This window comes from Uloborus diversus, chromosome 9 (assembly GCF_026930045.1).
Source record: "Uloborus diversus isolate 005 chromosome 9, Udiv.v.3.1, whole genome shotgun sequence".
In the NCBI taxonomy this organism is placed as follows: Eukaryota; Metazoa; Arthropoda; class Arachnida; order Araneae; family Uloboridae; genus Uloborus; species Uloborus diversus.
In genome coordinates, this window is record NC_072739.1 from 68,955,717 (window position 1) to 69,099,895 (window position 144,179).

Consider the following 144,179-nt stretch of genomic DNA (forward strand, 5'->3'; position numbering starts at 1 on the left):
AAAATAAGCAGCCGACTCATAGGAGAAATGGATCATCATCCAGTGAAGGCTCTGAAACCAACCGTCAAACATATACGAGGAAAAGAAAGTTGTCTCGGGGCCCCTGTGATAGATACCGATGACCCAGATGACAAAACAGAAAGAACGTCGGAACGTGTATCAGTAGTTGAAGGACGTGCATCTGAAAGTAGAGGAAACAACAATCAAGGTATTAAGACAGATTTGGAGAAACATTTCGAAGCTGGCATACACATTGATAGACCTCCACTATAAAGCACACAGTAAATGGATGCAAGAGCAAGGACAAATGATTTTTTGAACAAGCATCGTTTGGTTTTCAAAAATTTGCTTGCGTAATTATTTTTAACTTTTAATGAATCAATACTATTTTAACCCATAAAATAATTTATTTGATTTACAAATTGCATTCGGCAACAGAAGCGACACAACTCAGAGTGTTTCCATCAGTGAAATTATTACTTTTATTCATCTAAATTGATAGAACAAGGAAAAAAACCATTGAGACAGAAAATACTTTTTTTTCCAACATTTATTTTCAATTAATTTTTAAAAATATTAGATTTCTAAAACAAAGGGTTTCATCGTGTGACGTCACAAGTGAAGAAAGCCATCTTGAATCGGAGCGCGTAGTTGTCTTTTCTCGCAAGATACCGCCATTTGGTGATTTTTCACTGCGAGCAGTTAATAACTCAAAAATAAGAAGAAAAAAAAAGAGACTTACTCCATGTCTTCGACCATGCTCTTTCAGAGAAAAATATTTTTGAAAATGGGAAACACACAACCCAATTTGACTACCGCAAAACTCACCCGGTTCATTATCAGTTTCACAAGAAAACAGAAGATTCGTTCGTTTTTGACAAAATCTGAAGGACGGTGGGGTTGCATGGCATGTTTAATATTTTTATCGTTTTGCATTGCAAACATTTGAACTATTTTATTACGAGAGTTATTTTAAGATATGTCACCTTAAATCTGCTTAATTCATCTTTTAACTTAAATGTTTAATTTTATTCCCTTGATTTTTCTTAAATCGTTCATAATTGTGTAAATAATTTTCATGAATTCATTTTGATATGGATTTTAAAGTTTTTTTTTTTTTTTTGATGCATGTAATAACATTCCGATAGCAGGTATCTATCTAACTGCTCTTTCTTACTGCGATATTTTTCTATCTATATATTGTTCAGTGTTTTAGATTTCAAACTTTCACTTCATGCCTGCACATCACTAAATTCTTATTATTTAGAGAAAAAAATTTAAAACTTTAATGCGTTCACAATAAATTTAGATTTCAAAAATCCACCAGTCAAAATAGCCTAAATGTCTGGTACGTAATGTAGTATCTAAGAATATAATTAAAAGCATGCAAATAAAGGCTTGGTTTTCTCAAATGTTTTTTTTTCCCCTCTCTCTTTGAGTTGTTTTATTTTTGTTGCCAGATTGTGATATTATTTTGATTCTATTTTTTACTACTTTTTCGCACTGCTTAATGTAGCATTATTTTTTTTAGCAAATGTTTAAAGTAAAATATTCTTAAAGTAAGCTTTTGTTTTTAATTCGAACAGCTTAATTGCAATGATTTTGTTTTTTGTATCTAAACTGTGAATAAGCATAGTTATCATTTGTAAATTTGTGTGATAAATTGCTCAGATTTTTTTCCTCCAAGATTAGCAAATTTTTTGTTGCTTGATTCCCTTAATGGTTGCTTACATAGAAATTCTTTTATGTTTTATACATCTGGGAAAAAAAGATATTTGTAGACCCACTATGCAAATTTAGCCAAAGTGACATCCAGTGAAAAACATCCACTGAAAACTTCAACCACCTATCCAGCCAGATAACAGCATGTTTGGCTGATTGTCTTTTTCTTCTTTTTACATGTTAAAAGGTAAATTGGCTGATTTTTTTTCTTTCTTTTCAAATACCAATTTTTATAAATTTCGTGTCCCATATTCAAAAATTACCTCACATTTCAAAAAAAAAAAAAGGACGAAAACTTGCTTTACAAGTTGGATATATTGGCAGATAACTATATTACCCTGCTGCTGGCAATTGCCCAATACATTGGATGGATATGCCATATGCAGTATGATTGAATATATATTCGTTAAAGCATTAAGGAGTATGCTCCATGTGTCGGTGATCTTTAGTTCAGATTTTTCAAAGTTTATTTCTCATTTTAAACATTTTTGAAATCTTTAGCGTCTATTAACTTGAATATGTTAAGAAGTAGCACCAAATATTTTTCTCTTTTCTGTGATGTGTACAAAAAGTGCAATCAATCAATCATCAGTGTATAAAAGCGTTGTATAATTTCAGCTTGCTTGATTTATTTTCAACGTCATCAAAATACATTTTTTCTAAGCATGTAATTTCATTGAAAACCTTGCCGATTGATTAAAATGGCAATATAAATGTTTTACATACATGTACTGTGAAGGCTACGTACTGGACATTTCAAGGGCATGAAGATTCTACCAAATAATATTAAATCCTATCCCATCTGCAAGCACTGTTCCTATTCACAACTGACTCCGGACCATGTCTTTAATTGCCAGGCCATTATTCGCTCCCTCCTCCAACTTGGAGCAAATCCTTTACAGTCATCGGGCTCCAGAATTAGCGGATCTTGTTTTTAAGACTTTTGGAGCCATTTAAACCTTTCGCACTCTGAACTTCTTCGGACACGACAACAACAAAAAAGAAATGAGTATTGCATAATTATTGTGTAATCTTGATGTATAGTTGTTGTGTTGTGTATGTGTGCATAAAAAAGAATTTTAAAAAAAGTTATAGCTCAGAAAATGTATGTTTATTTTTCGCACAGATTTCGTCAAAAATTGATACCTTTCTGTGTTAAAGTGCTGAGATTGTGCTGGGAAGAAATAATTAACGACCCTAAAGGCAGTATTCAATCTCTCGTGTGTTCAGCGTCGATATTCATATTTGAATTTCATACAGCAATTAGAGCAGTTTCATTGCAGTGGAGCAGTTTTTTTTTTTTTTTTTTTAATCAGGGAGTAAAATAATTTTTTTGGTTTAAAAAGTATAAAAGAAAGAAAACATTTTCTTGAAAACAAAGAAAAATAGGGTTCTTACATTTAAGAATATGATTCATGTTTCTATAAATTACAAACTATATTTCAAGTATTACTTCAGCAAAATACTTTCATTATGTGATGTGAACCAATTTTTATGCGTGTGGGTGATTCTCCAAAATCCTGACATTTACCAATCAAAAATGTTTCAAAAATAAAATTCCTTACAAAAATTACAGAAAAAATTATACCAACTCTTTGTTAGGAACTTATTAAGGTAAAAATAGAGGGCTCCATGTTATTATTTTTTTCGCTTAGTCTATCAATTTCAGTGACTACAAGTAATACTTTTGACTGAAGGAAACACAACCCAATTACAATTTTAATTTCTAACTAATGTTTTGGGAACAAGTTCTATTGTACTAAACATATAAGCAGTGCGTAAAAACAATGGTAGAAGAGTGACCTTTTTTTGCGTCAGGAGAAGGATATTTTCCTTGTAATTTGCCTGTTACGGGAGCCCAGGATTATAGTTACGGCAAAGAGTGTTATTTTTCTATTCTAACCTCTTGATTAAACTACACATTATGAGTAGATTTTTTTTTCTTTTATTTAGAGCAAAAATGATGTCCAGGAGAATGACAGCAAAAATGTTACACACCCATTTTTGAACTTTTGAAGTTTTAGTAAAAACAGAAGACAAATCATCAACAAAATACTCAAGGATTCCAACAAAATGGTGATGATGAACAGTGTTGTAGTATATCAGATAAAAAAGTCCTTTTTTTATGAATAATAAGTAAACTCATTCCTCTTCTTTTTTCATTTTTGCAATGAAAGAAATATTTAAAGAACTTCTACATTTCAGATAGTTTTCACACTTTGCATAAAAGAAATTTTGATCTCTAATTTTTTTGTTATCATTTCAATAGCTTTAGCAGAATGCAGCTATAAATTCACGAAAATTTGTAAGAAAAAAGTTAAAAACTTGTTTCAATTGATTGGGAAAGATGAAACGGATATCTTCAAAGGAAAGTACACGAAAAGAAAATGTTTCACTCACTATTGCTTTTCGTTTTGTTTTTGCACAATTATTCATTTGATTACTTTTTCTTTCAGACAATGACTTATGATTTATATAATTCCTAAGTATATTTTCATTTTTATGCTGACCACATTTCATATTCAATATATCATATCAAAAATTTTTTAATCTCCTCTACAAATAGTGAGTGGGAAAATTTAACGAAGATATTTAAGGTGTAGGTTGTTCCTCTTTTAATATAAGTCTGTAATAGTTAAAATTTAAATTTTTCGCTTGTGTTAAATTCGTTTTCATACTGATAGTTGAGATTTTCTTTCTTTCTTTCTTTTTTTTTTTTTTTGAATCCAATCAGATTATTTCAAAATCATGTGCATATGATACAATGTGTTGAAATTTTTGGTTACTATATATAACCTTGTTATTCTCTACTTTTTTCTTATATGTTTGCTGAATTTAAATATATACTAACCAAAAATAGAACATTCTCATATTATGCTAAAGGTAATTTTATGTTGTTTGGACTGAAAATATGTTAACATTAATAATAAATTTAAATAACCATACCATACACTAAGAAAAAGAAAAACGCTAACGAATGTAATCAATAATATACTATTTAAGAAATGAAAATTGTTGTATGTGTTCATTAGAAAAATAGGAGAAAACTTGATATTTGTTAATATCGACGCAACTTATTTTTCTTTCTTGAAATCTAGTGTTGGTACCATAATTGTTCGCCGAAAAGTGTTTCTTTGGGGGGGGGGGAGAGAAAGAGCGTTAACTTAGGATATAGACTTTTGTTTTCTCCTCCTATCTGTGTCAATATGTTTGGTGAACTACTGTTCTCAGAATAAGAGTTTTAGTATTTTAAAAGACATAAATGAAAACGATTTTCATCGGGAAGTTTCCTCTCCTTCGGCCTCTTTCTGTCCCGTGACAGAACCAGTGAAGAGGTCTTCTTTCAGAGGTGGGGAGGGTAGAGACAGTTCAATCTCTTTCCATTTCAGTTATTAAAGCATTTGTTGCAGAGGGTGAGTACCAAGAAAAAGTTACAGTGAAATACATTCCTTTTGTTTACATTTTTCCTTTTGAGAAAATTTCAAAAACGAAAATCTGCAAATACATGTAAAATGGTTAGACAACAAGACACATAGGGCGCGGGGAGGTTAGGTTCAAAAAATAAAATTAAATTAAAGAAGACAAACCACAAAATACACTGCGAAAATTTTCTTGAGCTTGATTTTTAATGAGAGGGAAGGGGGTGCGGAAGGATCGGGGATGTTCTCTAAATTTTTGAAAAATGGAAATGAAATATCCTAAAAATGCTCAGTTTCAGACCATCTTTGTTGAAGTTTTGGAAACAAAAGAGGTTCGGGCAACCTTTCCCCGGAAAAATTTTGAATTTAAAGTCCTAAAAACGGAATTTTAAGTCCTCTTTGTAAACGTTAAGGACAAATTTTGGATTCGAATTGGTTTGGAATACAAAATACAAAAACGAAATTTTAGACGATTTGTTATGATGTGGAGGGAGAGAGGGTTGGGGGTACCAACAAGGAATTTTTTTTTTAATTTAAGTCCCTAAAACGGAATAGTAGATTTTCTTTGATGACAAGGGGAAATGTTCGGAGAACATTCAACTGGAATTTCATTTTGAAATTTAAGCCCTAAAAACGAAATTTCATACGATCTTTAATTATGTGAAGAGGACAGTAGGCACTCCCCTGAAAAATACTAAAAACCCATTTCCTTGGCTATTTTGGATGACGTTAGGAGACGGGACGGGGTTCAGGACTCTTCCCGGAATTTTCCCAAAATAAAGTTTTAAAAACTCCATTACAAGACATCTTTCAGCAAAAGGGGTGGGGTTTAGAGAATCTTTCATAGAAATTATTCAAAATTGAAGTTCCAAAAAACGAAATTTCAGACCATTTTAGTTTTTGATGATGGTAGGTAGAGGGAGGTGAATTCGGGACTCTTTCAATTAAATTCAACAAAAATGAAAGATAATCTTAGAAAACGTTGAGGGATCAGGAAGTCTGGTATAAGGGGGGATGGGGTGCTGCAACCCTATAGTCCTTCTCCTGCATTCGCCAATTCGCTCAAGTATTGATACTACTCTAAAACGATGCTATTTTCTCCCCTATGTATTTTAATTTTTAAACTGTGCAGTGATGTATTTTTAAATGTAGGGATAGTGACGGAACCCCAGAAGAAATGCGTTGGGGTCTCGACCCACATGTTGGGAGCCCCTAGCGTGACGTCACCGAGCAACCGTGTGCAGGGCCCAGCTCAATTAAAAGAGGACGCACTGTTTGTCACGGTGCCGGTGATCCCGCTACTGGTCTTTTTCCTTTATAAAAGAAACGTCTCTGCGCCCCCCAAGGAGGCAGGCGCGGATCCATGGGAGGGGAACTGGGGGAACGTCCTACTCCCCCCCCCCAAAAAAAATCCCAGGTATACCTAAAAAAATTTCAGAACGGAATACAGTAAATTCTTCCGATTGTTAAAACTTTAACTTCCAGAAAAGCGCCGGGAAAAGCGAGGAGATAATTGCAAAAGCAGATTCGAAGATGAAAACTGTGGGAACGCCCCCGCCCCTCAAAAAAAAAATCCCAAGTGTACCTAAAACTGTTCAGAAAACATTTCGTAACGAACGTAGACTTGTCTGAAAGAGTCATTGTGATCCAGGAAGCTATTTGGGAAGCAATAGATTTATTTTTCAGCTTATAAGAAATGCAAAATTAAAGAAATCACATGGTATTTTGTTTGCGATTCAATTTCCGGGCCCCCTCAAAAATTTATTTTTGTATCTGCCCCTGTGCAAATTCGGTTCTTGTGGGTAAGTGAATTGAAACAGTTACGTTTCAAAGCCAGGCTTATGAAAATATTCACGTTTTGAAAAAAAGAAAATTTTGCTTTTGTGATGAAGTTTTGTTAAAACTTTGGGCAGGGAGAGGCTAACGTTAAATAAAAAGGTTCTGGGCGTAGAACTCTCTTGAAATTAAAATAAAAATCTTTTTTTCTTGTACTTTTAATTGAATGAAACTAATAACTAAAAATATATTGTTACAAATTCTGTAAATAGTTTCCTGTGAAGAATATACAGCCCCTATACATTCGGCTGAAGTATACGGTCCCCTATTTTTTCATTGATAAGGTTTGTGAATGAAAGAAAAAAAATAACGGTCTACGATTTTCGAGAAGCATTTGGAATCTTGTGGAATATTTGAGAGCTCTCTTTTCGGGGTGTATAAAAGCCGTTACGCATGATAAAAAGTTCAGTTTCGAGTTAGTTTTTGCTTGTGAATCGTTGCAGCGGAACGCTGGAGAGCATTTATTGCTCTGTTTTGTGAAGCCTTATGGGCTGTATATTTGCGTATTTGGAAGTAAATACGTGTGCAACCGTCGAGTTTACGGTGTTGAGTGATATTTGCTTAATTGCTGATGATTAATTTAGCAGTTGTTGACGATCTTTCCTGTACATAGTGTAAATAAATTTCCTATGTTTTTAATCAAGAACTGTGTCGTCCTTTCAAGAAAGTTGGAAGTCGCACCGGATCCGTTACAATATCTATAAATAGACACAAATTTACTAGACGCTTCTACACTTGTTTCAGGATGACAAGAAAGCCCTTTTTCAATGGGAAAGAAGTGAGCTTATTCATGTGCTCACTTCTTTTGCAAAATCTGTTTCTTCAGTTTCTTGCAAATTTTTGCCTATTTTGTTGCTTTATTTTCTTTTACTTTTCAAGTACAAAGGTTCAATGATAATTTAAATTTTTGAATGAAATAAATCAACTGTTTAGTTACCCCGGAGCAAGGACCTCTTTTTTTATATACCTTTTTATGCCTTGCCTTGCGCAGAAATTATATATGTTGTATTCATTTTTTGTCAATTTGATTAAAATTCACAAAATAATAGTTCCCTGTACCCACTCCTACAAATCACTTTTTTTAAACAAAGTATGTCCCTCTAAATGAATATTCAACATTCTACATTTATTTTATGCATCAAGTAATCAGGGCCGACGGGAGGACATGCCAGCTTAGTCAGAAACTAGGTGCCTCTTTCGGAATCCTAGTATAAATTTGGCTAGTTTTAGGGATGGAGGGGACCGCCCTCCTTGGCGCTCGGCAGCCCTTCAAGTAATCCAGAAAGTAAGTTTTATTTAGCACTACAGAAAAAAAAAGAACATTCTATTTATAAATGTGTTATTAAATGTAGCAACCAGTGACGAATTTAGTTTCAACAAGCCAGGGCCTTGACCGAATGCAGCAACTTCTCGGGGCGAAAAATTTACTCTTTCTTTTTTTCATTGAAACTCATAACAAAAACTTAGAGAAAGATTGTTAAGGGCGCCTTTTTTTTTTCAAATTTTTGCTTTGGCACAAAAAATTGAAAATCTGGCACTGATTGGAACCATTGGGTAATTAGCAAATCTGGCCTCATCATTGTTCAGAAGCTGTTTGGTGCCAAAAAAAAATCCTTTTTTTTTTTTTTTAGGTGGAGAATGAATTTTGATATAACTAATACACAGAAGTAAAAGATCTAAGGATATATTAACTAAACAAGTTTCAAAAATATTATTATGATGTCTTGTAGGGGGGTACAATTGTATTATAATCATGGCATGGTAGCATTTGGGTTTTAAAGATAAATTTTGAGTTGAATTTTACGCATGCCTAGTTCAGGCCCAAACTTATGATAAAAGTATATCCTATCTTTTAATACTTTTCTGATTACTTTTTCATTTATTTCAGCTTGAGAATGATACTGAGAACTTCTTTCAACATCAACTGCAAGGCGCTAAATTACAGTTGAAAAAAGGAGTTCTGCCTCACGTATTTACTTGCCAGAAGTATCAGCTTCCAGTACAATCCACCCTACGAGTAGCTAAGAGAAGGCAGTGAAAAGAAGCTGTTGCAGATATGTTAAAAAAATTGTCCACGTGTGTCATCAAATGATGCAAGTACCAGTGACGATGGATGTAATTCTGATGTTCCTGCTGATGACAACAATTGCCCAGCGGAAGATCTTGAAATACATGGTGTCAGGTTTTCAAGCCAAACCTACTTATTGTAGTAAATCAACTTGCCCCAACATCATCAGTGTTGATTTCGGCTGCACAACCTGTCCAAATGTTTAGGATAAAGCTTGCCAGACAATGCTAGAAGTGCAGGAGCATTCAATTAATGAAGAGCAATGCAGAATTAATGCCACAGATAGTGACGTTTGCAATGAAAGTAGTGACTTCTCATGCAATGAATCGGCTGGTTCTGATTATGAACCGGAAGAAGTTGACAGGGAAGAAAAATTGCTTTTGCGTTCATGCATGATGAAAGCCATCAGAAAAAATTCTTTCATGTGTTAAGGTATTCCGAATGGGAAAGTTTTCAATCGAGTTTTTGTCGAAGCATTCAAAGTCATCAGAACTGAACATAATGATCACCCTGAAAAAAATCAGGATGAATGAAACTTACGAAAATCTTGCAATGTTATTTGGCATGTCTCTCAATAATGTTGCTCGAGTTTTCCAAGAAACTCTACATAAAGTAGCAGTGGTCCTACAGAATTTTATAATTTGGCCTTCTGATACCGAAAGCCTGAAACTGAGCTTGCCAATAGCATTTCGAAGAAATTTTTTTAATGTCCAAAGCATTATTGACTGTTGTGATATTCCAGTAGAAAAACCAAGCAATGCAGTCAACCAAAGTTTGACTTAGTCAGAAATGCTATAAATCTAACACGTTAAATTATTGGTATCGTGCACTCATGACGGAACTGTGAACTTTATTTCCCAGGGTTATGGTGGACGTACCACAGATGCAGTTATTGTGGAAGACAGTGGATATTTACAAATGTTGTTTCCACAGTTAGATGTAATGGCAGATCGTGGCTTTAAAAATATTTCCCACTTATTGCAACAAAGGCAGTGTAATCTCATACACTTAGTCACAAAAGTAAATATGCAGAGTATATGTTATGTTGTCCTATGAAAGAAAAACTGACCTACAATATTAGAGTTTTCAAATTAACGATTCGATTCAATTACAGCAAAATTGAGCTTAATTACAAAATGAAAATCATTTAAAAATACAAATTTTTAATTAGCAAGATGAGCTTAACTTAAAATAAGATGTAATTTAAATCATAAAAGTAAGTATGCAAACAAGAACAAAGACATTAATATTGCAAATTTTACAATTTTTCAAAAAAAATCTGTAATTTGTTATATAGCCTTTGGCCTTAATAACAGCTCTCAATCTAGATGGCACTGATTTTACTAAATTTTGAGTGACAAAAGATGGTATTTTCTTCCACTCCCCCAAAAGCGTCTTTTTTTTTTATCATTCTTAGTTTTGATCTCTTGTTTTCTAATTTGGCGATCGAGATAATGCCACAAGTGTTCAATGGGATTAAGATCAGGTGACTGCGGTGGGGTTTTTAGCTGTTTTCGCACGTTATTATAACAGCCATTCCCGAACAACCCGAGCAGTATGTTTGCGATCATTATCTTGTTGGAAAGTGAAGGATCCATCGAGTCCCAATTTAGAAGCTCTTTGGCTTAGATTATTCTTTAAAATATTCAAATAGTTATATTGGTTCATTATTCCGTCGATTATAACTAAATTTCCTACTCGAGTAGCTGCCATGCAACCCCAAACCATAATCGAAGTACCACCGGGTTTTACAGTTCCTCTCATGTTCTTTGGTTCTAGAGGTGCATTTGCTTTCCTCCAAACATTTGGTGTTCATCGGATCCGTGGATGTTGAATTTACTTTCCTCCGAAAAAAGCACGGAATTCCAAAAAGTTGTCCTGCTTTTCATTTTCTTTTGCAAAATCTATTCTCCTTTAGCGATTCACTCTGCTAACAATTGCTTTTCTTCGCATATTTCGACCATGGTATCCTGCCTTCCGTAACACACGGCGAATTGTTTCAGGATTGCATGACTTCGAAAAATTGTTTTTCACATCAGTGGTCAATTTTGGTGCGCTAATTTTCTGATTTTTCTTCATTTTTCCAACAATAATACGCCTTTCTCGATCAGTGAGAATGGGTGGTCGTCCTGTTCTTGGCTTGTTTCGAGTATTTCTCTCAGCCAGGAACTTTTCAATGATTTTTTGCACTGTTTCAGGACTTTTGCTTACGATTTTAGCGATTTGCCTTTGTGACTTACTTTCTTTATAGAGCGTTATGATTACATCCTTTAGATCTTTTGATAATTCTTTTCCTCGTGGAGGCATTGATGAATTGTTGATGTACTTTAAGCTTAAACTTACAAGCTTTGTAGCAGAACTTCCAAACTTATCACTGAAATACGAAACATCACTTGAGAAGTTTCATTCAGCCTATTTGAAAGTCAAAAATTCAGAGTGCATACATATTTTTGTGATTTAAATTTCTACTGGTAGTTAACAAAATTACTCTTAAAGTTTTTTAAAACAATGTTTTGGTTTATTTTTCGTTACTTAATGACTTAAAGCAGAAGTTATAAACAACACTCTCCAAAATAATATTTTTCTTATATTTAAGTGAGAACTAGAGCTTTTTCACTTAAGTTATGAGCTGTATACTTACTTTTGTGAGCAAGTGTACGCCCCCCATCTGTCTCCCAAAATGAAGCCATGTCTGCCGAAGAAGTGCAATTAACACAACAAATTGCAGTAGTCCGCATTCATGTGGAAAGAGTGATTTTGCAATCCTATCAAAGCATACTTGTGTTGACAAACACTTGCTGCAGTTATTTGATAAATTTTTAATTGTAGTTTGTGGGTTAATCAATTTTTAGAACAAATTAATCAAAATATTAAAATGTTTTTACTTTAAATTAAAGGAGTAGCATTTCAATATAACGAATAAATACCTTTGTGCTTGAAATTTTAATAAATGAATTACCATCATTTTATTGCACAAAGTTTCCAAATAACTACAAACATTGTATTTCGGGGTCAAAGGAACCCCGTTTTCAATGCACAGAAGTGTGAGCTTTTGGATGAAAAGTCATCCGAGTCTTTTTCCTCGGATGACTTTTCATCCAAAAGCACACACTTTGTATTGAAAAAGGGGTTCCTTATAACCCCGAAACACGTGTTTGCAGTCATTTGCAAAATTTGTGCATTAAAACGTTAATAATTCATTCATTTAGCATTTCAATATGTTTATGCTCTTGATATGATAATTTTATTATTCTTCATTTTGAGAATATCTTAAATGTTAAGATTTTTATTTTATTTATTTATTTATTTATTTTTTTTTTTTTTTTTTTGAATGTTTGCATGTTGATTTGGAATTAAGTGTAATGATTTATCTAGTGAAAAATATATTATTTCAGAGTGCAAATAAATTATGTTTTTTTTTTTTTTTAATTCATTTTTAGATCCACTTATATTTTGAAATTTAGTTTGATTATCACTGATTTTGTCCATGCAGTGAAATTGCGCTGCAACGAATACGAGTAGAAAAAAAATATTTGTCTTAACAAAGTATATTTTCACTCCCATTTCAGTTTCCATTACATTGCTAGAATTCCATTACAACGGAATCCTCGTAACACTAAACAATAATTTCGGTCCCTTGAAGTCTCACTATATTTTAAGTTGAATGTCGTTATATAGTCTAAAATAGTTTAATTCTAATGCTAATCATTTTTTTCTGGTATGTTAAGTATTAATTTTTTTAACTATTATTGATATATCAATTAAAATATGTTCAGATAATTCGCATGTGAAATGATTTACATAGGAAAAAAAAAGAGAGAACCTACGTCTGCGGGGATTTTCATTTGAGTTCATACCAATGCACCGCGTTCGTATGTCAATCTATTTCTCAGTTCATCGAAAAATATTTTATCTGGAGTTGTGCTTGCAGAATCTGCACATTGATGGAATATACAATATTTGTATCAAATGCTTTCAATTGAAACAAAATTGGTATTAACAAAGTTTTTCTAGTTTAAAACTAGTAATGGAAGTTCTCTTTTTCTTGTAAGTGTGAAAGAAAAAAATTTCCAGCCGAAAAAAAAAATATTGTACAGAGCGGTCTATAAATTACTTTTAAATAAAAAAACCGCCTTCAAAAAATACCCAGAAACTAAAAAGGAAAAAATAACTGATTACACTTACATTCTATTTCCTACCCAAACATAGAAATGAAATTTATTTTACAATTCCAATACAAAAATCAACTAAACTAAACACGGAATTATAAAATAAACACTGATTTAAATTACTATACGACGAATTTTTTTAAATATCTAACTAATTATATACGATCTCTTAATTTTTAATAACCTTTTGAAGTCGGGGCCTCCTATAAACAACTACATAACGTAACTGACAACCCACCGAATCCTGAATTAAACACTAATTTAACTATACGCGAAATTCGTCTTTAAAACTTAACCTACTCAGTTTTACTTAACCTACTCAGAATTAGCCACTAGTGCTCTTGTGTTTATGGGGAGCAGTATTTCTCCTTTGATGAAAAATGTTGTAATCATTTTTACAGTAAGGCATATTGTTGCATCCCATTTGTTTAGTTTAATAAAAAAGATAGTTTTGAGACTGGAAAACATTGGCTTTGATGTGTTAGGTGTTGTTACAGACAACAATTCAATCAATCGTAAAGCACTTCTTCTTTCAGAGATCCTCCAAAATTTCATGTTATGTATTCACACCCAGCTAACGACTTCAAATTCTTTACTATGTTATTGATACAGTTCATTTAATGAAATCCATCCGAAACAATTTGTTTAACCAAAAGAATGGTAATTTTACGTGTTATTCTCTATTTGAAGGTGGAGGTAAATTTCAAACAGCTTCACTTGATGTGTTGAAGAAGATGTATGAAATAGAGTCCACACAGTTACTGAAGTTTGGTGATGGTCGAACGCGAAAGGGTCTTTGGCCGACAAATTTAGAAAGGCAGAATGTTGGTCTCGCTTTAAAGATATTTAACAGAAATCTGGTTCAAGGAATATTACAGTTGGGAGAAAAATATAATCTATCACATTACCAAGAAACTGCAAACTTTATTAACATATTTTGCAATTGGTGGGACATTGTTAATGTCAAATCTTCTTTAAAAGGTAAATTTAAAGGAAACCCCATGTGTGAACCAATTACTAACTCCCCTGATGATGTTAAATAAAATTTTTGGAAAAAATTGTAAGTTGGTTAGACACTTGGGAAGGAATGAATGCTCATAATGGGAGACTCAGTAGAGAAACACATTCAGCTTTACGTCACACAACACAGGCTTTCTTAAGTTTAACAGAATGTTGCTTTAATCATCAAAATATGTCATATGTTGTTAGGGAAAATTCAGACCGATAAGCTAGAATCACGTTTTGGCCAATAACAGAAGCTTATCTGGTGAACAAAATCATGTATCTATCCGTCAACTTTATGAAGCAGAAAATAAACTTCGCATAAGTGTTTTCATCCATAAGCTCATTACTTTTTGCATTGAAAAAGGTGTTCCCTGTAACGCCGAAACACGTGTCTGCTGCAATCGGCAATTCATGCTTTTTGACGTTGTTTTTTCTTACTTTACTGTTCAGCACAAAGGTATTTATTTATCTTACATTAATATTGTTGCTAAGCTGAAAGTAGTCCAAATCATGTAATTATAATGTTGAATAACTTGAAGTGTTGAAAAGTTAATTTGGTTGGTTTTCTTATCCTTTAAAGACAAATTGATTTCCTTCCACTTCAAGTGATAAGAGTGTAATTTGTAATTGTTTTGCAAGAATTATGTTATAGAATCTGGATTCTGTTGAGCTTAGTGTTTTGTTACTTGATGTACTAGTCTTTATTTGTGAATAAAATGTTTTTCTCATTATCAAGTTTCTGTTTTTATTTATAGTTTAATTTCTGTAATCGGATAAAATGGATCAATTTTTAAATATCCTATTTTATTGGTCCTGTCATGAAACAGTAAAGTAATTAAGAAAAGATAAACATCCTAGTCATAAGAAAAAATATCCGAATGAGTATATGTATGTACTCACTGAAGTACATTATTTGGAAGTAATAAGTTGGTTGATTTGATTTTTATGGCGCAAGAGCCCTTGAGGGCTTTACTGCGCCAAACGATTTTTTATTATATGCTATTTATTTTTCATTCAAGAATATAGTAAATAAAAGCATATTCTGAAGAAGAAAGCATAAAACTTCAAGTACTAGTATTAAAAAAGTGCAGCCGATAAAAACATATGCCTTAAAAACATATAAAAAATTTGAAGATAAAGACAAAATGGACGAAACAATATCTTGAAAAATCAGGAAAGGACGAAATCACATAATGACGTGACAAACACTAAATTAAAAAGGAGAATCCAATCTCCTGGAGGAAGGAGTACAAACTGCGATGGGGTGGCTCCCCCAGCAACTCCTTCAAAGATTTATTAAAATAATTAAAATATTTAAAACGAACTTGGTTAAAATTTGGTCAGTTACTTAAAATGTGCAACACTGTGATTTACATTACATGTAATGCATGTTGGAACTGGTTCACGACATAAGAGGTACTTATGGGTGAATCTGGTATGTCCAATGCGAAGTCGAGCTAATAAGACTTGTTCTCTCCTGGTGATATTTAATGATCCGAAACCTCTAGTGGAGGGCTGGATTAAATGCAATTTATTTTGGATTTCTGAGATCCACGTCCCCTGCCAATATGTGTTGAGGCTTACAACGATGGCGTTTTTGATATCATCGAAAGGGACACTATTATCAACCAGGATACTTGCAGCTCTGGCAGCTGAATCGGCTGCCTCATTGCCAGCAATGCCCACATGACCAGGGATTTAACAAAATATAACTTGAAGATTATTTTGCATAAGATTTTTGTATAAAAGATATGACTGGATGACTATAGGATGGCTATTATTATTGCAGTGAATGATGGCTTCCACTGACACTTATACCACAACCACTGGCTTCCACTCTTTGAGTCAGTGAATATCACCCACTTTTTGTATTTGAATTCCGCTATTGATTGTAGAGATGAAAATATAGCTTTTATTTTAGCAGAAAATACCGAGCAAGATGTGTTTAATTTTTCTGCCGTAACTTGATCATTAATTATAGTGGAAAAGCCGACGTGATCGTTTGCTTTTGATCCGTCAATAAAAATGTGTTTATAATCAGAATACTTGCTTTTGATCTCATGAAAGACTTGTTGATGAACTGTATCAGCAGTAGTTTGTTTCGGGAATTTTCAAAAATCATTGATTATAGAAGATATGACTTCGCACCATGGTTCAATTAGTGTTACTGTGTTGACGGTTTTGAAATCTGTTAACTGCAAGTCTGAGAGTACCCGACGCATTCGGATCCCAAATGTTGGGGTCATCGAAGGCCGGTGTAGAAATAAAGCAACGTTAGATGGATTAAAAATATGGAGAGGTAGTGGGTGATTGGTGCAAGGTTTTGTTTTGAAGTAAAAATTTAAAGAAAGTTTGAGGCGTCTATTGTTTAGAGATTGGTCGTGTGCAAGGATATGAAGACTGTTGATAGGTGAGGTTCGGAAGGCTCCTGTGCAAATACGCAGTGCCTGATAATGTATTGGATCGAGGGCTTTCAAAAAGCTCTTCGCTGCAGAGCCATAAATTTGACACCCATAATCAACTTTTGAGCGTATAAGAGCCCTGTAAATTCTCAACAGAGACTCTTTATCAGCACCCCAAGATGTGTTTGCTAAGACTTTCAGGATATTTAGTTTCAATAATCATTTTTTTCTCAGTTCTTGTGTGTGCAGTACAAATTTAAGTTTTTTATCAAATATGAGACCCAGGAATTTTCCCTGATCCTTTACAGCTATTGGTTGATTATTAAGGTTAAAGTTTGGATCAGGATGAAGGCCTCTTCTACGGCAGAAATGAATACAGAATGTGCTTCGAGCAGAGAAAGTGAAGCCATTTTCTTCCGCCCTTTGGGTTACTTTATTGATTTCAATTTGAAGTTGTCTTTCAACGATACTCATGCTCGTTGATGAGAAAGAAATTTGAAAGTCATCCACGATCATGTACCTTTTACAGCAGGGGGGCAATTGATCAATTAAGCTATTGATTGCTATTATGAATACAGTTACGCTTAGTACACTTCCCTGGGGCACTCCTTCTTGAATGAAGGTATCCGACAGAACAGACTTGACGCGTACACAAAAAGAACGATGTTACAGAAAATTGGAGAGAAAGATGGGTAAATTACCTCGCAACCCATACTCGTGCAGGGTTTTGAGGATCTCATACCTCCAGGTACGGTCATATGCTTTTTCCAATATCGAAAAATACGCTCACAAGATGTTTTCATTTAAGAAATGCTACTCTTACTAATGTTTCGAGAAGCATTAGACTTTCTATTGTGCATCTGCCACGCCTAAATCCACTTTGAGATGAGGATATGAGATGGTGTGACTCCAAAATGCGCATCAGTCTGGCGTTTATCATCCGTTCCATGACTTCACATAGGCAACTAGTGAGAGCTATAGGTCTATAGCTCTCAGGTTTATCAGATTGTTTATTTGGTTTAAGGATAGGGATGATTATTGCTTGACTCCAGGATTTCGGGAATTGGTGTTCAGAATAAATTCTATTAAAAAGCTGCAGAATATTTTCTAATTAGACCTGCTTAGATTTTTTAACATACTATTATGAATATCATCTAGACCTGGTGATGTAAGGCAGTATTTAATTCTTAAAGAGTGAATTTTGTGTTATATTGATTAAAAATGTTTGAATTAAAATCTAGAACTTTTTGTTCTTTGCGTGATTTGATGGTTAAAAATTTTGAGCAATAATTATTTGCACTGGAGACTTCTGCCAAATAAGTCCCCATGCAGTGAGTCACCTCTTTGTGATCGGATAAAATACGACCATTATTCTCCAGAATGGGTGCACAAGATGTATTGTAGTTTCCAGCGATTTTTTTTATTTTACCCCATACAGTCTTCGATGGGGTGGACGTCGTGATTGTGCTGACATAGGCCTGCCACGAGTCCCGCTGGCTTTTCCGTCGAATCCTCCGAGCTGCAGCACGAGCTCGTTTAAGTGCCACGAGATTTTGTGTGGTTGGGTAACGACGAAACGTGTTCCATGCCTTTTTTTGTTTCCTTTGAACCTCCTGACAATCAAAGTTCCACCAAAGCTTAGGAAATTTGATCCTACCTTTAGTGGTTCTTGGAATTGCAACGTTCACTGCCGTCAATATTATGTCGGTTACTCGGCTTACGGCTACATCGATATCAATATCAATCACGTCTTCTGATTTAATTTCTGCCAACTGGGTAAATGCTGCCCAATCAGCTCGATCAATGCGAAGTCGGGCTTGCTGATTCTGCTGATGGTCGCAGCGTGCAGTAGAGGTTATCTTGATCGGAAAATGGCCACTGGTGTAGAGAACACCCTCCACCTGGAAATCCCAAAGTGGCAGAAAAGAAGGTGAACATATAACGAGATCGATGGCGTGGTAAGTCTGGGTAGGAAGATGAAAATAAGTGTTTTCGCCGTTGTTAAGAATGCAAAGATCATTGTCCTCGATAAAATTCTCTATTGTTAAACCTCTACTGTTGGAGTCGGGACTCCCCCAGAGAGGATTATGGCCATTGAAATCCCCCAAGATGATGTATGGGGGAGGAAGTTGATCTACAAGTGTTTGCAATTCCACGCCTCTCAAGTCGTAAGAAGGTGGAATATAGACAGTACAAATTGTAAACAGCGAGTGAAGGTGAGCGCGCGCAGCTAATGCTTGCAGGGATGTGTTGATATTGAGCTGGCTAGATGCATAATCATTAGCGATTAGCAAAGCCACTCCTCCACAACGACGGTCACCTGACAAGCAGTCCTTGCGGTATATGTCGAAACCTTTCAACCTCGGTTTATCAGTGGGCGATAGGAATGTTTCTTGCAGACAGAATATGGCCGGTTGGTGATATTCGAAGAGATCTTTGATGTCCGTGACATTATGCGAGTAACTCTGACAATTCCAAGAAAGAATGCTCAGGGCCATGGAGAAAAAAGGAAGGAGGAACGGCCGGAAGAAGAGGGAGCGGCTCATGAAGGAGGATGGTCCGTCCACCCTTCATCGTCGGATGGCGGAAGATCTTCAAATTCAACATCCTCGTCTTCCTCTTGGGGAGGAAGTAGTTGGGATTTAGTCAATTTGACTTTTTTGCTGGAAAACAAAAAGTCCTCCTTTTTAAAATTATAATATTTTGGGGGCCTCTGTTTAGTGGCCACCCCAATTTTAGCACGTGTTTGCATAATTTTCTTTTTTTCAATTAGTTTTTTCGAATTTTGTGCGATTGGAATGTTTTCATTAACAGTAACAGATACAGTATTTGTTTTTTGTTTTTGTAGTTGATTTTGGTTAGTTTTCTTAAAAGAAGATTTTGGACTATTAGTTTGTTTATTTGATTTGGTTATGTTTACGGTTTTGGGATTAGTTGAGGTTTCAGTTTCTGCATCTGTTTGTGTGCTTGCAGATTTAAATACCTTTTTGATGGCTGTTGTAGGTGTGCGAGATTCAACCAGTTTTCTTGCGTCTGGATAGGATATTTTTTGTGTTGTTTTAATCACCTGAATTTCTTTTTCTGAGATCCATTTTAGGTATGATCTGGAGTATGAAGGATGTTCCCCCTTGCAGTTTACGCATTTATAGGTCTTAGAACATGTATTACTATCGTGACCGGGCTCTGCACGCCTGGCACAGGTGTCAGTACCACGGCACGCAATTTTCGAATGTCCAAACCGCTGGCATTTGAAACACCGGAGCGGATTTGGAATATAGGGGCGAACTGGGCAAGAGAGATAGCCAGCTTTAACACGTGGATGGAGGACGGGTGTTTTAAATGTTAGAATGATATGTTTAGTATTGATCATTTCGCCATTGCGTTTTATTGTAATCCTTTTTACTGCACTTACGTTTTGGTCCTTCATTTCCTCCAAGATTTCCTCCTCGGGTGTAAAGAGAAGGTCAGGTTCTGATATTATTCCTCGGGAAAAATTAAGGGTTTTATGTTCGGTAACAGTTACAAGATAGGATCCTATTTGTTTGACAGACATAAGAGATGTGGTTTGTTTTTGATGTTTTATTTCGACGAGGAGCTCACCATTACGCAATTTTTTAACTGATTGAAATTCCCCTATTTGATTAACGAGGGCTTTGTTGATGAGAAAAGGAGATACTTTTGTTAAATTTAAATTAGGATCAGAACGTTTGATAATAAAAAATTTTGCGGTGCTATTCGATTCAGTCTGACGCTCCCCACAAGGGGGAGAAGTGTTCTTTGTGTTTATATCCATAAAAAACCAGAGAACTAGGGGGGGAAAGTGGGGTCTAGCCCCTGTGTAGCCCCCCTACACAGAGGTAAGGCTGCGTACGACAGGGTTCGCCTGCTATCCCTGAAGCCTCCCGTTTGAGGCACCGACTACCCCCGGTACCACGCAGCCATAGGCACGGTTGACACACCTTGGCTTAGGGCTTTTCGACCGCATTTGGTAAGTGTGATGAGGGAAGGAAGGGAGAAAAATCCCCTCCCGCCGATATTCTTTTTGAGCAACTGGGGGTTCACTACTCGCCCCGAACTCACCACACCGCAAGCCCCCCCCCCCCACCATGACAAGGTAAACGGACACGGGGGGGGGGGGAAGTGATTAATTAAAAAATCAGAAAGTTATAAACAAACCTGATGCATTGAAAGGCAAACGATAGTTCGCATTTCAATTTAAGCTTCTGTGTTTGCTGATCTTTGCTGTACCGAGTGTTTGAAAACTTGACCCTAGTTGCAGATTCAAATTTGGACTTTGCTCAAATCTTTGCTTAATGTGTAGCTGTGAGTTTATGAATTATGCCCTTCATCTTTCAAAAAGCTCAAAGCCAGTAGTGTGAATACCCAATTAGTACTAGGCAAAGGTTGATCAGCAAAAGATACACGGCCCGGGAAAAAAATGTTATGCACTTTAATCTGCCTTTTGTTTTAAAATCTACTTTCAGACATCATGAAAATATTATTTTTGAAGCTAGGCAAAATGCCACGAAACAGAACATAATTGAAGCTTCAAAAGAAATAAAGAGCTTTAAAAAAGGCATGAAGTGTGGCGTCGTCGTGGTCACACTTCATTGACCGGCTGTGTCTCTGCCGGCAAGGTTTTAGTTTTCGAAGTGTTGTCGCAATTCTGTCCGTGTATTTAAGAGACGAATCCAGATCTTAAAATAGGTTTTCAAACTTTGCTTCTTTGCGTCCCAAAAATTGTGTTTTAGCTGGTTCAAGCGGTACACAGAGTGTTTGTGTATGTAGTGTACATCAAAACCTAAAATTAATGATTGAAAATGCAAAATTCTCTTCCGTAACATCTGGAGTTATACAAACATATAAAGATTGCCTTCAAATGATAATGTGCACACCAGCAACTACTAACTGTTCCTTAGGAAATTGTGATTATGATACATTGCTTCAAAATGCATTTGAAGAACAAATGATAAAGACTAATGTTTAAACAGTGGGTCTCAGGTAGTGGCGCTAGGTGTACACTGCAAACTGTTCAAAATTCAGTAAAAGATTTTGCCACAATTTTTTCTGATAATATTGCAGTTCTTTGCAAACATGACTTCATAGCCGAATAACTAAGTTCATTTCCTTCGTGAAATGAAAGAAAATCTACCAAATTCTGAAATTGTAGTAATAGCGGACTTCGCAGAAAATTACAGATTTTTGCTACAAGATGAGACTTAATCTTTCCATTGGAGTAATAATTATGCAACTATACATCCATTCGTAGTTTATTTTAAAGGACCTGAAAAAATTGAACATTTCTGTTTTATAATTACTATATCAGATTGCTTGGAACGTAATACTGAGGCCGTGTATACATTTCAGAAGAAACTTATAATTTTTTAAAAATCTAATTGACAGCATGAACAAAAATTTATTATTTTTCCGATAGATCTGCCTCATAATACAAAAACAATAAAAACTTCGTAAATTTATGTTATCATTTTGAAGACTTGGGCGTGGAGGCCGAGAGGCACTTTTTTGCAATAGCTCAGGGAAAGGGTCATGCGATGGTGCAGGAGGGACAGTGAAAAGACTTGCTTTTCGACCAAGTCTTCAAAGACCATACACTGATCAGATAACGACACCAATAGAACTCTACAGCTAGGCGAAAGCAAACATTTCGGGGATGGATTTCTGTTTTGTCCCATATGCAGAACATATCGAATCGGAGAAATTTTAAAAAAATCGCTTCCAAAACACACGTACAGTCGAAGGAACTCGAAAATTACATGCTTTTATGGCCATGGTAAGTAAATCCAAAATTCTAACTAAACTTTTCGCACAAAAGTGAAGTTTCTGTACAAGAACGTTTAACATGTACGGTAGATTATCGCGAAATCTGTGGATATGTCACAGCAGTGTATGATGAAAACTGGTGGGTGGCATATGTTCTTGCAGAAAATGAAGAAGACGAGGAAATAAAACTAACATTTCTTCACCCATCAGGGCAATCTCCATGGTACACGTACCCTGAAATGCCAGATGTGTTGAGGATACCAGCCAAATACATTTTGTGTCCTGTACACCCAGTAGCTGCTACAGGGCGTACGTATGCACTTTCAAAACTTGATCATAAAAAAAGCTGAAAAGGCTTTCCTTCAGTACAATGTTCATTGATGGATTGTAAGTTTCTATGAATTGTCTCTTTATATTAATCCAAAATTTTGTTGCTCAATGTTTTTATAATGTAAGTTGCGATTTTTTATTTTTTCCGAAAACATGTGTATCATTTATGTGCCATATCTTCGTATCCCATAGAGATCCCAAAACAAAACTTTGCATGATGTAAGGAGAAATTAAACTTACTGTGGATTTTTTTTTTTTTTCAAAATTTTAAAAGATTTAAATTACATGATTTCTTTTTGAAAATTAGCTCATGTTACATATCATATTAAATGTCTTAAATACCTTTGAAATGCGACCAATTTTATATTTGTGTCTTTAGTGGTTTTTGCTGTACATGAATTTGAAGATTTGGAAATAGCAGTTAATCAAAATTTAAATAATCAATAATTCATAACTTTGGTAAAAATCAACTAGAATTCATAAAATTTGGCACATAGTCACATATAAATACAACAAACAGCTGTACCAAAAATCATCGAAATTGGAGATGGTGACTAAAAATCACTGTGTTGATTTCACATGTAATGACCCTTTACACTACCACGACTATGTTCTAAATGATCTTTCTCGTTAAGAACTACTTAAGACTGATACACGCGTCAATATATCCCAGATCCTTCAAATCATTAATGATCAAATTTATTTTAAGTGAGCTCACCACTGCTATTTTTCTGGCCAGAGTCTGTTGAAATATGTAATTAAACTAAAATGTTGAAAATCCCAACGTGGCAGAAAAGAAGGTGAGCATATTACGAGATCGCTGGCATGGTAAGATTGGGTAGGAAGATGAAAATAAGTGTTTTCACCGTTATTAAGTATGCAAAGATCATTGTCTTCAATAAAATTTTCCATTGTTAAACTTCTACTGTTGGAGTCTGGACTCTCCCAGAGAGGATTATGGCCATTGAAATCCTCCAAGATCACAAATGGGGGAGGGAGTTGATCAACCAGTGTCTGCCATTCCACGCTTCTCAAGTCATAAGAAGATGGGATATATACTGAACAAACTGTGAACAGCGAGTGAAGGTGAACGCGCGCACCTACTGCTTGCAGGGATGTATTGACATTGAGCTGGCTAGATGCATAATCATTGTTGATTAGCAATGCCACTCCTCCACAACGACGGTCTCCTGACAAGCAGTCCTTGCGGTATATGTCAAAACCTTTCAACCTCGGTCTATCAGCAGGGGACAGAAATGTTTCTTGCAGACAGAATATAGTCGGTTGGTGATATTCGACAAGATCGTTGATCTCCGTGACATTATGCGAGTAAGTCTGACAATTCCAAGAAAGAATATTCACGGCCATGATGAGAAAAGGAAGGAGAAACGGGAAGAAGAAGAGAGAGTGATTTAAGAAGGAGGATGGTCCGTCAACCCTTCATCGTCGAATGGCGGAAGATCTTCAAATTAAACATCCTCCTCTTGGGGAGGAAGTTGTTGGGATTTTTCAATTAATGATTTCGTCAATTTTACTTTCTTGCTAGAAAGTAAAAAGTCCTCTTTTTTAAAGTTATGGAATTTTGGGGGCCTCTGAGGCTACCCCAATTTTTGCGCGCGTTTGGATAATTTTCTTTTTTTCAATTGTTTTCTTTTGCTTTTGATCATTTGGTTTGTTCGAAATTAGTTTAGCTGAGTAACTTGTGCTGGGGTTTTGTGTACTTAGCATTTTAATTTCATTACTATTTTTTTTGTTGAGGCTTAGGAGTGTTAAGCTGCTTATTTTTTGATTTAGGAGAGTTAGTTGATTTCGCGCTGGTTAATGTGTTAATTTGAGGATCTGTTTGTGTACTTGTGGAATTGAAGACTTTCCTTACTGCTGCAGCATATGACAGTCCAGCTGACGGCGTACGAGACTGGACAATTTTTCTTGCGTCGAGGTATGATATATTCTGCGTGGTTTTTATAACTTGGATTTCTTTTTCGGAGAGCCATTTAGGGCACTTTCTAGAGTAAGAGGGGTGGTCTCCTTTGCAGCTGACACATTTGAATTCCTTTTTGCATTCATTGCTATCATGGCCGGCCTCAGAACATCTGGCACAAGTTTCTGTGCGACGGCATGACAGCTTGGAATGCCCAAAGCGCTGGCACGTAAAGCACCTTAGCGGGTTAGGAATGTATGGTCAAACAGGGCATAAGAGATAACCAGCTTTGACACGTGTAGGGAGGATAGGCGTACTAAAGGTCAGAATAACATGTTTCGTATTTTCCATTACGCCATTGCGTTTGATTGTGATCCTTTTCACTCCACTTACGAGTTGTTCTTTCATTTCTTCTAGAATTTCCTCCTCTGGTGTAAATAGAAGGTCTGGCTCCGAAATGATTAACTGAGAAAAGTTTAAAGTTGAGTGTGCTGAAACTGTACAGAGATATGAGCCTAATTGCTTGATAGCTAGGATAGATTGAACTTGTTTGGGATGCTTAATTTCGAAGAATAATTCACCAGTACGTAGTTTTTTTTACAGATTGAAAGACACCGATGAAATTTACAAGAGCTTTGTTAATAAGGAAAGGGTAAACAGCAGTAAATGTAAGGTTTTCATTTCTTTTAATGACAAAAAATTTAGCAGATGTTAGCGGTTCATTCTGACGCTCCCCACAAGGGGGAGAGGTATTCTTTATGATATCATCCATAAGTTAACCTGGGAATTGAGGGGAAAAACTGGGGTCTAGCCCCTGTGTAGCCCCCCTGAACAGGGATAAGGCTTTTACACCAGGGTTCGCCTGCTATCCCTGACGTCAACCGTTTGAGGCACCGACTACCCCGGTACCACGCAGCCACGGGCACGGTAGAGACACCTTGGCTTAGGGGTTTTTGTCCGAATTTAGTAAGTGTGATGAGGGAAGGAAGGGAACAAAAGTCCCTTCCCGCCGATATTCTGTTTGAGCAACTGGGGGTTCACGACTCCTCCCAAGAGCTCGCCCTGAACTCACCACACCGCAAGCCCCCCCCCCCACCACGACAAGGTAAACGGACACGGGGGGGGGGGGGGAGGCGGATGATCTTGATGCGAAACATCATTTGTATCATTTGCAATAACATCATTTGTATCATTTGCAATAGGTTGAATCTCCCAGAAAGAACCGAATAGTAAGAGGCATGGTCACACCAATCCTATCTAGTCCAAAATAAGAAACAACCTATTACAAATGATGTTTCATGATGATGAATGATGAAGGTCATCCGCCTTCTTTTCGTGGTCAAGCTATTTCGGCAAATCGGTGATCAGTTAAAGATATGCCAAAGCAAATAAATACTTAAAGGCTTAAAACCCTGAAGAACCTGATAATGTGTCCAACATCTCGACGCGAATAATTCATATGGACTTGTACATATTACGCTTACTTCTTACACATGGTTTCAGGTTTCAGAAAACTGCTATTCGGGAAAATCACCGTTGTCAAGAGCATTCTGATCCCGAAAACCAAAAAATAAAAGTCCTGTCTGGTAAATTTGAAAGATGCAACGTTCAAAGAAGAAAAATCAAAACTCGTTCAATGCTCTCCTGCAACTGAAGAGTTTCTTACTCCACTTGCGTACAATTTCATTGAATCGCCAAATAAGAGCAAACAATGCACCATTAAAAGGCAGGCAATGGACAGACAGCCATAAGAACTTTGCACTCCAAGTATATCTAACCAGTCCAAGAACGAGTTGTACAGTGAAAAAGTACTTGAATCTTTCGAACACAAAAACGGCGAGCCGGAAGCTCAGAACTATCAAAGTAAATGCTGGCTTTTTTCGCCATAATATTTTCTGCTTTGGCAGTAATTGCACAAAAAATGAAGTCATAAGACAGATTGCGCGTAGTTAGCTTCGACGAAATGAAGTAAAACCAGGCTTTGCTTACGATCCAGGCACAGACTCAGTCATTGGATTTGACAATTGTGAGTCAAACAAAAATAAGTATGCGATACATTTATTAGTGTTCATGGCTAGAGGTCTCAGCAAAAAAAGATGGAAGCAAATTAAGGAGGCTTTTTTTTCCTACGAGGCAGATTCTTCCAAAGAACTGAAAGTGTTGCTAGAGGAAGGAATTACCAAATTACAAAACTCTGGCACGGAGCCTCTAACAACAGTGTGTGATTTGTGTTCCTATACTCAAACTATATTGGGAGAAGCTGGGAGTCTGCAAAGAAAAGCCATATACGGCAGAAAAATTTATGCTATTTCGGATCCACCTCATCTATTGAAATGTATCCAAAATAAATTTACAGAAGTACCCAACAAACGTAGGGAACCAACAGACTGCAGACTGGAAACACATAGGAGCAGCATTTTTATTTGATAAGAATACGAAGGAATATTACGGGGTGAGAATGCAAGTCAAAGTGACTACAAAACAGAATCATCTGTCCTCCCCCCCCCCCCTCCATCTCTCAAAACTAAGTGTCAAACTTCCTGCACAGGTGTGAGTAACAGGATCTATGGTATGATTCGCACACTGATCTCGAGTGGGAAACTGCCAGCATCTGCAAAAAAAAAAAAATACTGTAGACATTTGCCGGCTAATGAATGACCTATTTGATTGTGTCAACAGCAGAACTTTATTTTACGAGAACCCCCTTCAAAGCTCATAAATGAATAGGACAAAGCCATCAAGTTCTTCCTAAGTTTGAGATTTAAAGATAAGCCCCGGAGAGATTCCCATCGATTAAAGGGTGGATCGTGACCCAACATGCCTTTAAACAAATGGTAGGTGGAGCTACTGGAAAGATTTTTTTTTTCTCATTATGATGAGAAAATTCATTCGGGACTACTTGGAGAATTACCTTTCACATGTAAGTCAAAATAACTTTAAGGAGAAGGATTAGAAGACATGTGGCACCAGACCCGAAGCAATGCCCACCTTGTGAGAATTGTCGCCGTCCGACCCATATTCTCAATGATTAGCACCGACGCTTCTTTTTCCATTGGGTCTGTCGCCCTTGTGACAAAAAGGTATTTCTTTTTCCTTCAACTCTTTTTAATTTTGTGTTAGTTTTGCTGATCTGACTTTTGCTACACTACTTATAGATTTCTCCTGGAAAAAACACCTTCTTCGGAGGTCTAAAGCTTCCCTTTGAGAAGTTTTGATTCTTATTGTCTGTTTCCTGTACAAGCAACCTCTCACCCAGGTGATGGAAGAGGGACAAATGTTTCAGAAGCAGAATGGAGCAAAGTGCCCCAATTTGTCATTTAGAACGATTGACAACTTCTTTAGTTACCTGAGAGAGATTGCAGAGGTTTTTGCTTCGCACCATTCGAAGCTACTAGGTGTATTTGGGGAAAACCATTCTCCTCGATGAAACCTTCCTCACTCAGAGGAAATATCATCGAGGAAGGGTAACAAAAAGTAAGACCCAAACCGTGTTGGAAATTCTCTGCAGGTATGCTGGTTTTTGTTTCCACATTCATTTCATTTTGCTGTGTTCCATGTTCTTGTTATATTTTGTCTTCCTTTTGTATTCGAGATAAGGGCTTTTTTTTTCCTTGTCGAAGGAAAATCAAAAAGGCATTTGTGGCCCTTCATTAAACGACATTGCGACCCAGAAACCAGCTTTGTATGCACCGATGAGGTGAAACAATACCACTGTGGGAAAACTATTTGCTGACGCTGTCCACAAAACAACTAATCATAAGAAAGTGAATAAGTGGGCCGCAGTGATGCAACAAATGCAATCAACCCACTGGAGAACGAAAACCGCATACTGAAGCAGTCCCTTAAGTCGCGGCGTTCGGTTTTGGCTGAGGAGATTGCCCAGTATGGGTGCTCATCTCGACCAGTTTCTTAGGGACACTGCTGTTTATCCCGCGTGGTTTAAAGAGGGGCTAAGCATGAAACAATTAGATGATCCACTCCCGAATCGGAAAATATAGAGCATCTGATGCCTAAGAGGAAGCGGGTTAAGAAGGCTGAACTACTGGAGGATTCCAACTTGCAGGGGAATTATCGAATGGATTGATGATTTGGAAAAAGATCCGAACTGGGATCCTTTAACTATGTGAGGTACAAGATAAGTGGTTTTATATTCCATTCATTTCGTGTCTACCTGTGCCATTTCTTATGGAAATTTCATTTGTTTTCATACTTTTTCCCTGTTTAGATATGTTCTTTTATCCCCATTCTCCACAACGTTATTTGCTGAAACGAGTGAAGTATAGTTTAAACTCGTTTTCATAATGCTTGACGATATATTCTTGGCTCGTTTTTTTGTCGAGTTTGGTTTCTCTTGGAAATTGATTTTATGTGATATTTTCAGATTATGTGGGAGAAAACCACATTAAAAAACGGTGGCGTAAAATACCTATAAAAAATATGGTTTACACCGCTGGGTGGGTCCACGTCCCGGGAACTGGATACGGTTAGCTTTAAATACTCTGAATAGCTAACTCAACCGAATCCCTAGCTTTTTTTTTTTTTGATTAATTTTTGATTTTATCACTATTGTATGGATTTTTTTTTTTTTTTTTTTTTTTTTGCATACTTTTATAGCTTTCTCTAGCTTCTGTAAGACTTAAGTAAGATTTGTTGTGTTTTTCAATTTCAAAAAGTTAAACAAATCCAATTTGTTTAAATTTTTTCTAGTCAGCATTTTTCACATTTTGTGTGTTTTATTAAAAATTTGCCAATGTTAATGTTCTCATGTCAATTTTCTCCAATTTTGTTCTTTTTTGTACCCTCCTGCATAATGTTTTCGATTTTTTTTCTAAAGTATCTCCCCCCTCCCCCAGTTCGTCAAAATTTTCGGTTCCAAACGCTAGCGGTTTTTTTTTCGTTCTTCGGATGTATAAGCGAAATATGGGGACATATTCCCGTTTTTTTTTTTCCTATCGAATTTTTTAATATTTAAGGATATTTTGCATTAAAATGTTTCAAAGTAGGCTTTTTGTTGCAAAAAAAAAAAAAAAAAAAACATTAGTTTGGTTAAATTCGTAGGTTTTAATATAAGTATACTTACTTAGGACTAACTTTGCTGATTAAATCAGATTTGGACCAGTTTGACGCGGATTTCTTAAAAATGCTGCTATTTTGCACTCATTTCACATTCAAAACATCAAGTCACCCATTTTCTACAAGTTTTTGAAATTATTAGGGGGGAAAAAAACAACGTATTTCTCTTTATTTACATCGGAAGATCGAAAAAAAGACAACTCCTAGGGTTTGGCGCCGAAAATTTTGGCGAAATTTGAAAAAGTCGCCAAGAGTCGATCATATCGCAATTTTCCCAAAATCACTGGAAATGCTGAAACCAAAAATGGATGGTTTTAAAAGAGAGCTAGATTGCGGAACATAACTTTCATGGAATTGTGCGTTCAATGTTTTTTTATGAAAAATAAATGGAGACAACCGAATGTTGTTCCATTAAACTTCTTTCTCAATAATAAGTGAAAAATGATACAATGTTTCGTCCTGAAAAGGCAAAAGAGAAAAATGATGTTACCTAGCATCAAAAAGACAAATCTAGTAGGATATAATTTGAATTTTATTGCTATCTTCCTCGAGTTTACTCTCATTTAAACAAATTTTTTACATTGTGAGTTTTTTTTTCTCAAGATATCTCCATTATTTTAAATTATATTTACTTTTAATTTTTTATTGCTTCATAAAAAAAAAAAAAAAAATCAACAGTTGGACATCTTAAAAAAATATAGTACATCGTACAGTCTTCGATTAAGTGTTCAGCGAGTGGTTTTTCTAGAACCTGCGTCTGTCATCACTGTGACGATATACACACCCCAAAATTAATTTTCGGGAACGCCACTGTTCGTGCACAATACATACCTGCAGTGTTTTTGCATTTTTTACTTTTATCGCTTTGAATTTTTTACTTTTTAAGTAAGAGGTTTGTTCTGGATAAATTAGTCAAATTGGGAATTTTTGCCCTTCTAATCGTATTTACTTTCAAATTCACAGAAAGGGAGGGAACAATGACCACTCGGAACCTCTCAATTTTCTTCAACTGCATCGGCTACTGCTGGCGGACTCAATCATCCACGTATACGGGAATGCTAATTGCGAACCTGACAACACCGATGAGTTGATCCTAATAAAAATTTTACAGGCTTCGGACTAAGAGGAGCATTCTTTGGTCATAGATTAGCAAGACGAAAACTAGTTTGTTGTTGAAGAAATAAACAAGAAAGGAACTTCAATTGAAGCTCAGAATACTTTTTCTTTCATCGCGGGTTACTTGGCCAAAAAATATATAAACAAATTTCCTTATAATCACTGCAAACCAACATTAAGAAGGGTGAATAATATAAATATGACCTCATTATTTATACATTTTACCAAATGTGAATGGGCTAAATATGACTTAGCATACCCTAGCGGAAATTTTTGTGGAACATTTGAAAAATTTGATGTATTATTAAATCAAAGTTTTCCACAAATTGTTGCTAAACCGGGGGTTAAAGAAAATATTACAGCACAACTGAACACTAATGAAAATAGTTGGTTTGACTGTTTCGAACATTCCAATAATTGGAATTGTATTACAATGTTTGAAAAGTGGCTCAAAATAAGCATTCGTCGTGGTTCCACTACATTAGGGACTGTGCCAGTGCCACCTCATTAATCTCTTGGTCTTGACATAACTGTTCGAAATTGTAAAAAATATATGAACAAATTTCCTTATAATCACTGCAACCCAACATTAAGTAGGATGAATAATGTAAATATGACCTCATTATTCATACATTTTACCAAGTGTGAATGGGCTAAATATGACTTAGCATACCCTAGCGGAAATTTTTGTGGAACATTTGAAAAATTTGATGAATTATTCAATCAAAGTTTTTCGCTAAACCGGGGATTAAGAAAAATATTACAGCACAACTGAACACTAATGAAAAGAGTTGATTTGACTGCCTTGAACATTCCAATAATTGGAATTGTATTAAAATGTTTGAAAAGTGGCTCAAAATAAACAGTAGTCGTGGTTCCATTTCATTGGGGACTGTGCCAGTGCCACCTCATTAATCTCTTGGTCTTGACATAATTATTCGAAATTGCAATCTTATATTCCTTAAGCACCCGTTATATAGAATATGGAAAAACAAATTGTACTATATAGGATTCAATCGAATATTTTCGAGATTATCATATGATGAAAGAGCCAATTTATTAAAGTTTTACAATAAGAAGGGGGAGCATAGAAAGGACACAGAAGAGGAGCATCCTCTGGTCATACATGAGCAAGAAATCTAGTTAATTGTTGAAGAAATAAACGAGAAATGCTTTTCACACACAATTAAAGCTCAAAATGATTTTTCTTTGTGGCTAAATATGGCTTAACATAACCTCTGAAATTTGCGTGAAATGGTTGAAAAATTAGGTGAATTATTCAATCAAATTTTTCCATAAATTGTTGCTAAACTAGGGGTTAAGAAAACAATTATCTCGCAACTGAACGCTATTGAAAATAATTGGTTTGACTGCCCAGAACACTCCAATAATTGGAGTTATATTACATCTCTTTTTTCAATAATGATGAAACACAATAAATTAAAAATGTTACACAGGGACCATCAAAAAAAAAAAAAGAAAGAAAAACCCGAGAAACGAAATAAGAAACTTAAAAAAATGAACTAACTCAATAATTAGCTGTGGTAAACTGCAAGTTATACGAAATGCTAAACAGTCTTTCAGAAACTCTAGGTTTTTTTTTTCGTGTATTGTATTTCCTTTGTGTTCATATGCTTTGGATATTTTTTTTTCTAGTTTTCTTTATTTAAAAAATGAAACACATCTAATTTTGTTTTAATGCTTCTAGCGATCTTCTTGCTGATATATTTTTTCTGTTTGCATGGGTAAATATACGGTAAGTGATTTTTTTATGCGTCCAAGGAAAAAGTCATCTGTTTTGTTTAATATTCATTATTTTACTAGTTGACGTTATATTTAAGTTTGAAAGATAAAGGCCAAAAGATTTTTGAGTTTTTTTCAGTTTCATATGCACCAGGGGAAAATGTTGTCAGGGAAGTGTCACTATTGGCAGAGTTATCTATGTTATCCTCTTAATTTTTACCCATTTTCCTTATTTATCTAATAGTTCCGCTTTCCTTTCTATTTTAATTCAGAATTTTTATCCGGATCATTTTTTATTTCTTGGTAAAGTAATACTTCAACTTGGCGCTTTTTTTCCAATCTATCTATCCCGGTTTTCTTATTTTTACTGTCCGGAATGATATATGAGTTGGAATGAGCAACTAGAACAAAAAAAAGAGCAAGCCTTACAATCATCAGATGAATATGTATTCCCAGTGGCACAAAAAACGCCAGAGGAATGACGTCACAGCAGTTACAAAATGACAGCCACCTGACCCCTGAAACGAAAACCTGTCAAAACAACATCACGCATTCTTTTTACTAGAACTTAGACATAATCCATGATGTCTGCAAACAAACATTTCATTGTACAGACTCACATTTAAGTAACGATAAAATATAAAAACATATACATACCACAGGAAATACTGCAACGACTGGAGCAAGCACGCTTTATGACACTGAATAACTAGAATTGACGCAATATTTAAATTTTGATCGAAACAGTTAGCAAGTTTTTCACTTTCTGTACTACGCGAATTATTTGCGGTTAAGGAGATAAAATGGAAAGTAAAAAATCAAAAATTCCCCTATAAACAAAACGTGACAAGGAAAAATTTGCTCATAATGACATTTTATATACATTTGATACAACTAAACTCCAGCGATATAGGGATTTAATATTGGCGTTGCAAAAACAAAGACTACATACCAAGGCCGGAGTCGTATTGAAGCAACTTAATGAGCATTCCCATGAGGAGTCGTCAGCACCAGTTGGAGTTGCTTAAAAACAACATTAAAAAGAGAGCGACAGAGACTTTGGACTCATCTACTACTGTCATAAATTAATGCTTATCAAAAGTTTCTCAGGGTAGCCTAGTTGAATTTAATGTATCTGCGATAAGAAAAATAGTTCAAAGAAAACGGAATGCAGTCACGAACGCGTCTACAAATCCAACAGAGGTACGAATGCTAGTTATTCCTTACGATTAAAAAATACAGGTTCCCCATGCCGGAGTTCAAGAAAAAATTTTGTTGTGTGACATGGGATCTAGTCCTGATCGCATTTTATATTCGGACGGGCGAATTGGCTGCAGCATTTACTAACTTCTGATATATGGTATGCCAATGGTACTTATAGCTCGAAGTCTATATCAACAAGTTTATATCACTTTAGTAAAAAAACACGGAGGAGTTTCTCCTGTACTCTGTACGCGTTCCTTCCAAACAAACAATGTGTCACATACGTCAGGATATTTAAACAAGCAGAACCAAACTTAAACCCACCTCATTACTCAGCGACTATGAAAAAGCGTTTCATGCAGCAGCGAAGGACGTCTTTCCAAATGTTGATCTACGAGGATGTTTATTTCATCTATTTTAAATAAGCATTTGGTTCGCTTAATGAATACAACACAAGTGCAGTTGGTTAGATTGTTTTTTGGTTCAAATGTTTTTATTCGAAAAAGGTGCCAAAGAAGATAAATTGTTCGAAGAGAAAAGGACACAAAACTTCAAGAATTTTGTAAACCTTTGCCGAAAAAAGAACATAAACGAAGTTTCAAATTTTAAGAAAAAAGCTAAAAAAGTAATTAGAAAAATAATTTTGAGTAAAATAAAAATATTTATAACAGCATGAAGACGAGACGAAGGCTAAATTAGAGAAGGAAGGGGAACAAATTAGGTTGAGGTGTTTCCCCTAATGGTTCCTTTCAAGATGGATAAAATTGCTCCAAGAATTAAAAACAAATAATTAAAAAGGCATGGGTTGCATATTGGAGCTGGTTCTCGGAAGAAAAAATGTTGATGTGTATATTTAGTATGATCAGTACGTAGTCGGGCTATTATAATCTGTTCTCTTCTGGTGAAACAAGTGCAGATTTTGTTTTGAAAGTCAACATGGTAATCGCACTCACCTTCTTTTCTATAGACAAAATCGATGAGTATACTGACGCTTTAGAAATGGAGCTGCTGAAGCCGTAGCGGGTTTGGAATATATGGTCTAACAGGGCATGAGAGATAACCAGCTTTGACACGTGAAGGGAGGATAGGCGTACTAAACGTCAGAATGACATGTTTCGTATTCTGCATAACGCCATTGCGTTTAATAGTTATCCTCTTCATTTACGTGTTGGTCCTTCATTTTTTCTAGAATTTCCTCCTCTGGTGTAAATAGAAGATCTGGCTCCGAAATGATTCCCCGAGAAAAGTTTAATGTTGAGTGTGGCGAAACTGTACAAAGATATCGGCCTAATTGTTTAATATCTAGAATATGTTGAACTTGTTTTGGATGTTTTATTTCTACTAATAATTCACCAGTACGTGTTTTTTTTACAGATTGAAATTCACCGATAATATTTACTAAAGCTTTGTTTATCAGAAATGGGGAAACAGCAGTAAATGTGAGATTTTCGTTCCTTTTAATAACAAAAAATTTAGCGGATGTAAGCGATTCTTTCCGACGCTCCCCACAGGGAGGAGAGGTATTCTTTATGTTATCATCCATAAAATAACCTGAGAATTGAGGGGGAAAACTGGGCTCTATCCCCCCTGCACAGGGGTAAGGCTTTTACACCAGGGTTCGCCTGCTATCCCTGACATCAACCGTTTGAGGCACCGACTACCCCCGGTACCACGCAGCGATGGGCACGGTAGAGACACCTTGGCTTAGGGGTTTTTGTCCGAATTTGGAAAGTGTGATGAGGGAACGAAGGGGACAAAAGTCCCTTCCCGCCGATATTCTGTTTAAACAACTGGGGGTTCACGACTCCTCCCAAGAGCTCGCCCCGAACTCACCACACCGCAAGCCCCCCCCCTCCACCACGACAAGGCAAACGGACACGGGGGGGGGGGGAATTATTCATGTAAACCTAAGGAAGAAATTCAAACAGTTATCTTGGTAGTGGTCGTCAACAATTCACACAGCAATCTACTACAAAAAAAAAGGATGTGATACAGAGGTTGCAACCCCTTTTCCCACAGTAAATCCCTCTCTACGGCATGACCCATATGGGCACATCTCAAGCTCATATTTGAATGGATTCTGAATTCTACAACGTAAATGACACATGTACACATATTGAGCGATGGACAATCCCGCGAGTACGAAAATAAAAATATATTTTTCCTAATATCACAACATGTGGCACGACTTGTTCCGGGTATTGCTAATTTGCCTCCAAATATAGTGAAGCAGGTTCCTGTACCACGGCATGACAGCTTCAATGTCCAAAACGATGGCATTCTGCATTTCGCCGTTGCGTTTGATAGTGATCCTCTTTACTCCACTTACGTGATGATCTTGCATTTCCTCTAAAATTTCCTTCTCTGATGTAAATAGAAGGTCCGGCTCCAAAATGATTCCCCGAGGAAAGTTTAATATTGAGTGTGCTGAGACTGTACAAAGATATGAGCCTAGTTGTTTGATAGCTAGAATAGGTTGGACTTGTTTAGTAGGGTGGGCCGAAAAACCCCGATTTTCGAAATCGGTTTGCGGATAGGGCGGAATTTTGGCCAAATGGCTTCAACATGACGTAAAAAAAATTTCAGCTCGATCACTTACTCCTTCTGCTGCCGCCGGAGCCCTAAAATTTGGTAAAAATGACCAAAAACTATGATTTTTTGACAATTTTTAAAATTAATTGGTTTCCTTAAATTGGTTTGCGGATAGGGCGGAATTTTGGCCAAATGGCTTCAGCATGACGTAAAAAAAATTTCAGCTCGATCACTTAACTCCTTCTGCTGCCGCCGGAGCCCTAAAATTTGGTAAAAATGACCAAAAACTAGGATTTTTTGACAATTTTTAAAATTAATTGGTTTCCTTAAATTGGTTTGCGGATAGGGCGGAATTTTGGCCAAATGGCTTCAGCATGACGTAAAAAAAATTTCAGCTCGATCACTTAACTCCTTCTGCTGCCGCCAGAGCTGTAAAAAACAACTTCCCCTCCGCAGACTTGGACTCGCCCAGCGCCAGCAGCGCAAATAACCGACGCATCTAATCTACTTCTCCTTTCCCGCGAAACAACTTTGGGCTCGTCTACGGAGCGCCAGTTAGACTTTCAAACTGCCATTGTTAGTTTCCTGAGGCGTTTGTTCCCTAGTGCTAGTATTAGGGTTTTTAACGTGCTCGCTCGTTAATTTTCTTTCCTGAAGTGGCGAACTACCGATGTTATCTGTGAAATAGCATACAGTTTTAGTGCATATTTTTAACTACCTTGAACAGAACATATGGCATCTTTAAATGTATTACGTTCACATGTGTTTCATGACATTATTGGGTCGCCCAAGGAACTTTCTATTTTAAAACTACCGACTGTAGAAGACGTTTTAAGGCATTACTTGTGGGAAAGAAATAAAAAAATGAGAGAGTTAGAATCTCGAAAGGAACCTTCTGCCAAAGAAATATCTTATGTTGTAGGTAGGAAAGTTGTGGATATTTGGACTATTGCTTCATTCGGTGACAAAGCAATCGTCAGTGAAAGGCGCATAGTTGCTATGATTTCGAAATACCTTGAACAGCTTCGTAAATTGCAAAAGTCTTCAAAAAAAAATTCTTCTTTTTCTAATGAACAGATTGCATCTTTTCAACGCTATGCAAAAAATAAGCTGTTTGACATAGCTGCGTGTAAATGCATCGATCCCGTTCTTCAATGCTCGTGCAAAAATGAAAATAAAGTACCTAAATTGGAATTGCCCTTTCTCCTTGATCAACGATCTGAGAGGAAAATGGTTGTTGAAAAAATTGACCATAAAGAAACCAATCGGCTCCGCAAAAGGCATAAACGTGATACAAAAAGAGAAGAGAGAGAATCAAAAAATAAAGAAACTAGTCAGCGAGATATAATTGTTCCCGATTTGAGTGAGCTTGAGGACGAGGAGCATGTTGTGCATAATCAAAGTGAAACGGACTCGGACACAGATTTTCAGCCATCGAGAAAGGTACAGCGATCAGTTTATGTTCCCGTGACACAACAGAGGTTTAAATTGCCCAATTTTTCTAGTGCAGTCTTCAGGACACAAACATCTAAAAGAGACGCTGCTCTTCTGGCTTCTTCTCTTCTTGAAGACATCGGGGTGGTGACCCCTGAAAATAAAGAAAAGGTTATTGACCCAAACAAAATTCAAAGGGAAAAACAAAGTCTCTCCAAACATATTTTAAAGGAGACTTCCACAACACTTCAGCAAAAGAAATTGAAGGCAATATATTTTGATGGAAGAATTGACAGCACGTTGGTGATTGAAAGGAAACAGGACGATACATATTATCGGACCACACAGAAAGAAGAACATATTGTCCTTGTTGAAGAACCTGAATCAAGGTACCTTGGACATGTAACTCCTTCTGCGGGTACGGGGAAATCTATCAGTAAAGCGATGCTCAGTTTCATTCGTGAACACAAAATGGACTTATCCGATATTGCTGTCATAGGATCTGATGGTACAGTAACAAACACTGGCCACACAAATGGGGTTATGTCGCTTATTGAGAAAGCCATTCAGAAACCTCTTCAAAGAATTATCTGCATTCTTCACACTAACGAATTGCCTCTTCGTCATCTATTTGAAACTCTTGATGGCAGAACAACAGGGCCAGAGACTTATCAAGGACCAATTGGAAAATTGTTATCAAATTGTGAAACCATGCCTGTTGCGAAATTTTCTCCAGTCTCAGTGCGCTGGATCCAGGATTTGAAATTAGAACAGGTACAAGATTTAAGTAGTGATCAGCAGTATTTTTTGGAAATCTGCAAAGCAGTGTCTTCAGGAAGGTGTCCCCAGCGTTTGGCCGAACTGAATCCGGGAAAATTGCATCACGCTAGGTGGTTAACAGCAGCAAGCAGAATTTTGCGTGTCTATCTAGCAACTAGCACTCCTACTGAGTCTTTAGTGACAATCGTAGCCTACATTATGAAAGTTTATGCATTAGTGTGGTTTTCAGTCAAGTGCAAACCATCGATTTCGGACGGAGCAAGACACCTTTGGAAGATGCTTTCTTTTTCTCGTTTCTTGGACGAAAAGGCTAGAATGGTGATAGATCCAGTCATCAGGAGAAACGCGTGGTTTAGCCACCCTGAAAATTTGCTCATAAGTTTCATTACGGACATTCACCCGAATATAAGACAACTGGGATGGCGAAGAATACTTAAAGCACGAACAAATTCGACTATGAAGTCTCCCAGAAGGTTTTGTGTTCCACAAAACCTCAAATTGGATGCGTCTTCATACACTGATATGATTGACTGGTCTGAATGCATTCTGACAGAACCTCCTCTCACGAAACATCTGAGCATAGAAGAGATCAAACACAACATACAGATGTCTGCTTTTCCTGAAGAAACCAGTAACATCATGTGTTATCCATCTCATACTCAGAGTGTAGAAAGGATGGTGAAGTTAGTAACAGAAGCTGCGTCTTTTGTGTGTGGATCAGACGCAAGGCACGGATTTGTGCTCGCCACTTTAAAATCGCGAAAGAAAATGCCACAATTTATATCAAAGAGTTCATACGTCACTTCACCGGAGTAAAAAGCTCGCCTCAGCTGTTAACTCAAGCCTCCTTGCAGACGTATAAATATAAATGGTATGTAAACACTAATTGAAAATAAATATTAAATAAGTTTCGCACTGCGAACTGTAATGTTACTTTTTGCCTATTTTAGTAATTTTTCAAAATTTTTTTGAGGATTTTATGACAAAATATATTTATAAATACTATTTCAGGGTTCATACCCTTTAGGCAGAAAAAAATTCAAGCACTTTTCAAGTACTTTTCAAGGTAAAAAATTTTGTTTTCAAGGCAATATCATAAATTTGTACTAAAAATATTGTATGCAGATTTCATTTACTACAAACACATAGAAATAAGGCAATAATACAAAAAAGTATAGGAAAGCAAAATTGCTTTTTCTACAACGAGAGACGCTTGATGAAAGATCTACTGCGTTGAAAGTTTTTCTGAAAATGTTTGAAAAGTTTGGTCATAAAGAGAAGCAGATACCAAAAGGTTTAATTTTGAGGTTTTTCAAAGGTTGCAGCAGTCAGAGGTTTGTATATGTTCTAGAATCAGCAAATTAATACTTAAAAAAAAAAAACCTTTCATAAGTGCTTTTAACTTTTAAGGGAAGAAACTAAAATACCCAAGTTCAATGGCATTGCCAGAGAGGAGTTTTTGAAGTCACTCCCCCCCCCCCCCCCGGGTTTCAACATTTATTTCCAATATCTATACAGTGGTTTATTACAATATAAGGGCGGTTAGGACAAAAACACTACCCAGAAAGTTATTTCAGTTTTCACTATTAAGTTCTAAAAATATTAGGTTTGCAAATCATTTATAAGTATGCAAATCAATTATTCGTATGTATTTATTAGCTGTTCAGACAATAAGGCATTTCAACTGTCCTCGAGTAAATTTAAAAATTAGGAAGTAAGAAAAGTTTATGAAAGTCCACAGTCCAGTCTCTACACCTCAAAATATACAAAAGCAGCTTAAGCAGTGATAAATACTGTGAATGCAAACTTGAGCCTATTCAGCTTTCATTGATTAACTTGCAATAGACAATAAATGTGCAAGTTCAGATTTATAGAGCCATATTTCGAAATTGAAAAGATTCACAAGAAGTTGACATATATTATGACAAAAGTAGTTTTATTTTGGGAAAAAATGGGTTATTGTTGAAATTAGAATGTAAATTTAGAAAGGCAATAATATTCAGGTGATTTGTGAGTTCATAAAAAATTACCTGAAAGTTTCAAAGAGCAAAATGGGGCGAGGGGGGGGGGAAATAATTTTTAAAACTAAGACCCTTATTACTTGAATATACATATGTACAACAACAACTTTTGCTATGCATACAATTCATAAAATAGTTTATTAAGTCAAAATATTTTGCATAGAAATACCATGCCCAGTGCCTGTTGATAACCAGCAACAGGCACTGGGCCTAGCTAGGCTTGTACTGGTCAATTTATTAGATCCAAATGAAGATGAATGACCCTCCTTAAGCTATCTACCCCTTTGCTGATTAAAGCCTCTTTCGGTAAGCTCCAAGTACCCACAACCTTAATAAAGTAGTAATTTTGAACATTTGAGGAAAAGGGGAAAATTGGAGATATAGGAAGGTAAAAGCATAAAAACGAACACTACTGGATTTCAAGTGAATAATCATAACACAACCACCCCTGTTATACACCTTATTTATTTTAGCAGACATAAAAAAATGATGTACTTATAAATAAAATTACATAAATCAACTTTATATTTAAAATACAAACTTTAAGTTAATTTGTTTGGTGCTCAACTGCTGAAATTTAAATTTTTAAAAAAAAATCTGATATGACCAAAAATTAGGTAAAGATAATCATTCAAAATTGCAAAAATAAATTAGCAAATAATTAAACAAGACCAAGGTAATAAATTCTTTAACTCTTTAGTTATTAAAATAAAAAATAAAATAAGCTAATCTGATGTAGCAGTGTCAAAATAACTACTAATTGCCAAAAATATAAAAATATTTACAAAATGCAAAAGGATTGAAATCTCAAACAAGGGAAGCAAATTTTCGCGAATTAAGTTTAATGTTGTCATGTTTCCCATAAAATAAACTTATATTTTACTGAAATTAAACATAAAATATGCTAATCTACGGTAGCAAATATGAAAATAACATCCGATTAGTGAATATATTTAAATATTTGCAAGATGCAAAAAGATTGAAATTTCAAACACGAGAAGCAATTTTTCGCAAAGTCTGAGTTCGTTCGATGTGGCATGTTTCCCATGAAATAAATTTATTTGTTTTTTTATTAAAATTAAACAAAAAATATACTAATCTAAGGTAGCATATGTGAAACTAACATCTGATTAGCCAAAATATTTAAATATTTGCAGGATGCAAAAAGATTGAAATTTCAAACACAAGAGCAATTTTCCGCGAAACCCGAGTAAGTTCAATGTTGTCGTGGTTTCCAAATTAATTTCGTTGTTAATTAATGAAATTAAACAAAAAATAAACTAATCTAAGGTACCATATGTCAAAATATCTTTCGGTTGTAAAAAACATCAAAATATTTACAAGATGCAAAAGGATTGAAATCCCAAACACGAAAGCAATTTTTTGCGATGTTGCATACTGAACACATGTTCAGAAAATTGCATTGGTGAAATACTTTTTTAAAACTTCTAAGCACAATTCGTTGATTTATGGGAGAATTTAAGCACTAAGAAACTTTTTCAAGGTTTTAAAACTTTTTCAAGGTTTTCAAGCACTTGAAAATGAACTTTTTTTTTCAAGCACTTTTCAAGGTTTTTCAAGGGCGTACGAACCCTGTATTTATACTAACTTTACCATATTTTCTTCTTTTTTAAGCACTATAATTATTTTAGCAACATTCTTAGCAACTTTTTTTAAATTGTCAAAAAAATTCCCGTTTTCAGTCATTTTTACCAAATTTTAGGGCTCTGGCGGCAGCAGAAGGAGTTAAGTGATCGAGCTGAAATTTTTTTTACGTCATGCTGAAGCCATTTGGCCAAAATTCCGCCCTATCCGCAAACCAATTTAAGGAAACCAATTAATTTTAAAACTTGTCAAAAAATCCTAGTTTTTGGTCATTTTTACCAAATTTTAGGGCTCCGGCGGCAGCAGAAGGAGTTAAGTGATCGAGCTGAAATTTTTTTTACGTCATGTTGAAGCCATTTGGCCAAAATTCCGCCCTATCCGCAAACCGATTTCGAAAATCGGGGTTTTTCGGCCCACCCTATTGTTTAGGATGCTTTATTTCGACTAATAATTCGCCTCTACGTAATTTTTTTACTGATTGGAACTCGCCGATAAGATTGTTTACAGCTTTGTTAATGAAGAATGTGGAGACAGCAGTGAATGTTAGGTTTTCGTTTCTTTTGATTATAAAAAATTTTGCAGAGCTGAACGAGTCTTTCTGACGCTCCCCACAAGGGGGAGAAGTGTTTGTGTTTTCTTCCATAAACGAACCAGAGAACTAGAGGGAAACGTGGGGTCTAGCCCTTGTGTAGCCCCCCTGCAGAGGGGTAAGGCTTTTACACCAGGGTTCGCCTGCTATCCCTGACGTCAACCGTTTGAGGCACCGACTACCCCCGGTACCACGCAGCCATCGGCACGGTTGACACAATTTAGCTTAGGGGTTTTCGTCCGAATTTAGTTAGTGTGATGAGGGAAGGAAGGGACAAAAAAAATTCCCTCCCGCAGATATTATGCTTGAGCAACTGGGGGTCACTTCCCCGCCCAAGAACTCATCCCGAACTCACCACACCGCAAGCCCCCCCCCCCTACATCACCACCACGGCAAGGTAAACAGACACGGGGGGGATGTATTTCGCGATACATCTTGTGTTAAAACATTTATTTTTGAAAGTAAATTTTTACCTTAAAAAAAGTGAAAAATTGTCACTTTTTTTCCATGAGGCAACATTAAAATCAATGTGAAAATTCTAACACTTTTTTTTTTTTTTGAAAAAATGATTAATAATAAACAATATTTCTTTTTAACGAATAAATGCACTAAGGAAAAATAAATCAATATGAAAATGAAAGTGGATATATAAGTGATTAGAAATATAAATGAATATTTCTAATCCAATAACCAAGTGAATGAATAAAAGAATGAATAATTAATGTGCATAAAAAAGGCAAGAAAAAAAGTGAACCACTGAGAAAATGAATGCATGGTTGAATAAGTTAATATTTGTACGAATAGATAAATATTTTTTTTTTAACAATGTTACTCAAAATTGTAAAAAACAATGTTCTTAATGTTTGTTTTTTAACATTTTTCTTCTTTTTAAAACGGGAAGATAGGAAACCTTTTTGCTAGCAGTTCGTATCAGTTGTTTTCTCTTTTTAGACAAGTAACTGCTCTAGCACAGGAGAAGATGTTAAAACTAGTTTCACCCCATCTTCTATTGGAACGTTTTACAAATTATTCAACTTTTAGAATCTGCTAATGTGTCTTTTGAAAATAAATAATATTCTTTTTTGATTTCCATCGTGAAGGATGGATTTGTTGCGCTTGGTCCTGGTATTGCAAACTCACATGTTTCAATTTCCGCAGCTGCAATAACCAAACTCGCTTCTGCGAAAACAATTTTTTTTTTTTTTTGAAGAAAATGGCTTTTCTAGTTTCATTTTCGTTCTGAATTACTGAAAATCTGTTGTGTTCCTGTTAATGTTCATCGAAACAGTAGCTACCACTTGTTTGGTACCTAAAGAAAGTGGAATGTCAGTTATTTGTGCTGTAGCAAAAACATCAGCTGGAAATATACATTCCTGTTTGTGAAAATTGCAACACCACGAAGGACTTACGCGAGTGAGCTGAAAATTGCAGGAAATGTAAAGCACGACATGCAAATGATTAGAATTGCAGACCGGTAGCGCATGCGTATGCTGAGCAGCGCCTTCTAAACTGCGGATCGAACCGAATCTAAATGGACGGCTGTAGCGAGGCGTGTATGATTATCGGTGGTTACGTATATGCTAGAGTAAACGTTAACTGAATATTTACTAAGCCTCTTCGACGAAAGAAAGCGAAATTTAAGCAAATTTCGGAGTTCAAACGGGGCAGAATCGTCGGCCTTCGTGAAGCTGGATTGTCTTGTCGTGCAGTAGCCGCTCGTGTAAAGCGTAACAGCAGCACAATCATGCGTATTTGTTAGCAGTGGAAGGACTAGGGTCGGACAGCTCGGAATCCGGGAGTGGACCTCAAAACGTGACGTCAGCTCGCGATGACAGACACCTGGTGCTTATGGCGCACAGTTTTTTCTAGACAATTGGCAGCACAGTGGTCAACAGCTACAGGTGTTTCATTGTATGCTTCATCAATTCGGAGACGTCTGTTGCAGCGTGGGCTGCGCGCAAGGATTCCTTTACACAGGATTTCTCTCACGCAAAACCATCGCCGCCTGCGGTCACAATGGGCCAATGTGCTTAGGAGCTGGCGTGCTGATTGGCAGCAGGTCGTCTTTTCTGACGAATCCTGCTTCGATATGTGGCACCATGATGGCCGAATTCGTGTCAGGCGCTATGCCAGTGAACGGCACATTCCGGAGAGCATTATCGAACGCCACAGTGGACGAACATCCGGAGTTATGGTCTGGGGTGCCATAACATATCATGGACGATCACAATTTCTAAGAATTATGGGCAACTTGAACAGTACCGGATACATAAACAAAGTTTTACAGCCCCAAGCTATCCTTTCCTGCAAGGATTGTCAGGGGCTGTATTCCAGCAGGATAATGTCCGTCCACGTGTCGCCAGGACTGTCAAATCCTACCTTGATTCCCAGCAGGTACAGCTTCTACCTTGGCCTGCATATTCCCCGGTTATGTCACCGATTTGAACATGTGTGAGATTTCGTTGGGCGGCGTCTCGCTCGTGATCCTCGTCCTGTTTCTTTGACAGACGAACTTTGGTTACGCATACAAACAATATGGAATACTCTTCCGCAGGCAGATATTCAAACTTTGTTTCACTCCATGTCGAGTCGTGTAGCAGCTCTTATAGCGTCGCGTGGTTGTCATTCAAAATACTAATTTCTATCTATTTTTATTGCTTCTTTGGTTTGAAAATGTAAGTGATGCAATTTTCACAAACAGGACTGTATGTTGATTATAGGAACAAATCCCTGTTTTCTGAAATCCATTAGCAACGGTTTTATAATTGTTGCTGCTCGCATATAAGTTTTACTAAAAAACAAGCCGACTTCGAATATCGTGATAAATTTTACAGCGTTGTTTCTAAGCTATATTCCAGCCTCTTGCTCGTAATATTTGCTAGGGGGAAACATGAAACTTCAAATGGCTGTAATTTTTGTGAATTATAAAGTGGTAACACTAGAATATGCCTATACTTGGCTCTTGCTTGATCAACAAGTTCCAGATTTGTAGTATGCGGTTTATGCTCATCAATTGTGTTGCAAAACAGTTTTATCTGCTGGTAGTCTACTATGCTCCAGGAAATGATTAAACTAAACAGGTGCATAAATTTCAGTTTGCATCCACGCTGACTGATGGCAAAGTACTGTTGATTGTGGATGAAACTTTTGTTCAAAAAATAGATTGTGTCTAACATGTGATTCAGCTAACAAAGGTGGGACATAATGATCAGCTGCACTAAAACTTCTGTTGTAACAAAGTCTTCCGTTCTGCCTATGAAATAACTCCTACCTCTTTTTTACCTCTAGCAGAAATGATTTTGGGTGGTTTATTTAGGACGGAGGGGATACCGGTTTTGTCGGCATTATTAATTCTGTTTGGTGTTAAATGAAGTCTGTTCATTTTTTTGCGAAGGAGCTGGAAAAAAGTGAATACTGAATTTTCATTGAATGCAGCTACCCTGGCTGCTGATGTATTTTCTGGTAACCTCAAGGAAAGGCCTTTATGTCGATGCATAATACCAACTTAAGCCCAGCTAAACAAGTTCAGTGGTTGAAGATGTTGGGAACGTTGTTTCGTATAGCATACTGATATGCAAGTGACCTAACATCATTTGAACACAGTTAAATTACCGAAAAAAAGATCTACCAACATTTTCACGTTACTTTTGCGAATGATTAAGTTTTCGTGATTTATTCATTGCAACAGTTCATAACAATTCATCTCTTTCTGATACTCAACGTTTACAATATCTCAAGCTTCCGATTAAAGGCCACGCAGAAGTTCTAATTCAAACTCTTCAATTCACGAATGACAATTACATTTAATCATGGAAATTAATCAGTGATAGGTATGAAAATATATCAGAAATGATAAATGCAGCCCTAGATCGATTATTTTCATAACCAAATTCAAATTCTGAGTCACCTAATGGATTGAGAAAACTATTAAATATCACTCATTAATGTATTGATACTTTAGAAATACGAAAACAATGTCTCAATGGAACACCATTCTAGTTTATTTCTTTAAAAAAAACTGGATGCTGAAACATTACGTCATTTCAAATGAAGATAAAACAATCGAAAGTTTCTACATTCAAATTATTTCGCGAATTTAATGAAAAACGGGCTGCAGCTTTATCCTGCCTGAGTCATAACACACATGGCGCAGGATTATTTTCGTCAAGGACACCGAACGAAAAATCTTGCTCTTCGAAATGCAAAATTGGATCAAAATATATCGCTCGTAGGAACACTAGTTCATTCTGTAAGGAAAAATCACATGCAATTTATCAGAGCGATAAATTTAAAGAATTGCCAGTTAAGGCGAGAAAGGATTTTGTAATGCAAATGAAAATTTGATTGAATTTTTTATGACTATATCATTTGTTTAATACTTGTGAAGTGCAAAAATGCGAGGGTAAGCACTTTGCCATACGAAACGCAAAATGCCAAAAAGAAAGAACATCAAATGTACGGTTTGGTTTGGTTTGTTTATTTTTAATGGCGCAAGAGCCTCTAAGGGCTATACTGCGCCAAACAATTTTTAAGTACAAATTATATACATAAGTAAAAAGTCAAGATATGTTAAAAATAAGCGTGTTTTGAGAAGAAAGGTATAAATATGAGTAGTTTAAATGAAGTAATAAAATTATGCAAACATTAAGATAACATATGAAACAATATGTTAACAAAAAACTTTTAATAACAAGAAAAAGAAAATAACATTTTAACGAAACAAACACTAAATTAAAAAGAAGTCAATCTCCCTGAGGAAGGAGTACAAATTGCAATGGGGCGGATCCCCCAGCCATTCAAGGATGGATTAAAATCATTAAAATATTTGAAACGTATTTGGTTAAAATTTAGGCAGTTTCTTAAAATATGCAACACTGTTTGATTTACATTACATGTAATGCATGTCGGAGCTGGGTCGCGGCATAAAAGGCATTTATGTGTGAACCCAATGCGAAGCCGAGTTAATAAAATTTGTTCGCTCCTGGAAAGTTGTAATGATTTGAAACCTGTAGTCGAGGGCTGAATCGTATGCAATTTATTTTGTGTTTCGAGATTCCAGGTCCGCTACCAATGCGTGTTAAGGCATTCCGATATTGCGTTTTTAATGTCGTCAAAAGGGACACTATCATCAACCAGGATATTTGCGCCTTTGGCAGCTGAATCGGCGATTTCATTGCCGGCTATGCCCGCGTAACCAGGGATCCAACAAAAGAGTACATGAAAATTATTTTGTATAAATCATAAGACTGAATGACTATGAGGTGGCTATCATTGTTGCAGTGGGTGATTGCTTCCACTGAACTCTTTGAGTCAGTGTATATCACCCACTTTTTGTGGGCTGATTGGGCTATTGATTGTAGAGATATCAATATGGCTTTTATTTCCGATGTAAAAACCGAGCAAGATGGGTGTGATTGTTCAGGGGTAACTTGACCATTTATTATTGCAGCAAAGCCGACGTGATCGTTTGCTTTTGATCCGTCAGTGAAAATGACATGGTAATCAGAATACTTGCATTTTGTGTCATAAAATATTTGTTGGTAAGCTGTATTGGAGGTAGTTTCTTTAGGGAATTTAGCGAGGTCGTTGATGATAGATGGAAATACTTCACACTATGGTTCAATCAGCTCTATTGCATTGAGAGTATTAAAATCTGACAGTTGCAAATCTGAAAGCACCCGGCGCATTCGGATCCCGAATGTTGGGGTTGCAGAAGGACGATGAAGAAATAAGATAACATTAGATGGATTAAAAATTAACGGGTAATCAGTATAAGGTTTTGTTTTGAAGTAGAAGTTCAAGGAGAGTTTGAGGAGTCTGTTGTTTATATATTGGTTATATTGTGCTAATAAGCACAAAACTGCAGTCCTCGGCTGGAATGACTTAGCTTGGCGGTGTATTTTATGTATTCTATGAGACGTTTTACTATATATCCACAGTTAAACAACCTTTATTCACCATGGTTATTCTGTTCCCAATTCATTCATGACAATTCTTCATAAATGGAATATTTTCTCAGTTGGTGTAGAAAACTTATTAATGACCTTTTAAAAGTCTTCTTTAACATATTTAAAACCCTCACAATGTTTATTTAAAAAAATTTATTTATACTTACATTACCCAATATATTTCACATTCCATTGATGGCAAAATCCATTACCTTCTGAAGTGGACTCGGTATAATGAATAAGTTGCGTTTAAAAATATTTGTCATGTGAAGTCAATAAAAGCATAAAGCTTGTTATTGATTTCAAATGACACCTGGGCGACAAACTGCGAAATATGCCAAATAACATAATAATTAAGTTACGAGTGATTCTCCAAAAACCTGACACTTTCCAAACACATTTTTTTTTTAAAAAAAAATACAAATGCTGAAAAAAATAATGCGTACTCTTTGTTAGGAACTTATTAAGAGAAAAATACAGGGAACTCACTTTAACTATGTTTTACTATTTACGTTTATGTTCATGACTAAGGGTCTCAATGAACAAGGGTAAAAATGAAAGCAAACTCTGAATGCTTTTTTCTTCTTTGAAGCAGCTTCTTCCAAAGAACTGAAAGTGTTGCTTGAGTAAGGAATTACCAAATTACAAAACTTTGGTAGGGAGCCTGTAACAACAGTGCGTGATTTAGGTTCCCATAACCAGAAACTATATTGGGAAGAGTTGGGAATGTGCAAAGAAGAGCCATACTTCTTTGTAAACGGCAGGAAAGTATATGCTATTTCGGATCCACCTCATTTACTGAAATATATCCAAAATAATTTACAAAAGTACCCAGCAACCTTCGGTAACCAGCACACTGCAGGCTAAAAACACATAGAAGCAGTATTGTTTGATAAAACAACGAAGGAATATTACGGAGTGAGAATGCTAGTCAAAGTGGCTGCAAAACACATTTATCTCCCCCCACCCCTTCCCAATCTCAAAACTAAGTGTCAAACTTTCTGCACAGGTGTGAGTAAGAGGATTGGTGGCATGATTCGCAAACTGATCTCAAGTGGGAAACTGCCAGCATCTGCAAAAAAATACTGTAGACATTTGCCGGCTAATGAATACCTATTTGAATGTGTCAACAGCAGAACTTTATTCCATAAAAACCCCCTTCTATCTGCAGTAAAGTAGAATTCAATCCACATCAATTAATAGGATAAAGATATCAAGTTCTTCGAAAGTTTGAGGTTCAGAGACTAGCCACCGGAAAGGTTCCCTTTAGAGGTTAAAGGGTGGATCGTGACCCAACATGCCTTTAAACACATGGTGGATAACAAATGGAGGTGGAGCTAATAGAAAGATTTTTTTTTTCGTTATGATGAACAGATTCAAAATCAGGACTGCTTGGAGAATTACCTTACACAGGTGAGTCACAATAACTTTAGAAAGAAGGATTTGAAGAAATGCAAGAGTTCTTTTAACTTTTGCATAAACTTTTACACCAATGCATGTTTTTATTTTTGCATTGTTGTGAAGCATATTCTGGAACGTAATATTAATATCCTCGTTATAATTTATGAATATATGTAATGACAAATTTGTCAAAGGAGGAAGTTTTACTTTTCACATATGAGCAATTTTCGATGTGGTTTTTACTGTATATTAATTTTATTTAAATTATTTTTCCTGTACTGCGTTAGCCAAGTGTGCAATTAATGTCATTTAATGACACAAAAAGTGAATTTTTCTGCATAATTTTAAGGTATAATGAGTTAATTCAGTAATAAGTTTGTTGTACTTCATGTCAGTTCATCTGTAATTATAAAAAGCATTTTTAATTGAACAAAAAATTCAGTTTTCTCGCTTAATAATGAACTCTTTACTTGGCGAGAACTGAAATCGCAAATCCTGTAACTCCCATATTCTCCATCATGGATTATTATCGGTATAATTCTCTGATTGAAGTATCGTTCGATCCTGAATAATCCACCGTTCTTATCCACCAACCATTAATAGTTGAAACGGAGGATTTTCTAGCCGTAGTTGTAAGAGTTTCTTTTATTGGTCGCTTTGCCTCACGTGACACTGTTTACAATCCGACGATCGGACCTCGCGGGAATTCAGTTCTTCAACGAATTCGTGAGCACTTTGCTTGTGAGCATTGTGAACTTTTTCATCATGTCTGCACTGACGGAGACCAAATATAATTTCTCGGCCAATGAAATGGAAATATTAATATCCACCATGGATGATTTTAAACATATTATAGAAAACAAAGCTACAAACGCTGTGGCGAACCATCAAAAAGAAGACGCGTGGGCCAGAGGGGCCAACGAATATAATGCAGTAGGATCTGTTCCCCAAAGATCCATTAAACAACTAAAAAACAAGTACAAGAACATGAAACAGTATGCTAAAAAGCGGAAAGCTTATGAAAAGTTAGAACTCTTTAAGACAGGGGGAAGTCCCAAAAAAGGCATGCTCGCCAGGATAGAAGAAAAGATCGCCAGCTTGAACGTCATCACCAAATCAAAGCCCAATAGTTCGATTCGGATCACTACTATGAGAACCTACACAGACAGCTTGCGGTAAATTTTTTCCTTGTTTAATATTTTGTTCCATCCTAAAACACGAAAGAAAAATTCATGATTCGAGGAATCGTGTCATGTCACATTTTGCCATTTGCTAAGATATTGGGTTTGATTCTCTGGTAAATTAACCTAAACATAATTTTGATATACTAATGAGAAATTAAAAAGTTTGAAACTCTGCAGAAAGAATTCATAAAACTAATTTATGGGGACTGGATGCCACAGCATTTTTTTTTAACTTCTCATTAGATATACTGTAATGCCTGTCTCTACTGATGCAGTGTTGTGTCCTGTTTGAGAGTTTCAATTAAGGACTGTCCTCAAACCAGGCCCATATCTGCGTACCCGCAGTGTGGGGCGCCCACGTCCTTTAGGGGGCCAAAGGTCCAAGAAATTGAAAAAAGAATTATTAACGTCGCAAATATACGCTGCTGGCCCCTGCGGTGGGGCCCTACAGATTTAATTACGGGGAGGAGCAAATTTATAGATCCCGGTGTACCTCAAACAAAGTAATATTGAAATTAATTTCCAACCAAGTACGAGAACACTTTCAGTTGAAATAAAGTTCTGAAGTATACTTCAAAATTCTTGTAGAGAATGATTATAAAGATCAACTCCATGTATTAAGAATTAGATGTACCATGTACTTAATTTTGAAGCAGTCATATTTAAGATTAGGTATCGAAAATGAGCATTATAGGAGTTTCAAATTCAGATACAAGGAAGGGGCGATCGCCCTTCCTTTGAAGGTTTTCACCAACAATTTTTTGAGATTGAAGCTTAGAAAATGATATTTTAAATAATTTTCGTTGATATTAGAGAGGGGGGGGGGATGTAGAAGGATGTCGTAAAATATCCTGCTAAGCACATTTTCTGCCAGTTAAATATTTAAATTTAGAGATGGAATGAAGCTTCGGTCTATAAATATTATTTAAAGTTTAATAATCGCACATAGTGGTGCAGGAACATTTTTAATTGCAGGATCCTTTATTTATAACATGTCAGTTATCAAATAAGTATCGAGAAAGAAACTAATTATCAATTTATGCAGAATTTTGGATAAACATGAAAAATATACGACTTTTTATTTTGAAGTGGCATAAAACAGAAATACAAATATGTAATAAAAATGCGTAATTTTTATCATATTCAGCATTCCGCAAAGTATGGTATTTAGTACATCCTTAGTTATTATTATGTAAAATATTTTCTTGTAATTAATGCACAACTGAAGCAGAGAATATAACATTGTAGAAATTTGTTTCATTTCAATGAGTATTGAACCAGAAACCACTGAGAAATTAATACATTCTAATTAATTTAAATCTGATTGGAAAGCTTTCAACAAGTCGTTGTTTGTCCTTATGTAATTCTGTTGCAGGTCTTGACAGCAACTAGTAGGCTTTTGTTGTCTCGATCAAGGACAAACGACGCGACGTGTCGCACAACAATTGCTCAAAATACATCACTTAAGACTTGTTTCTAGCAACCAGTTTTTATGCATAAGAATTATCCACTGAAAAAGAATATTAATTATAGGCAAAAAATTTTAATTGATATAAAGTTTTACAATACTTGATCTTGATGGGCATTATAAAACAAACTATTGAGGGCTCTGCAAAGTGTGGCTGAAAGAGTTAAATAAATCTAGTAACTTATAACTTGCTTTTTAGCTTAGTTAAAGACGAATTATTCATCGTGATTTCGTTTTTTTTTATATATATATATATATATATTTCTTTAAAACTACATTGACATCGCAAATGTTTTAGCCTTCGGTTTTACTCCTAAGAAGATTTTTTCCTTCTTTCTTTTTTTCCCCCACAAACTCTGGGAGCCTTAAGTCAAAAAATAAAAACCTCCTCTAGTTTTTTCAGAAGCCACGTTGCACTAAATTTTCCTTTTAATTCTGAAAAAAAAAAAAATCTAGCACCGAAGACTTTTTCTGGTTAGTAAGATTTTTAAAATGTTGCCCAACATCTCTTGCAATAGCTATGCAAATGAAACATGTAATTCTGGTAAACACTAATTTTTACCAGATTGGGTTCCCATTAAATGAAAGCGAGTATCTCAAAAATGTGGTCAGCATTTAGGCAGTATTTGGACACAATAACATCAATTCTGGTTAGAGAACAGCATTTCCGACTTTCCAAACCGTTTCAGCCACTTTAAAAACAGCGCCATCAGATAAACGAAACGTGCGCGAACAGAGTAGCCCATGCGTCATGTAACACAAGAAAGTGTCGGCGGTACAACCCTCTTCGTTTATTCTACCATCACTTCTCCCCGACACAGAGAGCCCCGGTACAGAAAGATGCCATAAAGTTTGGATGAAATGATAAACAAGCTGCGAAATACATATGGTTGCTCCGTCAACATACTTCACAATGACAATGTCCTTCAAGGATTATTCTTACGGGATCACGACAGGGCTGAAGCATATGATGCTTTTCCGGAAGTCTTATTCCTTGATGGGACATATAAACTTCTGGACATCCTACTGTGTTTTTGATAGAAGATGGAAAGGGTAAGGTGTTAGACTGTGCTCAAATTTGGAGGTGAAACCGCGTCTTAATTCAATAGTAGGAGATCGATATATTTCTATTACGTTCATATTTCTCTTTTACAAGTAGAGTGTAAAAAATTTCGTCCCATGCAGCAAAAATTGCTACTTTTTTTCTCCTACTTTATTCTAAATCGTTATTTCCCCATTGCTAACTATTAATATTGGCTTCATTTTACGTTGATAATAAATAGCATCATCCAAATAATGCATCGACAATCTTGCTGCAGTTTCCAAAGAAAAAGTCAATTCTAATTTAAACACATATCAACGAGAAAAGAGATATACTACTTTAGGTTTTTATATTTTCATTTATATTTGTTTATTTATTTATTCATTTTGCCACCCACCCCACTTTAGCCCTTTGTACATGTGCTAACTCTGGATTGCGGCACATATTCATTGTAACAGATTGAATTTTTCTCTCGTTTTTTTCTTTTTTAATGAATATAGCAATCTTTTCTTGAATAACTCTTTCCCAGTATTTTTGGCTGCCTAGTTACAAGATAGATTGGGAGAGACAAACAATAAGGGGGAAAAAAACTAAGTAACACTACAGTTACATGGCTTACTGTGAAAGACCAAACCTGTAAATGTCCACATTTGCATAGAAAAGACATCGTTGAAAAAACGAATTTTTCCTGTAAACCACCGGTAAATGTTGACAATCTCCAATTTCCGTCTTTTGTAGTAACTCATGCTTGTTTAGATGTTTTAAAAACTCCTATTCATGATATAGTAAAATTGTAGGGATTGGTTTTGTTGCGAGAGAAGGTGGACCTACCATAAAGTGGTTGTAGTATTTCAAGATAGAAATGCAAATTGGAAAAAGACAAGAGCCATTATGAAGGGTGGTGGAAAGGTAGGTACTCTGCGAAAATTTCAGTGATGCCAAATTCCTCACATGCAAGTTCCAGGTCTTGAAAGCATTTAAAAGAGAAGCACGTCTGCAAAATGTACTTTTTTTCCTTCTTGCTGCTCAAGAGTTAGGTGTTATCAGTAACTGAAAGCCTTGATGCATCTGTAAATTATAACTATAAAAATTAAAAAAAAAAACTGATTAAATAAATTTGTAAAATTAAAAATCAGAAGGTAGGTAAAATAAGTGTTTTAAGAGAGGGAGAAGTTTTTCTTGTTCGAAAGACCTCGGCTAGGACCTCACATATTTTTCTTTTTGACTTCAAGAAATTTCGTTCAATTTCGAATGGTTGAAAAAATATATATATTAGCAACTACAGGGAAATTTATATCACGAACTTCAAGACTGATTTCCTTCAACAAACTTTGCTGGAAAAAGCTCTTGATGGAGATATTTATAATTTAAAATTTTTGACATTTTTATGAAGTTGAAGCCCTGCAAATAAAATACTAGATATTCTGCAATAATTCTAAAGGGAGGACGGTTCCCCCAACCACTCTCCCCCAGGCTTGCGCCACTGAGATGTATCAAAAACTGCTTGACTCACGATCACCTTTATATAGCCACGATAATGTAAAGCAATTTTTTGAGTTATTTAAGTGAGCAGAAATTTCGAATTCAAAAACGATACCCCGACATACGAAATTCAAACAACTCCTATTCAACAATCGAATGATGAGGTAACTTTCAACTGTATGGATAAAATGGAGATAATTGTGCTACCAACATGATTGCTCATACGCAGACAATATCAAATTCTTAACTCGCCCGTTCAGTCAGGGCCGTCGTGAGCCAAGGTGGGCCCCCTATCCCATAAATATTATGCAAAATAATACTCCGATTCTGATCCAAGCTCCTATTTTCCCCAAGTTTTAAGATTCTTTTTTTCATATGTTATAATATAGTAAAAGAAGAAGTAATTAAGTAATTACTATTACATTGTATTTTTATTTTCAGGTAACAACTGAGAAGATAAAAATCACTGCTAAAGAAGTACAAACGACCAAAGATTATTTCACCAAAATGGTCTACTCCTCTTCAGAAGCCGAATACAACTCAGTATATGAGAAATGTCAAAAAAAGAAGAAGTTTAACCAATTTTAAACTATCTAACAAAAGCTGGCATCCCATATATAAACTAATTATTTTTCAAACAAGGTATTATTTTATTTATTTCTCATTTGCGTGTTTTATGTTCATGTTTTTAATGTAAGAATAGACTCACATAACGTGTTTAAGTGGCACCTTTCTGAATGCCACTGTAACAAAAATGCTTATTACACCTCTATGTTGATTCCGGTCCTGCAGCTGCATTACAGCCTTGATATTTTTTCCCACGGTGTAATTTTCAAGAAGGCATAATGCCCTAACTCATGGCGTATATAAATAGGAAATATGAATTTATATGCTCCAATAAGCTTCAGGAAGTTTCCGAGGGAACTTTTCCTATTTGTCTAGGGAAAGGTTGTTGGAAGTGAATACCTGCTCCTGCATTGTATTCAATTCAATGAAGTTACCCTGCAGGCATGTGCTAGGAGTAAAAAAAGTACTGGAGATGCCTATTTGATCAGCGAAAGATGAATAAAGTGTATATGTAGACTCGACAGAGATTTTGTAAAGAAGCCAACTGTCCTCGAAGAAAAGGAAGTGGTTGCAGCTAAAACAAATGCAACCCCAAAACTAGAATCGAAGCATGAAAAAATTCGAATGGCATTTGTGTTATCAACAGAAATCACAGAATCATGCCTCCAGGCGTACCCCGCACTAAATTTTTTGCGGCGAAAATATTCTCAAATTACTGAATGAAACTTCTACACCTATGAAAAGAAACATTTTACCATCATAAAAAAAAAGATTCAAATAATGACTGCAGCAGTGAAATAAGGTATTAGTTTCCAATGATCAGTCTTTATCAGATTAAAAACTCTTCGGGAGGTCGAACTGACCTCTCGGCGGGACCCCTTCTTATGCCCTCTAAAGTGAGCGTTGGCTGTGCCCATGATTGAAAAACTGCCATAATTCGTTCTAATTTTTGGAATTATCAATCAAAATTTGTACGATAGGAGGTCGCGGTAACATCCCATAGGGGTTCTCCTACTTCCCCCACATAATGTGAGCCATGGCTATGACCATGAATGTAATACCGCTGTTTTCCGATAAAAAAAAGAAAAACAAAATTTAGCTCCCCTTTTTGGGGGTGATGCCAATATGCTACAGGAAGTTTCTGAAGGGGAACTTTTCCTATTTGTCTAGAGCAAAGTTTTTTTCATATGAACACCTGCTCATTCTTTACATTCAAATCAATAAAGTAACCCTGCAGCCATGTGCTAGGAGTAAAAAAGTACTGGAGATACCTCAATTCGATCGAGATTTGATCAGCGAAAGCTTGATAAAGTGTCACTCGACAGAGTTTTGTAAAGAAGCCGTCCTTGAAGAAAAAGAAGTGGTTGCAACAGAAGCAAATGCAACCCCGAAACTAGAATCGAGGCATTGAGAATTTTGAATGGCATCTGTGTTAACAACAGAAATCGCAGAACCTTGCCTCCAGGGGTACCCGTACTTAACTTTTTGGGGAAGAAAAATTTTTGAATTACTGAATAGAACCCACATCTATGAAAACAAATATTTTACTATCTTGAAAAAAAAGATTGCAGCATTATAATACTCCTGTTTCCCCCAAAAAGTTTATCAGATAAAATTCTTTTGGGCGGTTAAAGTGACCTCCCGGAGAGACCCTTTCTTACGCCCTCTTAAGTGAGCGTTAGCTATACCCATTATTAAAATACTGCCATAATTTGTTCAAATTTTCTAATCATCAGTCAAAATTCATACGATAAGAGCTTTTTGGGAGGCCACGGTAATTAACCTCCCATAGAGGTTCGCCTAATTCCCCTTTCCTCCGCATAATGTGAGCAATGGCTATGACCATGACTGTAGTACCGCCGTTATGTGATACAAAATAAAAATAGTTCATCTTTATGGGGGTGATCTACCTTAGGAACACTATCTTTGGCAAACCTCCTACCTTGTTTCAGCTTAAACCCAAATGTGTGTGAGAATCTTGTAGTTAACTTTATTGACATTAATGTATTTAATACAATAACTTTTTCACAGTGTGTTCCGTGTAGTTCTGCAGACATTGCCTGTTTTATTAATGCCAAAATTCTCTTTTCAGAAAACACACCATTTCTGATTTCGTTTTAAAAATCACCATTTTTCAGATTTATATGACATTGCATTATATTTTTCTGTAAAATTGTATCCTTTGTAGTATTTAGCATATATGAAAATAATCTGCTTCTTTTAACAGAAATAAGCAATGAAGCTGCATAAGTTGTGTTGGAAACAATATCATTAAAATTTAAGATCAATCAATATATATATATTTTTTTCAAAGACTTAATTAGTAAAAAGATTGTTTAATTTAACTTTTAGCTTTGAATGACTGCAGCAGAATCTCATTGCCAAAGAGGTTCAAGATGAAAGGGAGCTCAAAGGATATTTTTTACTTTATTAAAACTTTCAGACGCAGAATTCATTTTTGCTCAATCAAATTTTAAATGATACTTTCATGCCTTTTTTGTATACTCCTACGAAAATGGGCGATAGAGTTTTATAGAAGTCTACAATAAAGTTTCTATACAATTCCATAGAAGCTGTTTGAAGCTGAAATTTTCATCGATTATTCTAAAGAAATTCTAAACGATTCAATTGTCTCAAAAAGGAAGTAATGATTATTTTTCGGTATCTCGAACTTCGGCTATGTCGAATATTTTCCACGGCTTGTTAACGTATTTAATTTTTTAACGCAAGAGCCTTAATAGGCTATACTGCGTCACACAAGTCGATCAATAGAAAAATGCCAAAAAAAAGGGGGGGGGGATTTCATTGAGAATAACAAGCCAAAAGGGACAACAGAAAAATAATTTTGAGCAACTTTAAAACCTTTACGACAGAACAAAGACCAGACCGAAACTAGGACAAGGACGCACACTAAATTACAGAAAGAAATCCAATCTCCTGAAGAAAGGGGAACAATTTTGGATGAAGTAAGTCTTCTAGCACTTAATTTTCAAAGATATATTTTTCTTGGTCCCTCTTACTTCGAGATATCGAAAGTCGACTGTATATAAAATATTTTGAGTAGATAAATTTGCGAACTGAAAAATTAAAGCATTCGTGTTTTGTTTCTTTTATCTAGGAAGAAAAAAAAAAGAATTAGACAAAACTTGCCGACAGCTAGTACTAGATTTCCAAAAATGGCATACCTATTGGGAATGAAAAAAAAAACAGAACCCAACAGACGATTTGTCGAAGAGTCTGTAGATGTTTCTGTTAGTAAGAGCAAAGAGCTCTAAAGCTAAATAGTGAAATGAGTAACAAAAAGGTAAGAAGAACTGAAAATCTTTTAACTGCCTCGGAAAGAAAACTAGAAATTGAAAGAGGTAACTGTGGTTGTGGTTACAAACAAAAGTATACTAATGCAAAAGGAACAATTTCCGAGTTAGAAAAAAAAAATAGCCGAGTTAAATGAAAGAATTAACTTTTATTAGTCATTAGAAAAAGTATACGACATTCAAACGCAAGCAAAAAGTAGATTATAGTATTCAAAAAAAGTCATGCGAGTTAAATAATAAATGTAGCAGCAATATCAACCCTTTGATAGAATCGAATAATGAAGACCCCAGTCTGTTCCAGTTTTAGCTGAATCAGTTTCAGCTGACCAGGAACTTATTGAGGGCAGTAACGTTTTTATTGACAAGAAAGTTTTATTTAAGATTTGTGTGAATGCTGCAGGGGACGCTAAAATGTTGGCAAGAACCTTACTTGTGACTATTCGACCCTAAAACTGAACTGGCTGACCACAGTCTTACTGGTAAAAAATGAAATCGACTAAGTGCGCTTGTAAGCAATTTGAGATTTTTGAGATTATGTCCTAAAGCATACTAATGCAAATTTAAGTGTGGTGAAAGCTAGCTTGGCGAATAAAATTTAAGAAATTACAAAATACGCTGAGAAAAATAAAGTAATGTAATTCTTGCATGTTGTTTTTCAGTCAAATTTTGTTCCTCTTTTTTAAATGTAAACTAATATTACACATTCTTAAAATTCTCAAATGATAGAATAATTGCATATTCCTTTTAAATATCAATTTTAAGTTGAACTAGTTTAAGTATAATTATGCCTGTAAGTTACACAGAATAGAAGTCTTTAAAAAACGTATTAAGAAAATCTGATTTGAATTTTAAAAGTCTTTTTGATTTTTATCAAAAGTGTAAAGGGTGCAAATTTTTTTTTTTTTTTTTTTGCACCCAGAGTAAAGTGACACTATATATATTATATATATATATATATATTTAATCCTCAGCATATTTAATTTCGTCTTCGTAAAGATTTTATTTTGGTCATTTTTTTAATTTCTTCATTTTTACCTTTTCAAGGATGGAAAATCTACTCCAATTGCTGCAAATTGTTTCAATTTTGTAATATGCTGAGCGTGCTCTACCTGCTCCAGAAGTAATTTAATGTTCTGTTTTCACAAGTTCACCAAATTAGCTCTCAAAATGCTAAAAAAGAACTACATTTTGCCAATTTTGTAACAGCCTGCAGCCAGATATGGAAAAGTTACAAGTTATCTGGATATAAAGTTCTCTAATCAACTTTTTGGTCAGCAATATCATTAAATCATGAATTAATACCATTCATAGTTTTACAGTTATGAAGCTTTTATGAATTAAAACTAAACAATTTCAAAAAATTTATATATTTCATTGAAAATATTTGATATATGTTTAGTTTGTAATTTCACTTTTTAAATTTTTGTTTTTATTTGTAAATTCATATTTATCTAAAATATCTTTTTGTTTAAGGAAAAACAAACTTAACTGCACACAATTAAGAAAAGATGTCTAATAAGAAAAAATACAGCCTTTCAAAATGTTATTTGGACCTGTTCAAAAACCACATTGTTAATAGAAATGCTCGTCATGCTCTCAAATTGCTCCTAAATCTGATTTTTGATTTTACACCACTACCTTTCAGTAGAGCAGCTATTTCCCTGAAAATGTTTTCTAGGAAGAGGTACCTTTAGGATCAAAATATAGACATTCCTCGGCGGACTATGTTCAGGAAAAAGCAAAAGTTGGGCAATGGTAGTGCCAGTATGGATGAGAGATTTCACAATGAAACGTCATGTGCAAAAGGGGATATGTCCGAGTCTCATTTTATAGACAAATCTTGTACAGAGGAAAAGGTGGGGGGGGGGGGATGATAAAACAGAATCTTGTTTTAAAAATAAACCTACTGAAAACGACTTAAATGAAAATGGCGATAATTATAGTTTTGTAAATGGTTTAGAGGATTTTTCATATGAAAATGCTAATTTAACTTTGAAACAAACTCTTTTGCTTATAATGGCGTTTTATAGAAAATTCCATCTAACAATTAAGGCTTTAGAAATTTCACTGCAGCTGTTGTGTCTGCATACGCAAAAATCTTTCCCTCAACAACACTTTGAAACTTTTAAGGATTTAGCAAAAGCATGTCTCGTGCCCTAAATGTAATGTTTTATCCGCTGAGCCATTTCATTTTTCTGGAAACTAAAGATAAAAATATTGTTTGTGAAAATTGTTCAACAGTGAATAGTTACAACTCGTGTGTTTCTACTGATAAACTACTTTTGATATTTCCAGACAAATTCACACATTTTTTTAAGATTCCAACATACAAAACAATTTGATAGAAGCCCCATAAATCCTCTTAAGTAAATTAATCTCCCAAATTTCATCGTACCCCATTCGGAATTTCACCAAGATTTCTCAATCATCCTGACAGCATTGGCTAATGACAGCCAGTCACCTTCGGGGGAATTTCGACCAACTACTGCATTGCCCCCCTCCCCGCCTTGAACGTTGAACTTGAGATTCCATAATATGTTCTCATCACAATTTTCATGTGATTCTCAATAAAAAAGTTGTCTTCTTAAGGTTCGGACTCCAACTTCCCCAGTTCTGAGGATTTCATAAGAAAATTTAGCAGGTTGCCTCTAGCATGATGAATCGAAAATGTGCTTGATTTTCAAACAAGTTGTGGTCAAAAAGAAAGAGAAGGGATCAAATGTCTACAGAATACTGGAATTCTGATATCATGTACACTGTTTCAAAGGTAGTAGAGAATACAGTTTCCTCCCAGCAGCCTATTATGAAGACTTAAAAAAAAAAAAGATTGCGATTTGGCCAGAATAAGGCGACGCCAGTAATGTGTTCCTTTGTATCACATTCTTCTCATATAATGTGGATTGGTGTATTGTTCTTCAGTGATCCGATTCATAAAGCAATCCTCTTTTCACTGTTCAAAGAAAGAATGCAGCGTTACAAATGTGAATACATTAAACACGGGCAAAGAAAATGCCTTTTCCCTACATGTACTCATCCTCAGAAACCCTTGAAAGGACCCCATAAACCAGATAGTGTTTCAAGAAGACTCAGTCACAACATCGTACGTATAGGTGTTTAATAAACTAAAATGTGTGGACTAACTCGAGTGAGGATCTTGTTTTTTTCTGCCCAAAATCTGGGATCCGATTCCCCGTTCGAAGGACATTGCTCCCCTTTCGGTATCTCACCTTCGGCCTGACGGCTAAATGACCAAAATCGATCAAAGGTTGAAATTGTCCAAGGAGACAGGCTAACTTACTTAACACTGGAGTATAAGGGGTGTTGTCCCAGGTGCATCGAATGTTTAAAAGAGAGAAGGGAAAAAATGTCTACCGAATTTGGAACTTGGCATGAAAAGTATTTCAGAATACAGTTTCTGCACAGCAGCCTATTATTTAGATTTAAGCAAAAAGAATGGCTATTATGGACAGAACAAGGTAACAACAGGAATATGTCCCTTTGTATCATTATTTTCATTAATGTGGAGTAGTGTGTTCATCGTGTCCAAAACTTTGCCAATCCTGGTTGGTTGGTTTGGGTATTTTGGCGCAAGCGCCTTAATAGGCTATATTGCACCAAACGATTGTTAAATAAAGGGAAAAAGAGCCAAAAAAAGTGAGTTATTATTAAGGGGCTAAAGACATAAAAAAAAGAGTCAAAATAAACACATAAACGAAGTTTTAAATTTTGAACGACAAGCAGAAAGGAATAACTGAGAAACAATTTCGCTTAATACAAAAAATGCAAACAACAAAACTAAGACAAGACAGAAACAAGGACAAAAGAACAAAGACTAAATCAGAGACAAAAAAACGATCTTCTGAAGGAAGGGGAACAATTTATGATGAGAAGTATCCTCAAGCAGTTCCTTCAAAGATGGATGGAACTGATTAAAGAATTTGTAACGAATATGTTTGAAATTAGGACAACCGGAGAGGTTATGCAACATTGTTTGATTGAGATTGCATGTGTTGCATATTGGAACAGTTTCGCTGCAAAATATGTTTGTGAGCGAATCTTGTGTGACCAATACGAAGACGAGCTATTACAACTCTTCTGGTGATTTTTGATGCCTTGAAACCTTTCGTCGAGGGCTGGATGGAGTGCAGTTTAGTGAAACTTGTGTATAACGAAACTGTCAATAACAATAAACCTGCCTATAACAATGTTTTCCTTGGTCCCAGCATAATTTCAGCATGAAGAATCAAACCGTCTATAACGATAACCTGCCTATAAATATTTTTTTCAGTCCCAACAGTATCATTGCAGACAGGTTTTACTGTATTTTGCGTTTCTCCATTCCAGAAGGAATCTTGTGTGACCAATATGAAGACAGGCTATTACAACTTGTTCTCTTCTTGTGATCTTTGATGATTTGACACCTTTTGTCGAGGGCTGGATAGAGCGCAGTTTATTTCACGTTTCTCCATTTGATGTTCTCCATGGGTTTAATTTTGAAATAAAAATTCAGTGAAAGTTTAAGTCGTCTGTCAAGAGAAGGTTCGTGACTAATAATGAGTAGGCTATTGATGGGTGAGGTACGAAAAGCGCCTGTGCAGATGGGCAGCGCCCGATTGTGGACTAGATCAAGAATTTTGAGAACACCTTTGACTGCAGAGCCATATATTTGGCGATAAATCTAATTTTGAGCGAATTAGAGCCCTGTATATTCGCAACAGACTATCTGCACCCAAGGAACTGTTGGCTAGGAATTTAAGAATATTTAATTTTAATAAACATTTCTTTTTCAGTTGTTGTAAGAGTGAGATAAAATTAAGTTTATTATAGAGTATCAGACCAAGAAATTTTCAATGATCTTTAACAGATATGGGTTGGTTATTGATGTGTAGAGTAGGGTCAAGGTGATGACCCCAACTACAGCAGAAATGTATGCAGAAAGTTTTTTGGATGGAGAGGGAAAAACCATTTATCTCTGCCAAATGTGAAGCTTTGTTTCCAGCAATTTGAAGCTGTGGTTCAACAATACTCATGTTCGATGACGAGAAAGAGATCTGAAAATCATTAACGAACATGGTACACTTGACAGCAGGGTGTATTCGTTCGATTAGGCTGTTGATGGCTATTAAGAAAAGGGTTACACTTGGTGCACTTCCCTGGGGTACACCTTTTTGGATAAAGGTATCCGACAGGACTTGACACGTACACAAAATGATCGATGTTTAAGAAAATTGGAGACAAATAAAGGCAGATTACCTCGCGACCCATACTCGTGTAAGGCTTAGAGGATCCCATATCTCCAGGTACAGTCGTATGCCTTTTCCACGTCAAAGAATACACTCACTAGATGTTTTCTTTTCAAAAATGCTTCTCTAATCGAAGTTTCAAGAAGCAGCAGGTTGACAATGGTGCATCTGCCACGCCTGAATCCACTTTGATTTTAAGATAGCAGATGACTCTAGAATCTACATCAGTCTGGGGTTCACCATCCGCTCCATCAATTTACAAAAACAACTTGTAAGAGCTACGGGTCTATAGCTCTCCGGTGTTTCTGGAGGTTTATTGGGTTTAAGTATTGGAACTATTGTTGTGTATAGAATGTAGAAAAACTATGTTCAGTCCAAATTCCATTGAACAGATGTAGTATATTTTCTAAAGAAGATTGATTTAACTTTTTTAGCATGGTATTTTGAATTTTGTCTGGTCCGGGTTATATGTTTTTGTTTTTTTGTAAGGTTGAGTAGAGCTCTTTTAAAGTAAAATTTGTATATGAATCCACAATGTTGGATTGAAAGTGAAGTAATTTTTGCTCGTTAAGTGATTTGAGAGCAAGAAAATTTGAATTGTAGTAATCTTCCCTGGAGACCTCTGCCAAATGAGTCCCCAAGCAGTCGGCCACTTCTTTGTGATGAGAAAATTTGACCCATTTTCATAAGAATGGGAGCACAAGATGATTTATAATTTTTAGCAACTTTTATTTATATTCAAATATGAAAGTGAAAAAAAAAGTGCTTTAAATTATTTAATTTTTTTTACAATAATATAGAGTTTGCTTATTTTTCACCAACTGAAGAAAACTGAAGAAATAATTTCTTTCACACATGTGCTTTAAAAGGCTTTCAAAAAAAAAAGGATTCAACAAAAATAAACTGGGGGGTTTTCAAAAATTGCTATTTTTTTTTTTTTTTTTTTTTTTTATTAAACTAACATTAGCAGTTTAAAACAAAATTTCTGCAGAGACAAAAATCATCTGCGAATGCTCTTCGCGCGTTCGTCTATATTAAGCCCGACTGGTTCTTGGAATAGCAGTATTTGCTGCATCATGGACAGTGTGTTAATCTGCTTGCCGCTTCATCGATGTCAATATCATTCACCATTTCTGGTGTTATGCCTGCCAATTGGGTAAATCCTGCCCCATCAGTAGGATCAAGTCGAAATAGGGTTTGCTGCTGCTGATAGCTGCAGCGTCCAGTAAAGGTTATCCTAATCAGAAAGTGGCCACTGGTATAGAGAGCACTTCCGACCGAGTATAGAGACCATTTCTGACCTGGAAGTCCCAACACAGCAGAAGCAACAGTGAGCATATCACAAGATCGATGGCATGGTAAGTCTGTTGGAATATGGAAATAAATATCGTTACTGCTGTTAAGAATGCATAAATCATTGTCGTTGATAAAAATTTCAACAATCAATCCTCTACTGTTGGCCATCCAGAATCTGACTATCGTGGAGGATCATGGCCACATCCAAAGCATGAGACGCAAACCCTTCAGAGGATCATGCTGGGGAGCAACATCAAACGGATCATCTTGATTAAGGTGAAAAAACAATGTAAATAAAACACAAATATTGGAGAAAATACAGCATATAGCTATCTCAAGGCTACAATGGAGCTTCTTCATCAGTGCAAAAAGCTCACCAACACAACCAAAAGTTGCAAGAAAACTCACAACAACCAAGTGGACACCGGGAGCATCTTGCTCCCTGTTTGATCAAGAAAAGGGAGACCCCAGGGAGAGACAAGGGTTTCCCAGCTCCCGCTCAAAAGAGGTACCAGGACGTTGCAGGTCCATCAGCGGACCTCATCCAAATTCCGAAGAGGGATTGGGAGGACATTCATGCCCAGCTGAGGCAACTCCAGGAGAAATTGGCCTCTAGCAACGAAAATGGTGTAGTGCTGTTAACCTTCCAAACACACTGTAATCATTATAAGCAATTTCTTGATTTCCAATGTGTAATTCATTTAAAATCAGATATGTGATGCTCAGAATTTCCGAGCATCAGCTATCTCAGAATACCTGGATGAATAACCATGAAGGCAAAAACATTACCATCTATAACATTACAGCCGTTTCAAATTTAGCATATATTTGTGCTTTTACCCAACATGTATCATATCTGGTTTTCAAAAGACTGGCATATATTACTTAAATACAGAGATTTTCACTGAAGAGGACTTTTTTTCAGCTTCTATAACTGATCATCTTTTAGTTAGCAATAAGCCTACAACTGAATATCTAATGCACAACCGCAGTCCAGGTGGTATAGAAGATGATTTCATTTTGACAAAATTTGGGGGAAAGAAAGAAGTGATACGCTACATTGCAAGTGTTTTAAAAAACAATGTTGAAAAAGTTTAAGTGCAATTTCCGAAAAAAAAAACACCTTGTTTTGCTATCCAGCTATTCCAAAAAATTATATCATTGACTTTCAAGATAAAATACGACTTTAAAGAGACATCCATAGCAACAGAAAATGAAAACAAAATGGATTTAATGAGAAAAAGTACATAACACGAAATGCCATCCATTACAACTTCTTGCTGTTCAAGCTTGTTACTTAAATCTTTTTGGGTTGGATATGACACGAGAGTCTCTCATGAAACGTGGTTTCTGTCCAAAAACATCCAGAAATCATCACAGGCAAAGAGCTTGGCTTAAGGATTACTCAAAGGCTATGAGATCGTTTACCTTATGATACAGTTGATGTTTAAGTGGGATTTTCAAAATTTTGTTGTCTACGACCAAAATGGTGTATTTTGGAAGGTGCTAGTGGTACCCATTAAATCTGTGTGTGCACAATACACCAATATGTAATATTGCTTATTCATGCTGCACAGATTAAAGAATAATATAAAGACCTAATAAGCTTTTTACTACGTGAAAACCCTAAAAGGGAATGTAAATTGAGGCAATGCAATGAATGCCCAAATCAAAACCCTATATTTTTTTAGAAGAAGAATATGGAGATTATGATGAAATGACACTATTAAATATAAACAATGGATTTCTACGGTTACGGAAATAATAAATCGCTCATCCAAACTTGATGCCTTTATAGAAAATCTGACTGCCAAATTAGAAAAACTAATTCCCCACTCATTCATTGCTAAGTCCCAATCTTCAAATTTTAAAAACCTTTAAGAAAGTTCTACTAAAGATATTGCCACTGTTTCATTGGATTTCAGTGAAAATTATTCCTTTACAATACAGGATGGAGCTCAGAAGAACCACTAAACATCTGCTTTGTGTACTGTTCATCCCGTAATAATACACTGCAAAAATGCTGCTTGAGAAAGCATAGTGTCATCACACTGTGAGATATCAGATAATTTAAAACATGATGTTTCCATGGATGTATGGAGTTCAAAAAACTATCGTTGAATTCATGAAAAAGAACTTCTCGCAAATCAAAGAATTTCACTATTACAGTGATGGTTGTGCAGGACAGTACAAAAACAAATTCAATTTTATGATTCTCTGCCTATATGAGAAAGACTAACACAAAAGGCCAATGGTCATTTTTTACCACTAGTCATGGCAAAACTGAATGTGATGGGATTGGTAAGAAGATTAGCTAGAAAAGAAAGCCTCCAAAAACCTGTAGAAAAATAACACCAAGTGATTTTTTTTAATTTTTTCAAAGATAATATTACAGGAATTAATTTTTATTTTATTTCTAAAGACTCTGTAGACTTCACTGTATCTAATCTTGAAAATTGTTTTAAAGATGTTGCAACTAATTCAGGGACAAGAAGTTCCCATAACTTTAAGCCACTAGGCAGTACAGGAACGATGGAGGCTAGAAGAATCAACAGAAGCAAGGAAAGCAGTTTAACTTATAAATTGAAAGACAAATCCACATGCCATCCCCAAGCATATATGTCAGCAAAACACATTGAATGCCATGTCGCCTGTATATATGATGATTATTGGTATTCGATTGTCAGATATCAAAGAAAAAAGAAGCTGCTACAATTAAATTTTTCCATCCCCAAGGACACTCACCATCATTTTACTGGCCAAAGCGAAAAAATATTGGCCCCTTGCCCATTCCACATCTGCTTCCTGTTATATACCCTCCAGCAACAACATCAACTGGAAGAATCTATCAATTTCCTACAGATTGTATGAAGATGATACAAAAAAGAATGAGCAAGATTAAAGAACTTAAACAGTACTATTTAGAAAAACATTTACTGAAAATTAAAAGCCTAATTTTTTTTTTTTTTTTGGTAAAATTTCTTAAATATCATGAATGGTACAATATGATCATTCATTGTCAAATCCAGATAAACTAGAAATGTTTGATAAAATATTACATTAAAAATTGTGTTTGCAGCTCTTTATTCTAGCAAATACTGCAGCTATGTAAACAAATTGGTAATTTTAAAGTAAGGTTCGTTTTGAAATAAAAAAGAACAAGTACAGATAGAGCAAAGAAATTTATTGCACAAAAATCTACCACCCTTACGCTACATTTCCACATTGCTCCCGAGATTTTCAAAGCATTTGTAATAGCGTCCTACAGGTTTTTGTATACACAGGCTTTATATGTCCGTACTAAGTTGCTGCCTGTGTAGTCAACTATGAGGACTCTTACAGGGCTTTGGCTGGGTTGTTTTTGAACATTCTCTGGTCTGCCCTCACCTCGCTAGCAGCAACTTTCATTTGTTTCAGAATCTTAAGTCTTTAATACGTTGTCTGTGGTACAACAGCAATAATGAGCTCAGAAAACATGTTACCCCATGGATGAGTACACAGGTGGCAATCTTCTATGAATAGGTATACAAAATCCTGTACTAATGCTATGACAAATGCTTGAAAAATCATGGGAGTAATGTCGAAATATAGCTTAAGGGTTGGTCGATTTTCGCGCAATAAATTTCTTTGCTCTATCTGTACATTTTTTTTTTAATTTCAAAGTGGACCTTACTTTAAACACATCCCTCGTATATACATAAAAAAATGGAAAAGTCATAGATTCATTTTCTTTTTTTTTTAAATGGCAGAACACACATATAAGACCATTAGGAAAAAAAAATTTTTGATTATATACTCGCTTTGTTTGAAATTGACTTTTTAACAGATTATGCACTTTCAGAAAAAAAAAATTTAATTTTTTTTTCTATTTTTGAAATATAACTTAGAATTTTTTTCATATTTTTTTCTGAAATCCTAATGCTTTTATTCGTATTACTGTAAATTTTCATAAAAATTGGATGAAAAATAAATGGAATACAAATTATTTTCAATCAAACAGCAGAATCGTCATAGTTTGGAAAATACGAAACATTCAAAATTTTGAATGGCTGTAAAACAAAAACTAAACCTGATTGAGAAGAAAGAATTGATGTGGATACTTTTCTACATTAAAGGATGAAACTCACCAAGTTGTATCAATGGGTATCAAAATGCTTTTTGTTGTTGTCTAATTGACATTGGAATGACCCTAGGGCAACTTCCCATTTTTGAAAGACAAACTTATTTTTTGATTTTAGGTCTGTTAATATTTTGAAAATGTCAATGACTGGGGGATGAACAAAGACCAAAACAAGGGCACTGATCAATTTTTATTTTCAATGAAATGAATAGGTCAATTGATGGCTCTATCTAATTAAAATATCTTCAATGACTCCATGTTTAAAATAGAAGAAAATAAACACAGGAAAATGTTATTGACCATTTAGTCGCATTGAAGGTTTTTTGGTCTGGTGGTACAATGAGGAACCTGCATGCTTTTTTTTTATTTTTTAAAATGAAAATTTAAGCCATTTTATAACGATAGACACCGGTTTCAGTTCATTCGGACTGCTAGTTATTTTTTAATTAATTTTTAAAGTCTCCCGATTAGCCCCGCCCACTTAGTTTCCCCTTCTCCGGTGATGACGTCAAGATTCATTCCCGCTCCTCGCTCCTCTAGCACTGGACGCACGTGCGTGTATAGAACATCGCTATCATTCTCAAGATGGCTCCACGCACAAACTGCCGAACTACAAGTACTAGATTGTATCTCATTGCAAATATTCAGAATCGTACATAACAAGTTGAATATTTTTAGAGTACCAAGAGATAAAAATAGTGCAAGCCATCAACACTATTAAAAAGAGAGAGAGAGATAACTAAACTGTGTTATTCACTCTTCTGTTGCAAAAGTTACTTAACAGAAAATAACAGAATTGTATATTAATTATATAAAATTGTTCTACTTTTTACAAAAGCTATCCCTGATCACTTCTCCTTTTTTTTTTTTTTTTAATTCTTCGAATTGAAACGAGTTTATTTTCTTTGAGGATAGAATGTTATTTTTCATGTATTGATTTATTTCATTTTGCTCTGCTTCAACTATTGCATTCAAAACAATTATTGAAATCAAAAGTCTCGATTTGAATTTTGAGTAATTTTTAACATTTAAAAAAAATGAAGAGGCTTTGTGTATGATTTGCATCTCTAGTCTGCAAAATTCATGAATAAAAGTAACAATGAATAAATAAAATACTTTAGGAGCAAACAATAAAATTGAGGAAGAAACGTATTGAAGAAATGATAAAATTCTCAAAAATTTTAAATTTAAAATCATATTTCCTTTTTACTTAAAAACATATTGAAAGAAGTAGAAAATTCGAAAGAGTTACAATAAAGATTAATATAGTTTTCGTTTATTAATTTGTATTACTTTCCTCTGCTCTAACTTCTGCGTCCAAAGCCCGGGTCGTACGAAGAAGTGACGTAGATGTTTAAGATAAACAGCTGATAACTTCTCTTATGTTCTCTAAAAAAGAAAAAATATATATATGAAAATAATATGTCATCCAACAGTAGATGACAATAAGAGATTTTAAAAATTCAGAATACACAAATATTTCAACAAAAAAAAACTCCAGCGTTTTCTGAAAGAAATGCGGTGGCGCATACAAAATTCAAAAGTAAACTTTTATACAGGTGCTCCTGGGCAATTCCACAATAAAGTAAACCAAAACATGTGAAAGTGAAATTGGAAAAAATTATCAACTTTATACATTTTTTGAAAGCTAAAAGTCTACAGATAAGTATAACATGAGGGATTTTGATTTATATTAACATTTTAGCCAAAAAAAAATGCTTGATATGAAAACGGCGCAGTTCTGAGCATTTCTGTGCAATAATTTGCTATTATTCTATCTTCGCTCTGCAGAAAGTTCAGAAGCTAGGAAAATAATGGTTGACTTTTATAATAACACTGGAGTGTAATATATCTAAAAAAATCCTTAAAGTTCTATATTATTTATTAAAGCATTATAAAGTTACATTACAATATCATTAATTAAAGATACGTCCGTTACTTGAATTTCACAATTTTCAGGTCCTATGATTTATTACACATTAAATATTAATATTTCACTCATTTTTTCTAATTATATTGTTTATATTATTTATATAAAATCTGAAATAATTTTTATATTTATATATATTTTTGTGAGTAACAGACATATCATTTTCAAGCAGTAATAATTCTGTCAAACTAAGTAATGGATGTTATCATTTGTTGAATTATTTATTTATGTTAGTATAATAATCTCAATTTTAGCCTTCATTGTTATTAGAATTAAACTGAACTCTAGGGTTTATTGTTTATACATATGATTTGGCAACACCTGCTGTTGTTTAGACATGTGTTGGCTCTTCTTTTTTCAGTTTGATTTTGTTGCACCATTCTTAACTGTTGTATTTGTTTCGAAAATCTTTAGTTATGGGCATTTCCACGAAAAAGTGGACATGAGGGTAAAATCTTCAAAATTGGCCTTTTGCAATAAATAATATGTCAAATTAAAGGTAATGATATGAGGATTATGAAACTACAAAGAATATTTTCATTATAATTAATGTTTTTCATTTTTTGGGGCTTAAAGTTAGTGCAACATAAAAAAAAAACTTTCAGTTTGAAAAAATAGGGTATTTTCATTCTCTCTGAAACAATACTTCAAACAGTAACATTTTTATTTTGTGTACATTTATTGTCATTTCTGACCTTTGACTATCTTTTAAAGTACTTAATATTTGCTAAAAATACATTAAAGAACATTTGTAATACAAATATACTTATAAGGTCTGTCTGCCACACCCGTCACAGAAAAGATGCTTAATATAGCATAGCAAATGCAGTATTCCATGAAAAAGCGTGAAATTTCATAAAAGTCTAATTATTGTGCATCTGATTAAGTATGACAAAAAAAAATTTAATTAAAAAAAAATATGAAAATTTTGGCATGACTGGTATGACAAAACACTGTGATGGGTGTGACAACATTTGAAACACTTTCTAAATAATTCCTAAATTTAATAGAACAGTTTACATACTTCTGTTTTACAAAAAATTAAAAGATTAAAAAATAGTAATAAATCCTGAAATTCAAAACATTTGAATTTGGCAAGAATTGTAATTATTTAGTATTTCATTTTTCTTTCATTCTTCATAAATTCTCTGATAAATACAAATTATAAGATTCATTTTATATAGACATAACTGTGTCATGGAATTAAATGTGGTTTACATTTTTAAACTAACTTTATCTCATATAACTCTCTTTGTGAAAGTTCTTTCCTACAACAGAAGCTGTTTTTCTTCAATATAAGGAGTAAGTTTTCATTTTCTGTTATGCATTTCTTTATCATTCCATTTTTAAATTAAAGCTAACAATATTTATTATTTAAGTAATATTAGTTTCTGTTTTAACATACTTTGTTTCATGGAACATGCTTCTTTTTTACAACTCAAAACAAGTGATTTTGCCAATATCATCAGGGGTCGATCCAGGGTTTTACTTTTAGGTCTGCATTTTTTAAATTAAAAAAAAATTTTGATTTTCTTTTTTTGCAAAAAAAAGAAAGTTTATGTATTTTCTTTCTTAGATTTTTTGCGAAAAAAATCATATCGTACACTTCATGTTTAGCTATGAATCTAATCTGAAATCCCTGATTAGGCCAAAAAGACTTCACTGGGAATAATTTAGAAACCAGAGTTTTTTGACTGATGTTTTGCTTTCAAATGAGCTTATAAGTGATGAAAAAACTGCTTTCACACAAAAAAAAAAAATGCGAAAGGTCTAATTTTAAGGTATGAAATTTTGTAAAGTGGCTGCTTTTTATAATACAGAATTTTGTAAAAGGGGCCCCTCTTTGCGTCTGAATCGACCTCTGGCCATAATACAGCATTTGCCAAAGTTGAAAGAAATTATTTTATGCATTGTTTCATTTAATGTCAGATGCTGCCAGAAAACAAAAATCACGTCAAAATCTAAAAAATGATCTTGTTAAATGGGCAATGCACCTTGAAAAAGAAACAGCAATAGACAAAGAAAGGCGTGAGAAAAGGAAATTAAATTTAAAAAAATCTGGACTTAAAAAGAAAGAAAGCAAAGATTGTAAAAGACAGAGAAAAAGCAGAAGTAAAAGAAAACACACTATTGATGAAAATGGTGAGGAAGGAACAAGTAAACCGATAGAATCCCCTATTGGCACTTTTAGAACTTCACAGGAAAAGCTTTGGCTCGTTTGCGTAAAGTGTTACCAAGTAGCCCTGGAAAGGAAAAAGTTATTTATTGTTCGAAAATTAGCCATGGAGATTGCTCCTGAATATAAAATTCTTTGGATCGTAAAAGAAGTGACCAGCATAGTTTGTCTATTATTAATGAAGAGATAGTCACTCAGTTTTACAACAGTGATAAAATCAGCAGACAAGCTCCTGGAAAAAAAGACATGAAATCTATCAAAGAAGCATCCACTAGTAAAAGAATTCTTGTTCCCAAACGCCACATGTTATAATAACTACAGCATGACAAATATGCTGTATGGGCCTATTTGAATGTTATTTTAACAAGTTTGAAAACAGAGTTTCATCTACTGCAAAAAGTAAAAATATTTTCTGATGGCTTAGCAGCACAATTTAAAAACAAATATAATGCTTCAAACTTGTGCTTTCTTCAAGAAGATTTTAAATTGCCCTGCGAGTGGAACTTTCTCGCCACTTCCCATGGAAAAGGGGCAGTTGATGGCATTGGGGGGGGGGGGGGGGGCTTATAAAGTCAAAAGTTTGGTGTATGGTCTGCTCTTGATTTTTTCAATTGTGTGTCAAGATAAAAGGTATTACATATTTTTACGTCACAGCTCATCAAATACTACAGTCAAAGGCAATGTTGTCATCAAGATGGGACAAATCTATCGCAATAGAAGGCATAAACTTGTGTTTTAAGTTTCATCTGAATCTCATTCAATAGAAAAAAATGTTACAGAAATGAAACATTAAAAAATTCACAGGAAATTGTACAAATGCAAAGGTAAGTGAAAACTCATGTCCCGAAAACGTCACACCAGTCCCAAAATTTAAAATATTTTTTTTAAAAAATTGAAAACTTTCAGTTTCCTTTTAGCTTACCGTATTTTCGGGATTAAGCGCCGCGGCGCATACAAGAAAAAAAGTTTCAAAAATGTGGATGCGGCGCATATAATGGGAGCGGCGGGTATAGTGTTTTTTTTTTTTTCCCCGATCAAGTTTTAAAAAAAATCCGAGTTTGCAAAAAAGTTGAACATTTCACCAATAGATGGCGCCACACTTTTCCCTTTCGTTTTGCGAAATGAGCGACAAGCAAAGCAAAGAGGGGTAGCCATGAGGGGAGGTGAGTCAGCGATTGCTGGTGTTGCACCATAGAGAGAAACGCTAAACCACGTGAGCGCTGAATGACGTGAGCGGCGAGGAAGCCTCATCGAAGCGAAGGGGGACGGAGGGTCAAGGAAAGGAGCTTGTTAGCAAGACTAGCAGGGGAGGGGGGTGGAACTTCCAGTTTTCTGAAGGGGAATCACCCCTTTCAACAAAGTGGGTTGCTCGGGGTGGTCAAGTGACCTACTAATTGAAAACTTGTTTCTCCGTCTCCCATCCCCAATTTTATTCACTCACATCGTCGCTTTTGCTGTCGTTCGTGCGTTCTTTTCTTTCTTAAAGTTTTTACATCGAGTTTCATCTGAAATGGCTCCTACTAAACGACTTAAGAGTTACACTGCAGCTTTCAAGTTGGAAGTTATCGCTAAGGCTGAAGCGATCGGAAATCGTCCTGCTGCCCGGGAATTCGGAATTGATGAAAGATGTGTTCGGCGTTGGAGGTCCGAAAAATCAACGATCGAAGCGATGCCGAAGACAAAACGTGCCCGACGAGGAAGATCAGCTCACTGGCCGGATTTAGAACGGGACCTGAAGAAGTGGGTAGTGGAGCAGAGAGCTAAAGGAATTTCCGTTTCGACTGTCCGGATTCGAATAGAAGCCAGGTGCATCGCTGCTAATTTGAATATTTCCAACTTCAAAGGCAACGCGAATTGGTGCTTCAGATTCATGAAGCGGAATCATTTGTCCGTCAGGCAGCGAACAACTGTGGGGCAGAGTCTTCCAGCTGATTGGATGGAGCAGAAAAAAAAGTTTTTAGACTACGTCGAGAAGCTGAAGAAAGAAAACAACTTTCAGCCTCATCAGCTTATCAACATGGACGAAGTCCCTTTGACTTTCGACTGCCCTCCCAACAGGACTGTCACATCTACCGGTGAGAAGAGCGTCGCCATTACAACCACGGGGCATGAAAAAACATCATTCACGTGTGTTTTGGCTTGCACGGCTAGCGGAGAGAAGCTGAAGCCTATGCTGATTTTTAAGCGGAAAACGGTCCCGAAGGAGTCTTTCCCGTCCACCGTTGTCATCCGCTGCAACGAGAAGGGGTGGATGAATGAGGCCCTGATGTCAGACTGGTTTAACGAAGTTTGGAGAAAAAGGAAAGGCGCTTTTTTCCAACCAAGTGGAATGTTGATTATGGACTCCATGGCGGCGCACAAGACCGACCCTGTGAAGGAAGCGGCGCGGCAATGTTTGGCGTCCCTGGCCATCATACCAGGTGGGCTTACAAAAAAGTTGCAGCCCTTGGATTTGGCCCCCAATCACAGTTTTAAGAGCCACATGCGTCAACAATGGGAGTCCTGGATGGTGAACGGACTGCACGAATACACGAAAGGCGGCAACCTGAAGAAAGCGTCGTTCGCGGAAGTGGCGAAGTGGGTAGCTGCAGCTTGGAATGCGGTAAAGCCGAGCACCATAATTTCCGGCTTCACCGAGGCGGAGATCATTCCCCGAGTCCCGGATGTTGCTGCGGAGGACGATGGCTCCGATGACGAGGAAAACAGCCCGGAGCTCGATGCAGACTTTCTAGGACTATTTGCGTCCGACAGCGAGGACAGCGATTTCGAAGGATTTTGAATCGCCGATCCATAGTGGATGCGACCCACTGAAAAAAGCGTGCTTATAGTGGCGCCGACCACTTAAAAAAACGTGGAGCGCCATGAGGAGAAGGGTCCGCGTCCCGCGCTCTGGATAACCAACCAATGTCTCCTCCCAAGGTACGAAAATTTTAATTATAGTAATAATAATATAGTTATGTTAATTATATTCTTTTAAATTTTATTTTCATTTTATTGCAAGTTTCTGAACGTCTAAATTGCGCTTTTAAGTTGCGTTAAGTTGGATGCGGCGCTTATAGCGGGCGCGGCGCTTATAATGGGTGCGGCGCGTACATTAATTTTTTTTTTCCGGCGACGATAATTTTCGATGCGGCGCTTATACTGGGTGCGGCGCTTAATCCCGAAAATACGGTAATTATTTAAGCAAATGCACAGGTTAACATCATTTAAAACTTTGTTGGTGTTTACTAAGTTATTAATTGGGTATAACTCAGATACAACTCTCAAAAATAGCGTCTCAACCGTCACAATGGAATTGCCTTTACTGGTTTCTTTTACAAATAAAACTTACTAAATCTGAAAAGATGTAAAACTTTTTGATTGGAAATATCTTAACAGAGGCAAGAAAACACCTAATAAGCATATTTTATTAGGTCTAAATAAATGTTAAAATGGCACCAAAAACAGCAAAAGAGAAAATGAAACTGTACCATGAAAGTAGTGTCTCAATGTCACACCCGTCACAATGGAATTGCCCTGAGGTAAAATTTCATCAGTTACGGCTATTTATTGTAAGTTTAGCAAGACAACCATTCCTTTCGTGTTTCATCTTTTCAAAAGTATGTTGATGAAGTACTTGATGAAATGTTTCCTTAGTTATTCTTTTTTTCTTTTACTTAAGATATATTTAAGTTTGCATATTTTCTTTGAAGCAAATATTAGAAAATAAATGGAAACCTGAGTGTAATTGGAACCATTTTAAAAATTCTTTTATTGAGCTATTAGAGATTTTACTTATTGCATTGAAAGTTAATTTATGTAGTTAAAACTTACATTTTAATATAATTGGCCTTTCTTTTCCTTAAAATATTATAATGGTCAATTTTTACCTGAAAAATTGATTGCTAAATATATTCAAAGAAAATAAATCTCAAATGTCATCTTTTTTTTATGTGTACTTCTTAATACTACTGACGAGTTATGTTAAAACTCTATTGTTTCTGAGCTGCTACTGACTTGAATTACTTAAAAATAGGAAAGGTGAAAAAAAAAATGACAGAGGAAGATCAGCTGGCGAGAAAGAGGGAGAGAGAAAGTATCTGGGGAAAAATTAGGAATGACCCTATTGTCTATGCAAAACCCAAAGAAAAGGAACATGAGCGATATTGCACGAGAAAAGAAGAAAATAAAATTAAAAGTATATCTGATTTGTCAGCATGGGAGCAGAGACAAAAGAGAAAAAATTGGATAGCTGCAACAGCCAAATGAAGAATGACACATAAACAAAATAATTCAAATGAAACTAAAACAAGCCAAACTATTTTAGAAGATATTTATAATCCTCCTTCGTTTTCCCAGTCCTTTGTCATCAGAAAGTGGATCTGGTTTCTTTTCAACTAGCTCCTTTGAAACACCTTAGGTAAATTCCATGAAAATGCGACATTGCCATCATTTTTTAAATTTAAACTAAATCAACTGCCTTTTGTTCTAGTTGATAGAAAATAATTCAAATTTTAAGAATATAACAAAATATAAAATAATTGTATAAATAATTATTTAGAACTCCAATTATTCCGAGACTTAGAAACTGAAAATCTGTTACTTTAACCTCTAATTTCATGTTCATTGATTCATATAAATAGCATATACATTAGACATTTTTATGGGAACGATGTAATGAACCAGGAGTTTTGTTTTTTTAAACTCTTATCATAACCCCCATGGATGCATACAAGGATTTATTTAAGGGAGGGCAGGCAAGCCAAACATTAAGATAACTTCACAAATTGAAGTTATCTTAACGATATAAAAATATATGCATAAAAAATTACCAAAATCACCAGTAATTGACACCTGATACCCCCGTGTATAACACCTTGTGATCCAGTGATTGGCACATATTAATGGAACTAGAAAATCGCTTTCACTTTTAGATTACATACAAATTGTGCATGCTTCCCGTAAGTCAGAGAAGAGGCTTTTGCAATAAATGTTGCTGATTTGACACAAGCCACATTTGTTTATCTTTCCTATGCACTGCTACCACTTAGTAACATGAATTGAAGTTATAATCTTTTAAGTAAATGTACATTCAGTTGGTATATAGCCTTCTACTTTTAAAAGATTAGATATAAATCATATTTTAGGACATTTTTGTTAGAAGTGCCAATCACTGATGTCCTGCCAATTACTGGGGGGGTTACCCTAATTTTGAAGTTATTTATTGGGGGGAAGGGGGTCCCACTCCTTATATACATTCTAGATCACTCCGAACTCTTAAAAGTGCCCCGCTTCCTAAAATACACCTTGCCCCCCCCCTTCCCCCACAAAAGGCCCGAAAGAAACAGACTATGATAATAAGCCGTGTAAAGAGTTGGAAACAGAAAGAACACTGCAATAAAGTTTTCTATAAACTTAAAAGAAAAACTTATCCTATCCCTTCAATTGTTAAATTTATGCAACTACATTGTTCCCGAGAAAATTAAAAATCCAAAAATTTAATTAATGATGTTTTGTAGGGGAGACCTTGAACCAACATGTAAATTGAACTTATGTTCATTGTGGCTCTATCTGTTTAGATAACAAAGCAAATGCACTAATAGTTCACTTAGGAACTTCTACAAATGTGTTTAGTTTTTTGCTACTACTCTCTATTTTGGTCAACAAAGAAAATGAGACCTATTAAGAAACATGTGTAATAAATTGAAAGACCTCACAAAAAACAGCAAAATCGGTCACATCAATCTGCACAAATTAATCGGAAGCCACATCTTACGATTGAGAACGGTTGTTACAATGGCAATTAAATATCGAAAAGATTCAGACGAATCAGAGAACGAAAAAAATAAGTTCATTGAGGCAGGATATCATTAATGTACCTTATCATGTATTCGGACATCACAAATCTTGTGAATCTCATTTCTGCCGTGATAAGAAGGATAAAAACTACGTGCCTGTACTAAAAAGTAGTGGTCTACTTTGCAGAATATTGAATAGTTTTAATGCACTCTCAGACCATGCCAAAAGCTTGATTAAAGACGTTACAAGCAATAAAGTAGAAGAGTTCAACGGCATTGTCTCGAAATTCATAGGGGGCAAGCGAGTAAACTACTGCTTGAAAAGGTCTTATCAAGCAAGATGTTGTGCAGCTGTGGTTTCTCACAATTCAAGAACATCGATATACAAGTTACATAAAGCAATGTATCGTTGCAGTCCTGGAGGAATAAGCAAGAGGTACGAGGCGAGAAAAATTGCTAGGAGAGCACGCGAACTCTTGCGTAAAAAAAACTTGTACCCGAAAACGACTTTTTTCTCCACCTGATGCAATGTCCTATGGGAACAATGCTGAAAAACCGGACTTGGATCCAGCAATTTTCAAAATGAAATTGGACAAGTTCACCCACAATTTATCAGTTAGTAAAGAAGAAGCTAATCGCATCCAAATAAATACAGCTCTTCAAAGTTTGTCCCATGAATGGATGGAAGAAAGGCGTAAACGCCTAACTGCTTCGAATTTTGGAATTGTGTGCAATAAACTATCACACACAAAATGCGACAGCATAATTAAAAGAATTTTGTATAGTAACTTCGAATCTAAAGGAATGAAATACGGGTAAAAACATGAAAAAGATGCCCTGGACGAAATGCGAAAAATGGGTACGAAAATAGAACTTTGTGGTTTATTTATCGACGAAAATTTGCCCTTTTTAGCTGCAAGTCCAGATGGACTTATCGACAATGATGGTTCGGTGGAGGTAAAATGTCCCTCTTCTTGCAGTGAGCTGACCCCAGAGGAGAGCATACTACAAAGAAAATTTAAGTTCTGGAATATCGACAAAAAAAATAACAATCAAAGGTATTAACTTAAAACACATATTTTACTTTCAGATTCAGGGACAATTACATATATCAAGAAGAAATTATTGTTTATTTGCCCTCTGGACATCACGCGGCATAAAGATTGAAAAAAATCGACCGAGACGATGAGTTCTGGGCATCAGAAATGAAAAACAAGCTGACCAAATTTTATTTTGATTGCTTATTGCCAGAACTCATCGATCCTAGGTATCCTCGCTCCATGCCATGCAGAAACCCTGAATATATCCTAGATGCACAGAAATTAAAAGAAAAAAAGAAAATTGAAAAACAACGGGGAAAAAAGGATAAGCAAGACAAAATAAACGAACAAAGGAAAAAAAAAGATAAACAAATGTATAAATAAATAAATGAAAGGAATCGTATACAAGCTCAAAATTTTGACTTGAATGTAAATAATATGTATTATATGTTTGAATAGTTTTAACATTGTTATATGTATTGTATTTTTAGTATCTATTTTTAATTTGAAAAAAAAAAGGAATAACCTTTCACTTCTTCGTCAAAAAATCTTCTATTCATCAGGTTTTTTTTTTTCAGATCACAGTACGATATATTTTTTTTAATTTCCCGTTTTTGTTAATTAACATTTATAAAGATAACTGAACTTGAAATCTATATTTAAAAAATTATACTTGATTTCATATATATCATTTGGTATTCTTCACCAAAAAAAAAAGTTTCAAAGAAAACTAAGTATAGATAGCATAGTACTGCACTGTAAATACAGAAGGAATAGGAGAAAACAAATTGGATAATTGAATAAGAGGACAATCAAACAAGAGTTGAATGAAAAAAAAGAAATAATGAATTTTTTTTTTTTAAACTTTTTTCGACCTAGATTAAACAATTAAAAATTGTATTAAGAAAAAAAATTAATTACTCTTTATATAGAGAGCTGGTATATTTTAGACGGCAATCCATCTTTATTTCCCCCCATTTCCAGCAAAAGTATATGTATACGTACATAGATTCACTGTTTGTATTTGCACTTAAAGTTTATGTTTTAAAACTTCATTTTCATCTATAATAAATAGTTTCAAAATAACTCTTGCATTTTTATTTATATGCACACTGTTTAAATTAACAGGAAGTGATGATTGAAGGAAGATTAATTTCTCCACTTTTACAATTATGCATACAATGTATCGACAGGCCTACGTTGCCCAATACTTTTTTTTTTCTGACCCACCTTTTAGCGTAACACTTTAAGATTGCTTGAAGTTCAGTTTAGAAAATCAAGTTCTTTAAAATGTGGCTTCTAATAATAGAAAAGTGTCTGCTGGCATCTGGTTACTAACCATTTGAATTTTAGGTTGAGCAATCCAAATAATAGTTTTGCTTCCCTCGTTTTTGTAAGTCGGCATGGTATTTGCTGTCTTTGGTATAATTTACGCTAAGCCAGTGGCGTACCAAAGGAGAGGGGGACGAAAACACCCCCCCCCCCCCCGAGTCATGGGTTTTTAGAAAAATGAGTATTCTAATACAGTAAATTAATTATATGAAAGGACTGTTTTGATCAAGAAATTAACTGAGAAATGTTTCTGGCTTTCGCTTTCACTTTTTCAAAACTGGAAATTAAGTTTTTAAGAACATCATCACAGATAAAATACACAAAGCATTTGATTTTTATTTCACATCGAAAAAGTAAACCCGAGCAAAGACGGTTACGGGGATGCGAGTCAAAAATAAGGAAGCAAGGCTGTATTGACTTTAAAAAGGGATTTAAACTAGTAAAATTTAAAAGTGCCTTTGCATGATTAAAATTGCTGATTTAAATCAATTCATTCATTTCTGTTTAAAGAGACATTATTGGTCAACCACTATTTTGAAAAGAGAAAAAAACCTCATACAATAATATTTTGGAAAAGAATTATGAGAAACACATTATAATTTTTTTTTTCTTTTTAAATCTTTAATAACTTGAATTTCGAGTATAAAACTCAAGGGACGGTTACTGTAAAAGCACTTATTTTCGCGAAACTGAATCGAAAATTTAATATGAACAGAACCGTAAGGGGACGGGGGAGTGAATGCGGAATACTTTTGAAGTAAGAGACAAATAACACCAACCCCTGCCAACCCCTAGGCACAGTCGAGGAACCTCAATGACAGCTATAAATCACTAGTGTGGTTTAGTACCTTCTCCTAAGTTTCAACTCTGATTGGATGCTTGTCTGTCAATCAAGTCTGCTTAGCACATGCCTTTTTGCTCTGCCGTATAATGAGTTTCTTGAAATGGTGGTCGAGTTCCAAAATAGATCTCAGTACCGCGGCCCCTTAAGATAGACCTTTTAAAACTTATTTCATCTCAGCAATGAATGATTGGATGATTAACTCAGGAAATGTTGGGAAGCCAGCAACTATTTATGATGTTGCCGAGTTGGTTGGGGGGGGGGGGAGCCTTTCCACCAGCTTTTACCCCTAGTAACATTATCTCAGGATTTAAGAAAACCGGGTTGTTTCCACTCAGTTAAAATATTTTCCCTAAAAGTGAATTTCAGGCTTCAATTGTTAGATCAACCAATGTAATCTGAGATAATTGAGACATCAAGCACAAGTAGGCCTTCTTCTACATTAGTTGATGAACCTGAAGGCTTTTCTGTTCTGTTGACCTCAGTTGATGAGCCTTTAACTTCATCTGTAAGGAATCTCTTCAATTCTTAATGTAGACTTACTTCCCATTTTAGTTGGTAGATTTTAAACTTCAACTGTAGGTCAAGTGCCTATGATATCAATGTCTTCACAGCGGCGAGTATTGGTATTTCTCTAAGACATCCGCCCCTATCCTAAAGAGTGACCAAGAAAAGAAACATGTAAGGGAAGATCTAGAGGGAAATCTTTTAATACTGACAATACTCCAGTAAAAGAATGGATAGAAGTAGAAAAAGAAAAAACAACCTAAGCCAAAATCTATGAAAATATTAAAAGCATCCCAAAATAGAGCTGTCAAAAAGATTTTTCAAAACAGCTCAGAGTCTGACATTGATGAAGATCTAGCTGATTTATGTGAAGAGGGGCTTCCCGAGGAAGATATTGTCAATTTGGTGGATCCTGATAATTCAGTTATTGCGGGTGGAAGTTTTGTTATTGCAAAACTTAGTTTCAAAAAAAAGTGTAATTCTTTGCTGCTGAAGCTGTCTCAATTGACGATATTTATCAAGTGAAACCTCAAACTAGTATGTTGTGGCCATCACGAAAGTTTCTTCTTTATTTTTCCTTTTTCTGATCCCTCCCCCATGCTTGACGAGGAAGTAATATTCCTGACAAAAACAAAATTACACATGCAAAAACTTGACGACCATCCCAATGTCTGAACTATTGTAAAAACAAAACAAAGAGCGAAAATTGAAAGTTACTTTAAAAGCCTTAGTTGAATTAATTACAAATATTTTATTTATTAACAAACATAAGATGGCAACAGTTAAAAATTTTAAATCATTGAGATAATATTTCCGATCATTTCCATACAATTAAAATCACGAGAAATACGCAGACGACAATCTATTACGATTTATCTTTCTTATTGTTGCATTAATAAAGCTATTTTTATGCGCAAAAAAAGAAAAAAAAATCAACACCTCTTGGAGCGATTGGAGTCAAAATTGAACCAAAGCCTGTTTACGTATGGATTCACATATATTCCAAATTTCAACCAGAATGTAGCATTACTTCTTGAGATAGGGCACTCACAATGGAAAAAAATAACGGGTGATTGCGCTACCCCCCTTTTTAGCTGTTGACACCAAAATAAAATCAGCTCTTATACCCACTAAGGGCTACTTGTCAAAAAAAATTTTGTTTGATTCCGTTCGTTATTTCTTGAGATACAGGAGTCACAATTGACGACAAAAAACGTTCTATAACTCAACCCCCGTTTGAGCTATTGACACCAAAATTGAATCAGCACCTGCTCCTTTTAGGGGCAACATATGGACCAAATTTTGTCTGATTCCGCCAGTTACTTCCTGAGGAATAGCAAGCACGCGTATCTCAAAAAACATCCCATTGCTCCACCCCCCTTGGAGGAATTCACGCCAAAAACCAATGGGCACAAGTTCACATAGGGGCACATATGTGTACCGAATTTCGTTCAATTTCATGCGGTAGTTTTTGCTGTAGAGTGGCCACAAAAAACTGGTCACACACAGACGTGACACACATACACACACGCACAGACAGACAGATTTTTCCAAAAATAGTTGAAATGGACTCGGCACACCTCAAAACGTTCGAATCCGTCAAAATTCGAAATTCGAAAATTTGTACGAATCCAATACTTTCTTCTATATATTAGATATAGAAGAAAGTAAAAAGATGAAACTTACCAAAAGTTCGCTAGAGTGGGCCCAAACGCTTATGAATTGGAGAAATGTGATATTTTAAAATTACCTCATCCTACATTATCTGGTGGATCAGAACGACAGCTTCAAAAATTGGTTTTCGGTGTTGATTTATCAAAATACACTGTTGGTTAGCTGCTTCGTTACCTAGATAGAATGTTTTCTTTGGGGGGGGGGGGGCAATATTTTGCTTTCAAACTTTTGTGCTTTATTTTTTTTTCTATAGATACATGTAAACTTAACCCTATTTAATATGTATGTTAAAATCCTAATGAATTTGAATTTTACTTACCAAATACAAGGAATTATATAACTAGGTTCAAGGTACAGTACCAATATTCATACTTGCCAACCTTCAAAGGAAAAAACCAGGAGATTTTACTAGAGGTACCTTATTTTCCTGCGTATTATCCGCGGGCAGCCTATAATCCGCAGGTCCTAAAATCGGCCTGAAGAAAAAAAGCTTCGTATAATCCGCGGATAATACAATGTAAAAAAATAAAGTTTGAGTTTAACATACCAATTTGAGCAACTAAACCAAAAACGTTAAAAAGTAATTACTTTGAAGGCATAATCAAAATTAATCTGAGAGATAATCTAAAATATGATTTCTTTTTGAAATCTTGATTATAGTTCGCTAATTGCTGGAAAAACAAAGAATCAAGTCAAAGGAGCAAACGGTCTAATCTTGTGCAAATGGCTACCTATTTCACTGTAATGTTGCTTATTTAACATGACCTGAATCTCAAAGAGGAACATTCAAGCAACATAAAATAACCAACATACAGGCAGGCAGCGATGAAGAACATGCATGCTTCGTAAAATAAACAACATTCAGTCAGCGTACAATCTCGATCGGTGAATCCTACTGTAAAAATATTGAGGTTCAGTGCGTTGGTGTTAAGCGAAAAAAAAAATCACAGATAATCCGCAGCTGCATATAATCCGCACCTCATAAACTTTGCCTTTTCTAGCAGATAAAATACGGATTATACGCAGGAAAATACAGTATATAGGTGATTAATCATCGACATATCTTCGCTACAGATTTAAATTATGCTTTTAAATAACACGAATAATAAATTTAAAGTGAAATGGGGATGTTTTGCGATGTACGCAAACTGGTAGTATAGCTTGACCATGAAAAGAAGGCAGATGACCTTGAAGCCAAAACATCATTTGTATCAATTGTAATAGGTTGTTTGTCTTTATTTTGGAATAGATAGGATTAGCAAGACCATGCCTCTTTCTATTCGGTGCTTTCTGGCAGATTCAACCTATTACAAATGATACAAATATGATGTTTTGCTTCAAGGTCATCCGCCTTCTCTTCGTAGTCAAGCTTTAGCAAGAAAAATATACTGCAAAGGAAAAACTAAATAATGAGTGAATTTGCTTAAAGTTTCATACATTCTTCAGTTTCTACCAGAAAAGTAGCTACAAAAATTTAATTGCTAAAATCCGAAAAAGGAAATCAATATGTAGTGAAAATGCAATATAAAATAAGTAGGTATAGGGTAGCACATGTTAAAATAACTTCAAACATTCAAAATAATTGAAATAATTTCAAGATGCAAAAGGATTAAAATCTGCTGCAATTTTCCGCAAAGCACATGCTTCGTTGAACATGTTATGTGGAAAGCTTCTAAACAATTAATTGTTACTAAATGAGTTATTAATTGGAAAAATTTATTCCCTTACATTGGTAGACTAGAAAAGGACGCCATCTACTGAGAAGAAATTGAAACTTTTTCATGATTGACTGAAAAAACTGCAAAAACGGGAGAAAATCTTAAAAAACGGGAAATCGGGAGATGGAAGCAAAAACAGGAGTCTCCCGTTAAAAACAGTAGAGTTGGCAAGCATGAATATTGTACCTTTAACTTATTGAAGGTTTTTTTTTTTTTTTTTTTTTGAATAAGTTCTAAACCATGCAATAAAATTCTTTGAAAAAAATATGACATAAAAAAGTCAAAGGTATGTAGAAAATATATATAGGGTCCCTGTGCCAGTAGTGGACACCTATTCAGTAGTGGACACCTTTTGTCAATAATTGTTTATATCTGCACTATTCAATAGTATTTCTTGTTATATTTTCTTGAAATGCATTCCAGATTTCTTACTTGTATGGTGGGCTATCATTGGTTAACAGTTCTTATCAATCTGGCAACAGAACTGTGAACTGAATGACTCATGGTTTGCAAAAAGCACATTTTTTAGTTGATGAAGACAAGAAAGGAGAAATTTTTATCTAGTAACATCCATCAGATTTTCCGGTAAAAGACTCTTTTTGTTGTTACATTTGAATTTAATTATGATTAAAATTGTTTTATATTTGTCTATTTCATTTGAATTTAAAGTAAATAAATTTTGGTGGGGGGTGTCCACTTTCAAAATAGAATATTCTTAAAAATTTCAATAATGGACACCAAGGTGACCACCACTAGAATTCATATTTCTAGAGGTGGACACCCAGGTGCCCATTACTGAAAGGAACTATTCTTATAGTGGACACCTACATTTTTATTTCATAACTGAAATTTCAAATATGTAAATTTAAAAAAAAAAGGAATTAATTGAGGAATCTTGAAAAAAAGAAGTAGAAAATTAAATTAAAATATAGGTACAGAGCCATAAAACTTCAGAGCCCTGATAAGTGAAATTAGAAAAAACACTAAAATTTCTTGCAAGTTATTATTATTATTGGAAACCAAAAGTGTAATTAAGTTTTTTAAATTCTTTTATGTGAGCTTTCAGAAAAGTGTATAATGTGTGGGTAATATAGAAGGCCAATTTAATAGGCCTAATTTAGTCTTTATGATGTTGGCACATATTTATCTAACATCCTAATGTGACATTTCTTACATTGTACCTTAATATAGCAGGAGGGCAACGCAACTATACTACAGAAAAAATACAGGAATTTTGTTTTTCAGTTTTCAACAAAGCAATTTTTGACAAAGTGTTTAAAGGTGGATTATTATTATTTATATAACAAATCAACAACTCTTTCACTAATGATACACTTTTACTCTTTTACAGAAGTCCGCAATGAGTAAAGTAAAAAAGAGAGTCCTATTTCAGTATTCAGAAGATGCAATGGTGAAAGCAATAGATGCAGTTCGGAATGGAATGAGCAGCAGCTGCACATGCTTTTAATGTTCCTAGAGCTACTCTTATTCGTAAGTTGATGGGAACAGTTTCAGAAAATCGCAGAATGGGGCCTTGCACAGTTTTAACAACAACAGAAGAAACCAGGGCTCGAAAATTATATTGCCCGACATGCCCGGGGCATGTAAAAATTCCGATTGGGCGTGAATATTTTACCCTTACATTCCCGGCTGGGCATGTAATGATATAAGTTTTTAAATTGAGTATTGGTGTATTTGATGACGATTTATTATGTTCTATTTATTCTAGTATTTCTGTTTTATATTGAAATAATTCTTGGTTCAGATATAAAGCTGTTGAATTTTTTGTCTGATTAATGCTATACGACAAATTCAAATATTTTTGTTATTATACTATGAAACAACCGAGCATGTAAAATTTATATTCGGACATGTAGTTTTTAGACAAACATAAACGGCAGGGCATGTAAAATTTTAAAGATTTTTCTTGCCCTGGAAGAAACACTGTTAGAAACATGGATTTTAGGGTTAGCTAGGAAAGGATTTCCAGTTACGAAAAATATGTTGTGCACAGCTGTGAAGCATATTTTAGATAAAGATGGAAGAACAAATCCTTTTAAGGATAATATGCCTGGTCAAACATGGTTTAAGGCACTGTTAAGAAGGCATCCAAAAATATCTGTAAAACATGCAGAATGCCTAACATCTGCACGTGCGTCAGTCACTAAAGAAGGTATTTGTAAATGGTTTTAAGAAGTAGATGAGATGTTTATGGAAGATGGAATAAGAGATGTGTTGAATCATGCAGAACGTTTATTCAATGCAGATGAATCGGGGTTTTATGCTTTGTCCCAAAAGTAAAAAAGTTCTAGGTCCACGTTCTAGGAGTGACTTTTATTGTGAAGTTCCAAATAATAACAAGGAACAAATAACTGTAATGGGTTGTTTTTCTGCTAGTGGGGAAACTGTCTCACCTATGGTGATTTTTCCATATAAACGGTTGCCTCGAGATGTTGCAGATTCTGTTCCAGAAGGGTGGGCTGTTGGTCTCTCTGAAAATGGATGGATAAATAGTGAAGTTTTTTTCGAATTTATCTCAAATCACTTCATACCTTTTTTAGACAAGAAAGGATTAGAGAAACCGGTGGTGCTCTTTATAGATGGATATCGCTACATTTAACAATTGAAACCAGTAATTTATGCAGCCAGTATGGAATAGTTTTAGTGGCACTGCATCCTAACAGTACACACATGTTGCAACCCGCTGACGTCAGTGTTTTCAAACCATTAAAAGATGGGTGGAAAGAGACTGTTCAGCAATGGAGGTTTGATAACTATCCAGAACAAGTAACCCGAAAAACCTTTTCACCAATTTTGAATGAAGTTCTGAAGAAACGAGCAACTGCAGAGATAAAAAATGGATTTCGTGCAACTGGAATTTATCCATTTTGTGTTACTAATGTAGACTTTGATAAATGCCTGAAAAGTCGGTTAAATGACAATCGTTTAAAAACAAAACCATTGATGCATATTACTGACAGGCCATTTTTAGATATTTTAGAGTCCAAAATTGGAGATAATAAATTATCACTATTTAAAAACATAAAAGATGAAGAAGAATGGACAGGTCCAGAGTCATCAAAAGATCTTTTCTATGTTTGGAGAGAATTTAAGAAGTTTGAGAGGAAAAAGATAGAGGAAAATTCCCTAAGCCAACCATCAGTAATCTCTGAAAATCAAAATTTACAAGAAGATTTGAATGAAGAGGCAGAAGATATTTTGCCTGTCACAATCAAGCATCAAATGAGTCCACAGCCATTTACATCTTCCACATCACCATATCCTCCAAAAAAGATGGGAACCATAAGCAGTCCATTTAAGAGCTGTCTCTTTTGGCCAAAAACCCCTCAAAAGAAAACTACATTCTCTCGAAAAAGAAAAATCTTTCCTGCAGTGGTGTCCTCGGAAAAGTGGAAGCAGTACTTCACCTCTTGTGAAGAAAGAAAGAAAACTACAACTAAGAAAAAGTATGAAGCAAAAGTTACACATCAAGACTGGATTTGTAAAAAATGCAACAGTAGTTTTGTTGATGAGAAGAAACGGAAGCTACGGCGTACCTGGATTGAATGTGATAAGTGTGATGATAAATACCATTTTAAATGCATACCCAAAACTCACATTGAAGCTTTTGGATTAGATGAAGATGATATGGATGAAGTGTCATTTTTTTGTCATAATTGTGCCACATTGAGTAGTGATGATGAAGATAACTAAAGCCTGGACTTAGCTGACATTTGTATTAAGATTTTTTCCCATTTTGATTTTTTTTTTATATTTTAAAGATACTTTGTATGATTTTCAAGGGCATTTTGTCGCTGTTTTTGAAGATTATTTTTTAGGAAATCAACTTCTAAGCCGCAATGGTAACTGTTCCTCACACATTTTCATTTAATTTTCTTGTAATTTTATCTTAGTTTTAAAATAAACTCTAGAATACCATAAGTGTCCACTACTGGGTGTCCATACTGATTTTTCAGTGTCCACTACTGAAATTTTTCTGACAATTTCAATTATATTTTTTTTTTTTTTTTGCTGCTCAGTATAAGGATAATGTATAATGAGATATATCTCATGCAAACTGACACTTCAGAGGTAGTCTGGTATTTTTTTACAGTTGTGATTATTAAAACTTGTGTATTTATAATTTATCAAAGTTCAGAAATCCTTAATGGTGTCCACTACTGGCACAGGGACCCTATATATAAATGAATTATTGTTTGGTTATAGGCATTAATGGTAAAAATTGGTTTAATTAATTCGTAAAAATAACATTATTTTTTTTTTAATTAAAAATCTTCAACTAAAAACAGGTTCAAGGTACACCACTCTCCCCTAAAATAAAGGTTAATATAGTAATAATGTTGTCTTGGCGATAGTAATGCTTAAAAATCTAATAATCTAACCTTACAAAAAAGTAACTCAGCTGCCTAAACAACATTGTCACATTTAGGTATAACTGAATATCTTATAGGTGGTTTTAACTATTCTAAAATGTCACAATTAACAAAACTAACCTAAATGCGATAATTATGTTTTATCTTTCTATATAGTAGCCAAAATTTCAATTTACTTAAAACAAATTAGTTTAAAAGTAAAAGAATAATTATTTTCAGTCCTTTTTCACTTTCCCACCAAAAATTAAAAATGTGGTTGAATATTCCCTAAATTGTGCACACTTATGTAGAACTGCGTCTCATTTAAGCACACTGACCTAAAATGCTTATCTCCCGACACCCCCTTCCACCTAGCCATAATAAATGACACCTCCCTAAATGCTGGAGGAAAAGAAATGTTTACTTTGCGTGATAAATCACAATAACATCAATAAAATACAGAACATTGTTTTCACACAATTATTAAGCATTTTCAACTTAACGCTTACTTTAAAACATGAAGGCTTTCTTTTTGCAGCTTAAACATTCAGCTCACCACAGAAAAACTACACGTCAACATAATAATGTACACATTTTAATCGGAAAAAAGTAAGAGCAGCCCACACGTGGAAGTGGAAATATAGGCGCCATGTTCAGTTCAGATGACAGAAATAGAAACTAAGCCCCTACTCTCCAGTACGCATACAGAGGTTGACATAGGGGGGAGCGAGGTTCGAAAACTGCTTTCGGACATCGGCTCTCGGCTGGCAAACTTGTGACGTCACAAGTCAGAGGGAGATCGTCGCCACGAGACCGGAAAGCGGGAAGCGTGTGCAAATAGCGTAACCGATTCGATGTTTTGAACTTCCATGTTTCATAGAATTCGAATTATAGAGTTTTTTTAAAGCAGATTTTGATAACGGCTAAGCCTTTATTCGCGCGATTGATAACTGAATTCATTGTTGGCTGACAAGGAAATAAAAACGCAGTGATTTAAAATTTTTATCTGTTGTCGCTGCTTTATACCAGCTCTTCGCTAGTTTTCCCGAAATTACCGAAATTAAAAGGAAAAAGACATAGAGTTCCCCTCGAGGAGTTGACTGCATTCGACCTCTACCATAGCGCGTTCTCAAGTGTCCAAATTTGGGTACATTTTTTTTTTTTTTTTTTTTTTTTTTTTTGATATAATGCAGAAGTTTTACACCTTTATAGCAATTTGATTTATTTTCGAATTTTTGCATTAATTTTCGCGACGCCAATGTTGTGCATATAAAGTATTACGACTTGTTTCTCCACAAAGAGATGAAGATGCTTCTGCTACCAACATAATTACTCTTTCTACTTCGACCTCTTGGATGTTCAACTCAATTACGTCACTCGTTGTATCCATTTTCTTAAGTTCCGCATTAGATTTTTTATCGTTCGTCAGTGGGGGGTAGAGGGCTCGTAAGTACAGTGTAGAATCTAGGGTTTTTCCGAGGTGGGGGAAAAATTCAAAATCCCCCCCCCCCACACACACACACATCCATCTTGCTTTAAATAGTTCTATCAAGTTGTATTTAGTATTTTCAATAAACTTTGACTTTTTAACAGGTTTGATTAAATAATCATTTTATACTATGGCAAATTGTAAACATTTTTTTCTTTTGCTAAAATGGAGATATACTACGTCATAAATTAGAATTAAAAATCCTCTCCCTCTCTCTTTTTTTCGAAAACGAGTTCAGTATTCAGATACAAGTGGTTTGCTTTTAATCTTTTAGTTTCCGCCACTTAGCACTAGACATGGGCGTCGCGGCCGGGGGTTTCCAAGAGGTCCGGACCCCCTCAATATTTGAAAATCGGACCCCCTCGATAATTGTCAAGATGAAATTCATTATTTTGGGGAAATTATTTTTGCTTTGAAGACTTTAAACAGTTGCATAATACATAATTTACCATGTTTAATTCATATTAAATAAAATGAAATTAACATCGGAAAAAAAATGAACTAAAAAAAAAGGTGATGTGTATAGTGAACGGAAAGTGATCTCCAATGACAAACCATTGCTGTGCTTTCTGCGCCCACTAGTTTCAGTGGATTATGCTAGAAAGGGTACACCTTCTCCGAATGCAATGTCTACCATCCATAGTCGTGTCTCCAGCGTATTTGTTGCTATTTTGGGGGAAACAACGGGACAATTTTGAGATACTGAAACTAGATGGACAACTCCCCCCCCCCCCCCGACTCTCCTGCTAATAAGTCAACAGAAGTCAGACGGAGATCTGAGTTTCTGCCCCTTTCTTTCTTATCTCGTTTCTCAGCACTTCCAGGTTTCTGTTTCGAGTTTTGCAGTGTTTGTTTCTCCGATTCGATTCAATTTATTGCGACCTCGATGTTGCCCAAACAAAATGAGACACCAGACCTCTTTGTCCGTTTTTTGCAGCTAGCAACAACACCGTGGTCGAAGGATGTCCAAAAATTTAGAAGACCACTTAGCTGGTCAAAGGTTAAGTTTGGGGTAGAAAGGGAAAGGACGTGTCATGTGTTTGACATTATTCAACACGTGGCTTCAAAGTACCTTACCGAAGCGCGGTTTCTCAAATGTGTTTGCGGCATCTCAAATTTGACCAAAAAAGCGTTACGTTACAGAAAATAAAGAGGAGTCAAAAAATTAAAGTGCAATTTCTTAAGCAAATCGTAAGCCAGCATAACGATGGATACTGTGATGTCACTTCCGACAGACCAACGAAAAAAGAAGCTTTCCTACTGGGAAACGTTCCGATAAAAATAAAGATAATTTCATGTGGTCTTTTGGTCTCCTTCAGAGTAAGTGACCTGAAGAGCGCTCCTATTTTGGTAAAAATGCTCTTTTTTACATATTTGATTACGGTTATGGAGAGGTGGCTTGAAACGGGAAAATGTAGCAAACCTTCTACATCAAATGAATCTGAGCAATTTCTAACTACTGAATCATCATCAACATCCACGGAACCATCTTCAAAAAGTCAAAAGATCATATGTAAATACCATTCTGTTTAGTGTAATACATGCAGGAGCTCCCCGAATTTATACTATTCAGATGGGGTTTCTTCTCGATTTTCCGAATGAAATTCCTAATTACCCACATCACTACATCTAATGAGAATATCTTTTTAATGCAATATTTCGCAAAAAACTTCTCGGAATTAGAAGACTCGTCAGACAAAATTTTCTGGGAAGGGAAAGTATGAAAGTTACCAGTGACCTCCTATCGTGTAGCCCCTGAATGCCTGCTAATCAGGTACGCTTTATAGTCAATATTTTGACATTATGAGTCCTATCAGAGCTAATGCTTTCAACTTTCTCTTTTTTTTTTTTTTTTGGAAATGTTTCATCTTTTATAAATTTTAATGGAATAAATAATACTCCTTTTAGTTATTAAAGCTTAACAGAAAATTATCCGTTAATAATCCTGCTTTACTGAACGAATTTAATTGAAATAACCATTTTGAAACTTATTGTCACGTGTCAGAAAAAAGCAGTTCATTTCTCTATCTCTTTCCCATCGTCCACTGATCAGAATTCAGTTATACACCAAATGCTGTTTGTTCTCTGTGTAGGCCAGTACTTTTCAATCTGTGGGGTGTGTCTCTCAAGGCAGGCCTGTCACTTAAAGAGGATCAGGAGGGGCACTTTCCCTGCTGATTTTGAGAAATCAGAAATTAATGTATTTACATGGGCATAGTTTTTGCTGTTTTTTGGTTTCATATGCGTTGAGTGTATGGAGGATTCAAAAAAAAAAAAGCAAAATTTTGGTGCATTTGTTACAAAAAACCTGATAAAATTAACAAAATACTTTAAAAGGTTGCATTGTTAAAATATGATATTATGAGAGCTTAATTATGTGTCTTATTTTATTTTTGTAGTTGTGTTTTTCGTAGGTTCGTGAATGTCATAACGGTGAATAATATACTTTAATTTTTTAATTAAAAAACATCAAATTAAACTCCTTCGAATCCAACTTGTGTCAAGAACTTAGAGCTGCAGGGTTTATCACTATGTAATATAAAAATTTAATTAGTATACAGTTGTCCTGGCTTTTATGAGTCACATTTTGTTCTAAACAGCTTTGATTCCATAAAGCGGCTGATTCAATAAAGCTGGATTTCGTTTTTGATGATTTCATTCATTAAGAACGGTTAATTCAATTGTCCACTGTTTCAAAATGTTGAAAATTTGGTGCGGCTACTCTTGGTGTGCCGCCCTTCGTCGTGTAAAGCTGAAAGAAGCTTCAGTGCGCTGAGAAAGCTGAAATTGTATCTCAGGTCGACTATGACACAAAAGCGGTTGAATCATGTTGCTTTATGTTACGTTCACAAAAACATCTTGGACGAAATTGATCACAAAAAAAAAAGCACGGATATTCGTATCTCATGTGCAGTTTAGAAAAAATGTATTTGTTGGTATTTATTTTTTTTTCTTATTGTGTAGTTATGTAAATCAAGATGTACCCGTGTTTAAAAGTATTGTATTAAATGTATATACACGAATTTTTCTTAATGCAACTTGAAAATGACAAAGTCAGAATGGTCCCCCTCAATAAATTTCAGCTGACGACGCCAATGGCACTAGAGCCCCTATAACTGTAGGGGCCAGGATTTAATAACTGCACATCTGCAGGAAAATTTGAGTAGGGTTAATTTTTCACAAAAACTGTTTAGTTGGTGTCCTAGAAAGTATTTTGGATTTAGGTGGACTGGGCGTCCGCCACCTGGTGCATTTCCCACTATGACGCCATCATAGATGGCTGCCACCCCTTCAGTAGAAAGTTTGAGTAGGGAGAATGTTTTATCAAAACTGCTTAGTAGGTGTTCTAGAAAGTATTTTGAGCTTGGGTGGACATCCACCATCTGTACATTTTCTAAATATAACATCACCAAAAATGGCAGAAGTAATAAGCTCTTATAAATGCTCGTATATATTAATACTTAACCAAATGTGACTGGTTGGCACGTTGCAATTAGTGTTTTTAAGGTGAATAGCAATGCTTTTTAACTATTCCTATAAATTTATAAATAGTTATTTATTTTTGGTATAACACTTATTTCTTTTCGAATAGTAAGAAAACAATGCAAACGTTAAATACACGATGAAACATGTTCAAATTTAGGTTAAAAAGTACAGTAAATAGAAATCTAGTATCTAATATAATCTAAAGAGTTTATTTAAAAAGTTTTGCTACAGGTTGTAAACCTCTGCTACTTCAGTTTCAGAAGGAGCAGCAGGTTATTTCATTTGCTTTGCTCAAACTATTTTCTTCCCAGTGGGTTATTTGCTTTCTACTTTGCACAGATGTACAAGTTGAAATATTCCTCATCTTCTTCAAAGGCCGTAAAGGTGTGCTTGGTATTACGTGGTGTTTGTATCAATTAGTGGTTGCAATATCGGTATACCGGTGTACCGAATAACGGTATCTTGAGCAACTTTGCAATCTCGTAATAACGGTATATGCTGAGATAAAATACACGTATTTTCGGTATTAGCCGAAAATAATAAATAGTTTCAATTAAAAAATTTTCAATTGAACTTATTAATTACCTACTTGTATTTTAAATGTGTATATTTCTTTTTCCATGATACAGAATCCGAATCAATCTATTGATATAAAAATTTGGCGTCAAAAGCGCGAACTAATAGAATATCATTAAACAAAAGTAGCGGAAAGATTCAAAAATGATACTGTCATTACAAGATGGTGAGATGAATCGTATTTTCGTGCGCTTTTGTGCACCATGTTTTTATTTTTTCCATTTCCCTGATCACCCTTTTGTCAAAGTTAATTTCGAGTGTAATTTTGAATATCTTTATGTTGTGAAAAATTTATTGCAACCATCAATTGCAGTATACTGCCGTGTGCAGGCAAACCGTAGTATCTACAAAAATGAGTTTTTGAGATATTTGAAGAAACGCATTTTTGATTTCCCACAAACATCAATAAAATATTGAAATTTGATTTTAGGCTATTCTATATGTTTATATCGAAGTATTTTTTGGCCAGTCTGTTTCCTTTTGATTTTGCGATCAAAATTTTAATTAAAGCAGATACTGCCGTTTACCTGCTCTTCGCATTAGTAATTTTCGTGCACTTTTACTGGTAATCAGCAGTAACTGCCCAATGTACAACTGAATGACCAATAATTACAAATTCAACATAATACGGAGTAGATATGTCATTATGAAGTACGTATATTTATTGCAATGTGAATAATATATTTTATTTTAAAAAAATAAATAAATACCGTGTATACACTTGACATAAATTTAATATAAATAAATGCAATGTAATCTAAAAATAAAATAAAAATTTATTTTTTTACACAAATGTTTTTATGCCAATATAAAAATAAATTAATATATATATATATATATATATATATATATATATATATATATATATATATATATATATATATATATATATATATATATATATATATATATATATATATATGTTGGTTATAAATTTATTATTAAAGAGGACATAATTTAAATAGGGTATCGACCTACATCAACTTGATATAAATTTAATCCAAAACACATTTACGTACCTCCTCAGATACCAGATATACTTGCTGATTTAAATAGTCCTTGCTACAACGAACTCATTTTTGCGTTTTACCTTTTTAAACACTGAAAAAAAAAAACTTCAGTAGATTGTTTGTTTTTTTTTTTTTTTTGCGCATTTACTAAATATTCTGTCATGTTTCTTCTTAATTGGAATTCCTCAAAATCGCGGACCAAGGGGGGCAGGAGGGCAGACATAGAAGTCTTCAGATGAAAATTATTTTTTAGGAAATCAAATTCCTTGAATTGATTATCTTCATGATCCACTTTGTAAAAGAGATTCCGGGAACCTCGGCGAAACTCATCTTTGACGATGTCCTCTATGTACGGTCCTGACATGGATTTCAGTTTGAGTTTCCACTGAGATTGTCCTGCAGGGAAACCACTTAAGTCATCTGTAGTCATGCTGATGACAGTCAATTTGTTGTTGTTAGAGGAAGCTACAACATGTTCAAAATCGTGAAAATCAAATATATTTACTCAAAATTCAAATACTGACAACGAATAATCAACAAGGCATATGTTTTGATTGCTTACGGTATTGTCGAAAACTCTTTAATGTTCCTGCGTTGTCACTTGGCAACTTGAAGATTCTTTAGGCATTTTTAAAGCTACGACAAATCGCTTAATGTTCCGCACTTTGCAATAAAGCAATAAATATCCATGACACAATTTAGTTGAAAGAAAGGCTTCATGTATTAACAATGGCTCTCATCGAACTACTAAAAGTGCAGCAGCTTAGTATCTTATACATATAAAATCTGAGTATCTATCTATCTATCTATGTCCAAGCTTCTTCTCCCGAACGACAGTGAACTGACCATCGAACCAGGTATCGATGGATTCGTAATCCTCCCGTCTTCATGTTTGGCTATTTAACATAATTCTCCGATAATAATTAGCGGAGATATCAATTAAAAACTTTTAATTATGACTCTTAGATTTCAAAATAAAATCCATATTTTTCGAAGGCTTTCCTCCATTCAAATTATTATTCAGTGCTTCAACTCAACTTTCCGGATGAACGCTTTTATTAAAATTTACAGCGTGAAGAAAATCATTGAAAAGAAACATCTGTTGCAATTTTTTTCTCGAATATAAAGAAATAAAATTAGGCTTTTGTTTTAAGGCTTTTCCTGTAATCAGGGTGTTTAAGTTGTTTACTTTTCGATTATTTTGCCGTAATCTGCAGCAAAATTTTGCTGTTTTTTTTTTTTTGTTCAAGCCTGATTGTTAAATACGCGTCACATGACATAACTTTCATTTTCGAGGAGGACCGTGCACGTCGTAAAGTAAATGAGTGATTTACAAGTTATTTGAGTTCTTTGAGGGTTTGTACCTGGAAAACGGATTGATGTAATTCTTGTACGACCATGTGGATAGAATCCATCCAAATATTTATCTGAGTGGTATGTTGCATTAATAAACACCCGGGCAACGCCGGGTAGTAGACTATTTTATGTAAAAAGCGGATTGTTATTGTGCATAAATATTTCCGATATAGTCTATCAGATGTAATTCAGTTTAACGTGAGTAAAGATTATAGTTGATAATGCATATATTTTCCCCTTTTGTGCTGACTGAAAATGTACTCATAACTTGTATCATTGATAACGATTATTAACGTTGATGAGGTGTTTTGGCAAAAATATGTTTTACTGGTGTTTTGCAAACCTTGCTTTACGCGCATTTATTTATTCCTTAACGCGTTAGAAACTAGTGTCAGTGTACTACAAAAGCATCAACTGGACTGCTCTTACATTTTTTAGGTAGCCCGTGCAACGCCGGGCACGCAGCTAGTACATATAAAATCTGAGTATCTATCTATCTATGTCCAAGCTTCTTCTCCCGAACGACAGTGAACTGACCATCGAACCAGGTATCGATGGATTCGTCATCTTCCCGTCTTCATGTTTGGCTATTTAACATAATCCTCCGATAATAATTAGCGGAGATATCAATTAAAAACTATTAATTATGACTCTTAGATTTCAAAATCAAATCCCTATTTTTCGAAGGCTTTCCTCCATTCAAATTATTATTCAGTGCTTCATCTCAACTTTCCGGATGAACGCTTTTATTAAAATTTACAGCGTGAAGAAAATCATTGAGATGAAAGATCTGTTGCCATTTCTTTTTCTCGAATATGAACAGGTAAAATTCTTGTTTTTGTTTTGAGGCTTTTCCTGTAATCAGGGGATTTAAATTGTTTACTTTTTTGGGGGGTTTTCCGCAATCTGCCGCAAAACTACTGACTTTTTTTTTTTTTTTGGTTGTCTGACTTGTTATTCGAACAACAGTTTTTGCGCATGCGCAGTTCTAGAGCCCGATCTGATGTCAACATTCGCCAAAAGAAAAGTATCGCCAATATCAGAAAAGTAGCCAGCCAAGCTTTATTTTAGTTAGCCTTTTGTTTACTTAAACTGAATTCTCTACTTGTGGAGCAATTGAGAATGGTAAATCTCAAACGTGGTGACCGATTTTCTTCGTATGAAGAATTTAAATTAAATTTGAGTTCACACGCAGAGGAAAATTACTTAGATTTTTACATCTATACATGAAGAAGTTTGGATGCAGCAAAAAAACATTGCCCAACCAAATTTGAACAAGCTAATCCGGCTTTCAAGTATTACCTGATTGATTACAGATGTGTACACGGTGTAAACTATTGAGGAAGATGGTGGAAAAAAGCGAGAATCAACGTAAGTGTCTATTTATTTAAACGTGTATTCATTTTTCAATCAAAATGTTGTGGAACAATATAATTTATTCAGTTCAGTAGCGCTATCTAATTAGATGTATTTCCTACTTTGGGCCATTCCACGGAAAACGGTAATTTTGTCCCGCACGTGATGGTTCATATATTTCATAAAAAATAATAATTTAAAAGGTCGATGAACATAATTTTGTTGCTTAAGAAATCACAAACGCATATGTGACTTCTTAAGCAAAAACTTTCTTCAAAAATTATTTCTTTTTTATGAAATATAGGAACCGTCACGTGCGGGACAAAATGATCATTTTCAATGGAATGGGCATATAACATTTTTTTTTTCAATGGTTTAAATAATTATTTCTAAACCAATGAGATATGCTTCCTTGACGTTGGAGCCACAGCTTTCAAAATCTAATATTTGTTTCGTCATTGCTGTATTAAGAGAGCAAAAATATTATCTTATTCATAAGCAAGTTACCAGAGGAGGTTGACTTTGGATGTCCCGCACATGACGCATGTAAATGAATTTTGTTTTAAATAACAAAATTGTTTGATAAAAATATAATTGTGTCAGGAGTATCTTTGTATCACATGTAAAGATTTAAAAAAATGCTTAAACCTGTTTCATTAAAATATTAAGAGATATGACGAAATGTTAATGAATTTTAAGCATATTTTTGTCCCGCACGTGACGGTGGAATGGCCCTTTGCTAGTTTCCTATTCGGCACTCTTTAAAATGTGTGAAGTAAAATAATAAGGCACCCGTCCGCAAAGCAGAATACTTTGACGTTCTGCAAGGTAAATTCATTCAGCAAAAATTAATCTGCAAGTACTTCAAGCGTTGTATAACGTATAAACTTGACCTTTTTCAAAAACCTTGATCCCAAAGCAAAACCAATTCATTCAGCACAATGAAAGAAAGATTCTTAACAGGAAATTTAAAACCCTGTTCTAAGTATCTATTCTCGCCAGCAAAAAGTAGCTCTTTTCTTTAGAATATCTGTAGAATAACTCTAAATAACCAAAGATTTCCTTTAGATTTGAACAGAATTGCTCTGCATCTTACGTCCTAAATTTAGCAGAATTCTGCTTTGTGGTATCCATGAATGAAAAAAAAAGGATTACGACTGCTAAAAGAAAGTGAAGTAAAATTTAAACGGGGAACTTTGAATGGAAAAACAAATTATAGAAATTTAGTACAGTAAAACCTTGCTACAACGCTATCCGACACAACGATAATCCCTCTACTACGATAATATTTCGTGGTCCCGTGAACTCACATAGGAATTAATGTTATTCTCCTCTCAGTATTGCGATATTCTCTACAGCAATAAACCCCTGCAAAACGATATTTTTTAAATTTTTCAACTCCCCTTTGTTACAATAATTTGGTTTTCAAATAATGAAAAAAATCCTATTTTATCAACTTTTGCCCTTATTTTGCACTTCTGACAAGAGAAGACTTACTGTTAATTGCTTAACTTATTTCTTTTCACCACTGTACCGTCGGAGCTGGATTCGGCATCCGACCTAGAAACTTGCGCATGCGCAAATCTGACACTTTCAACGGATTGACACGCCTCCTTCGCTTCGCGTGGCGCGGCGGTTCCAGCTAGCGACGTCACTAGTTCCAACTACTTCCGACCATGTGCGTGCGTGCTTGGTTCGTGTAAAAATGGCTAGCATCATGGAACGCGGTGCGAGTTTCAAAGCGTACATTGAATATTCGAAAACTGTTTAAAAGAGTTCAAAATGAATAGCTCTACGGATTTCCTCCCTAGAATTTCGCGCTCGAGGGCATGAGTTAGACTTCGGAAAAGAATTCCTGCCGTATTATACGACCGGCGGTGACACACATCGGTTAGTCGCCGTAAATCTACCTTAATTCTTATTAAATTATTGCTAAATATAGTATTTCACTGGAAATTCATATTAAGTCTCATATTATACATCCGACCTCCATAGAATTTCATAAGGTCTATTTGAATCATGTCCGACCCAAAGCAGCGGCACTCGAGGGCATGGGTCGGAGATGGTCGATGTATCGCATCGAATAATTGAATTATGATTAAAGCATAATTACAGATCGTGTATTCCGTTTTAATATCTATATTAATTTCAGAACTATCATTTCGCTCGACGTATACATCTTAATTTGCGTAGTCGGCCATATATTACTCGTCCGACCGCTTAGAATGTCATTGGGAAAGAATCTTAATTTGTGTGGTCGGCCATACATATTTCGTCCGACCACTCAGCATGGTCATTGGGAAAGTATCTTAATTTGTGGTGGTCTGCCATACATAATTCGTCCGACCGCTTAGACTCATTGGGAAAGAATCTTAATTTGTGTGGTCGGCCATACATATTTTGTCCGACCGCTCAGCATGGTCATTGGGAAAGTATCTTAATTTGTGTGGTCTGCCATACATAATTCGTCCGACCGCTTAGACTCATTGGGAAAGAATCTTAATTTGTGTGGTCGGCCATACATATTTCGTCCGACCGTTTAGCATGGTCATTGGGAAAGTATCTTAATTTGTGTGGTCGGCCATACATAATTCGTCCGACCGCATAGAATATCATTGGTCGGCTGTTGAAATTAGATCCCGCCCATCGTAACGCCCTCTTGGTCGGGTTCATGAAACAATCCCGACCCCAAGGCAGTAATTTCTACTCTGCGCATGCGCAGAAGGAGGTCGGTACTTCACTGCATTTCCGGCGGTCGGTGCCGCAACCACCCAAAGGTTTAGTAAGAAGAGCAGATAAAGCATGTTAACAAAATGCTCAAGGAATCCAAAAAAAATGGTGATAATAAACAGGGTAGTAGTACAGCAAATTAAAAATTCCTTCTTTAAGTCGATAATAATTGAACTCATTCCTAGGACAGGAGAATGACATGAAACCTGGGGACAAACTTTAAAATGACGTACATTGATTTTTGAATTATTAAATTTGGTTCAAGGAAATTCTTTTACACCTTTAAGTATGCTTAATTTAGTACTACAAATTAAATTTGTGGAATGTTGATATAACATTTTTAAACAACTGAAGTTTATTTGAGAAACGAATGGGGACATGCCAAAGCGTGACTTTCTGGTTTAAAAAAAAGATTGTAGCAAAAAATAAATGAGTTATTTTTTTAAAAGGAATGGAATAGCATCGGAAAAGTTATTTCTAATTATTAAAAAGAAAAAAAATCAAGGTCAACTAATCCTTTGTGTTAGGCTCTTGGGACATAATATTGTTTGGATTCTGAAGAATTACCCAAATACATTTAAACCTAAGTAGTAACGGGAATGCATATGTAAAGTTTTCCCCCAAGGTGTTTTCGTCCTGCCAGAATGTAAATGAGTTTGCTGGATTTAACGGGGTTATTAAGTATCAAGTTTTTGGAAATCTACCATATTAAAATTAGTGCAATGTTTTATTAGTCTCTGAATGCTGTAAATTTTGCAACAATTAAATATGAATCCAAGTTAGCCAACTATTACTCATAAAAGTCTAGCTTCAAATTCACATTGTATGTATTTGATGTGTAGGTTTCACTAGTGCCGTACCAAGTAGCTCTTCGAGTTCAGTTCAGAGTATCAACCTTGTTGCCATACACTTTACCGAGCACTTAGAACGACACTAAATACTCATAATACAATATATGAATTATTCTTTTGCGAATATTTAATTATTTTATAGTATGAAAGAGAAAATGGAGAATGAGAAACATCCGGAGAGGAACATTTAACAGGGACTACCTAATAAAATGGATGTAGTTTCTTTTTTATGTTCCTTCTCTGTAGTGATGTAAAATACCCGGGTATTTATTTTTAGGGGTAAATACCCAGGGTATATACCTGGGTAAATACCCAAAATGGGTAAATACCTGGGTATTTATTTCAAAAATTTATATTCAACTAAAATACTTTTCTGTATGTATTCCCTTATGTATATATACAATGAACCATGTACAAAACAATAAAGTTTTGCCCAAAAATTGTATTTTGATCACATATTTAAAGAATTATTGTGCGAAACAGCTTAGCAATCTAATATATTCACATCAAATGTGTTGGATATGTCTAATCAATGTTGATAGCCAAATTTCAGATATAAAAAATCATTCTACAAGAAGAAAAAAGCTTAACTGGTTACAAAAAAAGCAAACATCATTTTTTAAGGTCCTAGTCTTTTATAACCCAGTAATATGTCCCTGCATGACATCAAAATGTAACGAAGTGTCGCTCAATTTATTATTACTATTTATTTACCTATATCTTATGCAGAAATTTCCTCCAAACTTAGTTCAATTGTTCAGGTGTATTCTGTATCACACACATATATATATACACACACATAATATACATAAACATTTAAAATTCATTTAAAATTTTTAATCTTTTATTTTAGGGTTTATGTTTAAAAAAGAAAATATTCACCTTTTAATACTACCTAAAAAATTTTTGCAAAATGCGCAATTACTAGGGGATTTACCCTGTCTTCGGATAAATACCCAAGAAAATATTTACCTTCCCACCCTACAGGTGAGCAAATGCAAATGAGCAAGGCAACAGAAAAGAAAATTTTGCTTTTTTTTTTTTTTGCTTATTAATGTGAAAATTGTTTCTATATTTTCCATGGTATTACTTACATATCAGTAAGATAAATAACACCATAGTGTCTTAATAACTTCTCAGTTTATTCTTCCAAACATCCCTCATGCTTCCTTTTTTTTCATTTTGGATATGACTAAAATAGATTGTGATTTTGAAATCCTGAAGTTCATAATGAATTGCTTATACTTCTCCAATTATGACACTGAAAAGAAAGATTCTTTGGTTCACGATATGTTTCTTTCATGATTTCATCAAGTCTTTCAATAAAAAATATTATAAACTGTGTAATACATATGTATATATCAGTTTTACCAATTTTTTCATATTTAGATTTTTAAAAAAATTTTCATTCACTTTTTTGCATTTTTTATAAAATACCCAGTTTTTGGGTATTTACCCAAGGCCTGGGTAAATACCCAAAAAATATTTACCTACCCGCAGGGTATTTACCCGATCCACGTCACTACTTCTCTGTCAAGCCAGTTTTTTTTTTTTTTTAATTTAATTGCAGTACCCTGTGTTTGTGAAGTATGTAAATATATAATTTATAAATTGTTATGAAAAACAAGATAACAAATATTTATTTCTTTATTTTAGCAGAGGAAAAAAACCAAGCAGAAAAATTACTGAGAAAAACATTCAGGAGGAACTATTTAAATTAATGTAGTTTCTCTTTTATGTTTGTTCTCTGTGTTGTCGACATCTTTTAAAATTATATCCTTTAACACTGAAACATATAAGGTAACATAGCTGCCAAGTGCTCCGTTTTTCCCGGAGTTTCTCCGAATTTTATTGCGTACTCCGAAAATCCGATTTTTCCAAAAAACTCCGTTTTTTTGACTTTGCTTGTACACTTTTCGATTTTTGAGGAAAAAGAAGAAATTTCCCTATCCTCGAAGGCAGGAATTGTGCGCAAACTCAACAAAAGAGAAGACAATTTGATGCTTTGGAAGCTTAGTGTCAGGATAAACACTGAGGGGGAGCGCCGATTGGAGATCGTCGTTTTTTCATCGAGCATTTCAGCTACGTGTAATACGTAGCCGCCATGTTTGGTCATTCACAAGATGGAAGTTAGCAGACGATACTTAAGCGCCTTCGTTTTCAAAGACAAAGCAGAATTGGGTGTTTCTTTTAACTGCAAACTAATGAAAATAAGCAAAATGTGCTGCAAAATGTTTTTTTTTTTTTGATTATTTTAAATAATTTTATTGAGAAATATGAAAACAGTTATACCATTTAAAATTTCATTTTATCCTTATTGCTTTGGACATGAATGTGCTAAAAATTCGCAATTAAATTGTAGTTTCATGGGGATTTTTTATTTTTGAATTATTTTCATGCTATAAATTCAAAATTTTATATCTGAATTTTCGACTTAGTCGCCATATTTGGTCATTTGCGAGATTTTAGTACACAAGATTCTTAAGTGGCCAAGTTTTCATAATTGGAATTAGTTGTTTATTGGAATGCAAACTATTGAAAATAATGCAAAATAGGCTTTTTTTTCGGAAAATTCTAAATTTTTTTCTTGAAAAATGCAAAGTTTTTTCTTCAGAATATTATTCTATCCTCATTGGTTTAGACTCTAATGTGCTAAAAACTTGCTATTTCGTCTAAATTTTAGTTTTTTAAGGCTCATTAATTATTTATAATTACTTTTAATGCAACAAACTCAAAAATCTATTGTCTTGACTTTTTCGCGTTGTTGCCATGTTTTGTCATTTGCAACATGAAGTAGACAAGACTATTAATAGCCTAAGTTCCCGAAAACAGAATTAGTTGTTTGTCTCAATACAAACGTGGCGCAGGCCACGATTTCATGCTCCTATTTTAGCCCTCAGTGCTCCTATTTTTTCCCTTAAGTGCTCCTATTTTTTGTATCTTGAGGTTGGCAGCTATGAGGTAATAGTATATCTTATAATTTAATAATTCCAAATGCAAAAACACCTGCTTTGTAAAGAATCAGTCCAGTTTTTTTTTGCAATTTTCTCATTTTTTGAATTAAAAAGGAGATGTTTAATTCAAATATTTTGGAACAGTTGGTACTTTTTGGTGAAAAGATCTTCACACATCTGCAATTGTGGTTATGGCTGCAATTTTATTGAGTATTGTATACTCGACTGCAAGCTTACTTGTCAATGGAGAAATCAGATGAGACCAAATGAAGGAAATAGTTTATAGCATCTTTTCCGATATTCGGGTGAAATTACGCTCTTCCGTTTAGAAATAAGATTTGTTCGTTAAACCCACGCATACTACCTTTTTTAGTCGTAATTTCTGTCAATCGTTAAGTATTTTCAATTTTACGATCGAAGCAGCGCAGAACATTAAAACCATTTGAATCAAACACGCCAGCCAATAGCAGCTCATACACAGGTGGTGATCTTCTCTTATTCGTGAAGCAGGTAGGGTAGGTAGCTAGTAAGTGTGACTTTTTATCTGTTAACTCGGTTTTTCTTCTGTGTGCTGTGATGATGTCACTGTCAACTTAAGTTGCAGGCAAGTATAGTTCCAAATGTCATGATGTTATTGTAATTGAAATTCTGAATTTTTGCATTAAATTCTAAGTATTTTTTTCTGCTGTAATATGTATTAACCAAGTTCCAGATGTTGCATTGTCATTGCCAAAATAAGTATTTTTATGAATTGGTTTCCTCCCAGTATTAATTAAAATTAGGACAACAGGTTCTGCCATGAAAGTTGTGGTTAAAAATTAGTTGCTGCACATCAAAACCTGACTAGATAAAATCAAATAAATAAATAATAATATAAAACCTAAATTTTTGATATCTTGAATTAAAATTAAGCTTTTTGCAATCATGAGTGTGTGTGCTGGTGCATATGTTTTCGGTGGGTATATGGTGTGTAAAGATATGAATGTTTGAAAGCATGTGTGTGTTTAAAGACATGTGTATGTTTGAAGGCGTGTGTGTAGGATACAGAAGCAACCGCCCAGCAGGAGTGGATTCTGGTGGTCAGTGCTGCTGGTGGAGACCGTGCTTGCTGGAGAAGCAGGACCTGAGCCAGTCAACAGTGGTGCTCCCGAGGCTCCTTTCCAAAAATCAAAGAACTAACATCATTCACCGGTGAAGTGAAAACAAGAAGCAATTCCCGATTGCTGAAAACAAACATAGATGTGTTGTCCCTGTCAAATTTTCATGCAATTGTGATGTTTTGTTTGTATGCATTTTTTAAAATGTTAGTCAATAAAAACATTTTACATTAATTTTGATGACATTAAAGCTTTTTTCACTGTGTAGAATTTAGTTTTAAAAATTAGAGATTGCTGTGTGAAACACATGTAAAGGAAGGAGCGTATAAAGGAGGGTCATTTTGCCTAGGAATATCAAAATTTTATTGAAGTTCAGTTTTCAGATTTGAAAGTCGACATCTTTTAAGAGATATGAAACAAAATAAATGTTTTCATTTTTGTCTTATTATTTTTTTCTAGATTATAGATGCATTAATCACAATGCATCATAATATTTTAGTTTTATAGTTAATTTTTTTTGAACACTTATCAAATAAACTTAACTTTATTAAATATTATGCATTGTGTGAAATCCTTTTACTTGTAAATTATATTTGAGCCACGAGTTTCTAATAATAAAATGAGTGATCTAAAATTTCACATTGGTTGCACATAAAGTGAATTACTAGCTGAATTACCTTTTTTTTTTTTTTTTTTTTTTTGTGTATGGGGGGGGGGTTGCATATTCATTAGTGGAGCTGCTTTAAATTACCAAGTATAATTTAAAAGATATTAAATTGTATTTTTATCAAATACAATTTATGACATAAGGTTTATAGAATTGCAGTAAGGAGGTTATTGCTTAGAGTTAGCAATTATGATTTTATCAAAATAAAGTAAAACATAAGTGCATTTTAAATTTGACAATGGTCAAAGAAATAGATGTAATTTTTTTTTTTTTGATCAAACTACTATAAAGTGAACTAAACCTATAGCATTTAATATCTGAGTAAATATAGGTTGCATTTTTAATATTAAAAATGTTAACCATGCAGTCACAATTTTTCTTAAGTAAATATTTTAAATAAATAGTAGTGAAAATATATAAATTTTAATAATCTCCATGCTTCATTTTGGCGATTTAGTATTTAAAATTTTAAGGATGCATTTTATGTCCAGATTTATTCTGCTTATAAAGGCTTAATACACGAATTTAACAACATGGATATTCTAGATATCTATAAACTATCTAAATAGCTATCTCCCATGCCTATCTAACCCAAGTAATCGACGTAAAACGCATATCTGATGAATATCTCTCGCAAATCCATAATAACCATTAGAGATTATATATCCAAAAGAGATCTGAATATCCAGACCTCCCTGGGATGTCTTTAAAGTGCAACCTTTCTGACTTATGGTGGATATGTAGACAAAGCATGGATATCTGGTAGATTTGGTAATGTCTACTTTTTTTATCTAATGGATCTCTTATAGATAGCATTTGGATTTGGTTGGTTGTCTGGGCGATTACCACTGTATATACATTTATGTGAATGAATCCCTCCAAACTAGTATGGACCATCACGACAGAACTTTCTTCTATTATCAGAGGCTCTGATTGGGACTGAAAGGGAGGGGGGGGGGGCACAAAGGAAAAAAAAACTATAACTAAAAGCCATGGGAGCAGAGGAAAAGAAAGTACAAAATTTGTCTAGGGCTGGTTTTGAAAGCCGGTGAGTTGTAATTGATGTAAATCTAGCAACTTAACTCGCGTTTTTCTGAAGATTTTGTTGAATTTTGTACACAGTATTTTGAGCAGGGCCGATCCTAGCAGGTGTGCAGAGTGCACCGCACACGAGCGGCCGCAGGCCGCATCATATAGTTCTTTGACTCTAGCAAAATTCCTCAAGAATTACTCACAAAATAACTTATAATAAGTCGAATAAATGTGCTGAATTTTAAATGTTCAATTATCAAAGTAAGTGCCAATTTTCCAACAGCATAGCATTATTAAGAAAAATGGAATGTAGAGCACATTGTGTTGCTCCATTATACATTAATATCAACTCTTTACACACATGCTTTGCAAAATTTTTGACAGAACTGTAATCAGGCATTTATTCAGGGGAGGAGCAATGACGAAAATCCCCCCCTCCGAAGCATGAAAGGGTGCCTTCTGTTGCATGCCCCCATGGTCAGCAGTGTTAGACCAGGTTCATGAGTTTGTTTACCCTCAAGAAATCCAGCACTGTCTCTGGGTCTTCAGTCAAATCCCTCCTGGAGAGCTCCTTGCACGACAGTATATGGTCAGGCGAAGCCTGCTCAACGGAACACTTGGAACAAGTCTGAAAGGTCTTCGACCCCTCCCGAAATTTTAAAGTTTTAAGATGTCCACTACGAAAGCGGGCAAGAGTTGTTTGTTCCTGTCTGTCAAACCCAGGGGTCAGGGAGCCACCAGGTCGCGAACATCTGTACCAATGATGTTCTGGCTGGACAATCAAAGTGATATTATCCCTTTGTTTAATCTTTGAGTGCCTTCTAAAGGCCACTAATGCTTCACCCAGCCATCCAAGTTTTTGTTGACGCTAAACAATGAATACATATTATTTTGTGTCTCGCAAGTATTTCAAACAACAAATTCTGTGTTCAGCAGTCGTGGATGCGTAGAGACTGGATAGGAGAGACAATGGAAAATTGTTACTCCCCTGAGAGTCAAACATATATGATCAACCAACTCAGGTTTTTAATTTTCCCCCTTTACAGCAATTTTTCCTAATTCAAATCACGAATGAACTGCCCGGTTTCAGATCAGGTAGGAGGACAGGGCCTTTGCCCCGGGTTACAAATTTTAAGTGTAGCTCCAAAACGAAGATCCAAAAGGATGCCTTGACGAGACTAAAGAAGGCTTCAAACTGCGTTTTTAGGACTTTAATTTCGGAAAATTTCGCTGGTTGAACCACCGATTTTAAGGATCCAATTAAGTCTCTTATTCACCTTTTTTTTCCTTAATATAATCAAACATATAGCCTAAAAATGATGGCTTTAAAATGTCTTTTCCGAAATGTTTGCGGTAGAGGGCCCTGAAATCCATTTCCTAACATTACTATCAAAAAGATAGTCGGAATTAGCGTCTCTAGAGAGGGCCCCTAATCCCACCCCTTCTGACTTAAGGTATTCAAAAACAAACAAAAATTGCATTTTTCAATCATCAGTTTCGAAGTACTTTCGGGGAACGAACGGATATACACCGTATCCCCTTTTTCTCCAACGTATTCACTAGCTCAAAATTTCGTTTTCAGACGTTTCCATGGAGCCACCAAACCCTTCCTGCCTAAACTAGCCTGAAATTGACATCAGTTTCAAAAAACAACTCTTGAGGGCACACTGAACCCCCGCCCGCTCTTTGTCCCATCGTTATCAAACCATGCCTAAAATGTGATTTTGGGACTTCCATTTCAAAAAAAATTCTGGATGGCTGATGTAAAATTTCACGGCGCTAGGGCATCCGGCATCCCCCATCAGAGGTCACCAAAGACAGCATAAATTTGAGTTTTAATCTTTAATTTAGAAAACTTTCGATAGGAGACGATCGAATCTTCCTCCCTCCAGCAATTTCAACAAATATAACCTGAAATTGCGTGTTTAAAACTACTGTTTCAGAACATTTTCGGGAAGAGCGCCGATCCTCCCTAAACTAAGGTCACAAAAAATAGCTGCAATTTGAGATCAAATTTTGAAAGAATTTCAGAAAAGAACACCAACATCACTTTCCCCTCAAGTGTCAAAAAATTTCCTAAAATTGCAATTTTTGACGTCAATGTTGAAAATTTCTCCATGGACTTTGAATGTTCCCGACTCTTTTGTCCTTGCAACCAAACACAACCAAAGATTAATTACAGCTATTTTTCATACGCCAATTTCGTATATTTTCTGGGGGCGATCCCCCCCTCCCCTTTCCTCTGATGTCATGAAAGACAGACTATAAAATGCGTTTTTACGACTAGTAAATTTCCGTACCTATTACTTTCTTCAAAGATATAAATTGTACCTAAGGAGTTTCTTACTTTTTTAATAAATTTGTCCTTCTGTTTTTTTAAACTAGAACTTGATGCAGAAATTTGAAGAAAGATTTTAATGGGCGTTAAGCAAGGGCGCCCAGAAAGGGGGGGCAAGGTGGCAGAAGCCCCCCTTTGAAATGAGAACTTCCTTGCTTTTAGTGCTTTTTTCTTTGCAAAAATGTATAAAAGTTTCTTTTCCACCCATTAATGAATAAGTTATTAAAAATATCAAATTTTTATATCTCTAATCTGTTCTGAAATCGGTTTCCTTATGGGGAAAATATTCTGCTAAACCATGGGGAAAATTTTTGAGCCCCCTCTTAAAATTTTGCATTTGGGCGCCCTTGGCGTTAAGTATTAGTCAAAACATGCAAATTGCTCTTTGGGGGCGGCACATTAGGTCTTTGCACACGGGTGGCCGACACCCTAAGATCGGCCCTGATTTTGAGATGTCACAAACACTTGGCAATAATTCCATTGAACAAGTATATGGCTTCCTTAAGAAAAACAATTGATTTACTAATATCTAAACAATGAATACACAAACTAAGTTACTGCTTGCGCTAAATAATGTTTCATAAACCATATGCCCACCTAGAGGTAGGGGCGGGGGGGGGGGCGCAGACGACTGCGTCATTGAAATTTTTAGGGGGGGATGATGGATATTTGTCTCTTTTTTTGTGGGGGCCTTCTCAATGTTTAGGGCGGGGGGGGGGCTGCGCTTGCTCCTGGGTAGGGTAGGCACCCCTGCATAAACAGATATACAACGTAAAGCAAATTTTGTGCCGAAAATTTTGGCATTTCTGATTTTTTTATAATTTCTAGTTTTTGTTTCTAAATTGAAAAAAAAAAAAAACTCTGTGGGGGTGTGTCTGGGGGTGGAGGTAACTCCCCCTCCGAATTACCGCCACTGTCTATTATCATATATAGCAGTTGCAATGATAAAAAAAGAACATTCGGCGGATCAATTTTTGTTTAATTCCGTTCATTACCATGGGCGGATTTATGAGGGGTCAGAGGGGGGCAATGCCCCCCCAGTTTTGGGAGGATTTCATGTCGTAACAACACATCTTCCAAAAATTAAAAAAAAAATCATTATTTTTTCGTTTTTGAATAGTTCAGAAGAGCATGGGTGGATTTATAGGGGGGGGGCAAAGGGGACAATGCTCCCCAGTTTTGGGAGGAGTTTATATAGTAACAACTTATCTTCCAAAATCTTATAACAAAAAAAAAATCATGATTTTTTCTTTTTTGAATAGGAAATTAAAGTTTATTTTTTCTTTTAAACTTAAAATAGCCGTTTCTTACAAAGTTTGAACAATACTGTACAAGTGTATGATCTACTACTCAATTTCAGAGGCTGGAAAATGCAAATTATTGATAGGTTCTAAAATCCCTGAAAAGAATTGGCGCAGTAGTGTATAGCTTGCAAGGGCTCTTGAACCAAAAACCCAATCTAACCAACCAAACCTTGAAAATAATTAGACAAGTCTTTGAAACTCCCAAGCAAAGTGTGCTTCAATTTTATTTTCTTATCAAGTGTATAAATTAAGAATTGTTCAAATGGGTAGTATGTTACTCTCTTGATACCAATTCTCTAAATCAGTGCACCATTTCTTTTAAAGTATTAACTTGCATCACAAAGCACTTTTAAAGCGTAAAACTTAAAAAAAAATTATTTGCCTATTATTTCCAATTAACCCTTATAAGACTTCAAAATGTAGAATTTTATATCCATTTTAGATAATTGTCTCCGGGGGAGTAACCCCCGGGCCCCCTAAAACAGGAGATATTCTAGATTCCACTTAAAAGGGAGCACTGCGTTACTCTCTTAATACCAGCCCCCTCTCTTTTAAGGTCAATTTAAAAAGGACAGCATGATTACACACAGTAATGAAAACGACACATAAAAAAGTAATGAATGGCCTTAGGCATCACAGAAAACAGACAAAAACATGGGAGGGCAATTAAAAATGTTGCTCCAAAAAAAAAAAAAAAAAAATCCTGCCCCCCAGGAACTCAGTCCTAAATCCGCCTATGTTCATTACTTCTCGAAATATGTAGCAATCACAATTAATGCGAAAAAACCTTCGATTTGCTCACCCCCCCCCCCATTTGAGATGCATATTTACACACCAATCAGCACTTGAATCAGCACTTGAACACGATCGGGTCTACCCATAAACCAATTTTTGTTTGCTTCCGCCAGATAATATTGCGTAGACCTCCCCCCCCCCAATGGCGCAGTCTGCGCCATGATCACCCTTCTCTAGGTGGGCACCTCTGATATAGCAGTCACACAAAGCGCAGGAAACGTTCGATTGCTCCACCCCCTCTGATTGCGCCACTTATTACTTTCTGAGATATAGCAGTTACTCAAACCGCAGGAAACGTTCAATTGCTCCACCCCCCCCCCCCCCTTGGAGGAATTGCTAACTAATCTGTATGTGAAAAAAAATGCGGAAAAGATGAAATTAACTGACATTTCAAATATTCTAGTAGAGTTTCGAAATTTTTAAACATATTTTACACACACGCATACATACAGACACCTACACATACACCCACACACAACTACCCACGCACTCATGACAGACACAAACACATATGCCTACACACATACACATTCCTCCCCCCCCCCACACAAACACTCATACACACAACTACCCACACACTCATGCCTGCACACAGACACAAACATACATGAATACACACACATACACATCCCCCCCCCCCACATATAAACACACACGTCTACATACACACACACGGGCGGCTACAGAAAAATCTTTTGGAGGGTTGTCACGGGAAATTGAATACCCCTTCCTCCCGCCGCCTTTGATGTTTCATAACAAAGTTTTAATGACTTTATTTTGAAATGCGCGTGTTTATTTATTTATTTATTTTTTAAATAATTTATAAAGAAAATCATAACTTCATAACATATAAGTTTTACTGAAGAATTCATAAACTATTTCTGTGTGAATTTCAAAACAGTTGCTGATTTGCTCTTAAAGCCATGATACAGTAGTTGAGATAACATATATTGATACTACCTGTCGTTTCCATTAAAAATCATGGCTTTTTCAAGAAACTACCATATGGTTTCTTTCATTTTGCATATTTTATAAGCTGAAAAAGAAATCTATAATTTCGGTTCCTGAATCAAAATGACTCTTTTAGATAGGGTCTACACATTAAAAAAAAAATGTTAATTATTGATTCCATCAAAGAAGAATTAGCGGACGAATCGCGATAATACGGTCCCTTGAATTCGAAACCAGTGAGTTAAATGTATTTTGCAACTCTGAGCCTCTGAATCCAGTAATACTTCTTTAGTAAACAAAAATGCTTTTATTCAAAATATACTGTGTGTGTTTTGTGTTCTTTTTAACTAATACTGTGTAAAAAAAATGCAAAAGAAAGGTCAATTAAAAGGTAATAAATAAAATAGTGAAATTAAGTCATCCTTTGGGGGGCGGGGCGGGCACGGGCCCCCTGGGTCCCCCCTAAAATCCGCTACTGCACACATACACAATCGTGATTGCGAAAAACATAATTTGAATTCAAGAGGTCAAAATTCAAATTAATTTAACTTTTTTTTGAGCAATCACGATTGCTTATTTTTCTCATTTGACTGTTTTGAATTCCTATCATTTTATTTTCCCACCAGCACCCTCTGCCAGCATCACCGCCGCGTCGACCGGCCTCACGATGTTGCTCCTCTTGCGAAAACCGTCTCCATGTCGCGTCCATTTCCTACGCACGCACGCATACGTACACACGCCTACACACATACATGCCTGCGCACAGACACACACACTACTACACATACTCATGCCTCTACACAGACACAAACATATATGTCTACATACACACACACACACACGAACGCCTAAACACACACACGCGCGTACACACACAGCACTGCATACACAACACGCACACATATGCATACATACACACACACGCGCAACTACACACATGCGCCTACACAAACACACACGCGCATTCATACACACACACGCTCGTGATTTCGAATTTGAATTCAAGATAACAAAAATTCAAATTAATTTTTTTTTTTTTTTGGTTAAGGTTTCCCTGTTTAAAAACTCATTTATGAATAAAGATCTATCTTATTTCAATAAAAATTCAAAATCAATAAATAGCTTAAAAAAGAACCTTGCCATGCACTCCTTTTTCAAATATATTTGGTAAATATTTTAATTTTTAAGTTAATGGCAAACGGACGTACCATTCACTTCAACTTTCATTACTAAAATGATTGATAGCAAGAAGTTGCCAAGTCTGGAAGCATGGATATTATTTCAAAGAGGATTATAACCCTTCCATCGCAGTAAGACCAATAGCTGCGCATGCGCCAAAACTGTTGTGCGAGTTGCTATTCAGACAACTGTTGTCTGGTTATACACGGCCTATAGCGGGTGAAGAAAATCATTGAGATGAAAGATCTGTTGCCATTTTTTTTCTCGAATATGAACAGGTAAAATTCTTGTTTTTATTTTGAGGCTTTTCCTGTAATCAGGGGATTTAAAATGTTTACTTTTTGGGGTTTTCCGCAATCTGCCGCAAAATTTCAGTGACTTTTTTTTTTTTTTGGTTCAAGCCTGAGTGTTGAACTCGCGTCACTTGATATAACTTTTATTTTCGAGGTGGACCGTGCAAAGCCGGGCGACGCAGCTAGTATATTATAAATTGTGAAAAATATTGTCTGCGACAGAACAAAACAAATGGAACAGAATCGTTCTGTTGCTACGCTACACATTTATTTATCGTCTGCCAAGCATTACTTGTATTTACTCGTGTGTTAGCTTCTATAACTGTACATTAGCAAAAAATAATTTTGTTTTATTGTTTTTAGAACACGGATATGAAGAATCAAAGTTTTTTTTTTTTTTTTTTTTTTTTTTTTTAATGTTTGAGGACTGTGAAATTACAAAACGTTTTATTCGACTTTATTTGAAATAAAGTATGATTATTTTCCCCAAGTATCTCCCTCTTTTAAGTATCTCTTTCGCTCAAGGACGAGAGACGGTAATTCCCAAATTTTGCCGAAAGATAAAATACGACCTGGCACTAGGAATCATTTTAAAAAATGCAATATTTTTTCTAAATTTGCCAAATCAAGGAAATTTTTGAGAGGTCACACAATGACCTCCCATCGGGGCGTTACTGCTTGCGCTTAGTTGAGCTAAAAAGAAATCTCGAAAACCGTTTATACGTCTTGGTTCAAGTTTTGACGGCGATTCATTAATGTTCCATTCTCCGGACAATGGTTATGGGCAGTAAGTACATACTGCTGATTATCTGCATAATGGGTAATTAGCTCGGCGCGAAAACTTTTTCTATTGCTAAAATTGTTGCCGCAAATGTTTATTCTTCTAACATTTCAATGGAACTTTAATTGTTTTTTTATTAATTGATATATATATATATATATTTGGCGAATTATTTTACACTTTAACTGATCTCCTACTAGATTACCGTAACGTGGGTGAGTTTGATTGCTGTTTAATTTAGAAAAGTTTTAATGTACTTTTAAATGATTAAAATTTCTTGTTCTTTAACATACAATGTTCTCCTTAAAGACATAAATTGTAATGCATAAAATGGATACTAACGATCAGTTTCATGGATAAAATTTTATTTGATATGTTTTCTACATATTTTTATCTTAAAATAATTGTATCTCTGTGCATTTTTGGTGCACTTTGTTAGTTCTTATTGTGAAAAAATAAAGATATCAAATTGAGTTATTCACCAGTTTTAGAATATGTCTCACAAAGAAGAAATTCGTTAAACAACAAAGTTTTGTTCATTACCATTTTAAAGAATTACTATTGATGAAATATATGAGGCGTCACGTGCGGGACAAAATTACCGTTTTCCGTGGAATGACCCAAAATATGGATGAGATATGAGTAGGGGAACATTGAACGGACTGGACAGTAAATGTATTGTCTTGTTTTTTAGTATAATAATAAGAAACTAAGCTTAAACTTAAATTTTTCTGCTGTGTTTTTGAACTGTGAATAACAAATTGTTGTTAAAAATGGGTAAGAAAAATTTCTCCAGTTCATAAATTTGCTGGAAAAAAAGACCTTTGATGTTTTTGCTTGAATTTTTTCAAAAATTTGATAGATAAATCTTTTGAGAAAGTTGTAAAATTTTCCAAGTTTTCAGAGTAGGAAAGAAATGGGACAGTCGCATTTATGCCGAAATAAATAGTGAAAAATAATTTCTAGCTTGTCCAGTGGATGTAGCAGATTAGAATCAAGAGAGATTCTAAAGTTGTTAAATACACTGGACACAAGCTAGAAATAATTCTTCGTACTTTATTTCAGCATAAATGCAGCTATCCCACTCCTTTTGCCGTCCCATTCCTCTTGGTTCTGCCCTACTTAATTTTTTTTTTTTTTTTATTTGATATGTGTCGGAAATTCTCTTTAAGAAAAATATTACACATTGTAGATATTTAAAAATGACCTTCCCCTCACACCCTAAACTCAATTTTTATATACGCCATTGGTCTATGCATTAAACTAGAGCCGCTATATAGGGGTCTTACACTGAACTATTGGGTTTAAGCAAGGCTTCACTTGATACGCGTCTTATCAGGCTCAGTCATTTCAATAAAAGTTGTAGTATAATAATCAATCAATCAAACAAAAAACCCGGTCAGACTCCAGCGACATCTGTTAGATTTTGTGGCAACTTTTAACGTATAAACATCAGATAAGTTTAGTTTTTAAACATAATAGGTATTCAAAATTGAGTTCAAAAGATTTGAGTTGATTTAAAAGCGGATTTTTTCTTCCTGAAGAAAAGTGTTTGAAAAGATATTTTAGGTAAAAAGTGAAAAAATATGAAACTTTGTTTTCAGGAAAAAATTAATTTCTGAAACAAAATCACATGAATAGAAGCTGAGGAGGACGTTCATATAGTTAAATCAATGAAAATTCCGTGTATGAAAAAAAATTTGCGATAAATTATTCCAACTTTTCGAAATGAAGCATTTTCAAAATTAGTTGAGTAATGTAACTGCAAACCTTCAATAAATATAAATAGGAGTTGGCATTTATTGCAATTTATACATTAAATAACAATTTCAAACGAGCTTAAAAAGAAGTTTTCTGTTTGAAAACGTATGTAAATAAAATGTTTTGGAAAAACTTTTTTTTCGGGGGGGGGGGGGGTGGCGTGATTTCTGCTTCCAATTAATGAAAAACAAATATTGGAAATTTGGTTCTGAATGAAATTATGCGTTGTTTTATAAAATTAAACATTGCATCTTATGGATGAAACCATACTGTCTATTAAACACATGAATTGTGCTCAATTTGTATCAAGAAAAAATATTTTTTTTAGTTTCATTATGCAAAAGTTAATTACATATGCTTCATCAAGCACAACTGATAAATAAATTTATCAGTTAAAACAGAAAACAAATGAAAGTAGCGATTTTTTATCATAATTATTACTGACCCAGGCAACGCCAGATATTTTATTTAGTTGATAAATATTGTAACGGATCCGGCGCGACTTCCACTTTCTTGAAAAGAAGACACAGTTCTTGATAAAAACACAGGAAATTTATTTACACTATGTACAGGAAAGATCTTCAACAACTGCCAAATTATTCATCAGCAATTAAGCAATTATCACACAACACCGTAAACTCAACGTTTACACGCGTATTTACTTCCAAATACGAAAACAACACAGCGAAATGCCTCGCTATAAACAGAGCAAAAATGCACTCAGTTCGAAAATCTCAATCGAAACTAACTGTTTATCCATCGCTAACGGCTTTTATACACCGAAAAGAATTTTCCACAACATTCTTACCTCTTCGCGAAATGCGTAGACCGTTATCAACGAAAAGAAAGAAAATAGGGGTCGTATACTTTAGCCGAATGAAAAAGGGGTTGTATATTCATTACGGGAAACTATTTACAGGTTACGTTCCTACAATAATTACTATTTACAGAATTTGTAACATTGCCCCCTTCCTAAGGACTGCACGTCCCGGGCAGTACAATCCCCAGAAAGGGTGCCAAACTTCTATCACAAGTTTACAAATATACACATTAATTAATAACTAACAGATACAGAAAACACAATAATAACGAGAAATATTACTAAACATTAAAAGCAAAAATTATCTACAACTTTTATGTTATCAACCATGGTTGTTTACGTAATACTCATGAACTATGGCCATAGTATGGGGCTAACCGATCATAATGTACAACCCTAGGTTTTGCATTAGGTGATTTTTGGATCCTCACTACGACGTCATTTAGTCGGTTAACGACTTTGTAGGGTCCATCCCAATGCGACTGCAATTTGGGTGAAAGACCTTTCCGTCGGATGGGATTCCATAACCAAACCTTGTCGCCTTCGTTGAATTCATGTCCAGTAGACCTTGTGTCGTATCGGGTCTTCATCTTCTCCGCCGCGATGTTGATTCGCTCTCGTGCGAAGTTATGAACGTCTTCCAACCGGGCCTGCAGATCCTGGATGTACTCCTCAGGCGATGCAGGCGCATCCGGAGGACGACCGAAGACGAGATCACAAGGTAGCCGAAGCTCTCGTCCGAAGAGCATCTGAGATGGGGCATATCCGGTAGTCTCGTGGACAGCACTGCGGTAGGCCAGCAGGAACAAAGGTAGCTTCTTGTCCCAATCCTGTTGATTTCTGGATACCATAAGCGAGAGATTATTTAGGATTGTGCGGTTAAATCTCTCCACCATGCCGTCCGATTGTGGGTGTAGTGGTGTTGTCCTAGTTTTCTCAATTCCGAAAATTTGACATAGGCCCTTAAACACAGCAGAGATGAAATTCCTCCCTTGATCGGAATGAATCTGCAAAGGTGTTCCGTATCTCGAGATCCAATGTTGGACTAGAGTCTCTGCTACGGTAGTAGCCTCTTGATCTGGAATGGGATATGCTTCCGGCCATTTGGTGAAGTAGTCGATGGAAACAAGAATGTATTTGTTCCCATCAGCAGTTCTTGGTAGAGGACCCAGGATGTCGATCCCAATTCGTTCGAAAGGAGCTCCAACGTTGTACAGATGTAGCTTCCCTCTGCTTCTCTTCTTCGGTCCTTTACGAGCAGCACAGGCGTCACAAGAATGGCACCACTTCTCCACGTCATCCTTCGCCTTGCTCCAGAAGAAGCGCTCCCGAACTTTATTGAGGGTTTTCAAGACACCAAAATGTCCTCCAATCGCACTACTATGTATTTCTTTCAGAACATCTGAAATCCTTGATCGGGGAAGTAGTAACTGCCACCTAGATGTTTTGCCGTCGTCAGATTCCCATTTCCGGTGTAGCACGCCGTTCCGTAAATGGAGTGAGTTCCATAAAGCCCAGTATCTTTTTGTTGCAGGACTGAAGATGGAAACGTCCTGCCAGCTAGGGCGTCGACTGTCACTTTCCATGAACTCTAAAATTGGTTTTATGTCGGGGTCTTCAAGTTGATCTTTTCGAACTTGGTCATCACTCAATGGATCAGGTTCTGATGATGTTGGAGTCACTGTCACCTGATAGGCGGTAGGGTTAGTCGTTCCATACTGTTTCTCGATTCGAGAACAATAGTGGCAGTTCTCAGGACAGGGTCTCCTTGATAAAGCGTCAGCATTACCGTGAGATAACCCTTTTCGATGCTTGATCTCCATGTCATATTCCTGGAGCCGCTGTATCCATCTGGCTATCTGGCCTTCCGGATTCCTGAAGTTCAAAAGCCAAGTTAACGAGGCATGACCTGTCCGAAGCAGAAATTTTCGGCCGTAGAGGTAATGATGGAAGTGTTCTACAGCTTTCACTATGGCCAGTAACTCCTTTCTGGTGACGCAGTGATTTCGCTCCGACTTTGATAAGCATTTGCTCCAGTAAGCGATGACATGTTCATTTCCGTCAATTTCTTGGGATAAAACAGCTCCGATGCCCTCGTTGCTCGCATCAGTGTCCAGGATGAAGGGTTTTTCAGGCTGAGGATAGGCGAGGATAGGCGTTGATGTTAAAGCCTCCTTCAGTCGTAGAAATGCATCTTCGCATTCTTTGGACCATTCAAACTTTTGCTTGATCTCCGTTAGCTTATGCAAAGGTCGTGCAATGTTGGAAAAACCCTTCACAAACTTCCTATAGTACGTGCAGAGCCCCAGGAAACTTCGCAGCTGATGGATGTTTTCGGGACGACTCCAACTCTTGACTGCAGATACCTTTTCTGGATCGGTTTGTACACCTTCAGAAGAGATGATGTGACCAAGGTAGTTCACTTCCCGGCGGAACAAATTACATTTGGACGGGCTTAACTTCAGATTGGCTTCCTTAAGCTTTTGCAGCACCTTCCTAAGATTTGCCAGATGTTCTTCGAAACTGCGTCCCACGATGATGATATCGTCTAAATAGACCAGACAGGATTCGTAGGAAAGTCCTCTTAACACTGTCTCCATAAGACGCTCGAACGTAGCTGGTGCATTGCAGAGGCCGAAGGGCATCACTTTAAACTGCCACAAGCCTTGTCCAGTTGTAAACGCTGTCTTCTCTCGGTCGTCAGGGTGTATTTCAACCTGCCAGTAGCCGCTCTTCAAGTCCAGGGTCGAAAACCACTTGTGTCCGGAAAGAGTGTCTAAGGTGTCGTCTATCCGTGGAAGAGGGTAACTGTCTTTCTTGGTGATTTCATTAAGTCGTCGGTAATCGACACAAAATCTGGTGGAGCCATCTTTCTTTCGGACCAAGACGATGGGAGAGGCCCAAGGACTGGATGAAGGTTCGATTACATCATTCTCCTTCATCTCTTTCAGGAGGGTCTCAACCTCTTCCTTCTTGGCGAACGGTAGTCGTCTTGGATGCTGTTTAATAGGGGGGTGTTCTCCAGTATAGATCCTATGCTGCGTCAAATTCGTCCGACCCACATCCTCCGATGTAGATGAAAACAGATGCTTGAAGTCATCCACCAATTGTTCCGCAGCAGTTCTTTGATCCTTCGATAAGGGTGCACTCCCAATTAACTTCGATGTCAAGGACTCAGAAGACACAGTCTCGGGGGAATTGATTCTTCTAATGATGCAGTTTACGGGAGTACAAGTTGCTAACACTTCGCCTTTCCGGATATTCCTTGGCCTTTCACTCACGTTGGCGACTCTCACAGGAATTACATCCTTAGAAAGGTCCACAAGCGTAGATGCTACCAGCACTCCTTTTGGGTTATTGCTTAAGTTGGGGTATTCAATGAGTCCAAATCTAAAACTATTGCTTTCTTCAATGGAGCCGGGTATTAATGATTCTGACCTTGAGGGAATTGATAAATCTGTTTGGGCAATTATTTGATGAGCGGATTTTACATCACTTTCTGCGGGAAAGACTGCTATGTCTTCTCTCGTCGAGTGCAGCTCGTTAGTCTTGAAGTCGAGGTTGAAGTCATACTTCTTTAAAAAGTCCAATCCGAGAATGAAGGGGTCTATGATAGCAGCAACGAATGCGGTATGATGGTAAATGGCATTTCCAAACACAATTTCTAAGTTCACTTTACCTTCAATCTCGATCTTGTCACCTGTCACAGTTTGGAGGGTAACGCAGGGCGGCGTCCACAGAAAGTTGAGTCCAAATTGACGAGCCACATCTGTTCTAATGATCGTAACATTGGCTCCAGTGTCAATAATCAGTTCGCAGGGAAACCCGTTTACATATGCGTAAACAAACAGTCCATTACTGCCGCCACTCGTCGATGAAATCTGGAAAACTTTAAGATGGGGCTCATTCCAATTTGGCGACCTCCGCCCCGCGAGATTGCCATGGCTTAGTTTTCCTGGACCTGCGAGGGAGAGGTGCTTTTCCCTCTGGCTTCTTGGCGAGCTTCACAGTTTCTTCGTAAGTGACCCTCGCCACCACATTTCCAGCACTTAAGTGATGGTCCATTTTGGTCCTTGGGAGCCGAAGTCCTTTTGAGGATTCCTGCAATTTCTTTTATTTGCTTTTCCAGTTCAGCAAAGCGTGACGAAACCGGATCAGGCTCATCAGTTTTCACGCCGCGGATTGAATGACGATCCTTGCGGGTTGCTTGCTGGGCGGCCTCCAACTTCATCGCATACACAACAGCAGAGTTCAGGTCTTTGACATCCGCCATCCGTAGAGCTTTCTGGATTTCCGGATCTCGAACCCCGTCGATGTAGTAGTTGAGTGCCAGGTTGTCCCGAACATCCGCAGGACAGTCGCAAAAAGCAAGATGAGACAGTCTCTCGACCTCCGCCGCTAGCTCTTGCAGGGTTTCCCCGGTTTTCTGGAAACGGGACTTCAACTGGAGTCGGCTGAAATCTTTCTGGCACTTCTCACCGAAGCGAAGCTCCAACGCAGCCGTGAGGGCGGCGAAATCCAGTCGCTGGCTGTCCGGAAGGGTCTGAAGAATGTCCGCTGCGTCACCTCTCAGGGATGCTGCAAGATGGCAGGCCTTGGTAGCAGAGTCCCATCCGTTCGCTTCCGCCACTATCATAAATTGAGTTTTGTAAACCTGCCGCGAAGTTTTCCCATCAAATGTGGCAAGTTTAATGGACGGTCGAGCAACCGATGTGGGAGCGCCAAACTGTACAGAACTGCTTTCCGCGGTCGCCAATCTCCTTTCCACGTCCTTAATTATTTCTTCCTTAAATGAAGTCAATTTCTTGTCTTCTTCTTCCAACTTATTTTCCATATTGGCGATGCGCTCTTCCACAGTATCAAATTTTTCTTCCAGGGCATCGACTTTATCTCCCATGGCGGTTAGTTGATTCTCCATCATGGTTTTCATCGACGTTAGGTCACTTTTCATTTCATCGTGACTTGCAGTGATTTTAGCAGTTAAATCACTATTTAACAGTTCTTGGTTAGTCGCAATGTCATTTTTTAATTGTTCCTGATTTGCAGTAAAACTTGCAGTCAAATCACTTTTCACAGAGGTGATTGCGTCAAGAAGTTGTTTTAATTGTTCATCCATTGCGCGAGTAATCACCATAAAAACAAAGTCCAAATTTAAAAAGTCTTTATGAAAATAATGTCCAAAGTCACACTTACTCCAAGAAAGTCCAGAAGTAGCCCCACGTTGGGCGCCAAATTGTAACGGATCCGGCGCGACTTCCACTTTCTTGAAAAGAAGACACAGTTCTTGATAAAAACACAGGAAATTTATTTACACTATGTACAGGAAAGATCTTCAACAACTGCCAAATTATTCATCAGCAATTAAGCAATTATCACACAACACCGTAAACTCAACGTTTACACGCGTATTTACTTCCAAATACGAAAACAACACAGCGAAATGCCTCGCTATAAACAGAGCAAAAATGCACTCAGTTCGAAAATCTCAATCGAAACTAACTGTTTATCCATCGCTAACGGCTTTTATCCACCGAAAAGAATTTTCCACAACATTCTTACCTCTTCGCGAAATGCGTAGACCGTTATCAACGAAAAGAAAGAAAATAGGGGTCGTATACTTTAGCCGAATGAAAAAGGGGTTGTATATTCATTACGGGAAACTATTTACAGGTTACGTTCCTACAATAATTACTATTTACAGAATTTGTAACAATATATTTATGGAAACATTCAAAAAGCTTTTAGTAATTTTTTTTCTTACTTTAAAGTTTAATTCAAAATTAGTTATTTTTTAAGACATATTCTGAAAATGATGAATACTCAATCTTTCACAATAAGAACTAATAAAATGCACAAAAAATGCATAGAGATACAATTATTATTTTAAAGAAAATTATGTAAAAAAACAATATCAAATAAAAATTTTGACATGAAACTGATCGTTAGTATCGATCATTATACATTACTATTTATATTACTATAAGGAGTACGCTGTATGTTAAAGAACAAGAAATTTAAATCATTTAAAAGTACATTGAAACAATAATGAATTAATTCACGAGGAAAAACAGCCAATAAAAATTTCAAAAAAGGAAAAGATGGCAGCTTTTCATTTTAAGATTTTTGTAAACCTACATTCCAGACTTTAAAAAAAATTATAATAAAAATTCATTCTAGTTTTTTTAGAACAAAATTTTTGCATGTTGAAAAGTTAAATAAATAAAAATAATAATAACCGTTAAAAAAATAAAAACAAACCTGTTAAAAAGGTAAACGGTATTCATATTTTTACGCATTGTGAGGAAATTTAAAGGGGAGAAACTTCGCCACATAAATTAATTACGCCCCAAAAAAACACGAAAAGTTCCACAAACTTTTAAATTATTTGTTAAAGATCAATTCAAAAAAAAAATTAAAATTAATTTGAATTCTGAAATTTTGAATTCAAATTATGTTTTTCGCAATCACGAACTGAGACAGGACCCTACTCATTGGAGTTATTGTTTCTAGAAACAGCTCCTGTCCCCCCCTCCCCCCAAGCCTGCCTCTCCTCTTGGGCGGTTACATGTGCATAGTTGTGTGTGTAAGTGTGTAGGCTTGTGTGTGTGCGTAGACCTGTGTGTATGCACGTAGGTGTGTGTGTGTGTATATGTGTGAGTGTAGGACATGAGCGCCTCCGACCAGGAGAAGCGGATAGCTCAGGGCCGGAGCAGCCGCGCCGCGCCGCCTGCAGAGGACGGTGGGCGGTGGTGCTGCAGAGGCTTCTGCTTCAAGCTGAAAAAGGCACGGAACATCAAAAACAGTCAAATGAGAACAATAAGCAATCGTGATTGCTCAAAAAAAAAAAAAAAAAAAGCAGCCATTAAGTAGCATAAAAAATGACATTAAAATGAAAAAATAACATTTATTGGAAAATTAAATTAAGATATTTAGTAATCCGCCAAATAAAAACTAAACATTATTAGGAAGCAACAACGTTTCTGTAATCCAAACGAAGATCAATTAAAGTGCAAAATGATTCGCCAAATAAATGTACCAATTAATTAAAAAACAGTAAAAGTTCCATCAAAGTATCAGAAGAACAAACATTGGCGGCAGCAATTTTAGCAATAGAAAAAGTTTTCGCCAATTTCACATGTTCTGCGAGGAGATAATTCCCCCATGATTTTAATGTGAATATTAAATGGCAAGAAATATAATGCTGTCAAATTTTGTGACGCCAAAGGATTACATATTAGTCCAGGATCTGAAGGGGGTTGAGCATGCATGGAAAGGCTGACGCAATATTATTTCTGATTATTGTTACAGGCACGATGGTGATTATGAAACCACATGTCGTCGCCCCCCTGGGTGGTCGACAACCCCGGGGGAGGGGGAAAGCAGTGGGGGAAGCCGTTTGCTAAAACACTCATAACTCGCGAACTAGTTGAGATAAAACACTGAAAAAAGTGGCAATCGACGCAACAAAACAAGGACTTCATAAAAGCTAAATATGATTATGGACCTATCTTTGTTAGTTTCTGAGTAAAATTCCATTTTTTGCAAACAAGCAAATTTTTGAATAAATGCGCAAAACAACTTTTTTTTGACCAAAATAAATTTCAAATCAAAATTGTTTGATTTTTTTTTTCAAATAAAGCCCTAAATATCATTATTCAGTTTGTTAAATCTATTTAAGTACTGTTAACCCGTTGAAAAACAAAATGACAGTAGCAAGCTCAAACACGATTCATATTTCAGGATCTGAAGGGGGCTTTTGAGCATGAATGGAAAACCTGACGCAAAATTATTTCTGATTATTGTTACAGGCACTCTAGTGATTATGAAAACACATGTCCCCCCCCCTCGGCGGTCGACATCCCCGGGGGAGGGGGAAGCAGTAGGGGGACGCCGTTTACTAAAACACTCATAACTCGCTAACCGTTGGAGGTAAAGCACCAAAAATGTGGCAAAAGATGCAACAGAACAAGGGCTTGAAAAACCTAACCATGTTTATAGTCCTATCTTTGTTGGTTTATAAGTAAAATTTCTTTTTTAGCAGCCATGCAAAAATTTTGAATAAAATACGATTTTTTTTTTTCAAAGATAAGTTCTTTTTCAAATTATTTAACCGTTTAGGGATTCAATAAAATATGAAACTCCATCATTCAGTTTGTTTATTTCAAATGTTTGTTTGTTTTTTTGTTTATTTCAAACTATTTAATTATTACCAACGTGAGCGTTAAAAAGCGAAATAGAACTGCCTAAGTTAGCGCATTGAACAAAACGGCAGTATGCTAAGGAGAAAAAAATAGCCTTTTTATCCTTATGACCAGAGCCGTGTCCAAGGGGAGGGTTTTAGGGGTTAAACCCCTCCCATTGGGGAAACAAATATGTGTCAAATGAAGAAAGTGATTGACTTAAATTAATTTTAATGTGAAAATCTGCGTTTAGCGCTTTTTTTCCCTTTCTCTCTGAAGTTTTTCTGTAATTTAACTCAGTAATTCTGTATTTTTTTTTTTTTTCTCTTATTCAACTCAGTTGGACCTAAACCTAAACGCTTACATTTCTTTCTTCTTTTTTGGCTTGAAAAGTTTTATATTCCATTCAAATGTTATGTAATTTACAATTGTTAAAGCTTTACCGACTGAAATAATATTTTGGAAAAACTGTGGTGGTAGAACCGCTGAATGAGCTACCAATACAAAGCATTAATATTGCTTATTGTAAGGAGGTAATGATGAATTTGGCATATGTTGAGCTATGAAAATGTATTGGCGAGTGTGTTTAGTAATGTAATTTAAATCTACAAAAAGCTCGTTCTTGTTTAGTTTACAAGTAAGCAGGTATTAAGCATTATTTCAGAACGTAAAATCTGATGTACAGTAGACCGTTTTACATAGGGGTTGCGTTCCACGGAAATGCCGCGTTAATTGAGACCTAATACTAGTGTTAAAATAGGGGTTTCGTTCGCTAGATAACAAAATACTTCATTCTAGTGATGACTAATTATATAATAATTTAATGTATACTTATATCGACTTTTATACACAACATGCATAATTAATTTAGTGTCCTGTTTATAAAGATGAGCTGGCTATGATTGTTTTTGGCAGTCATCAAGAATTTTTCCCTGTAATTCTTTGCAGAGCATTAACGCATCCATGATCACTTGCTTCATTTCCAAGATAGAATTTTCCTTCACTAAACAATCAGAAAAATCAATTCTAGGAGTCTAGGAATGGCTCAAAAAATTCAATGTGAACGTTTTTGGTTGTGTGTCACCGACGTCGGTATCCTCGTTGATTTTGACCTACTTTCACTCCTAAAAGCTCTTTTTCCAGTGAGTTCTGAACTGTTTGAGTTTAATAACTTTACTTCTGGAAAGAGCTCTGGAACCAATCATATAAAATGTCTCCAGTGGCCCAAGCTCGATTATTAGCACGCCAAAATGCAGTTGATTACACGTAATCTGCAATGTTTAGGAGTTTGGATTTTGAAAGAGGGGAAAATTTTATCTGTTTGCATAGCCGCATCCGCGTAAAACCGAAACTCATCCGCGTAAAATAAAATAAAGGTGTCAAATCTTAAACCGCGTATAACTGAAACCGCGTAAAATAAACCCGCGTAAAACGAGGGTCTACTGTACATTCTACATTATAAAATAATTTGTGGGGAGTTTTTAATTCTTGTTGCAATAAACCGCATAGTAAACAGGTTTAATTCAAAAGAAACAAACAAGGTTTGGTTAAAGTGAACCTGTAAAATGAAGGAATACTTTGGTCACTTGTGCAACCAGAATTATCCTTCTAGGGGAAGGGGAGGGGGCAGCAATACTTACAGGTGTATAAACGCCATACTGGGATTGAAAATTTGTCGTAAAACTAAAGGTTGTGAGGGGTTGAATTCCCTCCCCCCCCACACACACAGATAAGATTAAAACCCCTCCCTTTATGAAAATCTGGACACGGGCCTGCTTATGACGAACTATTCATTCTTCAGTTTACCAACATATTCTAATTGCAAAGTATTCAATTATGGCTTTAATTTTGTTATATACTGCTTTAAATTTGAGAGGAACTGGGGAACCAGGCCCACAGTAGTTTCAATTCAAATACACTTTTAATTTATTTCTATTAATTTATATTTTCAATTTGCACAAAAGAATATTGCGGGTATCGTTTTGCGGATATTGCTTTTTATAATTTACCCAACAAAGAACAATGATACAAGAAATAATATGTACTAGATAAATATAAAAAATGAGAAGCATCTTTGAGCTTTTATGAAAACGAATATAGATATAAAATTATACACTAGAGTTCTAAAAAACTAATTAAATAAAATTAGTAAAATAATGCGTATTAAAAAAATAATTGCAGAATATCAATATGCATACATAAAGCATTAATATATCAGAAATTCTGAATGCTGGATCATACTCTTTTTTGTTGACATGTAATTGTTCTATTGAATCGTTCTCTTCCAAGTATTTTGTAGTTTAGGGGTTTTTGCTTTAGCCTTAAAAGCACAGTATTTGCAGCAAGATGAATAATTAATGAAACATTTACAAGATTATTTACAGTTCTTGCCTGCACAGGATGGAATTAAAATCTCTGGTAATACTGACTGCATCATAAGGTGTGGGGCTTTGTTGAGCAATACTTCTTAGCACATGTTGGAAAGAATTGCAGGAGCATTGTAGAGACCTGATATTATATTTATTTCTGATGGAAATGACAAGAAGTTATTGTGTGTAATGGTTGCATTCGCAAGAAATACCTATTTTCTTGACAATTTTTTTATAATACAGCTTCTAACAGTTGAAATTCTGAAGCACTCCAATATTGTTTTAATGATAACTCTAGCGTACAAAAAAGTTTCCGACTTTTCTGGTAAAGTGAAAGCATACTTTTTTGTTCCTATTTTACTTGTTGAATCGCAGTCGAAAAATGCATCAAAAGCTTGTAAAATTTTCGATGTTTTTTGTTTTCGATGTTTAAGTGCTCCTGAAGATAGATGCCATCCTAAAGTTCTTTTCCTTTCACAACATCAGTACATGAAATGGCAACCTCTGTCTTTTAACAAAGATTGCCAGTAAGAATTTATTAGTTTCTGATCTATAAACTATAAGTTACTTTTAACCCTATTTTGCACTGAATCATAGGCAGGAAGATAGATTCTGTTGCGTGCTTCGTCCTTTTTGGACTCTGGCATTTCAGAGAAATTTATTACTTGACTCTCAGATTTTAAATAATATTCGTTTTTAGAGTTACCAGACACCAGAAGCTGATTGGATGCAGGAACGGATATGTTACATATTACATACTCTGAAATGTACTTTTAAAGGTTCTTCTTATTTTCAGGAATGGCTATGACACGAAACCACTGGTTTCATAGTGATTTTTTTTTTTTTTTTTTGAAGCGAAGGAGACTTTCCTGAACTTCTGATTTTCAAGTTATGAAATCGACAAAGAGATGTACCGATGGTGTTTAAAGTCCACTCGTGTAGTTTGACTATTGGAGAGAAAATTTTATTATTTTTTATTTGGAGACCTGCAAAATCTTTGCTACATTTGAAAGTAGTGTTTGGGACATTATGGGCCAGAGTCATTCCATCGATAACTTGAACTTTGTTCTTAAAATAGGGTGCTTCTTCCAGAGTTTTGCTGCAAGAAGTATCATTTTCAATTTCATTCACGAAATCGGACCTCGCGCTTTGCTTCAGTGAACTATTCTGATGAACCTAACCTAGCATTGGGCTTATTGTATGGGAATGATTTTTAGATGTACTAACATCACTTTTGAGTTAACGTTTCCCAGCTTAAATGTTTTTTTGGTTTTCTTTTGCTGTTTTGCAGTGGCCATTGAAGACAGTGCCATTGCAGGACATATCTGGATAAGATACTGTACACATTTTCTTTAACGTTCCACTGAAATTTTTACGCTGCTTATGTGGCAATACCCTCGTTCACTATGTTTCATAACTCAGGTGTAAAATCTGCAAAAGGTTATAAAGTTATTTTAAACAAACTGGACAATGGTATTTCAGATTTTATTGGTTCCCTAAACAGTTAAATAATTTTGATTATTTGAAAAAAAAATGCGTATTTTATTCAAAATTTTTGCTTGTTTGTGAAAAATAGAATTTTACTCGGAAACTAACAAAGATTTGATCATAGTCATATTTAGCTTCTATGAAGCCCTTGTTTTGTTGCGTCGATTGCCACCTTTTTCAGTGTTTATTTCAAATAGTTCGCGAGTTATGAGTATTTTAGCAAACGGCTCCCCCCCCACTGCTTTCCCCCTCCCCCGAGGTTGTCGACCACCCAGGGGACGACGACATGTGGTTTCATAATAACTATAGTGCCTATGACATTAAATCAGAAATAATTTTGCGTCAGGTCTTCCATGCATGCTCAAAACTTCCCTTCAGATCCTGAACTATACTGCAAATCGTGTTCGAGCTTGCTACTGTCATTTTGTTTTTCAACACGTTTACAGTACTTAAATAGTTTTAACAAACTGAATAATGATATTTTGGACTTTATTTGAAAAAAAAATCAAACAATTTTGATTTAGAATTTATTTTGGTTAAAAAAAGTTTGTTTTACGCATTTTATTCAAAAATTTTGCTAGTTTGCGAAAAATGGAATTTTACTCAGAAACCAACAAATATAGGTCCATAATCATATTTAGCTTTTATAAAGCCCTTGTTTTGTTGCGTCGATTGCCACTTTTTTCAGTGTTTTATCTCAAATAGCTCGCGAGTTATGAGTGTTTTAGCAAACGGCTCCCCCCACTGCTTTCCCCCTCCCCAGGGGTTGTCGACCACCCAGGGGGGCGACGACATGTGGTTTCATAATCACCATCGTGCCTGTAACAATAATCAGAAATAATATTGCGTCAGCCTTTCCATGCATGCTCAACCCCCTTCAGATCCCGGTCTATATGTATATGTGCGTCACGTTGCATTTCAAATCTTGGCGATTATTTTTCATTTTATTTGTTGCCCCCGTATTTGGTTTTTCGGTTTCAATAAAGTGAAGCTTTTTTTTATTGTCAAACATAGTTTGTTTAGCGGATTATTCTACATTTTACTGAAATGCAGTTACTTTTAGTGTCGTTTCGTGTCTCGTTTCATTTAAAGGGAGGATTATGTAATAAAACTTTGAATGCTTTTCGATGATTTAATTTATTTATTTGTCGAAACAATATGCAATTTTGTCTTATTCTTTGATTTTTAATCAAAACGAAGTAAAATAATTCGCCAAATAAAAAACGAGCTTTTAAAATAACATCAGAAATCTCGTTAAAATATTTCGCCAAATCAATTTAAGTTCTCCATTATTATGTGACATAATCAGCTGAATAAGTTAACCGAGTCATAAATAGAAATTGAAAGTGTGTAAATTTTTAAAATTAGAAAAAGGAGCAATCATAACATGGTTATGACGATGCAACTTTACTTTTAAATTTTCGCCAACGATGATGTAAGTGTAATTTTTTTTCAGTTTTCGCCAAGGTAGAGAGAAAACTCACCTAGTCAAGTGACGTGCCTATAACAAAATAATTTCCAAAGAGAAAATATGCATTGCACTCATACCGATATTGTGAAATAAAATGATTATTGTCAAAATCTTGGCGATTGTGCCATTAAATACCTCTTTTAAATATGCAGTAAAAGACAATATAATTTATAAACAGCAAGGATTCCTTCCTAGAAGAGTAATGTTTAAACCTTTCTCGATATTAACTCACCTTAAATGTCTCAAAAATGTTAGACGTAATCCCAGGGACCGACTAACTAAACGTGAGGCTCAAGGCTCACAATGCTTTGAAGGCGCCCTTCTAGTCCTCACTTTCACTCAAAGCGAAAATAATGTTTAACATTTATCCAAAAGAGGAATTGGATTATTTTCACCAAAATTCATGATTTTTCATTGCGATTCATAAGTTTTTAAAAACATTTTGGCCCCTACCGAAGAGGGGGCCCCAGGCCCAGGCCTAGGATGCCTGTGCGGTAATCAGGTCCTGCGTAATCCCAAAATATTGCAAATAGTATTTATTTAATTTCATTTAAGCTTCAGGGATGAATATGTATATTTTCCCAGAAGCGAAGCCGATGAGAAATAGTTGAATATTGAGTTGGGACCAGCTTTACCTGAAAAGAAAAAAAAAAAAAAATCCCCTGGAAAACAGAACTGATACACCGTTCCGGCATCAATCATCACCGTACTAGAGTCAATGCCTGTTAACTGGCATCGATACATTTGATGATCGGCCAGTTTACCTTGAAAATTTCTCTTTAGTCCAACGAAAATCTTTTTGGTCCATAAATGTGTTGTGTAACTTAGCAAAGGAAATTACTTTTTCGTTTCCAAAGGAGAGCAGAAAACGTCATTTTTTCCCTGAATCCATTCGAAGTGAGCCATTGTATGCTAAATTTGGGAAATATTGCTAATTAGCTGGATCATAATAACATAAGACACCTTTGAATCCGATTCATAAATGTGGTTGCAGCCAGCAGACTGTAAATGAGTCTTATGCTTATGGCTCCATTATATGAGTTTTGTAGCATTGTGAATGATTATTTTTATGATGAATTTCCGAGTGAGATGCACATAATATCACAGTAATATCTGTCTCATCTTATTAATGTTTTACCTCAAGTACAAGTACGTAATGATGACAAAAAAAAAATGTGATTCTATGTATGTTACCTGTTTAATTATAGTTAACTGGACATTGCATTTTCTATGCTAAAGTTTCAAGTGTGATGTCGGCTCAAGAAAAACTGACCGTCGATAGAAAATTATCTTTGAATTCCTCGCATCATTAGATAAAAATAAATCCTGACAGAGAGGGCTAATTTACCTTTATCCCGCATGTAAGAAATGTAGTAAGAAATGTAGTAGCATGTAAGAAATGTAGTTGTATAGTTACAGTATTAGATATTCAAAAGTTGCTACCTTATCCACTTGGGTGAGTATTTTTGAAGTGTTCATATAGAAGTAAGAACATGTCAATCGACAATGTTATCTCTCAACGAGTATAATTTTGATTTTTTTCCCCTAGCCAACAGTCTTGGAACTAATTTAATTCTATAGTTTAGTAAATAAAAAAAAAGTTTTAGCTAACGAAACCTGTTGTTGTATTTTGAAAAGTTGTTGCTGTTGCTACTTCTAATAAGTCTTAGAAACGAAAGTTTCTGACACTGAGGAAACAGCCTTAAGATTTGTTCAATTTAGTTGGCGATTTATTTCAGATGAGCCATTCACGGTTTTCATTTAACTTGTTTTTTGTTTGGCGGACAATTTTCTTTTTATTAGCTTAATTCAATCATTAGGCGAACTACTTTTTATTTTAACGCAACATTTAGTCTTATTTAATGGTTCGTTTTATCATAAATTTATTAATAAGCAAAATAATGCATGGTATCGCCAAAAAAAGTAATTTCATTGTAAGTTTAATCAAGTAAGAGAACAGTAAATAAAATGAAAAATAATCGCCAAGATAAAAAATATGCCTTTTGAAACTGTACTTCTGCTACACTAATACCTGCCATACCTTTACGATATATATTTTCTTTATAAATATACATGTAGTATACTTATAATTTTGAAATTCGAAGATTTTCCGATTTCCTCTTAATAAAAATAAGAAATGTTAGCTTTTGATTTAATTGCTTGTACATTCAACCTTTTTAATTTAAAGAAGTAAATTTTTTTTACCTCTCTTGAAAAGTTAAGTGTTCATAATACCTTTCTTCAAAAGAAAGGTTAATTTAATTTTTTGGTGGATATTTTTTCCTTATAATGGAGGAATTTAATCTCCTTTTATTGATTGTTTTGTTAAAAAAAAAAAAAAAAACTACATAGATTTGCCAAAGTAGTTTCTATGTAATTTAGGCTAAAAATTGAAGCAAAGAATAACATCAAAAATTCCCGCCAAGTTAAAAATTGCGTCAATGAAAATCACTCTAAAATTTTCAACAATTTACAATTTTTCTTTTTGCAATTTTAGGAAAATATCGCTTACTACGGATTTTGAATCCAACTTGGAGATTAAAAGAAACGGTGATATGAAAAATTTAACATGTAAAAGGATTTCAGTAAAACAGTATTATGGCTAATGATCGGCCGATGCATGATGACGTTGTTTTTCAGTTCACAGGCATTGACTCTAGTGTGGTGATGCATCAATTCGCCCTGTACTACTCAGCGGTTAACCATATCAATGAAATTTTACGTTAAAGATAGAAAATACCTCCCTTTTAACAGCAGAAATAATACGTTAACTAATGTACACAAAGGATCCCCCGGTTATACTACAGCGCACTCTTGCGGGCAAGTCAGCGCCTTTGATCTTTTGAGAAATGACTGAGCCTGATAAGACTCGCATCGAGTGAAGCCTTGGCCTATCTATATAGCGGCTCTAGCATGACCTAGAAACGCTGGTTGCGTTCGACGAAACTCACCGGTCGACCGGTAAGTAACTGGTTACAAACCGAAGCGTTCTGTGATCAACCGGTTACCACAGCGGTTACCATTCTAAGCAGTTGATTGGTTGATTGGAGCACATGATCATTTGCTATCACATGATTAACTAACCGGTCGCTTCCGGTTGAGCTCGTCGAACGCAACCGCTATATAGATAGACCGACGCATCAGCTTAAGTTTAGCTATTTTGACTCGGATTTTTCATTGTTGCACTGCTTGGGTTACCATAGTAAAGTTTCGGATTTCGCCAAATTTGCAGAAAATAATATTTTATTTTATAAACAATTCACGTGCCTCGGCTCGTATATATAGGGGCCAGGGAGCATATTGACCGATCCCAAGCGGTAATTCTGAAATCCACGCTATGGCTTGGTTTCTTCCATGCTCGATAGATGGCGCCACTACTTTTTCATGGATTTTTTTTTGCTTTCTTTTTAAAAATGTCTTGTGTCTTTTGAAGTTTTAACCATGGATAGCTTACCATCCGGCTTTACTTATTCAAATATTAATATTACAAACGATGAAAACGAAAATTTAACTTACAGAGTAAAAGAAATCACTGATGAAAATGCTGCAAATGTAAGTTTTAAAATTTTTTTTCTTAATTTAATTGCGGAAAATCCCGAAAAAAAAAGATGTTATTAAAGGGACAGAACAGCCGATTTAAATTATTGGAATTTAAAAAAAATGTGAAAATTCATGTGCCTAAAGGTTTAACGTTGTAATTAATAATTTAATCAACGGTCTAATTGATACAACTATATCAATTAGATAACTTTATATGCAGTATTCGGGGGGAGGGGAGTACATATATATAGTGTGAAATGTAAGTCAGAACAGCTCTTTTACAAAAGTACTCCAATAGGCTTTCTAGTTTTTTATTTATTTATTTATTTATTTATTTATTTTTTGAAAAACACAAAGACACACACATATATATATATATGGCAATGATTTTTTTTTTTGGTGGTGGGGGTGTGATCGCTTCCTTTTGGGGGGGGGGACACATTCACCCTTAGTTTTATTTACCCATGTTTTGTAGCATTTTTTAAAATTAATTTTCTGTTTAGTTTGTTCTTTAACTTTTGTTGTTTTTTCCACCAGTACTTACATGTTCTTTACTTAATTGCTATGTTGGGCCTTTTTTGGTTAAAGATTTTTTAGATTGTATTTGTGTTTCAATAAAAATTGAATTAACTTCTCTTTTGATTCGCTTATACAGATTTAACTTAAATATGCTTGTTAATTTTATACACAGAACTGGTTACAGCAACACAGTGAAGATACAAAAAGTACTTGGCGTGTTGCAACAACATATCCGAAATCAGGGAGATTTAATAAATACAAAATCAGCTATCGCTGTGTGCATAAGACAGACAGAAGAGTTTCTGGGGATGGTCCTTCAAAGCATACAGGACGCACTGCTAAATTGACAATTACAATACAAAGGCAAGTTACTTTCAATTAAATGTATATATAACAGGGTTTGAAATAGGGTTCAATTTCTAGGGGGGAATGTCCCCCGTTACTTCAGATTCCAGGGGGGATTTTTTGAATTTCGGGGAGAATTTTTATAAGTTCTGAAAATTTGTTTACATTTTTTTTTATAATTCATTTTTATTTCATTTTTCTATTTATTCATTTTTAAATTATAATTTTTTTTGGTGTAATATCAGTCCCATTTTCAAATAATTATTCCTTAGTTTTGCAATTTTACTTTATTATTTCATTTTCAATAAAATATTTTAGAACTAAGTAACATCACATACACTCAATTATTTTTTTTAAATAGAACATTTTCTGGTTCTAATTATCCGAATGGGGTTCGGTCCCGATTGTTTAGAAAAATATTTCTACTGAACAAAGACTTTTTTTCTGGCGATCAAAAAGTTAAAGTAAAAAATTGCCTATAATTTTCCAAAACGGACTGTCGTTTCCAGCAGTTTTCGGATCGCATTTAGACCGGCGGATCGGAATTAGTTGATATTGGCGATTCGGAATCGGTTGATGTAACCAGTTCTGTGTATAAAATTAACAAGCATATTTAAGTTAAATCTGTATAAGCCATTCAAAAGAGAAATTTATTCAATTTTTATTGAAACACAAATACAATTTAAAAAATCTTTAACCAAAAAAGGCCCAACATAGCAATTAAGTAAAGAACATGTAAGTACTGGTGGAAAAAACAACAAACGTTAAAGAACAAACTAAACAGAAAATTAATTTTAAAAAATGCTACAAAACATGGGTAAATAAAACTAAGGGTGAATGTGTCCCCCCCCCCAAAAAAAGGAAGCGATCACACCCCCACCACCAAAAAAAAAAATCATTGCCATATATATATATATATATATATATGAGTGTCTTTGTGTTTTTCAAAAAAATAAATAAATAAATAAATAAATAAAAAACTAGAAAGCCTATTGGAGTACTTTTGTAAAAGAGCTGTTCTGACTTACATTTCACACTATATATATGTACTCCCCCCCCCCCGAATACTGCATATAAAGTTATCTAATTGATATAGTTGTATCAATTAGACCGTTGATTAAATTATTAATTACAACGTTAAACCTTTAGGCACATGAATTTTCACATTTTTTTTTTTAATTTAAATCGGCTGTTCTGTCCCTTTAATAACATCTTTTTTTTTCGGGATTATCCGCAATTAAATTAAGAAAAAAAATTTTAAAACCCACATTTGCAGCATTTTCATCAGTGATTTCTTTTACTCTGTAAGTTAAATTTTCGTTTTGATCGTTTGTAATATTAATATTTGAATAAGTAAAGCCGGATGGTAAGCTATCCATGGTTAAAACTTCAAAAGACACAAGACATTTTTTAAAAGAAAGCAAAAAAAAAAAAAATCATGAAAAAGTAGTGGCGCCATCTATTGAGCATGGAAGAAACCAAGCCATAGCGTGGATTACAGAATTACCGCTTGGGATCGGTCAATATGCGGCCAGGGAGGCCTCAGCATAACCAAGCTAAAGTGTAAACAAATACACTACGTCACGGAAATGTGCAGTATCACGTGACATGAATCTTCGCATTCCTGGAGCATGCGCGATACGTTCTCCCGTAGTAGGGTGCCGTGCTCAGTGAAAAGAGAAGAGAAGGAGACCGTGACCGTGCCAAGATTTAACGGACGGAATGTGTTCGAAAAATGTTGTTACTTTTGTTCTTAATTGAATAATTTTTCTATTTTTCCTTTATATTCGCAACGTGACTCTAACAGGTATTTTAGATTCCTTTTCCAATACTTTTATAGATCGTCTTCCGATTATGGTGGGGAAAGCGATTTTAAAATTTGTTAAATGTGCACTGGGAATGGATGCAGTTGAAAACTGAATGTAAAATTGAGAAGCTAAACGAAATGATCGGGAATCAAGATATTTTTATTCGTTCGTTAGTGGGCAATATTCCTATCAGTTTTCGTATGATTTGGTTTGCCAATTGCTTCTAGAAGAGAATTTTCCCCCCTTTGATACCAGCGTAGAGGTGCAAGACCTTCCGTATCAGGACGGATTTCCGTCTTGACGAAATTTCCGAGAAAAGAACAAGACGCAAACAAATTCGAAGACTTTCCTTCAGTTTTTCTTGAAAAGAAAAAAATAAGTGGGTGGTTGAAAATTGCTCTAATTATTATACTCTTCCTTAACCACGAATTTACATTGATATTCTCCCGATTTTCCACCATGGACTTGTTTTGTTGGTCTCGTGAATCGGAAACTGGTCGCTTAAAAACACTAATTTAGGCAGTGTTTGGTGAATTTATGAGAAAGGGTTTCAGGTACTCTAATCCGAAATTTTTTTGTTGCTGAACACGCTTTCTGGCCATGTACATCAGTATAGCTTGACCACGAAAAGGAGGCGGATGACCTTGAAGCAAAAATATCATTTGTTTCATTTGTAATAGGTTTTTTGGTGATATTTTGGAATACATAGGATTAGCGAGACCTCTTGCTATTTGGTACTTTCTGGCAGATTCTACCAATTACGAGTAATACAAATGATGTTTTGCTTCAAGGTCATCCGCCATCTATCCGTGGTGAAGTTATAGTACCTTAGGGCGTCAATAAACAATTGAAAAGATCGTAAGCATTTTGTCCGGTAGCTCTTGTTTCTTTGTTGCCAAAAGGATAACATTTCAAAATATCTTCATGTATCCGATCCATCTCTTTCAAAACAAACTTATTCTCATTGTTTTTCACAAATTATTTAACTTTTGTCACCCTAATGTATAGCATAATGAGTTCAGCATCTAAACTATTAATTACTCGCATTCCATCAAAATGCAATGTTGCCGCTCACATTCTAACAATACTGCAGTTACGCATGTTTGCTCTATCAGTAACCGATAGATTCAGACAAACATTTGTCCAGAGAGTGCAGGTGCCAATTTAATTTTGGCACCAGTAGCTCAAAGGAATGGAAGCTCAGCTCAAATCAGTATCAAGAAGATTAAAAGTCATAATACGAAACTTAATTTTAATAATTTTTTGTGCGTGTTTGAATTTAAGTTTATGTGGTTGTGACGGAATGACTGCACTGTGGCAGAGCTGCAGAAATTTTAAAGGTTCATAATCATTTATTACCATAAAATTGAGAATATTTTTAGTGAAAGAAAAAAAATAGTTGTTCTTGGCTCAGAAATGTTTACTTGTCTATAGTTAACAAACATGAAGATGTAGGGTACCATTGCCTTCAAGTATTGGACTTCTTTATTTATTCACACAAAGATAGCACAAGAAAGATTTACAGCACAAAGATGTTAAATACCACCCAAAGCACTGGTGAGAATCGAACCAACCACTTCAGGCATATGAAGGGAAGTTTCTTCCACGGATGCATGTAAGCTTCTAATAAGACTGAATAAAGAGAAAAAGGGAATTGTTAATGAAATCAAAATCATTCCAATACAATTAATGAGAAAAAAAATGCATAAAAGGCATTTTGTGGAATTGTTCTTCACTGAAATTAGAGGCTGAGTAAAAATGAATTTGTTCATAAAATCGTTTGATAGAGACAATATTTTTTTCTTTGTGTTGGGGGGGGGGGAGGTATTTTCATTAGTTGTAACTTTTCGAATCAGTCTTTATGTTTGATAGACGGCAACATACATTGAAGCACAGTTCCCATGTTTCTCTTTTACATGTTTTTTTCAGTTATACATTTTTTAATTTGGTCTCTGTAAATTTTAATACATTTTACTGTATACCTATTGTACGTTTTTTTCATTTATACGCTTTTTTCATACTGTCTCTTTAGAAACGTATCAGTGGTTCTTCACCATATTAATATTTTTCATGTGAACTTTGATATTTTTTTTTCTTCGCCTTTTTTTTTTTATTGGAAAATTCTTTCAAATTGAATAGTTGCAAGCAGTGGTGTAGCTATAGTGTTAGCCGTCCTGGGCGGTTCCTGAATGTGCCGTCCTTTCTTTGTGAAATAGCCAAGCCATTAAACTGCCTAAGATGTTTAAATTAAAAATAGAAATTTAATTTCAGGAAGAAAAAAAAAGACGTAATTAATTTATATAAGTACAAAAGAAAAGGGGGGGGGATAAGGGATGCTTGGCGAAAATTGTTTAATTTAAGTAAAAAATCGCTATTTTAGGCAGGTTTTAGAAAAGTTCAGAGAAAGGGCGGTTTGGGTTTTCCATTTTCTTTTCAAAATTCAAGTTTTTTTTCGGTTCTTGAGGTGTTGGTGGGCACTGCAAGGAAATTTTCCGAAATCAAAGTTTTAAAATGCAGCTTGGAGAAGTTAAGGTAATCGGTATTGTGGGATACTCAACTCGAAAATTTTAACCTCTGAAATATGCAATTTTAGGCTATCTTTTGGCAACACAATTGCATGCATATTGTAACTCAAATGTAGGCATTAAGTGAAGGTGTGCTGAAGATTCCCAGTTATTTTATTTATTTTATGTTTCAGTTAATAGGTGGATATTTAAACTCTTAGTTTATTGTGGAGGAAATTCACTGGCACTATAGTGAAAGCTCTCATGGAAAAGGTGCTCCAGATGGAGTTGGAGCAGCAATGAAAAGAACAGCTGACAATTTAGTTGCCCAGAAAACAGATAACCCAGACTGTGAAACTTTAGGTTCGGTACTTCAAAAAAACTGTAAGAATGTAATAATAGAAAATGTTGAAGAAAGTTTTATAAGTGATGTAGATAAACAAATTCCAAAGCATATTTCACCGTTTCCAGGGACAATGAAAATTCATGAACTTGTATTTAAAAAAGACCAAATAAATATGGAAGCAAGATACCTCACCTGTCTAAGTTGTGGTGATCAATGTAAACATTACCATTTGGGATTAATTCATCGAGAAAGGATAAGAAGCAAACCAAAAATCAATGATTATGTTGTTGTACAGCAGGAATGCACAACCTATAACCTGCGGGCCAGAAGTGGTCTGCGAAGCTTGTTAAATCGGCCTTTGGCAAGTTCTTCAAAAAAAAGAAATTTTTTTTTTATTTTCTTGAATTAAAAAAAATTTTTTTGATTTATTATTATTTTTTTTACTCATCAATGAAACTAAGAACATACTTTCGATATTTTCTTTTCCAACTAAATTAGGTTGCACTTTATTGATTTTGTTACAAATGCTAGAATGTTGATTTTTAAAAAAAATAAAATAGGATATTCATAAAGAGCGAGAGGTCCTGAGTCTTTATTTCAAAAGCCTCCATATTTTAATTTGTTAATGTTAAGTACGGGTCACATAATAGTTTATATAGCTTTAAAACGCATGTTTACTTTCATAACAACCTTTATTGACACTTTCTTGCATAAAAAATATCCTCCGTTGACTATTGTATCCCCTCCGTGGACGAGGTGGGATTTAAAATATTTGAAATCTTTTTAAAAATAAAATAGAAAACTTAACCACTACTATAGGGACATAATTTATAAACAAACAAAAACATTTATGCAATTTTTATTATATTTTTAATTAGTTTTGTTAAAAGAATTATTTTGGCCTATTTGTACCTTTTCTGTGAGAATGACCCATATATAAATTCCAAATTTAATAAATTTAGAAACTTATATTTTTTAAAGTAGTGCAAGTTATCTAAATAGTTTTTTGTTTTATTTATTTTTTTAAAATCAAAGCAGTTTTCCTATTAGGTACATAAATATACAAGACAGACAATGAAGTTTTTCTAAAATTACATGGGAAAAAAATTAAAGTAGCTCTTTTTTTATTTATTAAATTATTATCATCATTATTTTTCTGCCTTTTGCATTTCAAAATAGTCCAAAAAGTATATTTCAACCAAAATTCCGTTTACTACCTAATTTGCTTGATTACTTAAGATTTATTGAGATAGATCCATTGAAGCGATGCATCTAGGGTGTATAAATTAACTCTTGAATTTTTAAATGACAAGAGGAGAAAAATGACTTAAGAAGTCTAAGAACACTTCGAGTAGGCATAAAACCTGCACACTTTTTGTATCCTCGATAGATGATGCAGTCAGAGCAAGAAAAAAAAAATATATAAAATTATGAAAACAGAAAATACTCATGTAACTCAGTGTTCTAATAAAAAAAAAAATTTAGCACCAAATTTTCATCTTTCAAAGAACTTTTTTTTATCCTAATATAATAAGAAAAGTCCTGTTTATGAATGGTGGAAGAATCAATACACATTAATTTTTATGAGTCTTCATTATTAG

General features: G+C 35.2%; 1 protein-coding gene, 1 long non-coding RNA gene and 1 pseudogene across 3 annotated transcripts in view; 2 read left to right on the top strand and 1 right to left on the bottom strand.

The window, feature by feature from the left end:
• The first annotated feature begins 13,563 nt into the window (after positions 1-13,563).
• Positions 13,564-14,888, top strand: LOC129230301 (uncharacterized; annotated as a pseudogene).
• Positions 14,889-52,342: 37,454 nt separating this feature from the next.
• On the bottom strand, positions 52,343-91,831 carry LOC129229347 (uncharacterized). Of its 2 annotated transcripts, XR_008581089.1 has the most exons (4): positions 91,692-91,831; positions 71,108-71,203; positions 68,440-68,550; positions 52,343-52,792 (listed from the first exon to the last, which is right to left on the bottom strand). It is a non-coding gene; the product is annotated as an uncharacterized LOC129229347 (long non-coding RNA). The 2 variants fall into 2 exon arrangements; XR_008581088.1 differs by lacking the exon at positions 68,440-68,550.
• Positions 91,832-139,608: 47,777 nt separating this feature from the next.
• LOC129229561 (alpha-(1,3)-fucosyltransferase C-like) overlaps positions 139,609-144,179 on the top strand; it is a 17,297-nt gene continuing 12,726 nt past the window's right edge. The window contains exon 1 of the mRNA XM_054863888.1: positions 139,609-139,727. The gene's annotated coding sequence lies outside the window, so the exon portion shown is untranslated. The remainder of the gene's footprint in view (positions 139,728-144,179) is intronic.